We start from the raw sequence: 144,179 nt of genomic DNA, 5'->3' as shown, positions 1-144,179 counted from the left end.
TTTTTTTTTTTTTTAATTCATCCATCTTTTGAATTGTGGTCCTTGTGACCCCCTACATGTTCAACATCTGGTAAAATACAACACAAACCTTAAGAGTGCACAGGAAATTGTCCTCATAGAAAAGACGTTCATTGAGATGGCTTTCACATTTGCTCAATATTTTCCTTAAGTAAGATATTTGAATAAATCACTTTTATTTCTTTATGAAAGAGTGAGAATTACATCCATCACTAAGGTCTCCACTTGGCTTTTTATTGCATGTACCACAATCATAATGCCTTTTGTATTCTTTACAAGCCCGTTTCCCCTGTGATCGTCTCTTGCCACATCTGCCACGACCCTTCAGATAAATATAGACCATATAATCACCTGCCACACTTAATTAAACCCCTCATCATTGCTTTTATCAGAGGCATCAAAGGACAGCATGCCCAAAGTGGGCCACGAAGATCAGACTTCAGCAGCGCCTCTTCAAAAGCTCTTTGCACAATGGAGGTCACTAAAATCTTTAAGTTAGTTTAGTGGAAATAGGTCAGAGTGGACAGCTGTAGGTAATGTGTCCCAGGCCCGGCCTGTGGTCCAGCATGCTTCTCGCCATATTTAACACCCTTTGTGCCATCCTCTCGGCACTAATCTGTCCTTTCACTGAGTGTTAGCTTTAATTTGCAGTGATGTCTAAGAGGGCCCAGGCATCGTTAGGGAACCTCGATGGGGCTACAACTGGACAAGCTGCTTTTGTCCTCTGTCTGCCTCTTTTTAAATGGCCATGACAGCAGATTTGAAATGCCTGTCTGATGAGGCTCAGATGCCCTGGCTTTAGATGTCGCAGTGACTCCACTTTTAGGCCTGAGAATGTGAAAAACATCTAATCACGAGGACAACATCAGCACATTAAACAATACTACAGATGAGAGTGTGCAACAGTTTCATAGAGCATAGCCCTTTTCCCTCTGTGACACATTGTGGTTATCCTTGATGGCTCTAAAATTACAGATAAATCTTAACTTGATTTAGCTCCGCTGTCTCGACACTGCAGTTTCAAGGAGAACATGAGTGAGAAGCGATAACTGTATCACTTCAGAGTTTGGCATCAGCACAACATGGTGTTCCCATGGGAAAATCACAGACACAACAGTTTTTGTTGAGCTCTCCAGTGGTGCTCATAATGCCATTAATTGTGTGAAGAGCGCTAGCCACAGAGTGCTCTGAAACCACAGTTGGTAAGGAAGATTTGTAGGAACTTGCACAGATCTGCTGCGCCTAAAACTGCAGGATTTTACATTACTTGCAAAAGTATTCATAATACTTTACGTTATATATTGTGGGCAGTTCAAACAGTAGAATACACTTTAAACCACCCCACTACTTTAGCTCTGACTGTTTATTTGGGGTTGTTGAAAATAAGTCTTTCGCATCAAGCTGCAATCATCGGCCTTCATCTTCTCTTCAACTATGCCTCAATTCCCGGTGCCTGTCGAAGAAAAGCGTCCCAATAGCACGACGCGGGTACCACCACGTTTAAGCATGAATGCTGCGTGTGAAGTGTTAGTTTTCAGCCCATTTTGGATTTAGGCCAAAATGTTCAACAATGGTCTCATCTGACCACATCGCCAAACAATTTTCAAGGTATTCACATTATGAATACCTGTACAAAGAGATGAATTTAACATTTATTTCACATGATTTCCCCAAGAGAGACGCAAAAGAAAAGGAGTTATAAGAATAACTCCATTTGATACGTTATTCTGTCTCAACAGACAACCTTGAAACTTTGAGAAATATTGTTGCTAATTAAAGCACAATAGAGAGACAAATAAAACAAAGTTTATCCAAGGCAGCTGCTGGTGGGCATAGTGGGAAATTGCCTTCCTTCATATTAAACTTCCATCTCTATCAGAGACGCACTCAGATTCCAGCAAGCCAATCAGCCAATCTAAGACAAATGATTTTGTTGCGCTTTCCTGCCACACTGGGCGTGGGAACGGCACAGATTCTCATAAAAAACAAAAGAGAAGAAGAAAAAAAACGGAGAGCCAGTAAATTATTTCCCTCCTGCTTCAAAGACTTGAACAAGAAGAAGAGGAAAAAAAGTTTGTGTTTATGTTCGTTATTGTCTTTGAGCCCTCTAGGTCTCAAATGGTTTCTACTGAGCTTGTGTATGTGTAAACAATATTTGGCAGAAACTGCTGTCTGGCCAGAGAAGAGGAACACAAAAGGATGCCATCTTTCATTCTCACAGATAAATAAACCTCTTCAAGGGTCATTTAAACTTGGGGGGCGGGAGGGGAGTATGCATTACGCTTTTTTTTAAGGCAGCATTTTGATCAAAGCCTATTTCCTTTCCTCTGTCCCCCCCCAACCATGCCATCCTCCCAGCCTACTTTATCCCCCACCCTAACCATGACTTCCTTGCTGCTGCTAATCATTGGTGGTCTCCTGACTGCCAACAGTAATTGATTAGAGAGAAAGGCGGGGGGGGGGGACTAGCTGTTGAGGGGGTGGAGGGAAGGTATGGAGGGGAAAGTTCAGCCCAGAAGTTCTAGAGGTCACTGGCCTTTTCTTCTCCCCTCTGAACTCCTTTTCTCAGGCTATTAGGTATCAGCCAAGTATTTGGCACACTTTCTAAGGCGTTTGGCAGTGGCGAACACAAACAGGAAGGTCCCTGTAAGCAGAAAAATGGATGCATCTGCTTGAGGGAAACGATAGAAACGAGGGTAAAGAGGTTTGATTCATGATGTGTTGATTTAAGAAGTCAACAGCGTTGGTTAAAGATGCTTATTTTTGTTGTCCCCCCCACCCTCACTGGTGGAGTGCCACCATGTTGTTTGATCCCTAGTGAGTGCTCGACATCCTTGACGATATAAAGCATTCGGTAAGTGTTTTTCTCAAACAGTCACTCCCTCCAACCAACCCCCTCCCTCTAATTTCACAGGAAGAGGTGACATTCCTTTCCCTTGGAAAGTGACTCATACTCCTGTCTTGTTTAGTAAATGCAATTATAGGCTGGTTAAAACATTCTCCTCCTCTATGAATTCAGAAGAAAAAAAAACCTGTCTTTTCAGTCTGACGGGGTGTGTGTTTGCCTGTGTGAGTTCTCTGTATGACCAAACAGGGTCATGTTCACCACAGAACCCGCGCTGCTGCTGAGTACGGACGTAAAGTCTTGATGCCTGTGGAAACATGACTGTCACAGGAAATGTTCAACATGCTTCGCTGTTCTGCAGCTGAGAGACAGAACAAGAGAGAGAGAGAAGTTGAGAGAGAGAGAGAGAGAGAGAAGGAGGTGAGGGTGTTGCAAAAATGGAGCCCTCCCAGAGCATAGAGGCTTATTGTTGATGTTGGCCGTTCCACCGTCTCTGGGCTGTCCGGAGCTTACTGCTCTCTCGGTGTGAGACCGTTATAAGCACAACTGGAGCATGCTCAGATACTCGCAGACCTATGTCTGGACATGAAGGCTAACTCACGGAGCGCAGAGAGATCTGGTGATGTAACTCCTGGAGTACAACTGAGCAAGATGAAAAAAACCCAACTAAACCCAAAGGACCACAGCACAAAACTTTTCATACTATTTGATCTTTCATAAACGTACAACCACAAAAATAAAGCATTTTATTAGAACTTTGTGTTATATACGACTGCATAATTTACAATTTAATGCAAACATGGGAGAAACTTATACATGGTTTTATTGTGTTTTTAAACAAATAATCTGAAAAGTATCCCTTTGTTTTCATCCCTCACTTAGTCAACACTTTGCAGAATCCCTGTGTTATGTAATTGCAGCAGCAGTTTTTTTGGGGGCATGCATCAAACCGCTTTGCACATTTAGAGACTAAAACCAACTTTTTAAATCTTGCCACAGATTCGTATTTGGAATAAGGTCTGAACTTTGTCTAGGCCATTTTAACACATCATTAGGTTTTGTTTACAGGAACCAAAATGAGGGGGTATGGAAAAAAAAATGTGTGACAAACTTCTCTCATTTTTCTCTGCAAAAACTTTAGAAAACCATAAATTACATTTTCTTACTTCACCACTATGTGCCACTTTACGTGAATTAATCATATTAAGTCTCAATAAAAGACGGGGGTGAATACTTTCGCAAGGCACCGTATGTTGAAGAGAAATAACTTGAATAGTTTCACATGTACATCATGAGATGAAGGACTGTTGGAGTGAAGAATGGTGAGGTTTCCATGTTGACCTCAGCCAACTTATCCTGCCTCAGGCTAAAGCAGCTGTGAAGCATTCATCTCTGTCTGTTTTGTCACTTACAGTGTCTCTGAACATGCATCATAAGGAACTGATTTTTCACATCTCTGCATGGAAGGTCGGAGGCTTTCTCGTTTTAAATACAACCTCAGTAAAGAAGATGGAACGTTATTCCTGCACATCAGTTTTTATTCCCCTACTGCTTATGTATATTCAAACAACATGTACGGAAGATTATGACAGAAACTGATATGCTTGCAAACACCAGATCAAGATATCATGAAAGCCAGGTTCCTGCAGGCTACAAATAAAAAGCTCTTGTGTGGTTTAACTTTATCCAGACGTGCAAATACCAGTGGAGGTCCCTCTAAGAAGTGGTGGGGTCTGTTTTATGTCCCGACAGTTTGGGAGAATCTGCTCTCTGCTGCCTCCCTTTGTTGGCCAGGCAACATTGATTTGGATCAAGTCATAGACCCCCATTGTGCATATTTATTCCATACACACCCAGAAATTTGATTTGAAAGTGGTGCTGTTTGCCTTTCTTTTATTGACTCTATTTTTGTACCTGCATAAATGCTTTCTAACTTTGCCATCGTGCTCAAATCTGAGACGCCCTAAACCCACATACCTTCAACCCCTCCTATTAGACCTGTGGTCAGGATGTTCTCCTGAGATTAGCAGTAGAAGTGGATACCACCATGTGGGTCTGCATAACACGGGTATAAAAGTTCTTTTCACCTGACTTTAGGAGTCTTTCTAGTCTTTCCCTCAGTCTGTCAACAGTTGCCTGGCTGCCAACTGAAATCACCACAAGGTGCTGTAACTTATGCCCAGCAACAAAGACTCTGGGACTTCCTTAACAAAATGATTTGTGTGTTAGGATGATGGTTTTTTTCCTTAAGTCTGCAGCCAAAACATACCAAAGCGCTGTTTTAATCTATTATTTAGGAATACAGTTCCTTGCAAAAGCATTCACACCCTAGAATGTCCACATTTTGCCGTGCAACAACCACAAACGTCATCGTATTTTGCTTGGACTGAAGGGGAAAAAACCAACACAAAGTAGTTCATCACTGTGAAGTAGAAGAAAAACAACATGCTTTTCTTTTTTAATAATAAAACAAAAAAAAGTGAGTTGCCTGCTTTATATCTTATCCCTCCAAATGAAATCCAGAGCAACCAATTGCATTCAAAATTCACTTTACAAGCAAATAAAGTCCAACTATGTGTACCGTATTTTCCGCACTATAAGGCGCACCTAAAAACCTTCAATTTCCTTCCTTATAATCCGGTGCGCCTTATATATGGACCAATATTGAGCCACAGCAGGTCTAGCAACTACGGTAAGCAGCCGCCAACTTCATTTTCGCCCGTAGAAGAAGAAGCGCGCAGTGCATGCTGGGATAGTTGTCAGAACGCTGGTTTGTAATCTATTAATAAAGTTTGACTGACCTATCTACCTACCGACCATCTAGAATCAGGTTGTCTGCAGGTCATTTAGCACCACGTTCTCCACGAACATGCTGTGCGCGAACGGAGATGTGTGACCATCATCCGGCCACGCCCCGGCCCAATCGCAGAAGGCTCTCCTTGCCGACCGGAGTCAGACTGTTTTGTCTCCAGCCTCTACTGTAGCGTTTATTCTATGCGCCTTATAATGCGGTGCGCCTTATACTGTATATGAAAAAGTTTTAAAATAGGCCATTCATTGAAGGTGTGCCTTATAATCTGGTGCGCCTTATAGTGCGGCAAATCCGGTAATTTAACTGGAGAACTGCAAACTACCAAGATGTAATCATCAACCTAAACAAGGGCCGTCGAAGTGCAGTCCTCAAGAACTATTATCCTTCAACTTTAGACGCCTGTCTTAACCAAGACAACTGAAACAAATGGCGCATCTTAATCTTTTAGCTCTTTTAGGCCTGATGATAGTCAGTTGTTTGATTCAGGTGTGTAGAAGCAGAGAAGCATCTAAAAGTTGAAGAGTTACAGCTTGAGGACTGGACTTGGACACCCCTGATCTAAATTCATAGGCCATGCAAAGACAACATTAATCAGAGAAGCAGCCATGAGGCCCATGGTAGCTTTGGAGGAGCTGCAAAGAGCCACAACTCAGGAGTGAGAATCTGTTGGCAGGATGATTTTTATTCACCCCCAAATTTGGCCTTTATGGAATATTAAAAAGTGACGGGATTTAGGTGCGATCATGTTTTCTGTGTGAGTATGATAGGATCTTGGCTAGAGATCAGAGCTTTCCCTCAGTCTCAACAGTGTTCTTAGGATTTAAGAATCTTCAAAACCTCCCTTTCTGCCAAATTATTAACTTGGCTGGTAATCTCTAACCAGCTCTGCGTTTCTTGTTCCTTTTCAAGTTTCTCTAGTTGAAATTTATGGTTTTTCTTCTTGTGGTCAAGTCGCCTAAAACCTTCTGTGCTCCAAGTTCAGGTTATGTCTCACTGTTAAACTCCATTCTCACCTCTGGACTCCTAACAAGCCACCTTTCCTCCACACCAGAGCCTAATTCACTCCTCCCACGCACTTCTCAGCCTCAAGTTACAGGAAACCACTCCCTTTTGATATTTAATTCAATCAAGATTCCTGATCACTGAATAATGTACCTCCTTCTTTAGACAAAATAACTCCTAGCTCCTGAGAAGAAACACTGCAAACATAACATCATAACATTTCCCATTCTCTATGCACATTACTGTAAATACAAAATGTTTCCTTTGAATTCATATCCTGAATGTGATTCGGCATGTCCATCACAAAACTAAACCCTAACCTGACAAAAAGAAGACAGCTGTTGTTGGAAAAATATATACCAAATGCGGTCAAAGGTGCTCTGCTAAGATGAGACCGAAATGTAACTTTTTTGTTGCATGCTAAATGCTATGTGTCACAAAAAACCAACACTGTCCCATGAAACACATCGTCCACCCTCTCCTGTACATTGGCCTCATGCACTGCCGTGGCCCCTGGGCCGGCACTTCTGAATTTTTGTAAGTCAGCACGGATCACGCACACAATCTTTCACTCAAACTGTTAATGACATGGCAACTGAAGCATCATATCATAATGTGACATGCATAACTAAAGCAGGTAAACTTTATTGCGTTAGTGAAACATGTATGAATGAAACATCAAATATAACATCAGCAAAATGATAATAGAAATAATAAAGATGTAGTTGGGGTGGGTGCAGTTGTCTCTCTGAGAAGGGGCTAGCTCCCCACACTTTGAAAACTTGGAGTTTAGATCAAAGCATATTCCTCTCTTAGAAAGGACCAGTCAAAGTACAGGTCTAAATCCAATTGTCAAGTCGTGCCAATGCTTTAATATTTATACTTTCTTCCATTCTTTGCTTTTTTCCATTCATTTTTGCAAAGAATGAGAGAATTTGATGTGCAAATCTGAGGTAGACCCACAAGACTTGCAGCAAAAGGTGGCTCTTTAAAATATTAACTATGGCTTTATCTGTAGCAGGCTAAATTTGTTTACCATAATTTTTAAACCCTGGTGGGCAGATTAAACATCTTTACCCTTGACATGGTGTTTGCTTTGCAATTTTAACATTATAGGCACAGAAATTGAGAAACTGAGGGAAGAAATACATCAGAAAGACTCCAGGGCAAGACATGCCTACTGGTGGAGGAGTACCCATTCCTATCACTCTGCTGTCACGTTATGGGCGTGAGAAGCAAAAAAAAAAAAAACAAAAAAAAACAAAAAAAAAACAGGGATATTATCTTTTCATGAAAAGCCGTCGGTGTGGGTGGTGCAGTAAGCCAGTTTTAAGCTGATGCCGGATGATTCATCAAGTATCAGAGAACAGGACGGCTCCTGTGGAATGAGGGAAATGTCATCTGATGCCATGCGGGTTGTGTGAGCCACACATCCGTTGCCCCTATTCACACAAGGCCCCATTGCAAACCACCCTCACAAAATGTAATATGGATTTATCAAATTCATATAAGTACCACTGCAGGCACATGCATGGCCATTTTAAATTTACAATCCATATGTCTACCACGGTTCAGCTGCCATATCAGTCGTTTTAAACCAATGTGGCTGCAATGATGCTGTTTATCATATCAAAGGATATTCGGTGAGGCTTGCATTCATTTCAAGTGTCCACCTGACCTCAAGAGCATGAATTGGAGCTTTTTTATCCTCCACGGTTTTCCTAAGCAACGCATGATGCAGCCGACTGTCTGTTTGGTCCAGATTTAGTATCACAGAGGAGTGGACGAAGGTTTTGTCCTCCTTTCGATATGGAGAAATCCATTCCATTTTGCTGAGAAGCAACAGATTTAAAAAAATACTCAGAGTCAACTCGATGGCGAGTGGAAAAGCTGAGAAGCAACGGAAAACCTGGGGAACAAGTGAACGTTTTTCATGCGGACTGTTCTTCTGCTCATGTCTGTGTGTCAGAAGGAAGCAGCAAATGAAGATTAATGAGGGTCGTCTGCATTCACACCTGGATAAACGGGGATCAGGTGAGAAGAATGTGGTCCATATTACAGTGGAGGATCTGGGGATAGATAACACAGGCTTTAGCCTGGGGGACGAGGGCCCTCTGACCCCCAGGAAAAGCACGGCCCCCTCGTTCAGCTCTGCGTCATCCTGCTCAAGGGCTCTGAAAAAGAAAAGACTAAATGCTCCGTCTTCACTTGTTATACCGCCCCAGGTTCAACCAACAGTCGCCATTAGCTACAAGCAGGCTGATGAAGAAGAGGAGGAATTCCAGCTGGTGTTTGAAAATGACGCTGATAGCACATCTGGTGCTGGAGGTCTCCTGACAACACCCATAATCAACCTAATCCCACCCACTCCCTCTAATGTCGTTGATGATGGTCGATTCTTTGACAGCAATTTAGATGAATGTGAGGTTTGTTCATCTGAGAGTGATAGAAGATCTGCTGCCGATGACCTGGACAAGAACTGTAGTGTGCAAACGGAGGAATCAAAGAAAGGATTCACACTGGCTAAAGAAAGTAATGAAATTGCTGAAAACAAACCCAACAGTGGTGGTGGTCTAAGTGATAAGTCTGGAGACCAAGAAGAATCTGTACCTCATAAAAAGCTGGATGAAGAGAAATTAAGAGCTGCATTCCTATCAAGTGCCTTTAAGGGGGCTCCTATACCTGAGATCTCAAATAAACGTGAGTCTATCGGTTTTCATGTATAGGTGAAACTCTGGAGCAACTAGGTTTTGATTAAAGATTAATTAATTAAATGATTACTTAAATAAATTTGTAAATGTGTTTATGTAGAAGTAAAAGAAAGGAAATATAATCACTGTTTAAACATACTACTGTATGTAGTATGTTTAAACATACTACATCCTGTCATGCCCTGTTAACCAGGACATGACACCCCTGGTATTCATTCATTCAGTTAAAAACCAAACTCAGTTGCATGTATTTGGGCAAATTACAGAGAGAATGAGAACAATACTGGATCCCTGAATATTTTTCTTGCAAAAAATTCAGTCTTTTTTATATACTTGAGTGGACAAACAAACCTGTAAATTATCAGCAGCAGTGAAATGTGATTGTATTTTCTCATAGTGGATTATAGTGGAAGCAAACACAATGAAAACAGGATAGGGCCTAAAATAGAGCCCTGAGGTACTCCACAGCTATGAGCGGATGAAGACACAGATGAGTCACTGACCCAACAATCCTTGTTGTTTGCAATGTTATCATTTGAAGAATGCCTTCTTGGAACTCCACTAGGAGGGGTGTTTAGGATGCACGAATGACTGAAACAGACTGGGAGCAGAGCTAAAGTTGTTTTTTTTTTTGTTTTTTTTTTTTTTAGCCGAGTAGCTTATGCTATGTTTTTGTGTTTCACATAGAAACTCTTTGTCTCCTCTTCCGGAGACAAAGAAATGTGCACATCCCTGTCCTCAAAGGAGTCTCCTTTGTCCTTGAGATGTAAATAAACTGCAGTGTCTTAACCTGATGTGCTATTCTCTGTGTTCTATTATCTTCATCAGAAGGCGAAAGAGATATGGTTTAATCTTAATGTTTAATCTAAAGCCTCTCTATGTTTCTTGTAGGGTTAAAAGTGCAAGGCAATACAAACAGAAAACTATAAATGAGAGGTAAAACGTCTTCATGAAACAGAAGATGAAGTCCAGCTGCTCTCTAAGACAGATTAGATAAGATAAACTTTACTATCCTGAAGAAATTTGTCATGGATACAAACACTGTCTGCTACACAATTGAAAAACTATAACCGTCATATTATCTTCTCACTTAAAACCACTTCTATGATTAATTCATTATAAGAGAAATAAATAATGATACACCAGAGAAACAAAGCAGTGCATTTAAAATCTTAGACAATATTACCTACAGTCACAGTTTATGCTTTGTTTCTGTTAATGGCTTTGATAGAAAGTGAAACAAATGAGTACCTGTAGCAGTTCAGCCTACATGCAGAAACTCTGAGACACCAAACTTCTGTTAAAGAAATGCCTACTGATACCAATTCAGACAATAGGTGACAATGACAAAGGGGTGATTATTTTTGGAAACTGGTTCTGCCCGTGTGTTTAGAGATACATTTATAAATAATTGTATATTCAGACACTCGTTATGTTCATTTTCTTAGTTCTTGAAGCAGTTGATGTCCCTCATAGTCAAAGATTCTGCAAATATCAGGGGTTGACTGGCGTGCATTTCTGTATAGAGTTTACAAAATGACTGGGTCACAATAAGCATGCAACTATGAGCTTGGACAAATACTTTAAAATGCATGAAACAAAAAAAAAAACAACAACAAAATATATATATAAATACCCTAAAAATTCCTAATACCTTATCAACCAAATTCTTTTTCATGCCTGTTTAATTTTGCGTCTATTTGAAAAGCTATGACATACTTTACAGCAAAAACATTGTTTTCTGTTTTCTTCTCTTTCTGTCACAGGGGGAAGCAATGCAGGAATACATTTTCTATCATTTACTGAAAATAACTTGGGTAAGTCTTTCCCTGGTTCTTGTATTCTGTCTTTTTGTATCCATTAAGGAATAGTCGAGGTGAGAGGTAAATGTCATCCAGATCCAGACCAAGTGTTTCTTCTTCCAGCTGTTCAGACTCAAGTGCTACCTTTCCGTTTTGATCTTGGTTCCCCATTCAGCTGAAATTGCTCTCATTATGTGACATGGCTACAGTACCTAGAACGCCTCACATGGGAGTTGCAGAAGTTCCCCTTTGTTGGAGTCTCTTTTTAGCCATTGTGCAGGTATTCCCCAAGTGTGGTTGTTCAGCCTGTTCCCAGGTTTTGGGTTGCTGTGACTCAGCATGTGCTCCTCCCTCCGTCTTCTCTCAAAAAGCAGACTTTCCTTTCAAACCAATGGTACAAATGATAAGCATCACTTTTCCCTATCCATTACACAAATGTGCTGAAATGTCATGACTCTAAAGCTTTGTTGTTAATCTTGTGTCTGTGTGTCACAATGTCCATCCATCCATTTTCTTGCACCCTTTTTCCCTCAGTGGGGTCGGGAGGGGTGCTGGTGCCCATCTCCAGCCAACGTTTCGGGCGAGAGGCGGGGTTCACAATGTGTCATAGGCAAAATGTAGGATGCTCAGGATCTGCCTATGCTAACCTGTCTTACTCATGGTTTTGCTGTCCCTGAGAGTCATGCATCTCAGACTGATGGATTATGTCTAGGCTGAATTTTAATGTGCCTGAATATTCCTGTCCTTCGTTTCTTTGAAGAACGTCATACAATGGCACAGAAAAGTATTCATTTCCATAATTTTTCCACGTTTTGTCATAAACTACTGGCCGACATCCACAGCACTGCATATTTTGCAAAACTGATGTTGGACGTTACCCTGAAAACACTACCGCCCACAGCAAAACAAGGTGGTGGGAGCATCATTCTGTGGTGCTGCTTTACTTCACCAGGGAAGCTGGTCGTAGCTGATAGGGAGACAAGAGTCTGAAAAGACTTGTCTTGTATTAAGACAGTAAACAACGGCACCAAAAGTCATGTATCAGAGTAGTAATCTAGAGGTGGCAATTCTAAAGGAGGTGTTGATATTCTCATGGCCTAGTCAAAGTCCAGATCAATTAAGAAGCTGGTGCAAGAGGGGCAAATGGAAATATATGGATGCTATTCTTCCACTTTGAAAGACTAGAGTAATTTTAAGGACTGTAGGAAGATAACAAAAGTCATTGAATGAGACAAAGTGATTTTCTCAGAATATCAAAGGCACACAGTGGTCAGCTATATGAAGGTACTCCTAGGAGTCTTCGGATGTAGCCAACACTCATCGGTTCTTTCAGCCCAGCCTCGATAAGACAGGGGCTTGGTACACAGAATTTTCTGCCTCTGCTTAGCTGCAGGTCATATACACATATACCAGGTGATGAAGAGACTGCTAGCTCAACGCCCCTCCTTTTTGTGCTCTTCTGCTCCTCCAGGACCCAGACAAGATTCCAGTGCTGACACACATAAACCAATTACACTGTCTTATCTACCTCTGCCTTCATTTCAACCCCTATCCATGTCAAACCAGCTTTTCAGAAACGGCAAGCTGAAATGTGGGGAAAGAAAAAGTACTCATATGATGATGCTCATGTTTTTCTTGGCTAGCTTATTCAAAAACACAACTGCTTTTTCATCCTAATCCTTTAACCTTGAAATTTATCGAAGTTTAGGCTGTCACAGTCACATCACTATTTTTGCCATGTGTGGCATGAAAAAGTCAGGGCTTAGCTTGATGTCATGTTTCCAGCCTCATTCGTCTTGCTTGTTATGATTGGACAAAATAAATGACCAAGTGATATTTGGGAAATGTAAGAAAAAGGGCTGCCTGTGGGAAAGAATTTGGGCTGTCAGAGAAGCATGTCATCCACCAGACAGGCTTGTGTTTGGCTGGTTGCTCAGTAACTCAATCTACAGCACATTGGAAAAGTATTCATACCCCTTGAACTTATTCACATTTTATTGTGCTATCACCACAAACTTCAAGTTATTTTACTGAGACTTTAGATCAGCCCAAAGTCCCACGTAGTCATAAACTCAAAGCACTGTGATTCATGGGTTTTCATGAATTGCAGCTTTTGCATGTTTGGTTTCCCCTACCAATTTTGAATATTTTATTTGCCTGGTCTTCTTTGCAGATTAGCTCAGACTCTTTCAGACTGGAAGTGAACAGCAGTTTTTGAGTGACAGCCACAAATGACTTTTTAGACTCTCCCCTTTGGATTTCGGTCAAAAATGCTAAAGAACTGAGCAATGTTTGAAAATGATTATCTGAGAAAAAGTTGTTTGTTTTGGTAATTTTCACCAATAGTGCAAAGAATATTTTTTTGTTGAAATATTTCTTTCTATTCAGGTTACAGACCACATGCGTTTTTTTTCAAAGAAATATTACACACACACTCCAATTTGACTCCAGCTATTAAATAATGCAACCAATTTCAGTTATTTTACCAACAAAAACAACCCTCAAAAACTGGACCATTTATTGCAGGCAGGGATATAACTTCCTAAAGTTAAAATTATATATTTAGCTTTTGGGGTGTTAAGTTTTTTTTAAAAAAGGACTGATCTAACCAGTGTATTAGATAACTGCTTTCCAAATTATTATTATTATTATTTTTTAAATTGTTTTCTATCCCTTCCGCTTCATAATAATTCACCACTGAAAAAAATCTTTCAAAAGATATTAATCCTTTTGCAAGGCACTGTTCAGCATTATAATCTACAAAAGCTTACAAGGACTAAATCTAAAGCTTTCTCTCTTTGTTTAACAATTTTAATTGTTTTCTTCTATTAAGATGACTTAAGCAACAGAGATCTTATCCGTCCTGACATGCTGAAGAAAGAACTTGACAAGCTTCCTCACACAGCCCGGATGGAGGCCTTCACCTTCCACAGGGTATGACTGTTCCTAGCTCCTCTCCTCACGTGTGTATATACAGTAGTACAGTGAAAATCTGCTAAATAATTATTACTGGCATATGACAATGTGTTGAAATAACTTATATTTGATGACTTTGAGTTGATTAGATAGGACTGTTATCTAATCAGGAACCTATATTACAGCGACCATTAACACGTTCCTGCAGTTTCGGAGAAACGGTTCAGACTTCTGCTTTCCATACATCAACACAGACCACAGATCTGTGCAAGGAAAGAAAAGGATTGCTTCAGCAACGGCGCATAACCATTGGTGAGTTTGTCTGCACATTATGGATAGATATTGTATATAATGCTGTTTCTCCAGCTAATGGGTGATTTAGATACTGTCCTTCTAGCATTATTTTTGTTGTGTGTCTGTCCAGCTTCATGTGAGCCTCATTCAGCGGATCAGAATGGAAACTTCGCTGACAAGGTAATCTAAAGAAGCAAAGTGGGGCCTAAATAGTATCATCACACAGTTTGCTGATGTTGCTTGCTGAATATTCTCTGTTTAGATTTCCCCATCTCTCCTGGTCTTATGGTAAAACAATGTGTGTGCAAAATGTCTCAGAAATTTACTCTTGGTATTTAAATTTTCCAAACAAGGATTCTTGTGTCTTTCACAATTTCGGTGTATGCTTAAACTGAAACAGTTAGTTCAAAAGAGAAACTCGCATCCAGCTAAATTGTTGTCATCAAGGCCAAGTTTCATGTGGTTACAACACCGATTTTGTGTGAGTTAATTACACAAATACACATTTTAAACCAATCATAATCAACATTACCATCATAATAATTTTGGGTGCACGACACATTTTCCATAGGTTTTGAAAACTAGAACTGAGTTCGCCAGAAAAAACATATTTCTTCTGGTTCTCAACAAGTTTTTGACAATTTTGTCTGGGTATTTGGCCACCTTTCTTATCAGATTTGGTAAAAAAGTTTTCAAATTGGATCCATGTTAGTCAGCATGGATCCAGCCTTTATAACCAATCCAATCAAGAGGAAGTTGGTTAAGATTAGTTAATCTATTTAAAAACCAGTTATGACATTAGTTGGGTATTATTGTTGTCCACTTTATTTTCTGTGGATTTACAGGAAGTAAGTTAATAGTTCAATCTTAAGTCATATTGTGTCAATAAAACCTCTTTGGGGAAGATGTGGTTTTGTTGATGTGGAAAACTGAACATTTCAGGCAAGCTTCAAAGAGTCACACTGCAGGGTTAGGGTCAGCATGTTCTCTTGTAATCCTGGTGTTTCTGTACTTTCCAGTACAGAATCGGCTGGGTGAGACGGGGTGGCTGTTGTGTTGTTCTTGGAAAGCTTAACCAATTCCCTTTCTCATGAGGTTGATAGTTTGTGTCAGGCTGCTGAAGCTTCGACAGAACTGGAAGCTCCAATACACCAAAACCAGTGTTGGGATAAATAAAGCAAGCTAACACTGAGCTTCTGAAATGGCTCCAACCTCAATCCAATGGAGAATTGATGGGATATGCTTAAAAAAGAGTTGAAAGCCAAAAACCCAACAAATTTAGGAAGAGTGGTCAAACATCCAGTCAGATTTATCCCAATATGCTGTTGATGGCTACAAACTGTTTGTGGCTTTATGTAATTTACCAAAGGATATTTATCCAAATATTAGTGGAAGTGTATGGAATATGTTTCAGCCAGGATGTATAATTTGACCCAGTGTGGATTTTGAGAAAAATCCCCACAAATTCACATTTGTGCACTTCTGTCTTGTGTTTAAAAAAATCAATCTTTCCACCCTGGAAAATGCACAGCTCAAATAAATGATTAAAAGCCCCAAATAATGTAAATTACGGTCTGGCTAGAACTGTAACTGTACTACCACAACTTTTTGCTACATGACAAAAGTTGGCTAAGATGTGGATATAATATTATTTACCATGATTCATGAAAACATCACTAGAACAAACCATCAGTTTTTTTAGCATCAGCCACCATCATAGTTGAAAACATTTCCAGGTAACAGCAGGGCTTTATTTAAGCCCATCTGTGAAATCAAAAAAAAAACTCTCAAAAATGTTGTTTTAGTTCTTCAGGCTGTTTAAGCTCTTCACAATGACTCAAATATGTTAACGAGCAGCAACATGTCTTAACGGGAATATCAAACTCAGTCACACTCATTTTCAATAAGACGGTGACGCAAACATTGACAATTCTGGAATTTTACCAAGTTTTGTTTTGAAGTGTTGCCAGAGTTTAAATAGCAACAGTGAAAGTCAGCGTCATCTCTTCCTTTGTAAAAAAAACAAAAAAAACAAAAAAAGCCAATTAACTAATCTGGTTAATGTCAACAAAATTAACTTTTAAGCAATCATGATGTTTTAGAAAACGCTCATTTTCATACAGTACGAATGTTTGCCTTAGAAATGAATCAGCTTCACAGAAGATGATTGCCCTGCACATCAGCAAATGACATGCAAACGAAAAGTAATACATAAATTATAAATGTTTTGTTTTAGAGGTGTCAGAAACTGCCAAAGTCAGTTTTATTATTTGCTTAGGTAGCCAATTATATGAAAGAAACGACGATATCAATGCTCAGTGTTTTGCAACATCGTGTTTATAAAATAGGGTTTCCATTGCATGATACGGTTGCTATGTGCTGCAGAATGTATGTGCATCGTCTCCCTCTCAAGATTTACACAAGCAAGAGGCCAAATCCCTCAGTGAGCTGAGCATAGAAGAAGTCTGCCAGTGGTTTACCAGCATTGGACTGCAAAAATGTCTCCCTTTAATCAGAGGTAAAACATCATATTTTGACTCATCACCTAGCTCTTCTTTGGTATGCATCAAAATATGTTCAGAATCATTAACATTTTAGTTAGAACTTGATCTTTTCATAATGTTAAGAGATGCAGAGATGCATAACTGCCTTCTAAAGAAATCTGTCTTTTGTTTTTCATATATTAAAAATAAGCATGTATGTTTGTTTATGGCGTCTTCTCTCTTCTCTCTTAGAAGCTAAACTGTGTGGATCAGACATAGCCTCAGTAGATGCCAACACACTGGACATCCTCCACATCAACTCACTGGAGGACAGGGAGCGATTACTGTCAGCTATCTATAATGCACTCCACCCTCCAAGCACCATCACTCAGACTCTTGACTCTTTGCTTGGTATATTTCACCTCAACAGGAATGTCCCAGTCAAGCGGTTGTTTCTATATATCAATCAGATTAGCTGTTTACTGACTGTAAATCTATTACAGTCAGTGCCATACATTTGCTTGAAGTAACACATTACCCTAAAACATTTTGTTCCTTCTGACAGTTTTCATATAGAGTAGTTTACTAAGTGGAAAGCCTCCCTGCTTTACTCTCTGTTTTGATATGACTTGTTGACGATCCACCGTGAAACATGTTAAAATGCTGTTTCCAGTTAATTCTGAACAAACTTAGAAAAAAAGTTATTTTCCTTTTCTTAGATGTGGCATGATGTATTTTCCAGGCACATAGTACCATTGTACAGCACAATCAAACTCAAAAGTTGATTTTACTTAATACACCCTCTTTAAAAAGCTTTGCTTTGAACATCTTAATTGTTGTTGAACTAATTAATGGCAGATGGTTCAACTGCTTTGCGTACTAAAAATAGCAGGTCACAGGGCACAGCGTCCAATACAGTCCATCACTGTGAACAGCATTTAAAATTATTAGAGAAAACTTGCAGCGATCTGCATGACCCATTATTAAGTTTTGCAATCCATGTTATTTGTTTGAGCAAAACACAGTCGTTACAATTCCTTGGCTAACACTATAGTTGGCTGACATAAAATTACAGGCATTACTCCAACAACCGGGAGTTGAGTTTAGTAAGGAAATACGATGCTAATTATTAAAAAAATGCCTCGACTGGGACATCCGGTCTTTAAAGTGTAAAGAAGGTTTTAGACTTAACAAGATAAAATAAATAAATGTTTGCTTGATGTTTCTTTTTCCACCCAGAGACTTTAGAGCCAAGTAAGATAGAAACGTCCACTACAGATTCGGCATCCATGAGCAGGTCCACATCCTCTCCCCATGTAAGCTGCCTGAGTATGAACCGGCGTTCTTTTAAGTTCAGGTAAAGGTCATATACTCTTTAAACCTTGCACATATAAAAAAAAAAAAGCCTGCAGCAGGTCTGTAGCTACTGGGTTATTTGAGGGAAAACATTACGTGTGATAACATCGGTATCAGAGGCCTTCAGGCTGATACCTCTGCTGCATTCTATTGCTACAAGCTACAGAGTACAAAAGAGAGAACCCTATTAGGGACCAGCTGCAGATATTTTAATTAGTTTCTGCTGGTGCTGTTCCCTGAAGTGCTGCCAATAACACGCACCACAGTGAAAACAAAATACTACTAAAGGAAAAAGCAAGTGTTTTTATTCTCATGATCTTGCTCGACAATAGGAACAGGAGCCAAAACCTCATGGCACCAAGGGGTTCTCAGATGATAGAGATCACAATTAACGGTGAGTCAACACAGTCACACAAACTTAAATGGTAAATTATCACTGATTCCCTGAAGCAGAGACAATAAAAGGGCTTGCAAAGTGTTATTACCCCGTGCCTTTTCCCCCCATCTTGACGCATGACAATCTTCAAAGTATTTTATTCACTTTTTAATTGATTTATTTTTGATTTGTGCATTATTTTTAAATAATATGATGGCAGCAATGCAGCATCCAATTACTGCATTGCTACTCCACCTGAAATTAATTAAATCTCAGTATTAATGCAGTTGTGTTTTGTAAAAACCTTGTTAATGAACATTAAAGAACAAATGGGAAAGTGAATAGAAATGAAGGACAAAAAAAGAAAAAAAAAAACTTTTCTGGGCCGTGGTGGAAGTCCATCTTTTAGCAACCTAAACATGCAGTCAGAGTTGCAATAGAATGGACCAGTCAAAGTCCAGGTTCAAATCCTAATGAGAATATGTAGGAAGACTTGTGCCATCTAATTTGACTAAACTTGAGCTATTTTGTAAAGAGGTCTCTACACGTGCAAATCTACACACAAGACACATAAGACTTGCCTGAGAAACTGGAAAAAGATGAGCACCACACTTTTCAGATAACTGACTGAGATAAAGACAGTAAACCATGTGTTCAATTTGATTGTTGATTTCTTTTACATTATAATTACTCTCACTACTTTGTGGTGATGTACCTCATAAAATTCCACAAAATCACAGTTTGTAATATCACCAAGTGTAAAAAGGTTATAACATACAAGACCCTGTATGTTAATGTCTGCTGTGTAGATTTGAGCTTGTTAAGTAGCTTTTTAAACTGATTTTAATGCGTTTTAAAAGACTTAATTTTGATGCAAATGTTGCAGCATCAGAACGGATAGTTCATCTGAGGACCCCAAAGGAAACAACAGTGGGAAAAATCATGGATTCGTGCCTGAAAATGCTGGGACTGATGGACAATAAGACTCTATTCACACTAAAAGAGAAGCAAGGTGCTCAGATAATCAGCGATATCCCCATATAGTTTGCGATAGCATACAGAGGTATTATATGAAGAGGGTATCAATATAATTTTGTGTCTTATTTCCTCAGATTCCCTTGAGGAGTTGTCCCTGGATCAGCAGATAGGAGCTTTATTAAAGACACCATTAGAGAACGGGCAGCTGGAGCTGCATCTGTGTAAAGCGGTACTGAACTTTGACGCAGTATTTACAGATTTTACAGTGTGCAAGCTAACAACAATCGTTCTGCTTGATTTTACGTAAAAGGACAAACAAACAAATTCTGCATCGGAACCTAGTCTGGATATGAACGGTGAAAAAGGCAACATCAACAAAAATGCCCCGGTGAACCAGCCAGGTAAAGAGGAGAGGATCCGGGAGCTAAACCAGCAGGTGGACTCGCTGCAGAATGTCATCCTTCAGGTCTGTTATAAAAATCAAACAGCCCTTTTCAATTCATAGTAAGAATTATAATCAATTTGACCCCTTTGACTCCCCAAGGTCCAGGAGCTTCACCACGGCCTGGTAGCGTTTTGCTCAGAGATAAAGAACATGGACCCAGATGCGAATGTGGACAAGCTGGGTTCTGCTGAGCTGAAACAGAGGCTGGAGATGGTAAACAGCCAACTGCAGGAGAAGAAGCAGAGGCTGCAGATCCTCAGAGACAACATTAACAACTCAGCTGCTCATAAAAACAAGTAGGTGAAGTATCTTTGTGGAGGTGGTCTAGCCTCACAATGGAGAGAGACTGGACTCTTCCCTCTTCAAGTGATGACACTTTGCACTCTAAAATGTTACAGTCAGGGAATAACACCTTTGATTTTAACGAACGAGGTGGAACATTAACACTCTTCACCTTTTGTTTACTTACATCACAAGAGATAGTCATGTCATCAACAAAAACCCAGTTAGTGAGGAGTTTTCTTCTTACAATGGTTGAGAGAGTACCAGAGAGGCTTTGCATCATATCATCATTCTTCTATAGAGGTGTCCAAAATCAGTGCTCAAGGGTGAGTGGTTTTTTTCCCATTGTCCAACACACCTTTATCAAAGAATGATTCATTAGGAGGTCGCTGTAGAACTTTATGACATGCTGAGGAAATAGTTGGAGCTTTAAAACCAGCACTGTTAAAACCAGTGCTGCAAGCAGAAACATATCTAAAGCTGAAAGGAAACCAGCTCTTAAGGACTAGAGTGGAACACCTGTGCTCTAAAGCAGGGGTCTGTTACTCTAGTCCTCGAGTGCCACCGCTCTGCAACCTTCGAATGCATCCCTGTTCCAACAGACTAAGAATAAAATGAATGGCTAATGACCAGGTTTTTGCAAAACTTGCTGACATGCCAAGGAGATAATTCAGGTGTGTTGGAGCAACAGCACATTAAAAAGTTGCAAAACAGGGGCACTGGAGGACTGGTGTTGCAGATTCCTTGCTATAAGAGACCTCAAAGTTACTGCATTGTGTTATATTTAAAAAAACAAATAAGGGAGAATTACAATTCTACTCTAAAATAAAGAGTTTAAATCACCCTTCTCTTTGAGAAAGCCTGTGAGTATATCTGTTGAGGCATTTATAGTTTTAATTATTCTTCTGTTTGTGCTTACCTTATTACTCTACTGACTCTGTGCACCATTTGTTTGGTCTTATCGAGATAGATGTTCTCCTAATGCACAACTCCTAATTGTGCATTAGGAGTTTTTTCCTGGGTGGGCCCAGAGATTCACTGATTTTTCATGGAGACTGAACTGTCTGCTATACTTCTTCAACTCTGGCAAAAAAAAAATCCCATAAAACTCTAATGGTAGTATAAAATGTTACTTGTAACTACTAATTTTGCTAATTGTATGTGACTACATGTATATATGTCTGTCACAGTCTCTGAAATGTGGTTTCTTTTCATTTAGACAGCTGGAGGTTCATCTGCTGGAAAAGATTAAGCTGAACTGCCAAGTGTTTAAGGAAGAAATTACCATTGTACATCTCAATCGACAAGCTACTCATCTCCTAAATGCCTGGCAAGGAAGCTCCATGAAGGTACAGCAGAAGAAATGAGTGTCTTTCATTGAATGCTTGCATTACTGCAGAGTTTAATTTGCAGATTTAAAGAGCGCTGGAGTTGAGTCAGTTGAGTTTAATCAGCAGCGTGTGAATGACAGTTGCGCCAATATGTGGGAAAGCTGTATCGTCTGAGACAGAGAATGTTTTCATTTCCAAAAATAAACACTGAGAAACTGATATGTGCACCAAAACAACTGCAGATACTGGGAGAGGCATGTTTGGTATGGAATAATAAAATGATTTCAGCTCAGAAATAGCAGAGTCAAATTTGGTGTTTTTTTGCAGGATATGGTGCTTTTGAGCTATTCTTAACCATTTCAAAGAAACTTGTGTGACTTGCCTTTTTTTCTTTCAGACATTCCAGATCTGATGCATAAATCAGTTTGCAGCGACATGTTAAGATTTATTTGTATACAAAGATATTTAACTCTTAAACAGATTAGCCCAGTAAGACAAGGTGGTCACAGCTATTTGAGAAGATACTCCTCCAATCAAAACTATTGCTGATTTGACATAACACAATAGTGCATTAAAGAGCATAAAACATTGTGTTTCAGTGTCACAAAACTTGAAAATCCTCAGAGTATGTAATATTAATAAATCACAAGCAACCTTTTGTTTGCAAAGTGGATAATTTTAAAATTCACATTTCTGAAACCAAATGAGCCTTTTGAGTCATGCCCACTGAATGCAAAAGGCTCTACCATAGATGGCATCTGTAATGGCTTTTACCTAATATGGCTGCAGAGAGGTATTAATACAAATGACCTTTATAATGAGAATATGTTAAATGGAAGTTTATTAGACTGACAGGCAGAATACGGTGAGTGCAATGATCGTTGATACAGGAAACTTGAATAATCTCTTGAGAAGTAAAAAAAATAAAATAAAATAAAAAGTAAAGAGAATGATTTCTTCTCACCTAACAAAACAGTGTCTCTACTGTAAGTACATTCTGAACTGGATTGTTAAACATTTATTTTGGATTTAAGGAGACAAGAGCAGCTACAGGAGATAGCTAAAACCAGGAAGTCGACAGCCAGACAGTTGAGTTAACCAAAGGTGTTGTTTGTGAGCACATTATTGACGTAGAACTACAAACATCATAAGTAAAATTAGGACTATGCTAATAAAAATTGGTCTTCCACAATCACTGCAGAAACTACAGCACTGACCCAGAATGTTTCAAGGAATTTGTTTTGAATTACAATTTTTTGCCCAAGCGGTCACTCATCACCGTGGTGACGAGCGACAGGCACACAGTATCTCTCCTCCTAGACACTTTTCTATCACTTTTTTGTGTTATGCACTGATGTTCACGTTTGGTGTTCTGTATGCATTATTATTGATTAGCAACTTTTGCTTGAAGTCTAAGCTACCTTTTTTTTTAACTCGTTCATTTTTACGGGTTTCATTTTCAGCTTTTGGTCACGGAAATGAATTCAGCTATTGTGAGCAACAAGAATGAACGCCCTTTAAAAAGGAAAAGTTGTTTCAAAGAGGATGAACAAGCAGACAGAGAAAGTAATTTAGACAAACTTGCAGTGTTTAGTGAGAAAAGGATGTTTAGTGCTGACATTCGAGAGCCTGTGACCATACCAACAAAGGAATGCATGTGACAAAAGCTACTGGGAGAGTGAAATGGAGAAATGGGCCAGTATGTGTAAAACTATCTGCATCTATCCCCCAGTGGAGCTCCCCTTCTTTTTTAACGTGGCTCTTTTATCTCGTCGGTGAAGCCCTAACGAGATGCCATGAAAGGACACACGCGGTTTCAGCTTTGAAAGGTGCCCCGTGTCACATTGCCGCCCCCAGGCCACACTTTTTTAGGTGCTGAGTTTGTGGGAAAAGCAGCAGCACTAATGTTTATCATATGACCTAATCAGAGTTAACACACAGGTCAGAGCCAAGGAGCAGTCTGGGAACTGATAGAGCTGCTGTTCAAATAAGGAACAGACCGCCTAGTGTTTGCTCCTCGCAGGCTGCCCCAAATTTCAAACAATAAGGAAATATTTCATCATCGGCCGTCTAATCACCAGGATCGCCTGCGACTGGAGAGCATCAATAAAGCAGCTGAGAGGGAAGGAGGAAAAGGGGGAAGCAGAGGAAAACAGAGACACAGATTGAGGGGTGAAGGGTGAGAACATCAAATGAGGAAAGTGACTTTAAATAATCCGTTTAGCTTTAATGGTTTTAAAACTTCAGATGGACAGTGGGAGAGAAGGAAGCTGGAAAATTATTGGTTCATCCCTCCCTAGCACCTAAGTCCTCTACGTGCAAAAAGGAAATCCCCCCCCCCAAAACACAGAAAGAGCATCTTCAATTTTAATCTCACTGCACTCCTGTTAGATTATTTCTCACCGTTTCATTATCTTCACTGAATAATTCCTGATGTTCTCCCTCACTCTGGATTAGTTTTGTGGAATAGTACCGCATGTCTGCCTCAGGCAGACGGGGATTTCATTCAAAGTTCCGGATAAACAAGAAGAATATGAAACGAAAAGTCCTCAGGTTCTTAAAATATGACCAGAAGTGAACAAACTGGAAGGGAAAAAATTAGAGTTTCATCGAGGGGCTTTGCCTGCGTTTCCGTTGATATATCCTGTCTGGCCCACTTGTCTAGAGAGAGAGAAGCTTTAGCTTTGACCCCTGACCCTTGCGAGGCGGCAGCTATTGCTGCAAGGCATTCACACGCCATGTGGGGGGAGAGAGAAGTATGCCAAGAGGCTGGATAAAGGGCCCGTTGGAATTCAGTGGTCAGACTCAAGTTATTTCTGATTCCTGCAAGCTTCTTGCGGCGTGATCTCTTTTAGAGCTAATCATTATATCTTGGTGGTCGACTGACTTTGACGCAGACTCAGTATTTATCTCTTGGGAACTTTCTTGTACTGTAGTGGTGTGTGTAACTTTAAAGGAGGCGATATCCGGGTTATTTTTATAACTCAGTGGCACATAACAAGTTTGACAGGCAGTTTAGAGAACAAAAGAAGTCAGAGTGCATCAATCACCAATGGTGACTTATGCTTTGAATTGAGACCTAAACTGACATTAAAAATTAATTAGTTATGTAACTGCATTATCTAAGCTCGGTGGAAATGTTTGTTTTGAATGTGTGCAAAGGTTTCCTGTGGGAACTTAAAAACATACAAAAAACATGATAAATCATGCTGCACTTTTGCAGCCATTGAATGCATCAAGAAATCTGTTTGTGGGGAGAATTGGACAATATTTAGCATGACCATCCCTGACCAATGACCAGCCAGTCAGAAAGTATAGAATCCACATATTTTCCAAATAGTAAATGCACCACACCTAGGAGCGACCAAAACTCATGCTAGAAAATACAGTTGACTATTCCCGGTTAAGAAATCGGAAAATTTTCTGTGGAACATAACGCTAAGCTATTCGCAGAAAGTGTGTCTATTAATGGATATTTTGTAGAGCTTATCTAAAATATTTGAAAGAATAGCCAGCTTAGAAAGCTGAAACCTGGGTGTGACACTACTTGAAATTCTACTGGCTGGTGTTTGCAAAGCAGCAAATAAGGAAAACTTGTCATTTTCCTTGACGATTATTGGTTGTACCCCCAAGAGGGGCGATCAGGAAGACTGTGGAAATTAGCTTAAAAGACTGTTTCCACTGTGTTTTAAAGTATATTTGGTTTTTCAACAACAAATTCAGGCAGCTATAACTTATTATGAGTTTCTCAAATACTAACAGATTTCAGCTTTGTGGTTCCTAATTCCCATGAATACCGAGGGTTCACTGTGTAGAGTTCATGGATGCAGACTAACAGCTGTATTTACAGGTGACTCTACAAAGCATTGAATCAAGTGGGACAAATCTAAATGCTACACTAGTCAGACTTTTATTTTCTTTAAAAAAATACTGCATTGTTTGAGTTTTTGTTTCATGGTATTACAGGAGAAAGCTCAAAAACAGACTTCAGCTTTAGGCAGCTTAAGCCAGTTGGTGACGCCTCAGTCTCCAGCCATGCTGATGGTCATGCAAGAGAAGCAGCTTCCTGATGGGCATTATGGCTTCACCTGCTGCCACAGAGACGACAGAGGACTGGTGGTGGTGAAGGTGGACAACTCCGAGCTGTTTGTGGGGGACAGGTAAGAAAGGCACACTAACAAAACTATCCTGGGCAGATCATTTAGGATTGTTGACTAAAGTGTGTTCACTGATCCCCCCCCTAGCAAGTGAAAGGAAAGCAGATCTTACTCATTTCTTTCATCGGTGCATTTTTTTTATACTCAGTAGCTATGGAGACTCATTAAATAATAGCCCCAAAACAAGCAACAGTCATGTAATACTTGGATGCAGAACAGAGAGAAAATAAGCAGATAAAAATATGTCATGCATTTAAGCAATTAAGGAATTATAGTCAGTATATTGTTAGAGAAACAAAGCTGTTAGAGGCACAACTTCACATACTCTCAGTGGTGTTATTTTTGCTTGTAGAAACAGTTTTGCCATGGAAAGATCCTAGACTACAGAGCAAATAAAGAACCAACGGAGTCAAAAACAGTCTTTTGTTGTATTTTTTTTACAAGCTAATAAAATGCTGCAGGCCATGTATCCTAATGTAAATCCTGTTTGTCTATGAATGCAAGAAATTATTATCAAGCTTACTGTAAAATATAGATTTGTTCATAATTTATTACCCACCACTTTGTCCTCACAGGCTTGTGGAAGTGAATGGGGTGCCGGTGGTCAGCGCCACCCTGGAAGAGCTGAACGATCTGCTGCGTCTCAGACCGTGTGTCCAGATTGTTGTTCTTCGCCAGCCTCCACCTACTCTGGTCTCTACTTGTCTCAAGCAACCGGCCATAAGTCCAGATCATGTCCAAACACTCTGGCCTCAAAGGGATGAAGTGACTACAGAAACCGCACCACAGAGAAAGATTATGGCCATCTAACAGTGGGCTTGCAGAGCATCGGAAAAGTTGTCATACCACATCTTGTCATGCTAGACGCACAAATCCTTGATGTATTTTATTGGGATTTTTATATGATTCGCCAAAAAGGTGTATATTATGAAGTAGAAGAAAAATGATGAAGGATTTCCAAAATATTTCGCAAGCAAAAATCTGCTTATTGTGGCTGGTATTTTTGATCTCCCCTCTTTTACAAGACTCTAAGCATGTAGCTAGACTGGGACGGCCGAAGCCTTTTTGGGGGCTTAAGCAGATTTTGTTTCAGGGTACCACCATAGCAACATGTCAAAATCAGATTCGTTATCATTCCTAGGCTACACTATTTGTGTAACATACTTACTAGTGTCATTTGTAAATAGCTTACATTATACTGGTCTTATTATGGCTATCGATTCTAACTTTTCAAGAGTAGCAAACAAGCAAAGCTGCTCTAATTGAAATCCAGAGAGGTATGCAAGCGTGGCATATTAATTTAACTATTAGAAAGTAACATCTGCAGACAAACACCAAATTTACAGTAAACAAATAAGCAAGTTTAATATCTTTTGATTTTAAAATTGGTGTCTAAAATGAGCCAAACATGCAATCTGTCACTACAAAACAAAATCAAATTACATGCTTGGGGGCCTAGTGGTGGTGGGGCCCTAAGGAGCTGCTTAATTCACATTTGCCTTTGACCAGCTCTGAATGAATAGGTCAAAGTACATTTGTGAGTTAGAATGGCCTAGTCAAAGCCAAGATTTAAATCCAACTGAAAATCTGTGACTAGAGTTGCAAACTGATGTTTTCATCCAGTCTGGTTGAGGTTGTACTATTTTCCAAAGAAGAATGGACAGAAATATTTGTCTTTGCTTGGATCATCATTAATGGCTAGAAATAAAAAAGTAAATATTGACACAAAACTATCTTGCATTCTGGACAATGATTTCCAAACAGACTGCAAGAAGGGTCTGACTTGATTAGCACACTTAGAAAGCTTTCTGCAAGCTTTCACCTTGCCAACTTGACACTTTAGATGCTCCCGAATACTGTTCACAGCAGACTGTTTCTTAAATGAAAGGAGGTTGGGTCTTTGCTGGCAAGCCGTAACGTAATCCACTGCATTGCATGAACAAACCCTTGGGCCCGGAAGTAGCCCATTTATCAGCCCCCTTTCTTCCTGCTCTTACTAAGTGGCAGTGGATCATGCATGTCTGACAGAAAGACAGCACAAACACTACCAAACCCTGACCCAGACCCCGAGGGGTCCAGAGAGCCTGAGAGGAAAAGTGAGGAACTGGTTTTGCTTGTCCCATGATGAGAAAGGTCACAGGTCAGTCACCAACACGTTTGTGTTTTAATGGTTTTCTAATCAAAGCCAAGTGAGCTCCGTATAATCCCGATGATGACAGAGGTGGCATTTGCTGCTTGCCAAACTGAGCCACAGGGAGGGAGGAGTACCATGCTGGCAAAACTGGAAATGTGAGACTTCTTTGCAGGCATGGGAAATTGAATTCCTCCACGTTGCAACATGTTTGTCTATCCACTCACACAGACAAACCATAATAACAAACCTCAGGATGTTCAACAATACAATCAAAAGTGTATTTAAAAACGGCAACAGTTCAATGCCAGGGCTTGGACGCGAGACGCTGTGGGAAGGAAGAGAAGGGGAAGAAATTATTGATGATCATGCTCAGAGTCAAAATAGCAGTGTGAAAGCAGCTGAGGTAGTCTGGTCTTCCATTCAGCGCAAAGAGACATGGAGAGAAATTCCCAACTCTATAAAATAAAGCCACACAAAGGCTGAGGAGAAGGAGAGAATGTGTCATGGCTGCCTTCATGGAAACAAATTAACGCTGGAGAAAATGAGACTAAAATCCTATAAACACTCATTCTGGCAAGACTAGAAAGAGACGGAGGGACTCCCAGTGACCGACACAACCCTCTGAACACATACTCACAAACTTTGATATTCCTGCTATAAAACTATTGCATGTTGTCAATCTAATAAGCACAAGAAATCCATCTGGTGAGGATTTAACTGGACACGTCGAAACCCAAACATCTCATTCAAGACATTAAAGATTAGTTTACCATTTTTGAAATGAGGTTCTGTTAAAATGTTAAAACCAGTTAATATCTGACCCTTAGTAGATAGGTCTCCTGGGATCTTCATTTATTGCATCTCTGAGTACCCGAGCTACCGGCTAGCTGTTGATTATTTACAGGAGAAATGAAAGTTGGAGGCGGTACGCCACCAATAATCGTCCTGATTGAAACTCGTACTAAAAACGGAACATGTCAAGAGTTTCATATAAAATGGTTTCATACATAATAAAACCAAGTCTACATTAAGCAATATATCACCGACACTGATCTCGTCATCTGAGTCACCAGTGGGTCTTGGTAAAACCATAAGGACGAAAACACGGATAGACTAGCAGAATTTAATTAAGGAAATGAAATTCACAACAAAACTTGAAGTCTCATAGAATTCGCAGATATCTGCAAGCAAGCACTCTTTAGTAGTTTTTGCAGACCAGAAACTACCTTGTGTGGAGAGCTCAGCTCACCTCTCCACACAGAAAAAAACAATCTGCCATAATGAAAGAAAGTCACTGGAACACAAACATCCTTCAGAAAATGAAAAACAAAAAAGACCTAAACACAAAAAACTTTCAGAACTTCCTATAATGCAAATGTCTGGGACAGATGGAAAACATAAAACTGAATAAAGTTCCAGATCATTGCAGACCATGGAGTGAACAAGGGTTTACTGTTTGCAGGTTTCTTTTTGAGATAAATATTATGGTGTCGAGTTCAAGTTTAAAGCAATTTTAAAAGGGAGATTTTCTTTGTAAAAATGTAAAAACTGTCATTTGTTGTTTTGCAAAACTGTTCAAGTTAGTTACAAAAATGATGACGTGTTATTTTTAAGTACCTCAGAAAAGCATACAATGTTCTGATGAACCACAGCACTTTGTCTCATTTATTAAACCTAAACAGTGAATATAAACCTCTTTGGCTTTTGATTTGTTAAATAGTTCTCATTCACTCTATAACTGCACACTTTTTGGGTTAATGAATATGGTGAGAGTGGAAAACGTCAGCCTTCACTGCTCCGCTTGTGATTGTCCCATTGAGCTTGATTTCTACACATGTATATCAATGAGGAATTGTGAACAATCTCGTTGATTTCTGCGCTGTTGTAGAAGTGTAGTTGATTGTAGTTGGGTGAACAAGTGAACAAAGTCATTGAGTCCATGTTGGCCATGCTTCCAAATATTGAGCAATTACAGTCGGAGCAAGAGAAAAGTTGAAGACCTTTATTTGCTTTTTTATTGCAATGTAGGTGATGGTGGTTTACAGCACACGCTGTAAGTTTTATAGCATGGCTTCCTCTATGATTGAGTTGGTGCATTACAAACACAACATTAGCAAGGGGATAAAATCAAATCCAATTGTTTAAAACTTCAACAGAGTCCGTTGCCTCAAGCAATCATGTCTTTATAGCTGTGGGACCAGATCCCCTGTACGACGCTAAGTGTAGAACCAGGAGCTGGTTTTTAATGGGCTAGGAAAAGGTGGAACTCAGAACAGCAACAACAACAAAAAAAATAATAATTTGGGGAGAAAACAGAATATGGAAAATAATACAACGGATTTTATAGAGGCCCTACCTATATAGCTGCTGGCTAGTCTGCTACTAATTTGAATTTATACTGACAGAAGATGCACAAACTGCAGGTAAGATAAACTACTCTTAACATTTAAACAGAAAATCACCTCAGAAAACTATCAGTAATTCCCAGAACTAATTTCAGTATTTTAACCAGGGTTGAAAACAACCATGTGTGAGGTCTTAACATCCGCTACATAAATTGAATTACATTAAAAAAAAAGATTCATGGAATAATGGCAGCCTATATTGGCATGCGTTTGTGTTACTGCACCCTTGTCTAGTATAAATACTTATATCCTCAACAGACAGTCAGCGTCATGAATCTCTTCCACAGTTATTTTGTGGGTCAGAAGCTGAAAGATTTGGGAGCCACTACTTTAAGTGACAGAGGATGAACCGCAGAGCACCAGTGCTCTTCTGTTTGCTCATCAGGAACATCTGCAGTAGGTTTGAGCGGCATGCAGCGGCATCTTCCCATACCAGCAAAGCGCCTCAGGTTGACCTATAGCTCTGTACCTGACACACAGTGGCACGAAGCAACCTGCATCTGGTTTGGCTTAGTGGGTTCAGTAAAGTTACATCCAGTGCACACTGATAAGCTCAAAACGGAGTCCGGTGTGGCTGGATTTCTCCCTTTTGTCCTGTGAGCCACAGCTTCTCACTCTTCAGCTCCCTACTCCTCCACCCCCTTACCCTCCCACCTTCTTCAACTCTCTAACCACCCCATGACATTTAAGGGTGCCTGGCATCCGTTTGAAGTGGGAGAGGGGGCATTAGCTCTGGTTTCCTGCCCAAATCCCACACAAGCCAATAAAATGCATACAGGTCTAAAGTGAACCAAAGGAATTCCTGTTCACTAAATGCTATAACAACAACACTGGCATTTAGCCTTTTATGATACTGTACAAAACAAAGGTGGATTGTGTTTCTCACTCTCTCTTGCAAGAACTCATGCAATTTATTTGAAGGTAATTAAGAATTTGCTTGTATGTTAATTAGAAAATAATTCACATTTCCTCATCAGATTTTCATTTCTGTGGTGCTGCACAGCCTAATATTGTTAATAGAGGTCTATGCCCTGTAGCCCCTTACATTTCAGTAATCACTCAGTGGGAGTGAGGGCTGAGAGGGTCACAGCCAAATCCCCGGGGCTTTTCATTTCATTTTACTCAGGTGGAAATGGAACTTCAGCCTTTTTCCTGTGGCTAATCTAGCTGCACCGAGCACTTCAGAGACTCCCCAAAGATATTTATCAGTTAAACGTCTCCAGGCCAGTGAGGGCCTATTATCCTATTATCACCAAGCATAGTGAGGCTGCTGCTACCACTGAGGCATGGCAGCATGAGCAGAGACTGCCATCTACTGGCCATCTCACAAAATCCTGTTTTGCATCCCCACAAATTACTTGAGTGGCAGCAAAGAAAATCATTTCTCTTGGGGTTGATTATGAAGTGATTTTGATTACATCCCATTATTCATGAAATGCAGATAATTTACAGTGATTATGTTTCATGGCTGAATGAATACCCAAGAAGTTTGACTGAAGTGACAAATGTGTAGATTTATCAAATTAATGTGGAAAAGTCTGCACATCTTTGCTTCCTAGATGGTTTGTAAGAAACATATTAAGGAGGCTGCCTCAACACTCAACACTCATTTTGGAGTCATATCAAGCATGTTAACAGCTCAAACTAAGGTATATTTTAATGTGAAATCTACTTCACTTTATTGACAAATACAGCACCTTCTGCAACTATTGGCACCTCTCGCTCGACTCTTTGAACTGAGGTAACCTTTAATTTGAAAACATTTAAGCAGCAGGGGAGAAAGGACACATGCTGATAAATTATTTTTACAACCAATAGTGACAAAAATATTGGTACCATTTCACATGGTTGCAGCATTCAGACAAGGTTTTTTTTGGCCTTCTTTCTTTGCACAGGATCTGATTTTTGTCAATTTATAAGCTACAATTAGAAGTAAAGCCAATGGTTAGATAGATTAAACAACAACACTTGAAAACATTAAATGTCGCTTAGAATTTTATAAATAATACTTTGGAGTTATTTAAAAATGTAGGCAACCTTGTGTCCCAGCTGTACCTGAATGCAAGCTGTTTGGAAAGTAACCTTTTGTCAATGGAGACTTCCGATTCTCCATCGCCCTTTGACCATGTAGAGCTTTGGTGAGACTGGATGGGATAAGTATTTGGACGCTGGCTGATTTTTCTCCAGTACCAGCGATGTTTACGTTCAGCTTAACGTTTCAGGTGAGTAATTCAGTTAATTGCAGTGAGAGCTACACCTTATTGCTGTTGAAAAATGTGTACTCTGACAAAGTTTTGGTTCGTTTCACCTTTTATTCTCCACTGCAACTGTATGAGAAATCTTAATGTTCCCAAGCAGCAGTGTTTAGTGAAAGCTTTCTCTTTTGTCTTGGTGTCATGTTTTAAAGTAGAACTACACAATGCTGCATTACACACCGAGTTCCACATGCATCAAACAACACTGTATTTATTTAGTGACTGCTGGGAACTTCTGTCTTTACTAATGACCCAAATGTGACAGGGCGATAAATATGAGCCATGCTCCTTTTACTGTTATTTACTTTTAAATACAATTACAGAAGCGTACACTCAGGAGAAACACAAATGATTGATGACCACACTTTGTGTTTTAATGTGGGTTTAACTATCCCAGATTAACATGTATGGACAGGGTTTGACATTAGGGCCACTCTTCAAAGGCAGCTGAGAGACAGTTTAACTCTCATTGCACCGTTTAATTAGAGGGATAATGAAAAAGCCATTAGGATCAAGTCTGAGGTGTGCTTTGGATGAGATAAATATGCTGCTAAATATGCTTTCCGTTGCCTTGCCAGCAGGCAGAGACGGGGGAAAGGTCAGCATAAGGTATTCGTCATTTTTCAATCTATTCTCTGAAATACAGAGACCATAATGGCTCGTGTCTTTGTCCGATGAAAGGTTTAATTAACACTAGATGAAAATGGCTATGGGAAAAAATCATCAGCGCACATAATCAGCAATGAGTGGCTGGGAAATCTTGAATCAAGTCTCAGAAGTGTAGTGCAGACTACAAAGGAAGGAAAATTTATAGCAAAAAAGGGAAGAAATCAAAAGAAAAGATTTCTTCTTTTCAGGAGCAGATTCAAACTGTTAAACAAGTACTGCTGGTGGAGCTTGGTGTACCTTTACTGGTATTATTATTTCAAAGGTAAATACTAACAAGTTGATTTTGTTATAGACCTACTGAGCACCAAAAGCAAAAAAAAAATAAAAAATGTTCAAGAACAGTGATTTTTGTACAATCATAAACTTTTCAAAAGTGTTGGTAAGAAAATTTAGAAGACACTTCAGTGTCCAGGAACAGTTGTGTTTCATTTACCTCTGAGATGAAATTGTCTGGGATGTGGGAACAGGATTGGTTTAGGAACCAAGGGAGCGTCTTAACCAATCCATGAGTTTTCAGTTGTTCCATTTGCATGTCCAGCTGCTGGGCTATTGAAGGGGTATTCTAGCCTAAGAATCTATTTGGGAAGGGAGCCAAGCCAGAAAACCTGTTAACTGTTGTATTCAGAGAACAAGCTACCAACATTGTCTGCATTGTCATATTGGATTTTGAGGTCAGAGCTGGTGCGAAAGCAGGCTGTAGTTTTAGTCTTGTTTTCCGATTTCAGACTTGGATAATGTAACTTCTGTGTAAAAATTAAATATATAAGGGCATCTATAGCATTCAAACGTGAGTATGACTTTAGCAAGAGCTTATGCTGGCTTAGTTTTTCAGTTAATGGAAAGTTTTACGTATGAATAAGAACATTCCTTGGACATATAGTTATGTTTATAAGGAACTATTTAAAAAATAAAAACATAGCAAAAATTGATATATCAAACCTCGTTTTTCAGGGGCGAGACCTAAAAACCTGGAAGGTAACATATATCTAACTATCAATCTACTGTAGTTGGCATGCACAGAAAGAAACTTGTGTAGGAGGCACTAAAATTGGCTCTTGACCAGGAACCAACTTCCTCCTAAATCCAGCCCTCCTTCAGCCAGTCATGCAGTGCCGATGAATATGAATGTTTGTTGCTGCTGCTTTTAAAGCATAACACAGCAAACTGAGAAAAGAAAAGCCCTTTTGCACCGGTTTTTTAAAATACCTGGTATTCACTGAGGATGAATACCAGGTATTTATCCTCAGGTTATTCCCATAAAAAAGGTTTTGGAACCACTAAAGTAGATTAAAAAGCAACAACAACAAAAAAGTTTTAATTCTTTAATGAGGTATGGCCTTGACAAAAGGACAGGCGTGGGTGCAGTTGAGGTTACTTGTACAATAATAAGAAATATCCTCCTACTTGCTGAACAACAAACAGGCAATTTCTGGCACTTCCTCGGCATTGTATGAGGGAGATTATCAAAAAAAAAGGAAAGAAAGCACAAAACACTACAGAAATGACCTCTTGAGGTGTCAAAAATATGTAAAACCAAACCATTAAGATTTGATTTATGACAATTTTTCCACAAAAACAAAGTAATGGCAGCTTTGCTCCAAGGCAGCCTGGTCCCTCATGAACAGCAGCTTTTGTGCTCTAGATGGCAGTAGAGGGCTCAGAATTTGCCCTGTTAGCTGAACAGAAAAAACAGCAGACACTCTCTCAGAAAGTCTCTCAGTGAAACCCATTACTTGCACAGAAAGATGCTTCACAAGAATCCATGTTTGAAAGACTGCCAAGCAAATCCTTAGCCGGGGCTGATTATTTGCTCCTTGATGGTTTTGGAAAGTAGGCCAAGGCACTGCTGAATCTCATTCGCAATAAATGTTTGACGAAAGCAACAGAAAAAAAAAAGATACATTTGTGTAAAATACGAGAATAATATATGGATGCAGAATCTTCCATTCGATACCATTCGCTAAGAAACTGAGTGGAAGTTTTAAGGGCATGATGAAAGTTATCCACCTTTACCCAAAGAAATTGGACTAACAAATAACGGCACTCGACTGAGCAGCTGAGACGGCACTAAATCATGTTTGCCCGATGCTCTCACTTTTTGACATTGTTTGACAGCAGATGATAAAGAACACCGCGATGATGAGAAAAAAAGAGAAAACAGGCACTCAATGGTTTTCCCAGTGAATACTCAAGACTATTGATGTGAGCAGATATTTGTAACAAACCAAAAATTCTGCACACATAAATTAACCAAAACAAATCAGCCAGAACATAAAGTGGAATTAAGTAAATATGTGCACAGCAGTAATGAGAAGCAAAAACGTGATACATGCTGATGGCATAGAGAAGTGATCGTTTGGCAATTGTGCGAGCAATTGTGTACCTAATAAAGTGTCTATTTAGGGTGTATTTCCTCAGGAAAACGCTGACAATGTCAATACTTGTTCAATACCCGTTTTCCCCGCTGTACTTGTTGCTTTCGATATGATTTGTGTGAGAACAAAGAAAAACACTTGTGATATAAAAAGATGACACTGTAGATTTCTTGCTTCAAATTGACACCACAATCCATCAAACAAAAACCCACACTCAGAACAATATTGTTCCTTCTCACTACATCACCGCCGAGGCACAAACACACACACACACTTTCCGCACAAATAAAAGGGTATATATCTAGAGTGTTTGATGGTGAGTGAGTGGGCCAGAGGAGATGGAAGAAGCACACCAGGGGGAATGATGAGAGGAAATGATGCGCATGATGAGTGCTGAATGGTTGGCCAGTGGGACAGAGCTTGTCAGACTGTCTGCTAAAGGGCTGGAAGACACATCGAGACAACTGCAGAGAGAAGAAGAAGGAGAGACAGAGACTGAGAGACCAGAGAATCACTCAGTGACAAAGTTTTTTTTTTGCCGCCCTGCACTTCTTGACCATAGCATAATCATCTTTACCCCACAGCTAAAGCCAACTAACGGGTGATTATTAAGCTGAAGGGTTAGTTGGAGAAGCAGGCCAGCAGCATGTTTTATTCAACTCCTATTACATAAACTCTGTTGCATTTCCAATTCTTCCTTTTTTTTTTCCTTCTGCAGCCCAGAAACGTCTCCCAGTTTTGTACCGAGCATCATTTTCTTCTCGTCGTCAAGCTTTTTATCTGCAGAGCAGGTCCTCACACACAGAAACAATGATGACCCAGTTCTGAGTTTGTCTCTGTCTTACAGCCAGTTCTCCTCAGTCCTAATCACAGTCCCAGAGCTCCGAGAGCGGCTGCTGCTGCCGCTGAAACAAGGCAGGGAGCAGGGACGGATAAAAAGAGAAGGCTTGACAGGAAGAAAAGGAGAAGGGGTTTGTCTTCAAGGAGGAAGGAGAGAAAAGACTACAAAATATCCGGGCGGATGGATAGATATGTTCACAGATAGCACAGAAATAGAACGACAGAGAAGGTTAAACCGCAGTTCCTTTTCTGATTCGCTCCCTGCGGAGAGCACTTCTGAAGGCGGGATTGATGCTATGACAGGCTGGAGAAGGGAAGTTGGGGCCCGATGCACCGTGCTCCTTCATCTGCACAGATGTCTCCAGAGATACAAGAAATCAGGTCATTCTGTTATTCATCAGGTGTGACTAGATACTTGCTTGCAGGGTTGCGGATCCATGTTGTGCTTATGTAACACTATAAAAAACACACAACCATATATTATAGCTGTACATATACTCAACTACAAGCACAAAGCTACCAGGTCATCTGAGCTCAGCCAGTCTGAGATCAGTAGATTTTCTTGAACATGAAGTAATTTCACAGAGTTGTATCTTAATAATCTGCTCAGACAGATAAAATATGCAGCATGTCTTAAAAAATTTCACGGACATGAGCATGTTTATTCCAGGCTTACTGAAGACGCCTCACTAAAACACGGTGCAGTTCTCTCTCTCCAGCAATAAGGAGGTTACATTATTGTTACGCTGGTTTCTTGCAGCACATACAGCGCTTCAGTTGCCTCAAATGCCCCTGTTTTTTTGGCTCAAGCTTTGCTTAAATTTACTTAAAGAGCTAGTTCACCATTTCCAAAGGGAAGCTTAGTTAAAGCTTTGTAGGTGATATCTTATCGTTTTCTTTATTTAGTATAAATCCAAGTTAGTTGGTCCAGGAGGCAGAAAATACTTTCTTTTTTTTTTTTACAATGACAGAGACCACGACCTTCTCATTTTGCTAAAATGAACAAGCGAACATCCACAATCTTACTCATGTCTGCTCTTGGGGATACAGCCAATCAGCGACCCTCCTGGATTCAAATATTTCAAGTATGCTCCATGAAGAAATCAATAAAGGTTAATTTTCTGTCAAAAATTTGGAGTTAAGTTCTAAGAAAACTCTTGTAATAGTTGAGTTGGTAAATGCTGAACCACAAAGAGGTGAAGGTTTACTGTACTTAGTAAACCCTGCAGATCGGTTTGACGTAGACTGAATGAGAAATATCTGGAAAAGCAGCTGTTACAAATGGTGGAGGATCTGTGATGTTTAGGTCTCGTTTATTTCTCCTTCTACAGCGCTGGGAGTCTCTTTAGGTTTATTGGCATACTACATTCTTTTGTTGTCCTTGGGTCTTTCAGAAGCAAAATGGCTCAAGATATGTGGAACTGGTCAGACACAAAGCCTTCTTCTTCTTCTTCCTCTTCTTCTTCTTCAAAGTCAGTTTCAGTACCAAGACTCATACAAAGCTTGTGAGGAGACCAGAGAGTAAAGAGCATATGAGAAAACTCTGGACTCTGTGATCTAGAGGCAGATGCAAAGAGGAAAAGTCAGAAATCCGTCTTTCTGAGTGCTTTAACCTTGAGAAATGTTATAAGAAAAGATTAAATGCTGCATATTAGAAAGAAGGTGATTTTACATGTCATTAACAGCAAGAGTGCCAATAATTGTCCCATCCATGATTTAGTCTAAAACTGATTTTTCTTAATGTTTTCAGACACTGAATAAATGCACTCAAAATAAAGACTGGATGTTTTTGTAGGTAAAAACAGCAGTGGGATGCTATTTTACATCAGTTCCAACACTCTGGAATCAGGAGGACTGAAGTCGGAAAAGCAAATATCTGTGAAAGGCCCTCTCGCGTTACCTAAATAACATATGCACTAGCTGACATGGTTACAGTGCCCATGTTTCCTGTAATCATTAGTGCATGATTTTCAGGACTTCAGGACTTGGAGCTAATCTCGGAGCTGTAAGAAAAACAAAACCGTAACATAATGTGACTGACCGTGGTTCAGCGGTGGTATCACTCAGATGTACTGTGATGCAAAAGGACTGAAGAGTAAACAGGACAAATTGTGCATCAAGCATGAAACCCTCCCGCTCTCCTAGCGACTTTTGTCACTGGAGTTGGAGCCAGATGGGACTGGACAGAGGAAGGGGGGATTTTGACCTTGTTTTCCTCCCCAAATTTGACACAAGAGATAAAAAAAAAAAAACATATAGTGAGAAAATACCATTTATATCAAACAGAGTGGTCTCGGAGTTTGCTATATGAGTGTATCCTGCACATTTAAAAGACATGGGAGATGAAAATCAAAGGATGAGCGGTCACGGGTGCCAAAGCTGGAGACACACGGAGTTGGCACTAAGCTGGCAACAAGGCGGGAGATTCCTTGCCTGGCAGAGTCTGTCTGTTTGAGCAGAGGGACCACATCTCAATGACTTCTAAGCCGACTATATTATGCTAAGACATGTATCCTTGAGGGAGCATGGATTGAAATTGAAAGTCACACAAGGACAGAGAATTAGCAGCGCCAATGAGAGGATACCAGCTCCACGCCCTGTATGACATACAGCACTGTGTCTGCATAAATTGGTTTAAAAAGAAATATTTACACTGGCTTATACCCCTGGTAAGAACTCTGCACAAGGTAGTGAAAACTACCCGCTGCAATGCAGTAAAAAGTTTAAAGCAGCAATTTATGGCTATGAACCCACGATCGACACCTTTTAGATGTATAGTTTAACAGAGTAATAAATATAGACATCTGGGTTAAGTCTGCCTCCGTTATTCCCTTCCTAAACTGCGTGTGTTTCAATTTCTTCAGCGTGATGTATATCTCTGACATGAAGAGATGAATTACACCCTCAGCTCATTTCCTCTTCCTTCCCAACCTTTACACAAGGTGACCTTGCGTGGAACATAATTTACCGCTGAGTGACATGTTTGCCGTTCAAACGTATGCCAGCCTGCATCAACACCGTAAGTCCTGTGAGACATTGCTAAGCCGCTCCTGTAAAACTGAACCCTACAATTCAGGGATTGCTAACGTGCGCCTATGTGCCTTCTGTCTGCTTGTTTGCACTGACGGCTGGTCGACACTGATCACAGTTACGGCATCTATAGGAACATGAGACAGAAGACATTTCAGTGATTTTAACCATGTCAAACATATCTGCGAGTAAAATTTTATCCTGACTGGAGCAAAACGTAGACATTTAATTTGGATTTTATGTTTAGAATCAAGGATGAGCTGCTTTGTGATGCGTAGTTTCACTACAACTTTACAGCATCTTTATTCTCCTTTAAAGTTTTTCTGCACATCACCTTACAAACACAAATAATGTGTGTTACGTGTTAAGTATTATGATATACAAGATAAATCAACACAAAGTGATGCAGAATTGTAAAATGGAAGGGAATATATTCAAAGGTATTTTATAAATAAATGCCTGATGCCCCTAAATGCCATGTGCAACCAATTGCCTGCAGAAATCTCTCTCCAAGCTCTGTAAAAATTAATCTCTGCATAAATCCAGATATTCTGTGAAGGCCTCAGAGGTCGTTTCAGAACTTGAAGGAACAAACAGCATCAGACCTGCAGATATCCACAGCTCAGGTGGGAGAATCAGGGACATAGTGTTGTTGCAATTGTGGTTTCCCCAAGTCCGACTTTAATAGCACCTTGGCAAATAGAAAGTAATAAAGTATTCCAACGTCTTTCACAAGCCAAGCCATTTAGGAAACACTTTTTGGCATAAATTTAAAAAAAACACCACGAGGTGTGGAATCATGCTGTAGTGAGCTTTTCCTTTAGAAGAGACAAGGACAAAGCTGAACAGAGATAAAACTTGAAGGAAAACCTATAAGAGACAAAAAAAAAGACTAAAGTCTTCCAACAGGTGAACAGCTACAGTGGGAGGGTTTAGAGAAAAGTGTTTTTTATGTTAGAATGGCCCAGTCAAAGTCCAGAGCTAAATTCCAATAGAGAATCTATGACTAAACTAAAAAAAATTAATAAAATTTTAAAAAGAAGAAAAGATAACACAGATGTTTTCTGTGTTATCTTTTCAGTAACACTGAAATTGACAGTTTCAGTCAATTTGACTGAAACTGTGTTTCAGTCAAATTGGACTGAAACACAGTCCAATTTGACTGTGTTTCATTAAAACCCCATGTCTCTAGAGGGCCGAAGCTGGTGGAGCCTAAAAGACTTGAAGCTGTTTGTTTTGGCAAAAGGTATAATTCAAGGAGATGAATACAAATACACACCAAACATTCATCACAACAACATTTTAAAGTTTGTGGCTGTAACTTAATAAAGAGCAAAACTTCAAGGGCATTCAAACTTTTGCAGAGCACAGTAAATGTAATGAAGCTGCAGCCACCAACAGGACATCTCTGCCTTCACTTTTGGTCTAATTCATGCACAGTATTGGTTGCGTCTCTTCACCCTGTCCCCATGCTCCACCAACCAGAGTCTGACGATTTGAAATATTGATTTGCATGTCCACCCATATAACCACGCCTTGGCTTTGCTGTCAAGTTCATTTAGACGAAATCTTCTTAATGGCCTTTTGATGCCAATAGTGTGGCTGTGGCCACGGAAGAGTTGCAGGGATGCGTGTGTGTGTGTGTGTGTGGAGGGGGGAGGGGGGTGTGTGCGTGTGTGTGTGTGTGCAGGGAGGGGCGGGGTGGTGGTGGTTGGTGTGCAACCAAGAAGGAAAGAAATATAAACAGTATAGAGATTCTCATAATTAGAAATCATCTTTGAATTCAGCATAGCTAGATGCAAGCACTGTTTTTAGGGCAGAAACCTGCAGTTATTCATGTGAAGAGAATAAGCTGCTTGGTGCATCAAATCAGGTTGTACACTGTATTTCCCAATTAGTCATTTCAGCATGGATACACTCTTCTGCTTCACATAAACAGCCAACAGCCTTGCCTGAACATCAAGCCACACACTCTCATAAGCAAAAACACAGTGAGGGTAAGAAATCCTGCATGCTATGAGTTATTTCTGAGACGGCCTTTGTAGAGAGCACGAGGTAAAAGGTTATTCTGTTGTCACAGAGTTTAGGTCAGTGGTGTGTGGACAGATTTTAGGCTGAAAACTAATGTCACCCGCAGTCCATTTGAGAGATAACAAGGTGACCTTTTCATGTACAGGATCTAAATGACAAATTGATGTTAATGCCTCGACTCGAAACCTCTTTAGTCTTCTGCGCCGCTGCTTCGTGGGTTTCTTCTTGTCAGACTACTGCAGTTCAGCAAAAAAAGAAAAAAAAAAAAGGTCTCACACAAATCAGATGCGGCTGATAGCTGAAGGGTTCCTCCATTTTTCTCTTGCAGTGATTTTTTATTTTTTTATTTTTTATTTTTTTGGACCCTGCGTCAGTCAGACAGCAACAGTTCATCACCGAGCCGGAGAAACCAATGGTCTTTATTCTCACTGCCACGGTCCCCGACACCGTGTGAGTGGCAGGACCGAGAAAGAAAAACTACTGATGCAACAGGGCAGAGGCAGACGAGATGGGGTTGAGGAGCAAAAAGATGAGAGGCAGAAAAGAAAGATAGATGGATATTTGCTGTGAGGAAAGATTGAAAGGAGGAAGGCTGCAACCCTCTCAATGTGAAGGTTAGGGTATGCTCTGTGCTGCCCTGAAGTGCAAAGAAAAAGGTGAGTCACAGCACACACTTGAACTGGGAGAGGCCAATTGACAAGCAGCTTGTGCTGGAGGCAGCATTGTGGGGTAGGCTTATTATGAGGGAAGCAGATGAGAGGAGGTTAGAGAATGAGCAAGACGGGATTGATCTCCCCATTGTGCTCAGTGTGAAGCCCAAACTCTTTGTTGTTATAATGTCATTAGCTCATCCTTTGGCCCTCCTCTGAAGATTTGCATCATCTCCTTTAAACCCCTGTTTATTTATTTATTTGCATGCAAAATATAGGTCATGCATTCATACAGACCATACATTTTTAATAGAATCGCAGCTTTAGCTCAAACGTCTGCAAAGAGCCCCTGTGAGCCACTCTGCCGCCGACTCGGGGTCTGAATGGAGCAGAAACGGCGCGCCCGGTGCAGAGCGGAGCAGGGTGTCGTTAATGCCAACGCTAATGCAGCCGCTGTGTGATGAAAAGGTTTTGTATATCTTCAGAGTGTGTGTGTGCTGTGATGCTCATAGGGTAAAAAAAAAATAACACAAAGCTTAAAACTTTGGCTTAATGCCTGAGCATAGATTTTAATGTATTATCACAGAAATTTATCTGGATGTAATCCTGGACTTCCTAACTAATGAATACGTTTTGTGCTTACTTCATATGAGCTACTTGTGGTTTATTTAGAGTTGTTGTTTCCTGGGAAAGTGCTCCTCTACCGCAATCTTAAGTATTTTACAGCCTATAGTTTTTCTTTATAATGCTGTCACTACCCTGGTTTATCATGGTGGAGGCATTGTGAATATGGATTTCAGTAACCACAATATGCAGAGTTTTGCATGTACGCCAGAAAGTTCTCTGTTTAAGTAGTAGTAGTCCAGATACAAATAAATCCATGCAGTTGTATAGTGGAAACAACAACAACAACAACAACAACAAAAAACCTGTGGATGTTTGCTTCTGTGACAATGCCAAGACACAGGAGGGCTCTTAACTAATTAGGTGACTTCAGAAGACAAATGTGCACTGGATTTTATTTTCGGCTATCAAAAGGGAATGAATACACATGCATTCCACGTTTTTCAAATATCACTTTCAAAAGAACATTTGTAAACCATGAATCATGGGCTAAATCTCAAAATACCTTAGAATTTGAGGTTACAATTGGACAAAATGTGTAACGGGTCAAGGGATTTGAATCCTTGTGCAAGGCACTTTATATGATTACTTCCGCAAAAGGATAAGCCAGATGAGAACATTATATAGCGAAGACAGCAGCAGACTCTTTTATCTGTGTTTGTGTAGATCCGTCTAGCTCCATTTCTAGGAATCACAAAGGAGCCCAGAGGCAATAAATGGCCTTTTCCCTCCCACAATATTTTTACTCCTCTCTTACCAAACAGAAATAAAAAAAGGCGCTCTCTGTAGATCTTTAGTACGAATCATCACTGCTGTGGGTAAGCAAGTCAAACATGTATGCGCTCCCGTATAAGAATTAGGAATCTGACAACGGCCCCTCCTCCCCCCCTCCTAAAAGTTCAAGGCACCATAAAGAACAAGCAATTTTCAAAAATTTAAATTAAAAATGACTTACCAGCTGCAATTATTTTGCTCATAATCTGTGTAATGGGTTCGGATGTTTTATTAGCATCCTAGCGGGATTATGAGAGAAGCACTTGGAGCCAGATTCATGTTGAGGTCTCATTTATTCTCTTTATGCACATTAAAATCTGATATGCGAAATGTGACACCTCTGTTTGGAAAGAAGGCAGCACAGTGATTGCTTTGATACAAGAATTCTTCTGAGGTGATAACAAAGCATTAACCGTCTCTTGATGATAACAGCAGATAAATGATGGAGATGTTTAAGAGCTGTTCTTTGCTTATTACTTGTCTCACATTAGTCATTTCCGAATGAAAGCGTATTTCTATTACATCCATTTCCCCACCGTGGCCGCAGCCTGATTGCTTTCAGCACCTCTCGGGTTGCACCAACCAGCTTTTGATTTTATTGATGCCACATCTATTTACACTTGTTTATTTCAGAGAGCCGATATTCTCCTGCTGCAAACGGGGACGTCAAAGCATCAGCACATGCAGCCTTTACAGTCTGAAACATGCATGTAACAGTGGTGGCACGGAGAAGCAATTTAAAAAGGCTGCCTGACGCTCTCGTTCACTGGAAGCGCAGGCAACTAACGCCAAACTGTGGCATCTACATTACAAATGAAACAGGAGCTTATGTTAGACAGACAGGTTGCTCAGCTGAGTGGAGTAGAAATATTATATATCGAATGCATTAAATGGGTAAAAAAAATCAATAAACGTCTGCCCTGTCGGTCTGGCAGAGCAGAAAACCACTTTTATTTCACGCTCTGTCTAAGAATGAAATTGCAGGCACCAGAATATAACTATGCATATGTTCGACATTAGAAATGCTCACTTTCTTTGTGTGGCTTAGTTTTCCATCTCACAATCTCTTCTTACCTGTAAGTCAGACTGCAAAACTCTAAATTAATTTTCTGCTTTTATATATTTTTTTCATGCTGCAAAGATGAAGCTTAATTTACTGCTGTTATCCGTTTGTCTAACACTGACACCAAGTTTCTCACGTTAACTAAAGTGAGGAGCTACAAAGTGAAGTGATAAAGACATAAACAGAAACAAAAAAAAAGAGAAAAGCTCTTTCCAAATGGCAATTTATTTGTTTAGGAAGTGAAGAAAAAAGGGCCTTTTAAACCAGGTCTTAATTGAAAAAAATTGGTTTTGCCATATTTGGCAGCAACAACTGCCATGGCCTTTTCCCTGTTTATGGTACCTGGAAAGGAGGCTTTTACATCACTGTGGACTAATACCAGCCTTCTCTTGTTTTCATATTTAATTTAATTCATTCACACTGAAGTTGAGACATTGATTATGCCGCTCCATAATCTTCATTCGGGGTTTATTTCAGTCATTGTCCTGCTGCGTAACCCAAGTATTCACTCAAACTTAAGGTCACAAACTGCTGGCTGAACAATGTCTCTCAGGATTTTAAAGGGCACAGTTTATGAATTTATCAACTCCTGTAACTCGTCGATGTTCTATTGTAGCAAAGCAGCTCCAGCCGCCACAGTCCGGTCAGAAGTGCTTTTGGCTTGGCGCTCTCCTTTGGATGCCATTTTTGCCAGTATTATTTTTTATTGTGGAACCATAAACGCTGACCTGAACTGAGGGCAGTGCATCCTGCAGTGCTGGGTCATAAATATTTTCCTAGACAGAGGTTGGTAGTTATATTTACTCATGAATATCAACCTTAGTAACCTTTTGAAAAATAATTACTAGATTTACTGCTCCATACTGTTTTTAAAAGGCTTTTATGGCAATAATGGCTTTCATTCAACAGTAGCTGGATAGGCAAAAGGGCAAAGAGAGAAGAGGGAGACATGCAACAAATAGTTTGGGGTCAGGAATCAAAACCTGCATAGACGACTGCAGTCTCTGGATAGGGTGTGCATGCAAACAATGCACTAACCTCTGATACAGATTAAAAGAGACTTACAGTCATCAACCAATTTTTTCTTGTATCGCTGTAGCTTTTTCCACAAATACATACATGATTAATTATATGTAAACAATAATACAATAAACTTTGGCACAAAAGCAGCTCAAGTTGTTTCAGAAAATCTACCTAGCTAAAATTACTTTCCTTTTTTATAAAAAAAAAAAAACCTTTTTGAAATATAAAAATTGTGACTTTTTTTTAAACTTCTGTACCTTTACTTTTTTCTAACCTAAACAAGTTTTATTAGGCTGATTTTTCTCGTTTATATGAGCTGCGAATATCGTCGCAGCTGTTCTGCGAGCCAAACTTAATTTTGGGATCCCACAGTGACAGTTCATCAGCTTAAAGCATAACCTCATTTTATCATAAGGCAGGAGTAGAAGCTGGAGTCGAGGCTTAAGAAAAACAGCAGGCAATGGTTTCCGACATAAAGTTAAACACTTAGTTTATTGCTTTGAAATGTCGTTGTACATCTACTTTATCATAGCTTCTTACTGTGAAAATAAACTTATTTAAGCCAGTTTAGCACAAATTGTTGTCAGATATCATATAAAAAAATCCTACTTATAGAAAAATAGCAGAAAAGTGTTTTCTCATCGAAAGTTAGTGGTAATATGCTTCTGAAAAAAATGCCACTATGAGTGACTGTCTTTGAGAGACATGTATGTGTGTGTGTGTGTGCGTGTGTGTGTGTGTGTGTATGTTTACATCTCAGTGAACACTGCAGTAAACCAGCAGCGTTGACACAGGCCACATCGGCCCTCTGTGGCACATCAGGGACAGCTGGATGTTGTCAGCCAGCCATCGCTTTGATGAGAAAGGGCTGATCGCAGCTCATGGGCCCCTCCCACTTATAAATCAGCTTCTCAGCACTCAGGGATGGATTACAGCAGCGGCAAGCAGAGCCATACCTGCTGTGCCACACTGGAAACCCTGCAGTAAGCAGCAATTTCAAAAGGCTGTGTTGCCTTCCTGGCAAACAGATGGAAGTTCTGTTGGTGTTATAATCTTAGAGTAAAAACAACAACAACAAAAAAAAAAAGCACTAAATTGAATTCAGCTTTTACATTTCATTCATTCGTTTTCATAGCCGAGTTAGGGGAGGAGAATAAAGTGGGTAGATCATCAGCTTTACTGAGAATAGTCAGTCAACTTTATAGAACCCCCGACAAGCTAATAATTCAAGTTTGAGATTTTGGAGGCACTACTTTTATCTTGGGTCAAAAAAGTTTCAAAAGTAACAGATTTTTTTTTTTTTCCGTCACACATTTTCACCTATTTTCTCAATTTCAAACATGGAAATTATCAGCTAACGTAGAATAACTGCTAAATTAGCAGCTTGATCAGAACTTAAGAGGAAATATTGTGAAAAGTAGCACATAGACTCTTTACAGTTAGTTGTGCTATGTGGGACATGCCTTATGCATTTCTTTTATCTTTTTTAACTATTGAATTGTTTTTGAAGTTTTCTTTTTTTATATATTTTCATACATTGTACACGCAAAAAGGACAATTATTACAAGAAAAAGAAGTGGTAAAGATGATCCTTGGGGAATGAGGATATAATTAGACATTTAAAACATGAAATAATCTTCTTTTTAAGAAGTGCTTTATAAGGAGTACAATTTCTCAATGTGCATCTCTAAATTGCAAGACTACATTATTGTCATAAAAATTGACGTCTTTCTAATTCGTTAGGTCAAAGATTTTAGAGGTTTCTGTAGATCACTTTGTTTCCATACTGAATCTGCATCTGACTGAATACTTGAGTTTTAAGAATGTGAAGCTGAATAATCAGAGCACCTTTGCACAGCATGGATTGTTAATAACTGACAAAGTCGCTATTTCAAGGAGTAAAAAGATTCAGAGTTAAACTCTGGTGACACGATGCATGCAGAGTGAGTAAAAAGACTTAAGTGTTTAACACTTTCTGCCAGGAAAATCTACTGTTAAAAATACAAAAACAAAAGCATTACATTCATTTTCACACATAATCTAATTCTTAACCGTGTCACAGAAAAATCGTTTTAATTAAAAAGCTATAATCCGTCATTCCCTCCTGACCTTTTCATAAAGTTTTAGTGAAATTGTGAAGTTAATTGTAATAAGGAATTACAAGCTCCCCTCAGGGTAAACACACACAGAAAAAAGAAAATTATAGTTCCACTGACCATTCAACAATTTGCACGCTTTTAGAGATTTCTTCTCAAACGATTTTTCCATTAGCTCAGAAGAAACCAACAAACAAATCTCCTTTGAAGACTTTATTCAAGCCAAGCCATCATGATATTAATTTCTATGGCAGTCAAGAGGAAAACTATGGTTGTCTTTGTTAGGAAGGTTGACAGCAGCCAAACCGTGACCGTCTCCCTGTCTTCGCCGTCTTCACTCATCCATGTCTTTCTTAGACACTTGAACAAATCAGTGTGTTTTTCAGCCTCTGCCTGAACTTTTGTGGTTTATATTCTTGCTAGTGTTACCATTACACTTTAAGACCAATGAACTGTGTGACACAAAGAGAAGTAAGTCTTTTAAAACTGTGTTTTATCAATGAGAAAGCAGAATCTCAGTTCTTATTAAAAAAAAAGACTTTCCTTTATTCACCGTCCTTCTGTTCCAGCAGATCTCTGCTGTTTGCAGCTATTCATTATATAGTTTAAAGAAATAAATAGTGTCTGACAAACGTACATTATGCTCTGTGGGTTTTCCCTTATCTGCTGTGATTTCTAAGAGCTGCATCTTTATTGTCTGTAAAGCCCAACACAGATTTATTTTTGCCAAATAGGAACAGCTCCTGAGCATCCAGAAATGCTTTATCTGTTGTGCTGGACTTTTTCTCCCCCTACCTGTGGAAATTATTTTGAATCATGGCATTTTATTTCCCTCCAGTGGGTGTTAGGTTTTATCGAACTTAAACAAGAAATGAGAATCTGCTTGCATGACAATGTTTTCAACATTTAAGTTAATAAATAAAACCGAGTCTCTCAAACAAATAGCTAAGGGAGTTGCTATGGCTGTTCATTCTTCAGGAGGTTAGGGACCACAGCCGGATGCGAAAAGCTGAAATCCACAATTTCCTCTAAGAACGCTTATATGTGCCAACTTTAAACGTTCCAACACCAAATATACTTTAATATGCAATAAATATGTACAATGGAAACTGTCTTGTTACTACCGCAGGAGTCTCCACTGAGAGGAGGACTGTGTGTAGCTAGTTAACCGAGTCAACGCCAATGGAAATAAAAGACACTGTTGAATTGGCTGCATGAGTTGCTTATACCATCTAATCGTCAAATAAAACTTAACCTGGGTATTTTAACTCCCTAAGCTACATTTTATTTAAAATTTTTTAGATATCCTCGAAAAAAAAGAAAAATCTGTGAATTTTACACAAATTATTTGGAGTCACATTCTGTGAATTTTAAACTGAATCTATGAATCTAGGAGGGGGTCCACTATATGATGTTTCCGTCCTCCCTTATGATTTTTAGTAAAATAAATTTAACCCATTTAGCAATCTTGGTGAAGAAAAAAATACCTGTACAGACAACTTTGTTTAGAAAATTCCAAGCCAAATTCTACGTTTGTTAAAAAGCATACAACTGAACATAAGGTGTCACTGGAAACTTTCTACAATATGGACGAGGTCCTCTTATTGTTTGACAATTTCTATATAAATGCAACTTATATGAGTGACTTAAATATGGTTCTTTCCTCTTTATGAAGGATCTTTTTGACTGCATGTGGTTCCGCTGCGCACTTCACAGGAGTATCGCAGCTGTTCTGGAGCTCCCCATATTACCACTGTTTGCTTCCCTTCTCCGTTTCACTGAGAACCACAGAGGTGCTACAAGATGCGTGTGCAGGAATCAAAAGATCAGATGATAAAGCCGGTAATAAAAAGGATGCGTAGTACAACGACAAAATACTGCAGTTCTCAACTTCCAAAATTAATATTTTTCCTTCCGTTTTTCTCTCACTTTGTCTTTGACTGATTTAGTGATTTGAGCAAATACTGATTCGGCATGAATCAGTATTTATATAACTGATTCATGCCGACAGCTTATATATGTATAAATATATATAAGCAAATACATATTTTGAGCAAATACAGTCTGCCTAGGTGAGCTATTTTGAAAATACATATCCTGTGCTTGTGGATTTTCCTGTTTGGGTGGTGTGATCTTTGAAGATTGACTCCGTACTTGTGCTGGCATCTGGCAAAAATAGGACCGGTTCTAATTTTAGCGACATCCTCGGCGGAAGTGCGGTGCGCCATGCTGCCTTTCGAACGTGCAAATGTTCTCATTTACTATAATGGGTGAACATTTACTGCGAAGGCCACACCATGGTGGGGTGGAGCGGGATGCAGTCTAAATTAGGGGTTATAATCTGGAGTAACATATAGTCCGGAAAATACTTTAGGCGTGTTTCCATCTATTGGTTTGGAGCAGATGCTGAAGCCATACTGCACTTGATACATCATGCGTCAGTAACAGATGGAAACTGAACTGCCACCGACATTAAAAATCCTGTTTCACTTCACAAAAACTTACTGAAGGCAGAAGTTAAGCTTTGTCCATCTAAATCTGTGTGTAGTCTTTGAACCAGACAAAAAAATAAATAAATTAGCTAAGCAACAAGCCAGCTACTTCAAACATACTTCACTAAATGTCATCTAAACAAAGTGTATTTATATATCACCTCTGTCTTACTTAAAGCTGCATCAACAATCAATTCTACAGAACCGCTAACAAGATACGGTGGATATCCCTTTTGGACTGAGAACGAGAAGGAAAATGTTGCTGGGGAGAGAGAAGCGTGGGTTTCCCTGTTGAACCCGTTATGGACAGATAGATGGATGGATGTTGATGATAAAACTAGAAAAGGTCATATATTTAATTCTTGCATCAGCCATGTTGAAGCTGCAGATAAGTGATGAGAAATTAGCTCTGTGAAGGTTAAACTTCCCTCTCAGGGGGTTGCTAATTAGTCTGAATGAACAAATATAGGTGGTCACAGTGCTCACCAGACTCAAACTGCCATGGAAAACGTTAATGTTGGTGCAGAGTTGGAGATTAAACTGAGAGGAGGATGGAAGCAGGCTGGGGCAAAAAAAGGATTAAGAATCAGCTTTGAGGGGCTTTTCCCATGTGCTGTGCAGAAGCATATCTTTTTTTTGCTTTTTCACAGGTTTCTACAGGGGCTGCTCTCTCTCCGTTCTGAGACCCCAATCTCCTCTCTGACCTTCTGCTGCTCGGCGATTTCTGCCTATTAATGCGCACTGAAGCGTGCACCCAAAGTCACAATTTCATAGTCCATCCAGAGATGTGGATCATATACACACATAGTTACAATATGCTATTAGCAGCAAGTTATCATTTATTTGAATACAATGTAAAGTGTTAGGCTTACCAAAACTGTATATTCTCTGAACGCCAGAATAATGAGGGAGAAAGCCGCTCTCTTCAGGGTCAGAAGTTTACATGCACTAAAAGTATTATGTTTTTAATAAAAGATTTCTAGTCAAAATATTTAACACCAAGAGTTCTTCCAAGATACAAAAAAAATTATAAACTTTTAAATTTGAAGAGAGCCTTAAAAATATCTTCTCGTTGTTTGACATTTAGCAAATATGAATATATGTAGTAATTATAACTGATGTAAATCAGAAAAGTTTAATTTTATCTAATGTCAGACATTGACAAAAACGTGTCTGTTTACACTGTTTGCAAATATTTTGTTTCAACTATATATCCATGGGAAATGGGAAGGTTATATGTTGTTACACTGAGCATATGACAAGTGCTGTCTCACTGCCTGGTTTATTAAGACAGTAGGAAGACGTCCCCTCTTTTCTAAACAATAGGGACGTTATTACAAACTATCTCCGTGCTCCTTATTCCATCTGTCTCTTTCTTTTCTCCACGCCTGCATGTGCCTGCTCAGCACTCTGCTCCTCTGGGGCTCCTCGGGTGCAGCTTGAACGCATATGGAGTCTGTTTAGATATTTATCTACATATTTATCACAATCCACGGCACAAGTCTCATGGAATTATGTTGTTCACATATGCATTAGCACTCGCACTAAGACGTGCATTATGATTGCTGCTTGTCTCGTGTAAATAAATCAATTTCTGCGTCTGCATGGATTGCAGACGCGTCAAATCACATCACAGGATGAACCATATGGTCAGCCTTTTCAGCACCAGCGGGACTCCCACCGACACTTTGTCAACACCCAGTGTTCCATATTTCAGACGTAGCAGGATCTGCTGTGCTATTGCAGACATAAGCATCTGTGCATCCCCCCATAAGTCTGACAAAACATGCAGGTTTCAGCACCTGATCTCTAAATAGCTGATTTTACATGACAAGCACCTCCTGCCTGACTGCCATTATGCAAATCAGTGAAATCATCTGCTGATGCGATGTTGGTTGGAACAGAAGCCAGCATGATTCAAACCGTTACTGATTCAAGTACTCTGAATTTAACATCTAAGTGTTGGTGTGGGTGAATTTATGAAAATGACATTGGGAACAAGATGTCTTCCAAACTCGGAGCTGAAACTAGGAGTCTTAGATGTTTCAATGACACGTGTGAGTAACAAAGACTACATCTTGACAATTATGCCGCTCTTTGCTCAAAAAGGGAATGCATTTAGTCCCGAATATAAACTAGATTAATAGAAAATGCTTCAAACTTTTACCTACAATGGGGAAAATAAATACTGCATGTTATTTTTCTGAATAAATCTATTTCTAATTAGGCCTTTGACAAGATGACAAAGGAATCAAAACAGATTACTCCATAAAATGTGTAGTAAAATAGAATGACAGAAGTATTAAGTTTAAGCCACGCTTACTGAAATGTATTATTTGCTATACAAAAAAAGCCTTATTTGGTAATGAAAACATAGGAATGTTAGGTTTAAATGTTAATGGAGAAACTAAACTAGACTAGTGGAGATGTGATTTGGACTCATTCTTCTAACCATCTCTTTAAATCTTAATTGCTCTGGGGTCTTCTAATCATCGCAATGCAGTCTAATCAGGAATTCTGTCCATCGATTTTTAATCATATTCATGTCTGGTGATTGACAGTGCCATCTCGACAGATTTATTATATTTTTCTTAATTAGTAGCGTTCCCTTGGCTGTGTTTCATTTTTAGATTCTGATCTAGAATATCTCTAACTTTCTTCATTCTGTTGGTAACAGAATGGAGAAAAATAATAAGCATCAGTAATATTTTATTCATTTATAGCACTTTTTAAACAAATGTTACATAGTACTTCACAATAAAGAAAACCAATTAAAACATCACAAATGGCAAGAAACACAAAAGGTATACCTAATCAAGTAAACCACATAATAATGTAGGACAAAATGAAATGACAAAAACGCAAAAGAAATGAAAATATTAAAACCCTTAAGTATATAAGGGTTAGTTTTAAATGATGTTTTCAAGGAAGACAATAAAGAGGCCTGTCTAATATTTAGAAAGAGAATATTCCAGACTAGGAGGTCTGATCTACTCCTAGTCTGTGGAAAAGACTAGGAGGACCAGAAAAGCTCTTCCTGTTCCTGTCACCAGCTGAGCTCTGGGAGCAGAAAGTAGCAGCTGATTTAAGATCCAAGATTGCGAGAAGGGATATAAAAGGTAAGTAGCTCAGATAGATATGATGGCGCAAGACCATTCAGGGATTTAAAAAACAAACAATAAAATTTTGAAGTCAATTCTAAAAGCCACAGGGAGTCGATGCAATGTGCTGATGTTTATGGGCTCTTGAGAGAAATCTAGCTGCCCCAAAGTTCTCTCAGTCAAGATGATTGAGAGAACCTCCAGAAAATAAAGGATTATAATAATCAATCGAGCATCCCCACTGCATGATATTCTCACCTCAGGAACTCACAGAGCTCAATTTGGTTTTACTGAGTCATTCTTCCCTGCAATTTCACTGGCTTCTCCAAATGCTTTTCACCAAGTTTTAAAGCAACTCTCAATTTGTTTTTTTTTTTTTCTTCAGCAGAGACGTTTTATTGAGTTTCCACTCACACAGATCATTGCAGTTGAGTTAACTACTTAATGTTTTCTTGGTAAAACTGTACATACTAACACCAGATCTTTCCAAAGCTTTCTGCAAGTGGTAACTGGATCTCAGATAGATCTTCAGATAATGTTTTTTGACTCCGCTATGAGACATCTTGCAGCCTTTATCTATATTGATGACTTGATTAAATACATGAGATGGAGATACATTAACAAAATAAGAATCTCGTTAATACTTATTCACCCCATTGTGTTATTAGATTACTAAACATTGTTTTTCAGTAATGCTGAGGTGTTTTTCAAGTGACTAGGATAAGAGTGAGTTTGTAAGACATGGGAATACTTAAAATCCTTGTCTCAGAAAACCTTTACTTGAAGCAGCTGATCCCCCTCAGCATGAGGGCCAAGACTCGCCTTGATATTCTTGCAGTTGTATTAAAATGATCCTGAAATGGGCTCTTCTTCCAACCTTGGTAGGACCTTGATTTCAGCCTCCAAAATAAATTACTAGTCTGAATTTGAAATAACAAGAGCCTGCAACTGGTTTTGTGGCAAGGTGGATATTTTAATAAAAGTCTTAACCTTGGGTTTACAGGAAGACTGTGCTCACTGTAGAGTTGCTACCTCAGCATCCTCTCTCTCTCTCTTACTCTCTTGTGTCAACAGAAGTGATGCATCGCCCCTATGCATTTTCAGAATAGCCTCAACACAGAATATGCAAGCTGTTTCCAGACTGGATTAGTGTGCAAGCTAATCGATGTTGATTACAATGTCTTCCATAAGCAAAAACCTAACTGTAGTTATTATTCATATATCGAAATATTTTGATCATTACTTGTGGAAGTCCAAGAAGAGTTTTCTCATGTAGCTGAATGACTGAAGCAGAATTTCTTCTAAGCGCAAATTCTTCTTTTAAAACTTGGAAAACTTTGAGGATTTATTAATTCCCACTGACTTAAATTCATCCATCAAAGATTCAGCAGAAGGTCACTAGGGTCCTGAAAACTAAACCTCATTTTTAAACCATTTCATGGGAGCTGTCACTTCTAGGATATTAGTGTCAGGAGTTGTAAAAGGTGAGAATGCAAATGCAAAGAGCAGGTGGCAGACAGGGAGATGGATGACACAAATTATTTTTCAAAGGAGAACACGAGGGGTTGCAAAGCAAGAAACTAGATGTGAACAAAAAAAACAAAACAAAAGCTGAAACAATGTGACAAGTAGAGATGTGCCGAAGAGGTGTTTTCCTGCCGATTCCGATCACCGATACCGATCATATAATTATTTATTTTTTTAATCATAAGCACTACCGGTTAAATTATATGGAAAAAGGAACCATACAGCCACCTTAATTTAGACAAAAACTTGTTTTCAATAACTTTTTCCAAGAAAAAAACAAAACAGGCATTGTGCAAATTGTACTGCTATAGTAAAACTATCTTAACAGACTGAAAACATATGGAGGCTCTGAAGCGGCTAAATAATGCAAAGCGTCAAAATAAAACCTCTCAACATTGCCAAAAAATGTAAGTATAAAACTTAACATTCAAAGGCAAATACAGGATCCATTTCAATAAACAATCCTGAGTTACTGAATGAAAACTTCCTGATAGCATGGCGGCTAGCTGATTACTGCTAGTTCTGAGTGGCTGCTTCTGACTGAGCGGAGTAATTATGCAGAACAGGGAGGAGATCAATTATTTTTTTTAGAGATTATCTGTCTCATGTTAGGACAGCGAAAGTTTTAATACGCATGTAAAATTAATTTTTTTAGGTTAGATGTTGCAGCTTTAAGCAGAAGTTCGGTGTGAGAGTCACTACCAGGAGGAGCAGAAGCGGCGCTCCGTCTGTGAAATATTACTACCTGTAGTGCGTAGCAGCGGTTCAACAGCGAGAGCAGAACCAGCATCTTACATCGCAGCTCGAAGACTTAAACATTTTGCGGGTTATTTGTTTAGCTTTCTTACCGTCATGCTAATTCGGGTGAGTATTTGTAGCTGTGCGCTGCTTTACCTGCTATCTGATTCTCCATATGTCTTTTTTACTGCAGTGAGCCTCGATGTAGCCAAACTCTGTCAAGTATGGCATTGTTCTTATGTCGTATTAGATTCGTCGTGTTGATGCATTTCGACGTGCTTCACCCCACGTGCTTTGATTTTCGCCGCAACACGCAAACTTCCCCATTCACTCAGTGCGTTATAGTTCCACATGGCTTAGGATTTGTTGCTGCGCGTTTGTGCAGAGTGAAGGAAAGAGGAGACCAGCTGCACAGGCAGGCTGCGAAATGAGATGCAGGTGATCRRTTTGTGTGATCGGCAACAAGAGGCCGTGATCGGCGATCACCGATCATACACTTTTTCACGGAAATAGGCCGATTATGATCGGTGGCCGATCGATCGGCACACCTCTAGTGACAAGCTAGGAAAGTTAAAAGAGTGGTCTGATGAAGATCAGAAAAAAAACAAGTCAACTCAGGAGTATAAATGCTATAAGACATCATTAAATCCATGTGATGACATACATTAACAAAATAAAGTAAATTAACTGAGATCTTCAAAGGAAATTCTTTTTTTTTTTTTTTACGAGTTCTCCTTGTGTTTAGGCTTGCAGGACACATAGGCATCAATGCATAACATGAGGGTCACCAATGAAAAAAAAAAGTATTGAAAGCAACGTCTCCAGCTGTGATACAGGACAACAGCAATGTACGCAATTGCTTGGAGACATAAACAAACGTACTCAAAAATGTAAAAGCTCACTACGGGAAGTGAATCTACCCCTCACTGGACAGTGACATGTCTTGTGGGAACAATTGCAATTTCAAAAACAAAAATTCTGGCAACATTCAGTTGAACGTCGTTACTTCTGCTCCGGTTTGATCTAAGGAGAACTAGGCTCATTCATTCATCTGCTGTGATTCATTTTAAAATCTTGCATTTTTTGGGGGCCCTCTGATCATCATGATGAACCCCGTTCTATCTACCTACTTTTCATTATATTCAAGTTCTGTAATTGACAGGGTCATCTTGGGAAGTTTATTTTGTTTTTCTTAACCGGTAACATTTTCTTGACTGTGTTTAGGATAAATGTTTTGCTGAAAAATACACCCTTGTTTCAATTTTATATTCTGATTTAGAAAATCTTTAAACTTCTCCATTCATCTTTGTCTAACTATATGAAGTCTGAAGTCAATGTATGCATATGTATTGTTTGAAAAACAAAAGGTTGATTGAAAATGATCTATATTTCACACTTTTTGCTCTCTTGTTCTTGATATAATGACGTTCTAACAGAGATAGCCTCCCCCCCCAAAAAAGTACAAGACGACAAAGCGCAATTTAACTCAAAAGACGCAGTTGGTTTTGTGTTTTGAGTGTTATTTAATAATAATGTAGCTCTGATAATGTATGCAAAGAAAGGAGTGAGAGGGGATCTGTTATACTGCATTCTGTTGCTACTTTAACCAAAGCATGTATATTTAATTAAAACCTAAGGGCATTGGCATGACTTGTAAAAAAGGCACAATACTTCTCCTTTAATTACACACTGGGAACTCATTTTAGAGCAAAATTCACACTGCTTAACCCAGAAACCTGTTGAGTATGCCACATTTTATTTACAAAGCTGTGGTTTAAAAAAAGCATTGGAAATTAGTTAATTATTACACAAGTAAAGAATTGAATTTGAAAGTATTAAACACTGACATTTGGACATATCATGCGTACACATTACAACCATTTTTTAAAATAAATTACTTTTATGTATGCGAACATACATGCAGGGTCTTGAAGGATCTATCTGTGTGTAGAAAAAACTAAATTAATGGGCAGACATGCAGAAAACTATGCCAAATCAGTTTTATATGACAGCACAGAGAAGATGAAGAGTGAGCAATGGAATAGGATGTGTGGGAGTCAGCATGTGAGCGTGTTGTGGGCCAGGGTTAAAGGGTCATCTCTACACTGCCATTACTGTATCCACACATTTAGCTGCAACACACACACACACACACACACACACACACATGCCGGAAAACACATGCACAGCCACAGGATAGGTGCATATAAATTGACTTGCACAGGCCAAAACAATGTACCTATTTGAAATGGTAGATGTGCATGCGATTCAGAGGAGCTTCTGGCTCTTGCAAACCTCCTACAATCTTTGGTATTTCTTTGCATTCCCAGCAAGTAAAATTACCCCCATAGATCTTCCGAGTGTGACATATTGATTGTTAGCCAAAGGGGAGGCTATCATCTCATCTGCTGTGCTGCTGCCTTTCTGGCCAGTTAAAGTGTGTTGGGATATTTGTTGGACAAGACATTGTTAAGGGTTCAAGTTGCTAATAGAGGATCATTGCATTTTGTAATGAAATGTTTATCCTGCCATTTGCTATAAGTGCCATTTGCAACTAACAATGTGGTTATGCAATACAGTGGCTAAATCTAGTATGAGTGCTGCAAAGGCCAGTGGGCCTGATTTGTCAAAAACCTACATAGATTTGGGGGAAAAAAACAACATTAGTCCCCGATCTCATAAATCTGTTGGCTTAAAGCAATCGCTATTTTGATACTTCTATTTATTCATAGTTTTGCCCACCCCACTGTTAAAATTTCTATCATAGACGGAGAAACAGGCAACAGAGGAGAAAATGCAAGGCAGACAGAAAAGATGAATCATAGTCTCTAACACAAAGAAAGTGTCCAAATATTGTGTCACATCTTGTTATTTTCAAAGTAGATTTGCCTAAACAAGTGTTGAGCAGTCACACATTAGAAGTGCTAGATAAAGTCCTGCCTCAGTCTGGCAGCAACCAAACCCAAATTAGTTCTTCACACACCACACTGTTGTGCAAAAATGTGCAGGCTAAAAATGATGGCCTTCATAAACTTTCTCAGACTTTTACAGCAGATTCTCCCCAGAGGCAAGCCCACACCCTCTGCAGTACCCCTAAAGAAACTGCCCACAGTAAAATTTGACTGAATGAAAGCGTCTTCAATCTCATTTTGAGAAGTTTCATCCAAAAGCCCCCAGCATGGACTGCATTAGCTTAGGAGTATTAGGTATCCCTCTTTTAAATCCAATTATGGTTTTGGGAATAACTTCGTAATGACATGCGTGGGAAGAATTAATAAACGTAATACTCACTGGCAGTGTTGTACATGACCGCATTCAAGAGCAGTTAAATTTCTGAAGTACTTGCAACTTAAAGCTGTTTTTCATATGACAAAGCTGAAATGTGCACAGGTGTCACTGGTGACTTTGAATGCTAATTGGCAGCGAACAAAAGACAAAAACTAAAACTTTAAAGGCCTACTAAGCATGACATAGCATGATAGTTTTCTGATGATGCTGTACAGGATCTTGGAGTTTTGACTCAATTGAGATTGTTTTGGTAGTCAACAATAAATAAACATGAAGTAATATATGCTCACATACGAATTGACACATCCTGAAATTAGATAAAAATTGTTTTTTCCTCCCTGAACATATTATGTTGATAACTGAACCCCAACAAAAGCAAATGGTAACAAAAAAACCAAGGAAAGTGATGAATAAGCTACAAATTTTAGCCTCACAAACACACTTTAACTGGGGCAGTGCACGTGCACACAAACCCTCACACTGTTCTTGCACCCGACTGCCAGCTCTCTCTAAGACCCCACTGAAAAAACCCCAGCTCTTTCAGGACTTCTAAGCCCCATATCTGGGCAGACGCCATCACTTCCGCCCCTTCCACCTGTCAGGTGCCCTTGCCTGCTTTAATGGTGGCAGCAGAGTGGGAGAGGGGGGCGGGCAAAAGGGAGGCGTACGGAGAGCAAACAGTGGACGACGAGCTGCTGGATCCCATCCCTGCCTTCGTGTGCCAGCCCTACATCACAGTTCATTTCACAGCCTCCCCTCTCCTCCGCTGCGCTCGGCCAAGCCTCTCAGCAGGTTTCCCTCTGCAGAAGAGTTCTGTCGCCACACAGGGTGGCATCTCTGTGCTCAAACCCAAAGTGGCAAGCAGCCACCTCCACAACATAACTAATGACTTAGCATTCAGAGTTTTGCAGAAATTCCATTTAAATTCCACTGAACCCAAAATAATTCACACCAATACAGTTTTTTTTTTTTTTTTTTTTTTTTTTTTTTTTTCACACTGAGCATATTTCAGCAGTCTGCTTTTCTGGTTTGTTTGTACAGCACACCATCTGTAGTTAGTTCTTATAGGACGGAGGTGTCCTGGTAAAACAACTTTGAAGATAAAGGTGTTTCATTGAGCGCTATCCTCAAGAAGCAATCAACAAAGGCACAGCTGGACTTCTGCTGCTTTTTAACTTCGTCTTTTGATGTTTCTACCCCACAGCAGGAGGAAAACTGTACAGAGGAAAGGAATTTAAGAGAACTGTAGTGCCATCAATACATAAAATCATTTAATATTTTCTAGCTTTAATTCTGAGATGACTAAACTATGAACCAGCAGTGTTCATGGTATATTTATATATTTATATACATGTGCAAAATTGTGTTAAATTTGATGATTATAGCAGCTGTTGGTCTTTGTTAAACTCAGTGTTAATTGCAGTGTTACTACAGTTATGCTAATTTTTCACTTCTCTGTGAAAATGTGCGCCGAGGCGATGACAACATGCGAGATCAAATCAATGTTGACGTTGTAACAACACCATCATTACTTCCTCCCTTCACTCCTGAGTCTGGATGTGTGAACAACAGGATTTCATTTTCTGCTGATGAATGGAGGAAAAATGCAATTAAACCATTTAAAACTGATATTTGGTGGCATTAATCAGATACTATAGGCAGCTCCTGGGTTATACGGTTAGATAAATTGTAAAAATGTCAGATTTATTACGCATATTAGCAGTTTCAGATAAGGAATCATCATTTTAACTTCTGCAGATAATAGACATATATGACAATGGATCTATCTGGAATAATAAAAACACAGCACAAGAAAACCTTTTCCCCATCATCATTGTTTTTGTCTGCATATGTTTTTTTTTCCTTCCTGGTGTTACTTGTGGATTTGGTTACCAGGGTAACATCTCTAGTGGCCTGCAATTTCAGAGTATGGTGCCCCGTAATGTTGGTTCCATGTTGCCATAGCAAATTTCTCTGTTCGACAGTGTACACTGTATCAGGGGGCTTAGCGGGCTAATGCTCCTCAGTGCAGCAAAACACTAAGACAGTTAATTAGGCTTTATGGAAAAATCAATATTGAAACTGGTTCAAGGAAGAGTCTCACCGGTAAATTCATTTAACTTATCCCACTCCGTTTGTCAGTTTTATTTTCACTGTTATGAATGTGCAATGCAATATGAACACACATTTTAATAGGAATAACACTAACACAACACCATGAAATTAAATAGCAAACGAAACACCGTTTTTCATGCTGGTTATCTAAAATGATACTTGGGAGACGTGAATTTAAGCATTTTGTAAAATATCAAGTCCTGTTTTGAAAAGGTTTGTGCTGATATACAATGTGAAGAGTGTTTAACAGTGTGTTACTTTTTTGCCATCACAACATAGTCTTGAATCTTCGTTTTCCATTTTGTATCGACAACCTGGTAATCTGACTGGTTAGTAAACTTCATTAAGTCTCTGGCCACCTACTGGAGGTCAATTTATTATTTAGTGATTTTAAGAAACAATAGGATCAGAAAAAGTTGAAGCAACAGCTAAGCTAAACCTTAAGAACAAATGGTTCTTCTAAATTACCGTAAGGATGACACTAGATCAGCTGCTAAGTTCTTTAAAGGTCTTTTCCCAGCTATGTTTTCACCACCAAACAAATATAGGCGAACTCTCTAAACATAATGACACCCCAGAAAGTGAATTGTTCTGCAAAACATCTACAAAATGATTATGCCAACTTAAATAATAGCCAAATACAGCAGAAATGTCTGTCAAAATCTAATTCTTTGGTCAAAATTATATACACACAACTCATAGAAAATGGGTTGAAGACTCATTGTGACAATATACAATTAAAAATACCAATCTTAAAATGGACTCGGTATATTAAAAAATATCAAGTGGGAAGTAATTCAAAAGAAGCTTCCTCCACCTAGAAACAGAATAATTTAACCTTAAAATTATTATTTTTTGTATCTATTTTTAAAGAATGTTTCTATTATTCTGGCACTTAAAGAAAATACTATATATGTAAGTCTAACTGACCCAACATTCAAAGTGTAGACTGATTTAATGTCAGACAAAATAGTTCTGTTTTTATACGGTGTATGCAAATATCTGGTAACAGCTCTGATGCTGATGGCACAGAATGTTTTGATAGTTTTGTAACAAAAAACAACAACAACAAAAAATCACAGCTTATTTTAGATGAAGATAAAACTGCATATGTGACAGTATCAAATCAAATGTGAAGAAAAGTGAGCCTGCTGCACACTTAATCAAGGTTTTGGTAAGAAGACTAAGGAAAAACATCATTGCTGAACATAAAGCTGAAAATAATTAAGAATTTGACCAAGTAGGCTAACACGCCTGAATTTCAACATCCTAGATTAGGCTAATCTGGGCAGTAAGATTCAAAACATGCTGCAGCAGAACAGGCATGCCCAACGTTAATGTCTCACTCCACTTCCCACATTTCTGAAGAAGTAATTTATATAAGTAAAATGAATGATCAGTTGTTACTGAAACACTGGAGAGTTGAATGGGTATAATGGCACTCTGCACCAATCTGAAGGTTGAATAACCAAAACAACAGATTAAAAACAATAAAAATCTTTGTGGGCTCACATGTCCATTTATTCAACAATTTAGTTTTTGAACTGAAAATGTTGCTTATTTTGTTGACATAGTTTTCAATTAAAATGCAATTAATTGCAAATAATTAATTACAGATCATAATTAACTCAATCGAAACTTTGAACCAATTGATTATTAAATATGTCTCCACATATTTAGTAAGAAAGGAAACAATTACCGGCCAAATTGAAATTAATACATTTTTTAAAAAGCTGCCTCTTTAGTGTTCAGAGAAGGAGTGTCATTTACATAAAAGTCTTGTATCTTTGTGCAGCTGAAATACAGGACAGATACTCAATAGCGTGGCAAGGGTGTAAGTAAACATTTAAAGCCTCAAAGGAAAAAAGTAAAGCTACTGTGCAAGTTAAACAAGAAGGACAAATAATCCATATGCATTTAGAGAACATTGTGCTGAGAGTACATTGTATTCTTAGCTCCATGTTCTCTCCAAATGGGATGATAAAAAATTTACAAAGACATCTCTGAAGGCCTTTCAAAGAAAAGTTGTTTGAAACATCGTGGAGGTAGAAATCTATGGTGAAACAATGTAATCCCACTATAGGTGGGGATTCAATACTTTTAACTGCATTTAATACAAATGTCATATGATGACTAATCAAATTCGACCTAAACAATTATTAAGTTTATTTATTGGAGTTAAAATTGAACCCTTTAAGTAAATAAAACACATGGAGGAAAATCTGTGGATTAATCTGTCTTTCTTATGAGACATGACTGCCACTTTAATTGAGACGTACCTAATTACATATTCAAGCATGTGCAGCCCTATAGGCTGAATTAGCCAATCATAAATGCTGTCTGCTGCCATTGGCTGAGCTCCTGAGAGAGCTCTAAACTGTGCTGAGAGGGGGGCGTGCATGCGGGGGCTCTCGATCTCTTCTGTGCTCTCCCATTCAACCCCTGTAGTCAGCAGAACGAGAGGCTGAGCGGAGCAGCACAGCATTCACAGCTCCTGCATCCTGCAGATGAGTCTGCTCCGAGGAAGAGAGGGGGAAAAAACGACCCTGCCTCACAGAGAAAAAGAGTCACAGATGAAGAGAGGCAGAAAGGGGATGTAAAGCACAGAGGGAGAAAGAGGGCAAAATGACAGGACCTGAGTAAAAGGTGCTGCCTGAGGACAACTGCAGCGATACTAAATCTGGAGCTGTCAGGACAACCCTCAGTGAGCCAGCGAGTGAGAACGGCAAGGAGAGGAGGAGAGAAGAAGTGGATTTGAAGAGCTGATTTTATCACTCTGGACAAGCAAAGATGGGAACCCCGAAAGGCTCTCCGTCACCAGATCAAACTTCACATCAGAGAAAAGCCTTCAGATCGCCGGTTTGAAGCGTCTTCTTCAGGGAAGTGACAAAACAGAGAAAAGACATAACCTAGTAGTTCCAAAAGCTGGTGGAACAGACCTCACACAGGACTCTTGCTGCCGAACTGCTCAGAGCAGCTCAAATCTCTCCTGTCCTCATCTCCCTCAGCCCTCCATCAACCTGGCTACTCCTGCCGGATGTCTTCTCTGCATGCTCTCCCACTGCTCAGCAGTTGAACACACTCATGGTCGATGCCAAGGGAAGGAACATGAAATGTCTGACTTTCTTCTTAATGCTTCCTGACTCGGTGAAAAGCAAGTCAAGCAAAAGCTCCAAAAAAGGGAATGCCAGTGGCAGCTCCAAGCTGCCCCCAGTCTGTTATGAGATAATCACCCTGAGGAGCAAGAAGAAGAAGAAGATGTCCGCGGAAATTTTCCCCACCAAGAAGCCGGCATCCACCACCACCACAACCAGCAGCACCACGGTGCAGGAGTACCAGCAGCAGAACCTCAACAACAACAACACGATACAGAACTGCAACTGGCAGGGACTCTACTCAACTATAAGAGAAAGGTACAGTTCGCCAAACAAGGAAGCTGCACACTGCAGCACAAATGATTCTCATGACTGCAACTATTTGGAGATTTTTAAGCGTACTGATAAATGAGAAATTTGTGTAAAGATTCTCATATATCAGTATCTCAGACAGGACTAATGCAAGCTAGTGACCTTCATATTTGTGGTTAGCTATAGGGAATGTGAGAGTGTCATGGTGTGATTGTCTTAAAAAAACAGTATAAGGATCATTGAATGAAAATTAAAACAAAAAATATAAAAATGTTGTTTTTATTAAAGAAGACCATAAATAATTTGTATTGGTGTTAAAATTCTTGCTTATTGCAGTTGGGAAATTGAACTTCAAATATTCATAATCTTCATAGTAGTGTAACAATCTGATATTAGCAGGTTAGGTGGTCTGGCTATCTGCTTAGGTAGCTATCTGGCACTCTGCAGCTTATCAAATTTAAAACAATATTACCTTAATAAGAGCAATGGGTTGCAGTATTTTACATTACATATTGTTCATGTGTTTCACAAATTGGAATGTTTCCAAACGACAAAATTTACCATTTTTGTGAGCAAGAGAAAAGTGTAGGAAGGAGCCTTCTCTCAGCCATCTGGACAAGCAGTGCTCAGCAATCACTGGGAGAGACAATTCCAGCCAATCCACTGGAATCTTATTGAAACAGCTTTAAACTGCACATGTTAACCGTACGTGTTTAAAACCTTGGTGTACCTCGACAGCTGCAACCGGCCCCTGCCGTTGTGCCGGTGTTCTGTCAGCACTGTCCTCATTCTGTTGGGGAGACCTCTGTTTGCAGCCTCTCCTACTCCTCCAAGCCTTCACTGCTCTGATGCAGTGGAGAACAGACAGGCAGCAAGTGTGTTTGATATGCACAACATGCAGAGGATGATCTGTGCTAAAAGCAAAATATTTACTTTGGCCTATCTGTAAAAGGCCCCAGCTGTTCGGAGCAAAACATGGGCTTTTTTTTTTTCTGACCTGGCTTTTGTTGTCTCTCCAGATCGTCGCGGGGCTGTTTACCCACCCCAGTGACATGTACTCAATAATATATGAGCACAGCTTTATTGTTGGTCCCGTTCTTTCACAGCGGGGACTTTCCATTAAGTTTGTTGTCTTGTTCGTCTGTCTTTGTGAAGAGAGAAGACATAAAACGAAATGGTATGAGGAGAACTCATACGGATGAGACTGTTTTAGTTTAAATGAAGCAGGATGAAAGATGCTACTGAGCAGTAATGTTACCAAACAGCTGAAATACTATACAGACGTACTGATTTTGTTGTTCTGCTTTTCTCTCCCTTCAGAAATTCAGTGATGTTCAACAATGAGCTGATGGCAGATGTTCATTTTGTCGTGGGTCAGCCTGGAAGGACCCAGCGGCTGCCGGGCCACAGAGTAAGAATCTATATCAGTAAAAATAACAGCAACAAGAAAAGGAAATCAGCAAACAAGGGATCAGGCAGGCTCAGTTTCATAGAAGGTCATTTCATAGAAGCATGAAAAATAATCTTCTTCCATCCTGTGCTTCTGTGGAAGTGAAATCTTTTGTGCTCTGTTCTCACTTCCGCACCATGTGTCTTTTTCAAGACAGTCTTCAATTATTTATATAAATGAGGCTGAAAGAGAGCGAGCAAGAGGAAGGGGTCGTCTCCTCCTCAGCAGTCATCTCACACAAAATAGATTCGCCCTCGTCTCAGCCCAAACTATGCTTTTCAGAACTGCTTTGGAGTTAACCAACTTTAAATCCAACAAAGGAAGATGAAAAAAGAATGGTAATTTACAAATATTGGGATCCATTTAAAGTGATCCTTGGTTTGGTTGCTCCATTAGTGCAATTTATTAAGGTAGATGTAAACCCAAGGACTCGCACTAGTGTGCGGACTAAACCGCAAAGTCCAAACTATGCTTTTCAGAACTGCTTTGGAGTTAACCAACTTTAAATCCAACAAAGGAAGATGAAAAAAGAATGGTAATTTACAAATATTGGGATCCATTTAAAGTGATCCTTGGTTTGGTTGCTCCATTAGTGCAATTTATTAAGGTAGATGTAAACCCAAGGACTCGCACTAGTGTGCGGACTAAACCGCAAAGTCCACCTCGGTTTCAAACAAACTCTAGAGTGATGGGTTTATGGTCTGAATGTGATCCGACCTCAATCCTACACCTCAACACCAGTCGGTGGCTGCAAACTTCAGCCAAATGACTTCAGACATTTAAAAATGTTTGACTTTTTTGTTTTTTTAAAAATCTGAATTTTTCTCACAAATAATAAGTAAAGGGAGCAAGCTTTCGAATTGATGCGTAACTATGCCAACTACTGTCCCTGACTTTCAGTTAGAGAAAAACAACTAAAGTTTAACCAGGTCACAAGGCATTTTTAAATGTCTTCTGCAAACATGACACCAAACTCTTACTAATAAACAATTTACTGATGAAAAACTAGGAAAAAATATGTTATCGCTTATTAATTAGTAAATAAGAGTGGAATTTCAAGCAGGAAAATCCCCCTCAGCTCTCAATAGACCATAAATGCAAAGATCAGAACTACTTTCAGTCGGTTTCAATTAAATTTCATCTGTTTTAATGCCTGTGCTAATTTCAACAATTTAAAACCTGTAAATAAGTCTGCTTTATTTTAAATAGATAGATTTTAAATGTTTTAAATAAAATGTTTCTAGATTAGTTATTAGATGCTCAGATAGGTAGTATTATATCCAACTTGTAACATAATATTACTTAGCCCAACGTCTTTGTTTCCTCTGCCCACTGAAGTGTCTGCTCTTTCAAGATGTTCAGATAAATAATTAAGATCAACTTTTCTTAGACCGTATGCCTTCTATGAAGGCACTCTCATATTTACTTACTTTAAACACAATTACACAAGATTAATACGGCAAGTCCCTTTAATGCCTTAAATTCACCCGTCCAACCACATTAGCTTTCAATAGCTCTATTTTCTCTCTTTTGGTCCATTATATGGGACCAAATGAATTATATATGATTTGGAGCTGCAGTGCTCTTGGTGCATTTAGAGAGAACAGTTATGGAAGAATGATTTGATGGCCCTTTATGCTGAGACATTATACCAATAGGATTTAAAGATATTCAGCTCAGGAATCTTTATTGTGTCCAGTTGGCAGGAAATTACACAACCATTATCTTTGCAGTTAGTTCCTTACCAAGCCAAGAAAATAGCTAAAAGCATTAAATTTGTTTATATCTATGAAGTATATTAGAGCATGACCTGAGACTAATTTAATTCATTTCTACTATATTGTTCCCTAATCCACATACAAGAGCATGTGTGTCTCCATAATGAAGGAAGCAAATATGTTTTAGAAAATTGTATTACAGCATGTACCGGCATCTACAACAATGGTGACATCTTTTCGAGCATTTCCCCCTGACTGGCTGCAATTTAGAGAAATTTATTTCAGGAAATTTATGCCACCCACATCTTCACCTACACATGCTCGCACAAACACTTCCACACAAAGATCTAAAACCTGAGTTTATAAACAGAACTTGAGGCCCTGCAGTGTCTAATCGAAGCGTGCCTATTAATGAAAACGGTGATTGTGTTGCATCTAATTTCATCATGATTCAGATAATTCATTAATTCCAGCAAACTGAACCTTTAGTGCACTCTGTTAAGTATCTAGAAATCTGCCTTCATCTCCGCAGGGAAAAGGAAAGCTAAGAACAGCAGAGAAAAATCTAAGGATTAAATATTTTCATGAATTAAGCTTTTCTCAAATACTTGCATTTTCATCCAAACAAAAAAATATATATATTGGACCTTGTCTTTTGTATATCCATCCGACTATGCCAAACTTTGCATAGTCGGATAACAAATGTGTTTACTTTAAACAAAAGGCTAGGTTTTCTAGGCATAATCTATTGACAAGTCATTGTTGGTTAGGGTTCTCACAGAAATGAAACACACATTTGCTTTTTTTAGTGACTTTATAAAATGACCTGAGCAAAATAATTACAACCCGACCTCGGTAATTACTGCGGAAGCTTTTATCTGCCATCACAGGCATCAGGCAGTTCTAATTGCAAACAAGCTCTAAGTGCCTGATTTTAGGCAATTCCTCTGATTAAATATTTCTATCTATCCATCTATCTATCTATCCATCTATCCATCTATCTATCCATCATCCTTATGGTATGCAGACTTTGACTCTATATTGTTAAGGTTTCACTTAATGTTTTCTTTTTTTTTTGATATTGTGGTCAGATACTAAGCTGCACCCAAAGTCTAGATGACTAACAAGAAATAGTGCCATTGACAAAAAGTCTGGGGCATGAATCATTTTCGAAATCTCACACCTCCATAACTGTACATGCAAAGATACAGAGATGTGCTAGTAAAATGTATATTCCCCATTGTCACAGTGTTTTCTCTTCTTCTTTCCACAGTATGTACTGGCTGTAGGCAGTTCAGTTTTTCACGCCATGTTTTATGGTGAACTTGCGGAGAACAAAGATGAAATTCACATACCGGATGTGGAACCAGCAGCATTTCTGGCAATGCTAAAGTAAGGAGGTTGAGACTGTTTGTCTATTTTTCCCTCATATCACTGATATTTTACTGATGCTCTTTGTCTAGATCAACGCTTTTCTGTTATATTTTGGATAAAACTGCTCAAAACTCATATGACTTATTACACCCGTCTATGCAACAGTCAAGGGTATTATCTGTAGTGAGAGTACATAAGTACAATCCTTGTGTCATTTATGCCAAAAAGAATCACACTCATGTTTTCTGAGGAAAGAACGGTGATTTAATTACAGTTAAACACCCAAAATTGCCTTTTTTGCTCATTAAGTGAAAAATAAATAAATACAGTACACTGTGATGTACAGTAGAACTAATAGTGGATTTTGTGATGAGCTGTTCAGGCCCTGCTGCAGCACAAGCTTCCCCAAACCATGACACATCCACCTATATGCTTTACAGTTGGTATCAGGTTTTTTTTCTTCCTAAAAACACCAAACATGTTCTCTGTTCTGGTGTCTCAATTATCTAGTTTTAAACTCATCTCTCAAAGAAACGTTATTCCAGAAGTCTTGGTCTATGTCCATGATTTTGCTCAGTGTGACTTTCATGTTAGTCTTGGAGAGAAATGGCTCCCTCATCATATCTCTCATGAAAGTTAAACTTGTGCAGTCTATTTCTGACTATACAGGGATGCACATTCACATCAACAGCACAAAAAAGATTTTTGGAAAATAGTTTTAGCATTTTGCAGTCTGCTCTCAGGTTGACCTTGCCTGGATGGCCAGGCTTGGCTTGTAGTTTATTAGTGTTCTCCATTAGGAGACTCTTTTCTGTAGAGTGTATTGGCTGATTTCAGATTATTTAGAAACCTTTTTAAACTCCTTACTAGAGCAAAAAGCTGCTGCAATCTTCTTTCTGAAAGTCTAATTCAGCTCCATTATCACCAATGGGTTCACTCTCACTTTACTCGACAGGAACATAAAAAGCTAAATGTCTGAGGTGTCAACAAGATAAACCTGAGTCAAAATGCTGAGTCATGATGTTGTCATGTTGGGCACTTGATGTGCAGTTTTAGCCCATTTAAATGGGACTCAATCTGCCCAAAAGACTCAGAAAATCTGAGTGTTTTCTGGTTTATTCCTCAACAGAAACTGCATTTCGATCAAATTTTAAATAAAATGTTCAAAAGCCTATTCAACATTTATCATTTATTATTTTTCTTTAGTATTGATCCAATTTGAACTAAATAGTGACTAAATAAATGACTTTACAACGAGATAAACTCTCAATTTCCTTTCACAAATTGTCCTAATTCCAATAATTTTGCTATTCTACCTCGCCTGATTTTACAATAATATGCTAGACATCGTAGTTTGGTGATGTGTCTAATGTCCAATTTCTACTCCAACAGGTATATATACTGTGATGAAATTGACTTGACTGCTGACACCGTGCTGGCCACTCTCTATGCTGCCAAAAAGTACATTGTCCCTCACCTGGCACGCGCCTGCGTCAACTTCCTAGAGACGAGTCTGAGCGCCAAGAACGCCTGCGTGCTGCTCTCCCAGAGCTGCCTGTTCGAGGAGCCGGAGTTGACACAGCGCTGCTGGGAGGTGATTGATGCCCAGGCAGAGCTGGCTTTACGTTCAGAGGGTTTCTGTGACATTGACTCCCAGACCCTGGAGAGCATCCTACAGCGAGAGACACTCAATGCTAAAGAGATAGTGGTCTTCGAGGCTGCACTTAGCTGGGCTGAGGCCGAATGTCAGAGACAGGAGCTCACATCTTCTACTGACAACAAGCGTAAGGTCCTGGGAAAGGCCATGTACCTCATACGTATCCCTACAATGGCTCTGGATGACTTTGCCAATGGAGCGGCCCAGTCTGGCGTGTTGACGCTTAATGAGACCAATGACATCTTCTTGTGGTACACGGCAGCCAAGAAGCCCGAGCTTAAGTTTGCAAGTCAATCGAGGAAGGGCCTGACGCCGCAGCGCTGCCACAGATTCCAGTCCTGTGCCTATCGAAGCAATCAGTGGCGCTACCGCGGCCGCTGTGACAGCATACAGTTCGCTGTGGATAAAAGAGTTTTTATCGCCGGGTTTGGCTTGTATGGATCTAGCTGTGGCTCAGCAGAGTACAGTGCCAAGATAGAGCTGAAGCGTCAAGGTGTGCTGCTGGGGCAAAACCTCAATAAATACTTCTCCGACGGGTCCAGCAACACCTTTCCCGTATGGTTTGAGTATCCAGTCCAAATTGAGCCAGATACCTTCTACACTGCCAGTGTTGTTCTGGATGGAAATGAGTTGAGCTACTTCGGACAGGAAGGGATGACAGAGGTACAGTGTGGTAAAGTGACATTCCAGTTCCAGTGCTCCTCAGACAGCACCAACGGCACCGGGGTGCAGGGAGGGCAGATTCCTGAACTTATCTTCTATGCTTGACAACACGTGTAACCATTTTTCTCATTTTTAGTGCACTTACTGAAGCAGAAATGTATCACTTTGTGCATAACGGAAGGTGTTATTTTGTTAGACCCGCGATATGTTTTCTTTACTTATTTTGACATGAGCAAATGGTCCAGCTCCTGGTCAATTTGCCCCGTCACCATTTCATAACCGGTGTAATTCCTCCCCAAGTATACTTGCATTTTATTGGCTGAATTACATCAGTGATTAATTACATCAATTACATTATTTTTTTTAAATCATTTTTGCAGTACTTTCATAAATTCCAAAGATAAACTTATAACATTTTAAAAAATATTTTCTGAAATATTGGGAGAGTATATTTTGCTTCTTGACAACCAATTTTTAAAGTATTTATTGTATATTCTACAGATTGAAAAAAACAGCTATTTAAATACACTTTTTGCATTTTTTTTTACTTACCAACACTGAATTACACTGAACTTCTTGTTTAAGTCAGTCAAGGGGAACAACGTTTATTTTTAGTTAAGTCTCAAAGAAACTTTAAGCAATTTGTGAAAACCCAACTGATGAGGTCATTGCTTTGTACACTTCTGATACAATTCACAAGATTTGACTTAATTGGAGGTGAAAGTTGATGTGTTTTAAGGGAACATCCCAAACACACAGCTTCCTTTTGTGACATCACGGTAAGATCCAGGAAGGAAGGAGACGGGTTCTGTGTCCCAGAGATGAATGCGCTTTGGTGCAAAATAATTGACCTCAGATTTAAAGCAAAAGACATTGTGAAGATGTTGGCTCTCATTAGCCACAGTAAAACCAGAAAAAACAGTTGTGTTGTTTATGTAGTGTACATTTTTGCTTTAAAGAATTACTTTAAATCCTTGGTTGCCAAAGCTGGTTTAAAATATTCCCCTGGTGGGTAGAAATTGATGCATAGGTAGTATGAAAGACCCTGCAATGGATATTTCTATTTCATGCGAGAAAAAGTTACGTACGAAAAGGTGAAGGAGCAAAATAACCTAAACTGGACCATTTAAAATAAGTTGCTGAGTTCTCCAAATAAATTAACTGCCCTTATGTCTCGCTCTAGAATAAACAAACAAAAAAATTCCTTGCACTACAGGTGCATGTACAGATGAACATATGTAAATTTTGAAAAATGTATACAATACCACAGTTGTGGCCTGTGCTGGCTGTATAGATATCTTATATAATAAAAAAAATGTTACAGTATGTTATTTCTATATTTGCACAGAGTGCACATATATATGAGCAATACTTGATTCCATGGTGATCATTTTATTCCAGGAGTCTCTGGACCCTTATCATGGAGATAAAAAATACTGTACAGCTTTCAAAACCAGCCCATGTTTAAGATCAAAAACATGGTTTGTCTAATGAATATGAGTAATGAGTATTAGTTATTTGCTTTTAGGTAATTTAAAATGGACTGCTGCCTTTTCAATATTGTTCTGGAAGCATTAAATAACACCTTTAAATAACATTTATCTGCATTCACACCCTCTGCAAACCATCTTAGGAGGGCCTCTTGCAAAACTAGGGCTGCACAATGTTAGAGAAAAAAAAACATACGGTAAAACTGGCGAGTGTTGATATTCAGCTCAAATTTAGTTTCTTTTACCTTGGAAGTGAAACAGCTAAGTTATAATTGCTGAATGATTTGACCTTAATGCCGTCATCTTAATTTGTGTGCTGCATTAAACAAGAGTCTCTAAGTATTACAAGCATAAAGAGCTTGAGTGCATGCTACTTGAAACAGTAGCCAACACTTATTGCAGGTCTGGCAAGTCTTTGCGATATTGCGTAGAGTGGTATTGCGATAAATTTGCAATATATTGTGCAGCCCTATGCAAAACAATACCCTCATTGTCAATGCTGCTTTGCCTCACGTTTACAGAATATGAACAGGAAAGGGGAATGGAAATGATAAAATCCCAACTAACCTCTTATCAATGCATGAGCAAGGTAACAGAACTCATTCAAGTAATTTTCATCAATACTTGCTATAAGAGGGGATGCAACAACATGCCTGGTTAAAAACATGTTTTTAAAGTTTATTTTTCTTCTTTAGAAAATCTTTGAATGGTATAACGTATGTTGCTATCCTTCATTGTCACTATGTAGCCTCATGTATTCGCCTTAATCCAGGAAAGCAAGGTGTCTAAATAATGTTTATTTTTTGCTTGGTATTAGTTTTGCTTGTAAAATATAAAGCTGACTAATGTGGATATGTCTAGAGGCAAATGTAGAACTTAAATCCTCACCATTCACTACTTCCTATTGAAATGTTGTCCAGTCATTTATCCATAGTGATCCCCACTGCAGCACTCACAACATGGACAGACTGGATCTGTTGCCATCTTATATGTATGTACTACTAATTACTGTGGCACCTTGCTTTTTGTTTACAGTAAAATAACCAGTTGAACTGCTGTTTATCTGCTGAACTGTGTTAAAAAACTATGTGCACTGGAATTGATGAAGCACTCCCTCCTAATGTGAACAAACAGTTTCAGTATTCATGGAGCATATTACTGCACAGTTGCACTGATGCTGGCTTGTGAATAAGTTTGTTTTGCTTTTTTTTGCTCATTTTTAATGCAGGTAATTTCGGGGGGATTTACTATGCTACTGAATATTCTTTCTGATGAGGGATAAAAGTCTTCAGGCTTGTGTGCTGGTGGTAATGGATGGGTAAACTGGTGTACATGTCCTGTGTTGTATGTGCTACAGTACTGCAAGACCAGCGAATGTGTATGGTTGTGTATGATGCAAATAAACAAAAGTTGTACATACGCATTGTGTATCTCGTCTCCTGAAGGTTGTATGTGACTGCATGTTCAAAAATTAGGACACGGGGTGACATCTCTGTTCAGTGCTGCAGGGATTTTGAATGTCAGGTTGAGCAGGCAGTTGATTGTCTCTGTGTCACTCTGACACCCCACCGTTTTCTGTCAAATGCAAATTGTGTTCTCCATCCTTCTTGAACCTCTTTGTACGTAGAAATTATTCTAAAAAATATGCAGTTCTGTAAAGGTGAGTGAGGATTTTTTTAACCTCAATCCAGAGGAAGGGTTTAAAAAGAACACCTTATGTTTCAAAGTTAGAACAGATAAAAGTAAAAACTGATATTACAAAATTAACCACAGGTTAGAGGTGGTCACTGTTAACCTTAATCGACAATCAGTAGCACTGAAAAAAAAAAAAGGATTTCCAATTCACTACACGCATCATAATTAGGTACCACAACCATTTTTGGAGAATAAAAATATCTACAAACAGGAAGTTTGTGTTCAATAAAAATCAGATGATAGATGAGGGATTCATAAATTGGATAAGTAAGTTTAAAAACTGCTACCTAACAAAGAACCTGCAGCACATTTTCTCTTTTTTAAGGTATATATATACTGTATGTAAAAATCTAAATTAGCAGGCCAGACCAGAAATGCCATTGAAAGTTGATCAGAAAAATCCTGATTGCTGAATTTCTAATCTAATTTCTAATCCGTGTTTAATTCCCAGTGATACTGACGACGACCATTTGAGGATGCCTAGATGATACAAGTTACAATGAGATTTAATTTTCCTTCGGGAAAAATAAAGTGTTTCTGAACTGGACTGAAATTTTTCATCTCATATTATATCTAGGCCTACTGATTTAAAAAGAATATTTAAAGGCACCACTATCTTAAGAGTTTCTAATTGCAAAGGAGAGATAACTTTTTCTAAAAACAATGAGTCAAAAATACGCTTTGGGAATTAATTAGATTGTGTATCAGGTTATAAATATGTAGTAATACATCTCTCACTCTTGAGACCAATGTTTCTCTTTGATGTGTGCGAGTTCGCCAATCACATCAACTCTTGTAAACTTTTATATTAATACAAAACCAGAAGCCAGAATTTCCACAACCTTTCCAGAACTGGCCAGTAACATGAAAAATGTTACATGGTTTAATGACTCTTGATCCATAATACACATCTCCTGTTCTATCATTCAGACGGTCAGGTCAGAATTAGATTTAAACAACATGAAAACTTGGATCTTTGCCGTCTTGCATCAAAGGTTCAGGTTGCAGTTGGTGGTGTGAGAGATGTGCATTATGAATCCGCAAGGATGCAGGAAATGCTTGAGGCTTTTATCTCGATGTGAATTTAAATAAGAGGAACATTATAGTTAAACTATAATGTTCAGGAACATTAATGTTCCTGACACCCGTACTAGGTCTTTGCCACAAAGACCTTAGGCGCTTCTGAAAGAAAAGAAGGTCTAACCTGGAATTAACAACAGTACCCTGTAAAGTAGATCAGTCTATCTAAATACACAAGCAAATTTTTATTGTTCAGCAGGAAAGAAAAAATATATATACATTTCCCAATCCAAGTAAAGTTTATGTTTTGTTTTAATGCTGAGAAGAACAACCCCATGCAGAGAACAAACCTTTGTGTCACTTTTGATGCATAAACAAAGCACCAGGGCTTTGGTGAGAGATTTCCTCCTTTTGTTCACACTGAACACTTTTTTTATTCAACACTATAATTTCATAATTCTTTGGTATTTGTCACAGTCAGTTCAGTAGACAGGGTGGCTAGAGGAGGTGTGGCAAAAGGAACTCAGCTAGGGATGATCAACAAGAACTGAATCAAGGCTCAGTACAATGGTGACGTTAAAAGGCTGCACATAAAGAGCAAACATAAAAGTCGCCAGATTTTATTCTGCCAGGGCTCCACTCTTCGTCTTGTTTGCTGCAGGCAATTCACTGCGCAACATTCTAATAATTTCCTTTGCAGCAAAATGTAAATGAATTAGTAATAGCTAGAGAAGGAAGGAAAACCCAGCTGTGGGTGTAAAGAATTCATCAAAGAAAATTATTTCTGTATAGGATTTTTAATTGAACCTCGTTTCGCACCTCAAGGAAATTCTCCAGTCTCGCCTTAGGCCAAACGTACAGATTGTATCTATAAGATAATATTCAAAGTACAGAATCTGCTTTAGTGCAAAAATATGCTTAGCAAGTGTTATGAAAGTCCAGAAGGTTTGCTGGAATGTCATGATGAATGCAGAACATTTAAAGGGGTGTTTCAAGATTTTTTAAGTAATTCTCTGGTAATTTGTTAGCATAACCGACTTGACTGCAGAAAACTCTGGCGTCTTCAGAAAGCATAAATTTGACTAATCTTAAGACAGCCCCTCAAATACCTGGCTTTCTCAATGGTGACTCAATGGGAAAAATCAAAAGCAAGATATGAATTGTGGACCTCCAGATGTATTGTTCATCTTTAGGTATAATTTACACGTTAGGAAAAGCGTCAAATTCATCTGTGCAAACAGTGATGAACAAGTATAAACAGTATGACAATCTTCAGCCATCTTACCATTCAGAAAGGTGACAGTTTTGTGTCAAGGCTAATTAGCTAGAACTTCAGCAAACCCAAAACCTTTGACTTAAATCTGACAGTTTCAAATAGCATTCTACCAAATACCAAGTGGATGTATATAAACTTACTTTATCTCTTAATTTTGGCATTTAGCAAATAAAAGTAGATTGCTACATAGACTATGTAAATATGTGTTTGTAGCCGTTTATGAGAAAAAGATTTCAAAAAGCAAAAATATAAAGTTGCTGTCCTTCTTGTGGATCCGTTTGGTTTAGATTTGTGGGAAGCAAGTGTTGTGCATGCCAGGTATATTTTAATTACTTAAAAGAAAACAACAATATGCTTGGTTAATAAAAAGAGCTGTAAATTATTTAAACCAGGGGAAAATGTGCATGACACAGCGGATGTAAACAATATTACACCCCAGTTGTGCCACGATAAATACCCTGTTTACATAATCATGGTTTTGTCAAATGAAACAGAATCCAAAATGCTGCAGCCAGGCAGAAAAGTAAAAAAAAAAAAAAAAAAAAGTAGTTTCATAAGCAGTGGAAGCTAAATATGTTGCCGAAGCATTATGCTAATCAAGCTATTTAGTCCTACAACTATAGAATGGTATACCTGTCACCCACAGCCATTACTGTAAGGCCTGATCAAAACCTTGAACGCTGGCAGCTTCCCACAGCATGGGCTGATGAGGGCTGAGCATGCTACTTTTTCTATGTACTCCAGAGCCTCCATTCAGACTGAAGCATGTCCTCTAAAGCTGCTCTGTGGCTTTGATAGTATGGAGAAAGAGGGGCCCTTCTTTCCCCAGGGTCTGATATAATGAGAGCAAGCTTTCTAAACATGATCCACGGCTCTCTCAAATAAGCTGCTTGAAACGGCTCGAGACTGAAACACTACAACAAACAGCACTGATTCATTTGTACACATGCTCTCACTTCCATCTCTCTGTGTGCAGCTTTGGGGTAGGTGGGTGGGGGGAGGGGGTAATGTGTTTTAACATGCAGTAGGGTGTAATATGGGGATGGAGAAGGCGCAAACCCTCAGGATTCCCACTTTATGTGCATCTATTCAGAATATCTGTCGTTTCGGTTTAATTATTTCCTGCTGGCACAAAGAAAATGCAGATTGACAGATTTTTAATGATTAGATTCAGTTTGCATTTGTATACATATGAATACAAATGCGTTGAGTAGTTATTGTGAAAAATAATAGGTTTCAAATTTGGTCATTATCTGGCAAATCTTATCACTTTGCAGCTGCGAGGCTGGTAATCAATAGATGCTTTATTCTGCCAAAAAGGTATTTCTTTTGTCAACCAAATAAAAATTTATCAGCGTCTCTGGGAGCCAACACAGCATTTCCTCCTCATAAATACACAAGTAATAGAGATTTTTTTTTCCCCCCCATTTTCCCTCAGTTTCATGTGACTTAACACTTTCCAACGCTGCCAATTTCTGTATAAATTATAGCAGGAAGAACAAAAACAGATGTAGTTAAATGATAATACCCGGAGTTCTTTAAAATGCGACTGAGCTCAAACAGCCTGCTTTTGTGGCCCAATTTAAGAAGTGGAGCGTTATCTCCTGTTCTTCTGCCCTTTTTAATGTCCTGCTTACCACAGGGAAAAACCACTTTCTGTGTCTCTCTGTGCAATTAACACTGTTCAAAACAGCATTACCTAGGCAACTGTGGCCTAAAGCTAACCACTGGAGCTATTGCCATGCAATTCATTGCGACTTTGAAGCAAAAATTTCAGCTCTCAAACAAAGAGGGTCTGGGTGTAAAGTACCTCCATTTAAACCATCACCACATTCATGCAATTGGCCCATATAAACAGCCCCGGCAGTTAATTGCAAGTTTAATTGTCAGCGTACTAATGCGTCTGATGTCAGCAAAGACTTTTTTTTTTACTATTTAAGTCAAATAGCTAGTTGCAGATGCCTCAACTGTGAAGAAAAAACTTTCAGAGCTGATGAGGTACTGCTGTCATCAACTTGTGGACCCCATTTTCTTCCCCATTACCCTTCAATGGAAGGTACTACTGGCTCAGTGCTCTTGTATTTGGCTCTGTATCTTTCCTGCATTGTCAGAACAATTGCTGCCATTGATTATGTGTCTATTTGTTGTTGTTTTTTTCTCTCCCAGAAAGTGACACGCAATGTGTGTGTATAGCTGTATCTCCTTTCTGAACAAATTTCTAACAGAGCTATTGTTGCCATCAACTTTGTTCAATCTTTTTTCTTTCCCACAGAAAGTGCACCTGGTTTAGTTCACCTGTGTTGACATCTGCATCTTTGGTGCATAAAGCCAATGTCAGAGCTAATTGTTACCATTACAGAGACTATATCACTACTCGTTACTCAGCACTTCTGTTTTTATGTTGATCTCTTTTCTGGACAGAGCAAATAATAGAGATATTGCTACTATGAACTTTGTGTAACATTTGTTTTCTTGGCTTGTTTTCTTAGTCAGTGAGAAGAAAGTACTGCTGGCTCAGTGCTTCTATGTCACATTGAAAGTACTCTTTATGTTTAGATGAAACCAGGTATTGACAGAGATAATGATGTCAATTACCTGTTGAATTTTCATATAAAGTTCTACTGACCCAATGGGTCCATTAAGAGCTATGACGCTATATTGGAAACTACTGACAGAATTTATGATGCCATTAACTTTATAAACTCCTTTTGTTTTTCTCTTTCTCGCTAAAGGTATTGCTGGCCCATAACCTGAATCTTTGTGTTTTATGTTTCTGTACAAAGTCACTGAAAGAACTACTGCTGCTATTAACTATGTGTACATTCTTCGACTCCCTTTCATATACGTTTCACCTGGTTGAGTGGTGTTGACGTTAGTTGTGTTTTCTTCCTACAGAGAATCACTGCAGCCATCAACATTGTATTTTCTTTTCCTATCTATAGAAGGTGCGGTTGCTCGGTTTTCTGCCTCTCCGTCTTTTCCTCTCAACTCCAAGTGGTACTAGAATGAATGGATTTTATCTGGATGGACATAAATACATGATGGATGCTTCTTCGACTAAAAATGAACTGGACTTCTTTGTCTGAAGTGCTTTAAGTAGAAATGAATTTTTATTGATGCTTGAGAATACTAAATTCTTAAATAATGAATCATAAAATCTAAGGCAAAAAAATTTATGACGAAATGCCATTGGTAAAGTATTGTTTTATATTTTTACCTGATAGATCAGATGATTCAACACCCTTGCATAATTTAAGTTGCCAACGGTGCTCATCTGACCCAACTAACAATCTTCTCTCCTTATGCTTTCTTTAGTCAATCCCCAAACTATTCCCTGCCTGCCCTCAATAATGGCCTCAATTTAAGCTTTGCCATGCATTACCTTCTCCTTATTTTCTCTTGCCTTTGAGATACCAAATCTTTTTTCTTCATTCTGAGCTGCTGGAAATAATCCCAGGACATGAGATGAATAAATGAGTCTTGTTTGGAAAAGTTTCCCTGTTGATTATGAGTGTTTTTATTCTTCAGCACAGAGTACACCGTATGTAGCAGAGCAGGAGAGAGCGACTAGACAGCTTTGACAAATGCAACCCCTAACAATGTCAGACCTATAAAATGTGTAACTATGGTTCAAAGGAAGATAAAGAGAGCATCAGACTTTCACATAAAGCAGTCAGTCCAAACAGATCCATTGTCCATATAGCTCAGTTTATGTGTTTATTCTGGCAAGCAGTAACTGTACTACACAGGTGTGGGACTAGCTTTATGTATTTAATCAAGGAAAGTGGAGCATATGGTTTATGTGTTTATACCAAGCTTTATAAAAAAGACAATATTCTCTGTAAACTTGCCAGTCTGTACTGATATAAGTCAGGAAAATATATCTGTATGTCTGATGGTGTCAAATTTATCTTGGGGGGGAAGGGGATGGTCACTCCACAAAGGAGACATTTAAGATGAATAGAAATTTAGTTAAGATGTGGAACAAACCTTGATATTCTAATTGTAGCAAAATCTAATGCTAAAACATTAAGAAAAATCTAAACTTTAGTGCAAGTCAATTTATTAATTGACTGTAAAAATCCACAAAATCCCTGATGTCCCTGCAGTCAGTATTTTATGTAATCTTATGTATCTTTTGCTGACAGAGCAGCTCTTTGTCCTTTCCATGCACAAAAATTGTAACGGTCTAAATTATAGAGTCCCAAGTCCTTCAACTTATCCTTTTTTCTAGAGCTTATGTATTAGAGTGGACCCCCGATATTCACCGGGGATAAAGACCACAGCTGCCCGCGAACAGCTGAAAGCTGCAAATACTTACTTCACAAGCTGCATTTTCCTTAGAGTATTTCAAATGTGCTCTACGATAAAAAAGGTCCATGGATTGGTCAGTTTTATGCAAATAATTTTGGGTTTTGTTTCATAGTAAAATCTAAAAATCAGTTAATCCACATGCTGAACTCGGACTGGGTGGGATCCACTGTATTAGTAAGGCTATATTTATTTAATCAGGCTATAAGCTGTAAGTTTCCAAAAAAAAACTGTATAAATAGCTGTAGCTGGATTTATTTCAAAACGGGATTTTTAAGGGTACTCATAATTCTACTGAAAGTGATTTTGTGAAAACTAACTATTTCTTATCTGATATTCCATCTTCACTGAATAAATTTAACCAAATTAAAGAGTGTAGCCAAATGCCATACATTTTTTCTGCATCAACATAACCCCATATTAGTGAAAAGTAAAGTTTTTGGTCAATTTCTTAAGCCAGTATTTTCACATTTACCGTTTTGCCCATTTTATGTAATAAGTGAATTTATTTTTGGTAAGTTAGTTATAATTAGTTTACTTGAGAGCAGCAAAAGACGATGAATGATGTGGATATTGTCTTTTATGTAACAGAAGATCTCATCCTCCCTTGAGGCAACAAAAAGTCACAAGAGAGACATCATTTTAACACAATGAGTAATGCATCTCATTCTAACATAACATCTTGGACTATCAATTATTATGTTGTCACCTAAGGCAGTACTAAAGCAAGCAGAGCAAGAACACAGCATTTTCCAGGCTTCTTCTGCTCAAAGAGTTGCTTGCAATTTTGCAGAATTGGCATTTGTGAATAAAGACGGAACAATGGAGAAGTTTAATGCGAGAGAAAAGTGCAAGTTCAGGAAAGTAACGTATATGAATAATTAATAGATTGTTGCATATCTAACAACGCATTTCATTGACGAGGACATATTTTGTAGTTTCTATATCAATTTTCACATAAACCTAACTGCTTTAAGCCCTCTGCTCCCAACACTTTTGCTTCCGTCTCATGTTCATAGGCACAGAATATCACAAAGCGAAATATGTCAGAACTCAAGAGGTCGGAGAGGAGGGGATTTTCCTACAGTGTGCTGATCTTCACCTCGAGCAACAAACAGGAAGGGGAGCAGCTGGAATCCCATTACTCAGAGAAGAAACACTTTTCATCATGCTTCTTTTGCATAACAAAGCCACACAAAATGTATTATGCAAGTCTAAGTTTAACTATAAAAACCCTAACAAAAGATTAGTCTAAAAGCAGCTCTCTGTTTGCAGGAATAGAAGCAAATATTAGGCATTTTGCGTTATAAAGGTCAGAAATATCACCACTTATCACGCTGCTGCGTGCGCGAGTCACTAGCCACATTAAATGTCATTAAAGAGCTTATGTAATTTATCCAGTCACTGCAATATGTGAGGACTTCGGTCTTCTTCCTGATGTTATTCATTACTGCATGAATACATCCTTTTAATTTGCTATATCAATAAAGTCTCACGCACCGATGACTTGTTACTTTCAGCGCCACATGGAGTTCACCGGTGCACAGAGAAAGAGCTTTGGTTTAGTAATATTTCATCAGTGCTCTATTAGGCTGATAAAAGGGATTGGATAAAAAAGAAGAAGGCCCATTACAGTTGAGTCCATGCCAGGTGTCACTCTAATTTAATGGAGCCACTAAAGACAAAGAGTTGGCCCGAGGGATGGCTTTCAATAACAGGCCTGACTGCAGATGACAAGTGGCACAGTAGCCTGTGATTGAAAGGACAGACAGGAGGCTTCAGGGCAGCTTCACTGTCTACTAATAATGAGCGAAGTTGGAAGCTCACAGATTCAAATGGTGTTTTTGAAGGGATAAGTGGATGCGCAGATGATGTAATTTAGAGAAATGGATTTACAGATTTTAACTAAACTGGCACGTTACAAGAGAGAAAAAGAAAAGAAACTGTTTCTTTGTTTTGAGATAAAAAGTGAAATGGCGAGTGTATGTAAAGGCTTAACTAAGGTTTTTTTATTTTATTTTATTTTTATTTAAGTGGATACTGTGCCTTACCAAAGAAAATGTGTCCGTAAAACGTATATTTTTTCAGTATACAGTCACAGTTTCTCAAGATTTTTGGGATGTAAAGTAACGCATATGAACAGGGAGGGGAGATGATGCATGCGTTACAATTTTTGAAAATCAAAATCTGAAAAGTGTTATAATGCTGGAGATTTGTATTCTTTACTCTGCTACCGCTAAACCAACAAAAGTCTCCTAGTAAGTAAAAAGCTTCCACCCTCAGTTAGGGAACATTCGTGAACAAACGGAATAAAACTGCTTTACTGACAGGAAAGTCAGAGAAGCAGCCAAGTACTCCATGGTAACTACAGGGGAGCTGCAGAGGTTCACAGCTTGGGTGGGAGAATCTGACAGTATCAAAACCAATGATCATGTCTTAATGAAAAGTGCAAAGAAAGAATATACATTTAAGATATAAGTTGAATTTTAAGTTGCCACAAGCTGTTTAAGGATACGACTTTTGGAAAACAGAACTCTGGCCAGATGAGAGAAACGCTGAACTTACCTCAAAAGAACTGCAGTATTGATTTATGGAGGCTCAAAGCAAATGTATGCCCCACTTTCCAGGTTTTAATTAGTAGAAAATGTCTAAAACCAAACATCGTTTCCCTCCCACTTGATAACTTGGCACTCCTTTGTGTTGTTCAATGACATGTCCAATAAAACAAAAAGCAGTTTGTGGCTGTCAGGTTTCCAAAATTTTAAAATGGTTGTGAGCACCTCTGCACGGCAAGTTCACCTTCTGTGGGTCGCATTGAATTTTATGTTGCTGATTCAGCTGTTATCAATATCTTTAGAAGTTGATCTATAGCTGTGTGTAATTACTGTTCACATCCAAATAATCATTAGAAAAGTCTCTATGCATCAAAAGTAGCAGGACAAGACACCCAGTCAGCATATAAACGCATGTGGGTGCACCACACCCTGGCAACCCAGACTGAGAAAAGTTTGATTGATCCTGAAAAATTAAAAAGGCAGGAGTGGAAATGAGTGTGGACATGTGAAGATGCATTACATGAATTATGCCTAAGCAACACTTTGTAAGTCATTTGGTTGCTCAGACATTCAATGCAGCAGCACAGGTTCTCAAGCAGATTTGCAGGATTAGACGTTGTAAGCCAGGCCAGCTCAATATATTGATCTCCCCTCACTGAGAGCTGCATTAAATTTCTCAACAATTAGATGGACCTGAAGGTTAATGTGGTGCTTCGTTAATCTGCTCACTTGCCCTAATAATAACTTTCTCTTCAGGTATGTTTGGATTAAAGGCACTAAACTCAGACATCCACTCTTAACAAATATTAGTAATTAATGCAATGTTATTAAACACTTTGGAGAGTGTCATTTCCCCCAAGCTATTGCTCCTTTAGGCATATATTATTATTCTAACGGTGTAGATGATTTCAAGGCAACGTTCAAATCAGAGTGAATTAGTTTGGCCCCTACCATGACCCTGCAACCACTAACTCCTCCCATGACCACAATATGCTTTTAATGGCCTTGTATACTCACACATAGGCAATTTTGTTTCCATATCCACTGGCTGATTTTATATTCTGAAGACGTCTCATGACTTATGGCTGGTGAGAATGAAATTTCTCACATGGGATTTAGGAGATTTGTCTGCAGTGTACGTGCATCGAGGCTGGAGACGTAGAAAAGACAGCAGCACCGCGTGCTTGAAATGAAACCGTCATAATGTTATCAATTCTTATTTATAAAAACCAATGATATGAGTCTCAGTGGTTTCTGTGCATGGATACCCGGTGGGTTTGGGGATTTGAAACCAATTTTCAGTGATAAATGATGGACAAGCAAGAATTATGTGGTCAACAGAAAAATAAAGTGATAGTGCATCTGCCGAGGTACAGCAAACACAGCTTGACACAAGGCTCGAACGTATCCGATTTCAAACTACTGCAGCTATAGAATGAATTCATACATCCAAATCTTCAGTGAAAGTAAGCAGCAGAGTGAGGCGGAGTAGGTGGGGGTGATACTGGCCAGCAAGGGGGGGAGGGATTAGCTACAGGGGCCTTTGCTGCTGTTTGCAACTTTAGGCCCAAAGTAAGAGTAACTGGTTTTAAATAGGAAGAAATTCCTGATCTAGAGACTGACGTAAACGAAAGGCAAAAATGTAAGGTCATACAATACAGTCACAAATGTAGCACTAGTCTCCACAGTCAAATCAGCAGACACATACAGTAATTACCATTAGGTTAAATTGTAATGTTATTTTGCAGGGATGATCACTTTTTGGACATTAATAACTCAAGGGGAAAAAAAGAGTTTACAATTATAGTAAAACAATGTCAAGAAAATATGATATTGGTAAACTTTTTTTCATTAGCAGTTAGCACCATGGGTATGGTGTCAGTATGGGTATGAGATATTGCACCTCTTAGTACAATATCTAAATGATAAATATTCCTAACTTGCGTCAGACTCTTACCAACATTTACTAATATTGCATATTTTGGGGCAGAAAGAACTAAAAGCTGAAATTTCACTTATTGCACACCTATTATCCTTCATGTGGAAGGTCTTTGTTGTTCTTCTATTTCTATTACTACTGTAACAATCTGACCACTGTAAATATTTAAATAAAAAGCAAAGCCTATGAGCTTTATTCCATCTTTTTTTTTTCTTTCTCTGTATCAATGATGGTTCTTCCATGAGAAGTGCCCTGGGCAAGCCCCTTTTTCTGCTAAGTCCAACCAATCAAAGTGCAGGAAATCATTGGAGATTTGGGGTTGGGATAAAATGTAGTGCAATCTTGCACAAAGCATTGGATCTCCCTAATCTTCAGCAGCAAGCAAGCAGTCCCTACACAACACAAGAGGCAACCAACTACCTATCGACTGCAAATTGTAAAAGCAGAAGAATGTTAGGTTAAGGTGAATCTCACACCCTGGCAAACTGTCCCTATGGCTCATGTCAAGAAGCATTATAGACTATGCTGAGCAGTAAACTTTGTCCACTGACAGAATGCTTCCAAAAATTGTATAAGTATGCCACCCACACATACGCAATTTAAATAGTCTAGCAAATCCGAAGTAGATTTACTGAAATATGATAATATATTGTATTTTTTAAAAATGTGCACTTGAAATACTTTGAAAAGAACAATGACAACAACTGCAGAGGACCCCTGGTATTTGTGAGGTTAGGGACTGCATCCTTCCACTTTTAGAGGGGCCCTCTGGTCCCTCTTAAAGAGCCCATAACTACCCATTTTAATAGTTAAAACTCCAATTGTAACTTAATATGGATTAACGTACACAATGGAAGCAGTCTCAGTATTACCACAGAAGCTAACAGCTACAGTTTTTCTTATCTCGACTCTTGACCACTCAGCGCCAAGAAAAATGAATGAAATGTAAAGTAGCACCTCGGTATTTCAGCTTCTCAAGCTATACTTCTTTTGAATACTTTAAATGTGCTTTATTAATAAAATCTGGAAACAGTCAAACTACATTTTCCTGACTCTTTTCCTTTCTTTAAAGATTATACAATGGACTGGTGACTCTCACCAGTAAGGGACAGTTTTATTATATTGGGTCAGTCTTATCACCCTGTTTTTTAAGTGGATGAAAATAATGAAAGACTCAATCATTCCTAGAGGCTGGGCTCATCTTTATATGCTGCCTTGATAAGTATTAAAAACACACAGTCTATACAAAATTCATTTTAACAGCTAAAACAGCTCTTGTAAAATAGAGATACTGTGATGTGAAGAACTAACCTTAAAAAGATACCATGACACATACCTTAGAAGAACAGTACTCTCTTTAGTTCGCCCCCCCCACCAATACATTTTCTTATGCGACATGAAGAAATAAAAATGGTCTCAGGATAATTACGTGTGTGTTTGAGGCAGTCATGTAAAATATGAATATTTCAGCAGATATAACAAGACATTTTCACAGAGAATACACTCCAAACTCACTAAACTTCTGCTTTACCATCCAATTATTGCTGCAGTTGTGATAACTAAATCTCTGCGGTAGTCCCTGAGTCATCCAGAGATAGACGGAGTTGGACACAAAGCGCTGATAGAAAACAGCTGGACGCATCCCAAAGGAGGCTGGATTCAAACTACATCCTGCTTTTAACATAGTTCCACATCAGATGCACTTTTGCAACCAATATTGCATGTTTACGTGCACAAGGCCGGTAGTAAGAACAAAGCAAATTTTTAAAAAAAAGGATACTTCTTCAATTTCACTCCATCCTGTGGAACTGTTAATTTAAGCAATTAATTTAAACTCACACTGTTCTGAGAATCCCCTTCATTTACTCCTCTCCTCACACACCGTAACACTTTACCCCCCGGTGGTGGATTGAGAAGTGGCTACGGATACTGGCTCGGTAATTGGACAGACCTTCTAAAACATGCAGATGAAGCAGTGTGAGAAAGAGGAGTGAAAGTGAAAAGAAAATCGGACCATATTCCTAATTATCCATTTCTCCCATTCCCTTTTCTCAAGCTTTGTTCGAGCTGCAGTCATACAGCGGGGGGCTCTTTCTACTGCTCATGCTGGCCAGAGCATAATTAGGCACCGTGTACATGGTTGAAGAGGGACTGAATCTCACGCTAGGGTCTCGGTGGAGGGGGTTCAGAGGAAAGCTGAAGCTTTGATGAGAGGGTTAAGAGCATTGTCAGCACTCTCACAGAGAATCACCCTGTCAGCTGACACCCAAGCTGTCTTACAAGAATCTTGGATGCAAGGTCAAAGGTAAAGCTGTCACATGTGAACGTACATCCACAAATTTAATATAGTCTGAAGCGTTGAATACATCTTTTTTTTTTTACAGCTGAATCGAGATATTTACATACATCACAGTAAAAGACACATAATCTCACCTCTGGTTGCATAACATTACATTGTACTGTTTCAGGACAGTTAAGGTTAACATTTTTATTTTTATTTTTATGTTGGGGAAAAACATTTCTGGATCTTGCTTCAAATTGAGAGTTTTACATGCATTTCCTTTACTATTTGCTGGTAGGAACTGACTTTGGGATTTTCCTCACCAAACTTTTTCACCATAGTTTGCTTTAATTAATCTCCTGACAGAATTGTTTTAACAGTCAGCTTTGTTAACTACCCTGCTAACACACACTTTTTTGACATTGACCATAATTTTTTATTTGACAAAGTGGTTCTTGAGTCACTTTTTAGCTAATTGGGTGGTAAATTTAGGATCATTTCCTATTTGAAGGCCCGTTAGTACCAAGCTTTAACCCACTGGCTAGTTTCTTTAGATGTTTCTTCAATATTTACACAAAGTTCTATGATGTTGTACATTTTGTCAAGTTCACTAGTTCAGAAAAATGTGATAGTGTTCTCAAGCTTCCACGCTTTCCCCTCGTTTCTCCAAATGTGAAAATGGCCATTAAGGTCAAATAATCAGAGTTTCATCAGATTACAGCTTTTGTCTCTAAAAAGTAAAGTGTTTTTTCCTCATAAGAAACATGTCACCTTGATTTTTTTTGTTGTTGTTGTTTTGGAATAACTGCTTTTTTCTTACCGAGCAGCTTCTCAGTCCCTGTTGGCACAGGAATGGGTTCACCACAAATATTGAGACTCAGTTATTAGCTTCGGCCAGCCTCTTCACAAAGTATTTGGCTTTTGATCTGGGGTTTTCAACAAATACATATTTAATGGTTGGCCACAGCATCTACAACATCTTCTTGAAAAATTTTGCAAGGTGAGCATTGAAAAAGAGACCATAATTTTTAAAAATGGCTAAACATTTGTTAATTTTAAAGACACGGTGTACAGTATGTAAAGTAATGCAGGAAAATGAATACACAAACACCCACTTCAACAAGTGGTAAAAGTATACTGACCATAAGTAACATGCTTCTTAAAGTTCTGCAAGAACCATGTGATGATCATAAAGGACCAAGTATTGACAGTCCCGAACTCCTCTGCATCAGACTCAATCTCCCTATATTACATTTTCAGAAAAGCAAAGCATTCTAGCATCAGCAAGAGGTAAAGGGTTTAAATAAACTTTCTGAGCTCCAGAAGCATTACATTTCAAAATAAGCTCATATTTTCCACAAACTGAATGTACTGATGTAATTTTGCACCAAAAAAGGTGAACCTTAATGTTTATTTGATTGATTTCAATAAAGCTCTGTATGTTTGACACACATATTAAGGTTTGTTTTTTGTCTGTGCAATTTCATCTTCAACAAACATCCTGAACAAACATTTGTAGAAAGATTAAGACCCACTAAAGTGATGCCAGTGAAAGCTCTGCAGAAACTTCCTCCCATGGTAAGCTACCTACCGCAGCTAAAGGAGGCTCAGGACTACCGCTATTGCATATATTCTACCACACCGCTCTTATCACCAAACTATAGGGCTATGGAGGGGTAATAGGATTGTGCATCACAGAGAAAGTGCCATGCTTGCCAAGCAGGGAAGAGCTCAGGCAAAAAAAAGAGAAAAAAAAATCTGAAGTGGCTGGCCAGCACCATGAGCAGAGAAAAGCAGGAGGGGAGAATATGTTCTTGTTGCTCCATAAATAACTGTGCTAAATTGAAGGCTTTGGAGGGTCAGTGGGATGCTGGTCTGTTAGTGTATATCTGAAGGCCGGGATAACCTGTAATCCCACATCCCAGAAAATGAACAGCACAGCAGTAACAGCAAAAATGTATTTTCTATAAAACTGAAGCCTGGGCATTAACGAGTTTGGGGACACAGGGAGAGACAGAAACTAAAGGAGAAAGGAGAAAGGCTCAAAGTCGATGCCTGAGTGCTAGACGCCTTCCTCTACTAGCTGGGTCCCAGCAGGAGGAGATAAAAGCAGCTCTGGGTCAAACAGGGATGGAAAGATGAGGAAGGGGTGGGGTTTATTTGACTGGCAGACTGCTGTACACTCCACATGACTGAAATGGATGATGGCTACAACTCAGCTCTGGAGGCTAATAACGCAACTTGCCATCAAGATTTTGGGAGACCAAAGTTAAATGTTGCTGAAGGGGGAAATTTATTAAGAATTAAATGAGTGGGTGTGTGTTTGAGCAACATCAGCACACTAGAGCTCAGGGAAAGGGCATTAAAAGCCACTGCAGGTGGGTTAAGATGGATACAGGCACTCTGATTCTTCTGTGTTGTGTTAGAGAACATAAGGTGCCTGAGGCAGCAAGCATTGAATGTGGTGTTATTGTGGAGACTTAAGGTTGTTATTGAAAAGCGGGCATTGGGATACACTTCAGCTGCCTGGAGAAATAGAGTTTCTTGCAAAGGTATTCCTAACTGATCAACTTTTTCACATCCAAGACACCAAATGTAATGTACTTATTGGTATTTAATTTGATGAACCAACACATAGTTGTGAAGTAGAAACCGACCCACTGGCAGCAGTTTTGTTTCTTTTACATGCACAAAATAAGCTGCTAAGAAAACAACTACGGAAATCAATAACTGGATGCTTCTATCCTTCTATCCAGCTGAAACAATGGGTGCTTTTAAATCTCAACTTAAAACCCACCTGTTTAGAGTTGCTTATGGCTAAATTAGGGTTAGAGTGCGGGTTTTGATGTCTTCCATGTTTTTATGTCTTTAATGTTTTTAATTTCTTTTTCTTTCTTTTCGACGTTTTAATGATGTAAAGCCCCCCGGAAAACGTCCCAGTTAAACAACGTTTAACTAAAGTTCTACGGGGTTTAGACTCCCAGTTGACGGAGTTTCAACTAAAAACCTAGAGGTTGGAGTCCTTGTCAAACRGTGTTTTTGACTAAAGTCCCTGAGGGTTAGAATCCCAGTTAAACAGCGTTTAACTGAAGTCCTAAAGGGGTGCGGGTTTTAATGTTTTTTTTTTTTATCTCTTTCTCTTTCTCACTGTTTATTTCTGTTTTTATTTTAATTATGTAAAGCACTTTGAAATGCCTTGCTGCTGAAATGTGCTATACAAATAAAATTTGATTGATTGATTGATCCTTGTCCAGGGGGGATCCAGTAGAGCAGGTTTACACTCCAGTGCCCCTCCAAAGTAAAGGTTTAGAAAAACAGTTAAAATCTGTCGTTCACCCTCTTAGTTTATTCACGATATTGTCAAGTGTAAGAGGGATACCTAGAAACTGATAAATCTAGGTGATTATTTTAGTTATACATCATTAAAAATGAAAAGATGCCTTACAAAATAAATTTTTTATTAAAACAAGTAGTCTTGGCACGTTAAACTTTCATTGGGAATTATATATGTGCGTCACGTCAACATGACTAAATTTTATTTATGACAAGTTTGAAGCCTCCAGCATTTTATTATTAAACCCAAGATGTGCATCAAACTGTAATTTATCTTAAAATGCATGTGAATAAAATTACAGGCTTATTTGTGGTAAACGAGACTGTCAGCCTAATGTCATGTGTCCCGCTAAGGACGCACGCATCTTCAGCTTTTCCCCCTCCGAGTTGACTGTGTTTCTAATTTATTTCTTGTCAGGCTTGATGAGATAAAGTGACGAATGCCAAGAGATGGTTGTCAGGAGAAGACAGGGTCTTTCTTCTTGCTGCCTTTTGATGGCTATCAGGGCCTGAGATCTGGCTGAAAGCGTGCCTGCTGCTCAGAGGGTCAATAACCCTCACGCTGCTACAAAACTGTCTTTGTTCTGTGACTGACACCCGCTCAGCATACAGCTTCTGTCAAGTGTATACATGTCAGGATAAAATAAAGGATAAGGTATTTTTCATTTTGAAAGTGTTGTGTTTATAAATAAACAAAGCGGAATGACATGACAGATACAGAGATAGCTGCCCAGCTTTCACGCATAGAAAAAGTCTGCTTTGCTGCTGATGAAATTTATATTTATATGCAAATTGTTCAGATCCTGTCATGCACGCTTTACAACTGTTGTTGGTCACTTGACAGCCAAAGGTTTGTTTTTGATCCTCAGATCTGTATGCTTTCTTGCCTCTTATACATATATATGTCTTTCCCTGCTGATTTAACCCTCCCTGATTGTCACATTAAACACAGTTTTCTGCTGTCTGAATGATCTCCTGGTCTGATCTGAGGGATAACGGTACGTCTTTGAAATCCTTTGTACAATTCAACATTTCAGCTTTACAGGGTTGTGTTCCTCCATACAAGGCAGCATATTAATTTGCCTACTCCTCCCTATGCTTTTCCTTTTTTTAGCGTTTCCATTTTAAGAAGACAAAGTCTACCCCATCAGTGGGTGAGCTTCTTATGCTTCAAAACACACAATCCCCACAGCTACATACAACTGACAGCAGTAAAAATACTGTTTATTTTATTTCACATTTTATTTTATAAATGTACTGTTTCTTGGCTGCTCATTTAGAAAAAGGGGAAAGAGACAAACCGAACAAGGTAAAAAGGTAATTTTACTGTGATTTTATTTGCAGTAGTAAGACTGCTTCATTACTTTTTTCATTAATAATTTTGATTAAAATGAATACCCAATAGTTTGTTTTAAACTGGACTAATAATAAAAATAACAAGATAAAATGAACATCTATTATTGCAGAATTTCACAAAATACTGTTTTTAAAACGTTGTTAAACAGGGAACATCAAAGTTGTTGATGTCAGAGAGATTAAGGGTCAAATTTGGCATTCAAATCAAAATAAAACAAGATGGCTTGTCATAAAATGATCTTAAAAGAGCTTAAAGTCTCACCATGCTGTTTGAAGCACCCAAATATGTTACTTTGTTCGACAACCCTGCGTATTTTTGAACTCCTGCTGTAAGACAGGAATGGTATCATGAAAACGTGATGGGCTGTGCTAATATGAGCCAACTGTCTGATCAGGATTCAGCAGGTGCTCTGTGTAGAGAGGGCTGACGTTTGCTTGGGATCATCCATCAGAGCTAAATGGCAGATGGTCCTCTCTGTGGCCAGGCAGGAAGCACACTAATACAATTGCTGCAAAAACACAGGGAGCACTCTACCTGCTGATAATCCACTTATGCACGGACAAAGCTGCTTTAATCTGCCCGCTCCTTTCCTGCACCGCCCCTCGCCACACGACAAGGCCAGGCTTCCTGCTGGAGGATCACCGCTGATCCACTGCACGTATGTGCACAGACCGAACACTGACAGGGAGCGTTATAATGAATCCTTAATCACTCTCGTGTGAAACAGGAGGATCACAGACATTAAACACCAAGACTTAAAAATAATCATATGGCCATCACTTTGGCTGCCATTTACATACAAAAAATAACAAATTTCAATTAAAATTACTGTAAAATGTGTTGCAATACAAAGGAATATTTAGTGCTTGTGAAGCTAAATAAAAAAAATCAGTCATTTAAAAAGAATAAAGCCAATGAAGATATGAAAATGAATTTGCAATATTTACCAGTACTTTGTCTACATTAGTGTAATTTTATTCTATACCAACAATGATGTTCGAATGCAGCTCAGACATTCTCTCCTGCCTGTCTATTATCACAATGACTGGGATTTTGCCCTGTAATATTTAGTTATCAGGGTTTCATAAAGCTCCTATAATAGTCAGAAAGCATCAACTTAAAACACTGGCAGCTGTGTTATGCATTTCTAAAGCACCTGTTATGCACATATGACAACAAACCCTTTTGCAATCTTGAATGTGACTTATGCTAATGATCTGTGCATAAAAAAATTGTTGTTGTAGTTTCTGGTTAACGTACTTCCTCTCTCTTTTGATATGACTCTTTGATAATTCTGTTAGTGACCTTTTTTTCCTGCATGTTCTTAAGACAATTGCCAATAAAACTTACAAAATGAAAACTCTGCAAGTTAAGCAATTTGCATAAAATGTCTAAGCTGTGAAGGACTACGGTTCAGATGCTCTCCAAGAGTTTCAGCTGACCAAGTCACATGACATGGACAGGCAGAAGGCTGCCACAACCAGCACAGTCCCAGATTTGTCAAATAATATTAACACACACAAATAGTTTCTTATCTGCATTTAAACTGAGGGCAAATGATTTAAGAGAGTTCTCATTTTATGAATTTGGGGGTTAATCCATAACAGCAATATTAATATCAAATACCCAGACAGTGGGACATTTTTTTCCTGAATGTTTCCTGTGGATCAGAATGCGTAACACGAATGTTTTCTATGTTTCCAGCCTCTCGTTTGACATGTTGAGTACCAGGTCATTCCATTTTTACAAATTCAATGTCCCCTTACATTTTTTGCTAAACTCATCTTTTCTCTCTGTTCCTTTCTTGCTCATCTTCACAGACCCCCAAACTGTTCAGCCCTCTTCTTCTCACCATCAGAAGGCCAAAAATGTTTTGATGCGTCTGATTTATTAAACAGCCTCCCACGGTGTGTTCTGTTAGGATCCGCTCTGGGCTTTGACATAGCACTCATTAAACCTGTAACAGTACTTTTGAATAAATAATCAATTTATCTTATATTCTTTCAAAAAATCTTCCAATAAAATGTCTTACTCCAAAAAAGATCACTTAAAATTATTATACATCGGCAGCGATAGACTATTTCTAACAAATAAATAATGAGATTTTAACTATTATAATAAGTACATATATTCAAGCCGGATATATGATACAAAAAAAATTCTGCCCATAGACTACATTTCTAATATTAAAAATAGCAGTGCCTTGCAAAAGTACTTAAACATTTTCACATTTAAATTACTATTAGAAATTTCTGCTTAGTTGTAAATTGCAAAAAAATAATGTATGATTTTTAAAAAATGTTTACAAATTAAAATCAGTGCTTCTGATTAGTGCATGGATTGGTGCATGTAGTACTTAAATATTTAAGCCTTTTTTCTCTCTGTGTAATAGAATCCACAGGTCTTGGACAACAAGAACAAACCTTGCACAGTTATTGCAGCCAAACCAGTTCCTGCTGACATCATCACAGTCAACTTATGATGGCGCTCATTTCACAGACATCAAACCAAACCCTATTTCTCTGTGCCTTCTTACATTTTCCACAATTATCAGCATCCAATCAAAGAGAATTCATGCATCCCCTTTTTGCAAAAGTTTTATGAATTGCTTTTATTTTAAAACGTAAAAATAAGATGTTTCTTTAAAACAATTATAGTTCGTATTTGAAAAGCTATACAAGTTGTCTTTTTTAAGTGTAATATTTGCGGCTCTCAGCAGGTTTAACTTTGCTGAACTTAGATTGAAAATGGCTCTTTAGATTGTAAAGGTTGCAGACCAATGTCCTAGAAGACATTAAAAACTTTGGATATTGTTTTCTAACCTAGTTCTATTTTAAAGTTCTGCAGAACTTTAACCTTGACCTGTGTGCTGTGTTCCTTAGTCTTCCTGATGTCTGTTAAAGCTGTTTAAATATATGCAGCTAAATAAAGCTGCCTGCCACAGTTATCATATTTTTATTTGCAAAAACTATTGAAAGCCATCTTATAATTTTGTGTTCCACTTCATGTTATGTGCTCCTTACCAATGGTTTACCACAAAAAAAAAAATCATGAATACTTTTATAATCCCCTGCATCTGGACACCACATAACTGATCTAGGTTAGATTTTATTGGCCAGACTTGTAATGAGTCAAAAGGGTAAACAAACTATTCAAACACTTGCATTTTCTAATAATTTGAAAGACAATCAGTTGTCGTTACAACAGTTTGTATTTCCACTGTACATTTCACATCACTTAAACATATTACTCTTAAGTGTTGATCATAAAACCCAAAGTACTTTATTTTGTGCAAATTAATGTGAGTTTTCATCTGATCTTGTCCTGTTTAATTAACAACTTTGTATGCTGCCAATTAACATTTGGTTTCTGCATGCTTATTAGAATAGCTGGACTTAGAAGTGGACCGACAGACGGAGCCGCCAGAACCTGGAAGTCCCTTTGGGAGTCATTAAATATGGAGATAAAGTTTATTGAGGTATTTTGCCAGGTTGTTTCAGCTGAATGGTCTTCATTAAAATAACCCAGACTTATTGAGGCTGAGCAAAAAGAGGCCGCGTTCTCTAGTTTGATATCAGAAACCTCTGATAACCCAAAACTCCAGTCAGATCAGAATAGATTTATAGCATATTTAATTTTCTGTATCCTGGGGTGTGGAGCCGATCGTGCTGGTGAACTCATCCATTTAACAGTTTGAATAACGAGTTGTCCTCTTTTCTCAAAGCATGTTCACTGGAGCTGTACGGGGAGGAGGTGTCAGAGCGGAATAAGAGCAGGGAGAGAATGAACAATTAGTGCAGAGTGGTGGAACGGCTCCATGACAAGACAGAGGCGGAGGGGGAAGGAGGCATGAAAGGGGCCAGGTGCAATATCGCATCCTTCCTGTCAGGGAGCTTAAAAAGGGAGAGCAGAGGAAGAGCATTTAGCTTCGAGAGACGCACGTGGAATGCTGACCACAGGTTGGAAGAATCGACTATTCACAGTGCGTCTCTTCTCTCTGCCCTGGTGGGAGGGAAGCGGTATCTACCAAGTGAAAACTGTTGCCAGCATTTACTGAGATGCTTGGAATACCGACAAGCAAAATAAGGTCTGCAGGATGAGAGCTGACCTTGATCGCAGCAGCTGCGGTGACTGGGAGAATGCTTGCTAGTCAAAACAATAGCACACTGCAAATGCAGCAAGTATGCTCTTCTTTAAACGTATAGGACGCATCTTCATTCCTAAATCAGCTCGGATTTGCTTTTCCTTTAGTTACGCCTCAACTTAAAATGAGAATAAATCACTTCGACATTATCTGAATATATATTTGTCCTCATTCCATTCAGAGGATTTAATACAAAAGTTTTCTTGTATGTCTCTATCAAACTCATTGCATCAATCATTTGAAGCAATAAATGATTGATGCAATTTGCAGATTACATTAAATGGTAAATTAGTACTTGTTATGAGACACAATGGGTCATTAAGATGTTGCATATTTTCCCCATGTTCTTAAATGTTGAGCGGTTACACCTGGAAAGCATTTAAACTAGTTTTCTTATCAATCATTAAAAAGGACTGATACTGCCAGCTCAAATTTCAAATTCTTTTTGGTTACTGTTGCATGGAGTTACAGGGGGCGCTGTTGTTTCTATTTATTTTTTGCATTTTATTTACTTCCCTTACACCTCTTTAAGGGTCAATTCAATGACATCTCCCATCATTACCATGTTAAATACATTCAGCTTTTTCTTTCTTATAAACCCATAGATATTGCAAACCGTATTCATTGATACTCAGAGGGAACTCTAGTCGTATATATTAGACAGTGGTTACTGTACTTAAGTACAATTTTTGTGTATCTGTACTTTACTAAAGTAGATTTAATAATGGGTACTTTCTACTTTTACTCCACTACATTTTACAGTAAGTATCTGTACTTTCTACTTCACTACATTTCTACAAAACTGTCGCGTTACTCGTTACATCCAAGTCGCATTTCTCTTTTTTTCCGTTAAAATGTGAAGTTCAGGGACTTAAGGTGGCACCGTAAAATCCAAGCAATAAAGTGACTTACGTGTCTGTTGTCACCCATCGCCTCCCCCTTTACTCGCACGCAAACCACCAAGACGTGCGCAGTGGTTTCCTCTGAACGGAAAAAAATGTCTGTCTAATCGTCAGACCTCCCCACCCCCCCGACACACAACATACTTTGCAGTATTCTGATTTAGTAATGTAATTATATTAGCTGTGTTGTTACCACCCCCACGCCACTAGAGGCAGTAGCAGCCCCGAAAAGATGCATCTAAGGAGCAGATTTAGACTATAGTTTGGTAAAAAAAAAGTGGAACTCCTTCAATCAGGGCTCCTCCGCAGCTCTGATTGGCTAAGCAATGTAAAGTGATCTTCTGCAGAAAGTGATGGCAAAGCGGGGCGTCATCACGACTTTACACAAGTGTGTCTTTACCTCCGCGGCAGAGGCTCCGCCGAACCCCTGAGATCAACTCACCGAACCCCTGGGGTTCGATCGAACCCAGGTTATGAACCACTGGTCTAATATTAACATGAATTTGATGTTCTGCAATATTTTTTATATAGTCCGAATTTAAAATAAAATACTGAAGAAATATGTAAGTGGGAAATGCATTTTCACATATACAACAGCATACATGGTAGAATAAAGTAAAAATACTTATTGTCAAATTAATCATAGTGTTTCTCAAAAAACTCATAACATGACCATCTATGGATGAACGTGTTATGGTGCAACATGTCTCTCAACAGAGACATAATTTTTTATAAAAAGGAAGGTTGAATGCCCCTGGAATTACTGATTGCTTTTTTCTTTGATTAGTCATCATTGCAATTTAGTTTATTTTTCATTGGTGTTCAGTATTTAGTCAAAAATTGTCAGACTAATAATTTGCTCTTTTTGTTTTCCTAAAATATGTCGTTTCTTTCAGTCATCAGTTGCGGAAAGAACAACTGGAGGTCACTTAAAATTAAATTCATTAAGGCAGTTCGATTAAAGACGTCTAACTCAATTATATGCCATTTAAGACCAAAAAAAAAGTTTGAGACAGGTTAAAAACAAGTGCAAACTTACTGTCACAGCAAGCTTGCACCATTACCCTCACGCTGAGCCTTTGTCCCTTCTCTAGGATGTCTAAGGAGTTGTTTGGCATTTTAAGCATTTTTTATAAGGCAGAGTTAAGTTTCTGCTGAGAACTCCCCGTGTCTGTCCATCATTGATTAGACGCTCTGTTAGGAGCTTGCCTTAACATCTTGATTTACTGGTGAGGCAAGCGACATGCTCAATAGCCTCCATCTCCTTTCACAGCTAGTGTCTTCTTTCTTGTCTAAACCATACAAAGCCTTGTCTTTTAGTTTCTATTGACATCTTACTTCCAACATCAATATAAGGCCGCTGTTCATCCACTAACAAGTAGAGAACAGTTTTGTGGACAATGAAAGCAAAGGCAGTTGTTATTCTTAAAAGCTTTTCTCCTTCATAAGGATTATGAAATTCATATCTGGAGTAACACAATCTAGCATAGAAAATATAGAAAAACTTAAACTTTAATTTGAACAAGAAAAACCCCATGTTAAAGGAAAAACTAATTATAATTACTGACACCACATCTATTCATATGGTTATAAAAAGGTACAACCATTGTTAGAAAAGAGAAAATTATGTCTTCTATCACATTTGACAAGGTTGTGGCTACAGACAAAGGGTTGCTCTTTCTTGATGGTTCCTAAATCCTCTTCAGATCCTCCTCTCGCCTTTTGACCTCACCAGGTTTTCTATGGGGTCTAGGTTTGGTTCATTGTTGTCATGCAAGGCTGATTTTGTGCCTCCTGGACCATTTCTGTGTTGATCTGACTGTATGCTTCGTGATCCTACTGAGAAGCACATTGATGACCTATTTTCGGTTTTCAGGTTTTATTCAAAATGAAAATGTCCTGGTGTTTTAAACAGTTGATTATTCTATTGACTCCAACATGGCTCCATGGGGATTCAGGCCCACATTATCCCACACACTCCCCCATACTTAGCAGTGGGCGTTAGGTGCTTTTCTATATCTATCCTTCATTTTACACTAAACCCACAGAGGGTGTTTTTGAAGGAAAAACAGAAAAGGCTGCTTTTATGGCTTCATTTGCTAACAAACTGTTGGCAAATGATTGTTATGGTAAGCTTTAGAGATTTGTTTTACTTTTCTTCCTGTTCCTTTCTGGCAAGTCCTCTCTAGGGTCCAACAACTAACAGAAAGTGGCCTCTTGGCTTGCTAATTAGAAGTTTCTACAAACTTAAAGTAAAGCATAGTTAAAACCAATTATTTCTAAACATATCTTTTCTCCACTGGACATGTTTGCTGCAGTAATAAGTAAAACGGTTGCCTTTCAGATAGAAGGTTCTGGGTTTGAATCCCACCCAAGGGTCTTAGATGGAGTTGCATGTTCTCCTTCGTGGGTTCTCTCCAGGCACTCCAGCTTATGATTCCAAAATCATGATTGTTGGTTTAAATGTTTTTTATAAATTTCTTTTTGGTGTTTAAGTGTGAATGGTTGTTTGTCTGTGTCTTCCAAAGGACTGGTAACCTGTCCAGGGTGGCAGGTTGTCCCCCTTGTCTGATGAACATTGCATGGGTGTTAAACCCTCTCTACCCTGCGACCCTACAAAAACAAGCAGGTACAGACAGCATGTGATTTGATACATTTCCTCATTTAAAGGTTGGATTTTTGAAACTATATGACGGTGCGCTACAGAAATGAAAGATTTAAAAAATAAAATAACCGCTTTTTACACACCTTAGACAGGGAAGTCAGTAAATGTGGTCTTGACTTTATCTCTTTCACGGAACTGGACATGCATCTTGAACTCTATACCAGATTAGATAAGGAATATCGCAACATGCTTGCTGGATCACTGGCAACAGTACTGTGGATTTTGTCAGATTTAGGATGTAATCTCTAATGATGGAACTCTCAACCATTCATCCTGCAACTATTTCCTATTTCTCCAGCAGCCCAAAGACAAAATGCAGGTCAGACCTTTATCCATCACTGGATGGGACTTGTTAAACCAGTTAGGAATGTTCAGTTAAAAAAAAAAAAGATCCAAGAATTTGGACACAGATTATTAAATTGTACATCTTAAAAAGACAATCAATTAATTGATTTAAAATATTGATTGTATCCTTCTACTGCTGATGGGTAGAAGGTTAATGTATTCAGATCATTTCATGTATTTACTGAGCAGTAATAGGAAAACCTTTGAGACTTAAAAGTTATTTCATGAAAGTGTCCCGACCAAGAAAGGCAGCTGCTCACATCATCGATGCAACCTGAGTCCAACAAATACCGTTCACATGTAGAGATAATTTTAAGGGACTAAAAACCTAAGATAAACCACATAAGCTTAAAAGCCAAGATGGTCCAATATTAAATCACTCGAGTTGTTGCAGGTCACACAGGTGCAGAATGATAATTTACAAGCAGACTTATCTGCCATACAAATGCAGCTGCACTGCCTGGAAAACTGTTTATTTTTCCTGTAGGTGCAGAGAGTTGCCTGTTGGCACATATGCAATAAATATTCTGCATTAAAAAGCAATCTGTAAACATAATAAAAATATTTGATATTTGCCAAATTCCAAAATTATTTAAAGCTTACCTTAAGTAAACAACAGATTCTGCCCACTCATCATTTTAAACAAAGGCAAATCAAAAATAAAAGAGTACACCTTGCTTCCTCTAAAGGATTTAAGAGTTAAAATAGCAGGCAGGTGCTGCTGCCGACTCTTATCTCTTAAGGATTTAAAATCTATGAAATCATTTTCCAAATTCCGTTTTATTTTTTTCCCCACGTTTTCAGTTAAAACCATATTTATTAACCCAATAGGAGTGTAATTGTGGAGTGAATAGAAAACATTAACCAATAGCCAGAGGTCCACATTTATTGTTATTCAGGTTTTTACAAATATAACAGTGCTGTTGTTAAACAGAACACTGAATGCTTTTACCAGGTTTAAAACAGAACTCCCCTTATATTTTTTGAAAAGAAAACTAAGAACTAATTTTTCACGTTTTACAAAAATAAACATTTTGGTTAATGATAATAATATAACATATTTTTACAAATGTTCTAGAGCTGAACTAAACACATGCAAACAGTAAACCTTTGTTCACACTTCCACAATGATAAGGTCCTTTGTTCTCCTTTGAAGTTCTCATGTTTCTGCAGCCCTGCACTTGCATTGCTTTACCTAAAAATTGGCTACTGTAAGTTTTTTTCTCCTTTTAGTGTTCTTCTTATACACATTTCTGATGTGAATCTTTACTAAAAGTGGTATCCTCGCACCTCCAGTGCTTAAAGGTTTTCTCCCATAAAACTTGATAGCCCTGAGCCTTTTGCCAAGTTTTGAGTTTTTAGTACTTTTTAGAGAATATATGTGTTTTGTTGAGTTTTTTCGCCATATCTGGTCTTTTCCTTTTGGCTGATAGACAAATTCTGTGAAGTTATTTTAGACTCCATTTTGTGTCTTAAATTTTGTGATCCCCCGCGCTTTCCACATCACAGAAATCATAGGGCCCTACTTATCAGATGTCGTCACCTCTGCAAAAGCAAGAGTTAGAGCAATTGCAGGTTTTCAGATATGTTTACCACTTTGCTAATGTAGAAAGAGATCATTGATGACCTTGGAGAAGCAACTGTAGCTACCCATCAATCTGGGAGGATTGGCTAGACCATTTCCACTCAATTTGACATTCACCATTCTGCAGTGAGAAAAGTTGCAAGTGGAAAATGTCTAAGACAGCTGCCAATCTTAGCAGGAGAGCAGTTTCCATCAACTTCCCTTCAAGAACAAAACAGCTCCACCTCAGAATCAACAGATCTCAGCATGTTAAATTTTACAGGTCAAGCGAAGACAGAAACAGAGTTAACATATAAGGGTTGTTTTAGAAGGGTTGTATCTTTGAAAATTGTAGAGGACATAACATAGGTTTGCTCTCTGCAAACTATATCTCTAACAGACTCTAAACAACCCTCTATCAGCAATTAACTCAAGATGCAGGGTTTTTTTAAGCCTAAAGGATAAATTTGGAGAATTATGTAAAATATAAATAAAAATAGATTTTCACAGCTGAGAAATGCAAACCAGAAAAGTTAATCTTGTGAGCTGAAAGTGCCAAACAGCTTATCACCATCCTACCCTTGTAGGAAAACACCAGACAATTTTCAGTTCCAACTCAGGTGTCTGTGGATGTTCTCAGGTTCTCTGTAATGAATAAATGACCAAGGAAACACCATCTGACTTAAAAACATGGCCTGACCCAGCTTGTGAGATAAAAGCCTAAAGTGAGATTAATCACTGCTGCCGCGTGCGATGACAATCTTTGTTTCTGCTAATTTATGGCCTGTTTATAACAAAAACTCTGAACCTACATATTTGAGTCTAACATGCTGTATGCAATCTTTATCCACTTATCACCTATCTTGAGCAGCTCAGGTAAAAAACAAACAGCACAACATTAGACTACACAATGTTATTCGTGACAGTAAAGGTTTTAAGGTGTGTTTTGCCTCCCTCCATCTAAATAAAATATTTTCTGTCGCTATATCTAAAATCTATGCAACATACAAGTACAGTCCTGCATTAGCGCAGATGAGTCCAGGGTGGTTTCGCAGTAAGACTAAACGTTCTTAAGTAAACGTTTCGATACGGGTAAATTCAGTCATAGTTCCCTGAACTCCAAACATGTCTCTTGGTATAGTGAATATTTCATGCCAAGTGTCACAGAGCTGACAGCAGTGTTGACCACAGTACAGCTCTAGCAGATGTCTAGAGAGCCTGCACAGTGCCTTCTAAAGGCACTAATATCTCTTCTGCTGTTTCATTTTGGCACGTTATCATTACCAGCCTCAAGCATTTTATTGGGATTTTAAGTGATAGAACAATACGTACATAATAGTAGATAATGTTACACTTTTTTTTTTTTTTTTACATTTAATTTAAATATAATTACCATCTAAACACCCGCTTTGGACATGTAGAGATTCAAATTTTTGCTTATTATTTAAAGTATATAGTGAAACCTCTCCTATTACCTGATTCACCTATTCACAGGTTTTTCTGTGGACACCTAATTAGTCCCAGAAAATTCAGATTTTTGGCTATAGCGCATGTAAAACATTCAAAAGAAAATCCAGCTTAGAAAGCTGAAATATCTAGGGACGATGCTACTTGACACCGTTGGATTGTTTTTGTAATTTGCGTTTATTTTCCTTGGTATTGATTGTACCCCCAAGAGTGGAAATAATGAAGACTGTAGATGTTATCTTTCACTGTGCAAAATAATACATATTAAATTATTTATTAATATATAAATTATTATATGTAGTGTTTGAACTATTAAGATAGGCAGTTATAAGCTTTCTTAGAAGGGGTCTCAGATATTTGCAGATTTTAGCTATTCGTAGGCAGCTGTGGTCCGTAATACCTGTGACAGTGGGAGGGTTCCGTGTAACTCAACATTTGTGAACGGCAATTTTCAGGACTTTCCATTGATTCTGTATTAAGCTCTAGTGTGTGACAAACTTTATGCAAGAATTCTTATTATTTTAGTTCTACAATGGCTTTGTTCTTGCTGCTCTTCTGGATTAATTCACAATCCTCATTAACCGAGTATCCCACCTGGTCTGTGGATCTTGGCAACTCCTCCCACCTTATCTTGGTTTGTGTTAATGCTCTTTTGTCAGTTGTCACTTTCAGTGGCCAGCCATGTATCAGTAAATTTGCAGAACAATCTATCCAATTTCAAATGAATGGTTAGCCAAAGCATAAGATATTGTTTTATATCCTAACTGTGCTTTAAACTTCTCCATGTCTTTATCTCTGATCTGGTTTATAACGTTTCTTGGACTTCATGATTTGAGTCTATACATGTCCAAAGCTGGTGTTTAGATGGTAATTATATTTAAATTAAATGTAAAAAAAAAAAAAATTAAGTGCAACATTATCGACTAATTTTCTCTAACAAACTTCTAAGGCCTTCAAAGAACAGCTAAAGATTACATTAGACAGAGGTTTACTCTGTTCCCTAATTAGATGAATTTTGAAGTCAACTGGCTGAATTGGGTCAGATTAAAGAAATGAATACCACACTTTCAGGTTTTAATTTGCCCAAAGCCTTTACAAATCGTGCATTAATTTAATGCTACTTCAAAATATCCAAATTAAGTTTTTGAAACACACTATTTTTACAGACTGAATTATTATGAATCATACAAAAACATACATGTACAAAAAAAGCACTGATGAATATTTCACCTTTCAGGAGTTTATTTTATACCTCTACATGTAATGCAGCTGTTTGAAGAATGCTCTCCTTTTACAGAGCTTTTCTTGAAACCATAAAGCATACTGTTTAAACTGAATGTTACATAAAAACTAGACATATTTATCTGGTAATAAGATGCTTGGTTATGTACAATGTCTTTCTCAACCACACACTGTCATTTACTTACATAATTGTCTGGCATTAGGCCAAGCCATTAAATGCATTGTTGGTCTTCAAATAGTTTTAAGGGGGGGACTGCTGAGCTTTGACTGCTGTGCTCTGATGGTCTCTCTAGAGAGGCCAAATCATGCAGTCTTTTTATAGCAGAAACACATCAAGTGTAGCAAAAACCCTCCCTTTCAGGCCTACTTTCTCAAGGTTATTTTCAAAGATGGTTCATGTCTTGTTAGAGTTTGTGGGTTGGGCCTTAAGTAAGCCCTGCCACTAGAGACGCAGTGTAACCCTAACATGGTGGAGCTGAAAGGGCTTCAGAGGCCGCAGAGAGATCGGGGGATAGCTAATTTGAACCTGTGGGCAGCTTGGATGGGCGCTGTCGTTCTTCCAAGAGACTTCACACACAGAAAACACACAGTCAGTTTATGCCTGCTGTAAAGCACTTAAGGGTAATGAGATTTAGGCTTTCAGCGCATAAAATTTGACTGCCTAGAGAAACCCTCGAGACAGTGGTGACCATGTACTGCCAAGAAGCACAAAATAGACATATTATATCAGAATCGCCACATTTGACTATGAAAGAAAGGATTTTACACTCCAGTGAGGGATGTTCCTTCTGTCAGAGAATTTGTTGCCATCAGACTGTTAATCTCTTAATATATTGTATGTCCACTTCTGGAAGAAGGATTAAGGACTTTTCGGATCACTGAATTCAAACAAATGAATTTCTTAAACGCATCTTCTTTGATTATAAATAAATTTGCTCTATTCTGGAGGATTAATCACCACTGTTACTTAAGCCCAGATCCCAGCAGTCTGCACCCCTGCAAATGTTTTGGCCAAATACAATCTTAGACTTGTTTAACAGGCACTGATTTTGTAAAACATTTTCAATAAGTATACAAAACTGATATGAAAGTAGTTGCTGACACCCTCTACAGAGAGGGCAAGGCACACAAGGTTATTGCTAAAAAAAAGCTGTCAGTTCACAAAGTGAACACAAAGTGAACTGACTCAAGCATGTCAAGGAAAAGTTAAGCGAAAGGAAAATATAGATAGAAAAAGATCCAAAAGCAACAGGGGTAACTGCAGCTTTAGGAGGATTATGAAGTCAAATAAATTAAAAAAGTTAAGGGGAAATGTACAAGTGGAGGACTGCGGCTGGATTTATTGTTCAACTAATATCAGTTAAAGGGAGAATGTATCAGACTACGAACGGTGTAAAGAGCAAAAAAGGACATCGCTAGTTGATATACATTCCTTTATGAAATATGTAGCCATTTCTTTTGAAACCTTAAAGAAAAATCAACCAAAAAGTGAAAACATTTCCAAGCACCTGTTGTATAAAATCTTACATAATATTACAAAGTGACAGGAAGGAAATAAGAAAGTGTAGTGGACCAGGTAATCATTGTTTTCTTTATAGTCAGGTAAATTCATTGTCCTGTTGGGTCCTCAATCACTGCCAGCAGCAAGAGAAGCTGTTATTTTGCTATCTATTTTGCAACTGGCAAGCAAATTTGTAGGCATAGCAAAAATATGGCACGCTGTTAAAAATTATGATGATTACTTTTGTAAATGCATAACATTTGATCAGTGCCAATAAAACCTTAAAAATTAATTAAAACAGGTGTCATAGTTCCTACTGGCAATGAGATTAGCTTTCTCCTGTGTGTGCGTGTGTGTGTGCGCGTGTTTATGTAAGTGTCTGCCTTTCTCTTCTTCTCCTTCTGTGTTGCTACAGACTTGGCATCTAGACCGCTGGCAGGCTTCATAGCACACCTGCTTCTCATCCGACTCACCTCCAAGCTTCATCATCACTGGGCTGTCCTCCTTTTTTCTCCCTCAAGGTCACTCTAATTGCCTGTCAGGTAACACTGAGCCCAAAATCAACCACCAAAGCTTCAAATTGGTTCATCTTTTAAAATTTAGTGGTACCATTGTTTTTATGATTTGGCACTTCTTGAGCTAACTGCCAGCATGCTATGGTTTGAGTTTAATTTGAAAGAAAGCAAAAAACACAGTACATTGTCTAATAAACATTTCCAGATGCAGTGCATAGTATTATTAATTACAAGTGAATTGTAATCGAGTCAATAATACAAAGTGGGTAATGTTTGTAAAACAGAAGAAGGAAATTAAGATCAAGTGTCGGCTCTCATTGCTCAACAACTATAAAATTAATCCATAGATGACGGCATCCATTATTACTTCAGCACACTGATGTGAAACATCTACATTATTCTTTTGCACATGCGGGTCACTATGGGGTCTAAACTGTTCATGCAGAAGTGTGACTGTAGCCACATTGAATGAGTAGAGTGAATGACTATGCAAAATATAATTTTTCAGCAAAAAAGGGAGAGAAAAAAATCGGAATTGAGCATCAAGACCTGTTGTATGAATGCAGCCTATGTGTGATGAAAACCTAATGGCAGCGACCACATTATGAAACATGGTGGGGACTGCATCGTGATGTCAGTAATCCCTTAGGGACAGGAAAGCTGGACGAACATCATTTTTTTCTGGAAAGCTGTGACATCAGAAACTTTGAAAAAGCTCCAATTTTAATACCCTGCAAGGGCTTAGGGTTAACAAGACACTGTACTATGAGTATATATATTAATCTCAGTTATTAACTTTTCATAGTCCATGATTAGAAAAGAACTTAAATGCATATTTTTATCCTTTTGCAAGTAAAATGCTGCTACATTTACAGGCTCAGGACAATAACTACCAGTCAGAGGATGCTGTGTTATAACTGTGCCTAATTTGGTAAAGGATTTTGTATTTTTTTTAAAGGATGGATTTCAAATATAATTCTTGCATCTGCAATGAAAATGATGAAGACACTAAATCTACTCTTCCTCAAAGACCATGTCTGTATCAGGACTTTGATTGCATAATTAATAAGTTCTGAATAGGGTAATTAATAGGAAGGTTGCCATGCACATAGTTCTGCGATTTAATCTATTATTATGTCTTGGATTTTTATTAGGTACACCACCTTGAAACCACTGTGAATTTTAATGCTTTTTTTTTTTTTTTTTTTTTTTTTTTTTTTTTACAAGATGTCCTCAGAGTTTTCATTTTTCCAAACCTTTTAATGAAAATCATAAGACTGGCAAGATGATTTTATTTACTTTCTTTTCCATCTGGCATAGTAGCGCCTGCAGTCAGCCTTTCCAAACTTATGTCCTCCATTCTTGCACGGCTTTCCACAAACACATACACACACACAAGCTATCCAATAGCCATCAATTCCTACTTCTGAAATTGATCAATAAATCATACATCATAATACAGCACTGCACAGTTTGAATAAAAATGTTGGAATCTGAGAACCGAGCATTGGATTGACTTTGCAGAAAGTGAACCACCTGCAAGGCTAAATTTGCAAAGACGATGCAGCGCAGAGTTGCTCAGCTCTACTGAACAGCACAGATGTGTCAGGATGGAGGGGAGGAGGATGCCAAGGGCAATGTAAACAGCATCCAATTACCTGCCTGGATGACGATTCCTGCTAAGCACATACACGTGAAGAGGCCAGCGCATCTGCCAGGAGATGCACACACACCACAAACAACCTCTGATTTACTGTATCATCAGGCGCACTGTATTGAAGCACACATTGTTTCATTTTTCAGTTTGTAAGGTTGTCTGAACACGGATTAGTGATCAACCAGGATCGGTTAATTAGACAAAATGTGATGAGAACTACACCTAGACTTTTTGATGTAATCAATTAAATCATTGATTACATCTTTGGTGGATGAAATGTTTGTATATTTCACTGTAGCAGTTACGGTGTCTTACAAAAATGTTTTGTCCATTTTTGATGTTACAAACAACTGTTTCAATACATTTAATGCATATCGATCAATAGCCAACAAAAAGGAGTGAATAACTATGGAGTGAAAGAAAATTGGGTTTTTTTACCCCAAGCTTTATTTTGTCAAATGTAGAGTGCCTTTGTATGCAACCCCCTTTACTCAAATATCTTTAAATAAAATTCTGTGTAACCAATTTCATTCACACTTCTCCACGTAGCTTAATCTCAGTGCAAATCCAGCTGATCTGTAAAGACCTTGGAAGTGTATTAGAGAACATAAGCAAACAAATAGCATCACAAAGACTAAGAAACACATCGAACAGGTCAGAGGAAAGTTGTGGAGATGTTTGAAGCTCAGTAAGTTTATAAATATATTCCAAGCACCAATCACCTCACAAAGTATGAGTATGGCACTATTGCCAACCTTCCAAAATATAACTGTCCAGATAAGCTGAGAGGCCAGGCAAAGAAAGAATTACTCAAGAAGAAAAGAAACAAGAAGTCCAGGGTAACTCTGTAGGAGCTGCAGAGATCCTTTGCTCGGTTGGTAGGATTCAATGACAGACTTAAATTCAAAACTTTGTGAGGAATGAGACCAACACTGTACCCAGCCTGGAATATAGAATCCACACTGTGAAACTTGGTGGTGTGTCACCATGCTGTGGGGATGCTCTTACTCAGCAAAGGTGGACAAAATTGTTTGAGATAAACACAAGGTAAACCTAAAAGATGCAAGGAACTTTAGAGTTTGATGTTTGCAGTTATGACAAAATGTAAGAAAGCTTAAATGTAATAATTTTGGCAAAGCTCTGCAACATGATTTCTCAGCTTTATAACCTTTTTATGAGACATTTATGGCTCAGATTTTGGCTGTTCCTGTTTCTGGGAAAAGAGGAAGGGTGAATTATAGATAATTAATTAGGAGAAACAAGATACATTTGTGTAATGAATTAATGACCCAAATGATCATTTAATCAAGCATCTTAAAAATTTTGCTCTTTATTTCCTAATGTCACAGCAAGGAAATGGAGAATGTTCAGCGAAAGATATTTCACCACGACTGAAGTTAGCTCAGTCCTGCAGCTAAAACTCTTGCATAATGTTCCTGGAAATATCCAAAACTTCCCATCTGCGTACATCTTACCCCCAGGTGGTTTTCTTCATATCGTTTTGTACTAAAAATGGGACCCTATCCACGAATAGAAAGGATAAATTACCCAACGAACACTGGAGTTTTATCCAGAGTGAAATCAGCAGAGGCCATTTGCATAATTTGCCTTTGTCCTCCCATGTTCATGTATTTATCTAACATTTAGACAAACCAAAAAGCAACAGAACCGATTTTGTTATGGTGGGGCAGTAGGGCAGTCCTCATTGATAAAAGATAGTAGCTACAGGTAAATTAATTCAATAAAAAAAAAATTATATATATATATATTCAGTTTCCACAAAGAAAAACATGCCAAATACATATCTAGGTATATATGCAGATATTTACATATCCAACATTTTTGAAGAGTCTAGAAAGACATTTTTTATCAAGTGACTCAGATTTAAAAATCATTCAATAATCCTACCAAAGCAAAATCGAGTAATAATCTAAAAGAACATAAAAGTTCTGACTTCAATTTGTCAGAAAACATCTTGATAATTTCCAAGACTTTTGGGAAAATGTACAATAGACTGACAAGACGAAAGAACTTTATCAATATTATATAAAACTATACCATAACTAGATCCAAACATTGTAAAATGTCATGAGGATGCTGTCGTTCTTAAATCTGCAGATATTTTGGGATCAATAAAGTGAAATTGTTCCACTTTGTGTACCATGTGAGGACACAGGGTACACTGTGTCCTCACACAGTGTACCCTGTGTGAGGACAGGGTACACTAATTATGTTGTCTTGCTCACATATAAGGATCAAATGTCCATCTGGGAATGACTCAAATGGTCAAACAATTAGCAGAAGTATTCAGGAAGTAGAGCTATCAGTTTTAACCAGTATGCCGATGTTAGAGAATCCTCATCAGTGCAGACACATAGCGTAGGAGTAGAATAAGTAATGTCATTATTGATCACTGCTGTGATATTTTAGTCACTGTTGCTTTGAATGTGTGGCTGTAGCACAGCCACACATGATGATATTTGAAATATTAAAAGGGCACTTGGCATTACCAAAGACATCCTCAACTAATTTGGTAAACAAATTATGTATGTCATTTTGTCAAATGCATAGTAAGGCAATGCGAGAGTGTTGTTTTCTGATGGCATCGTGTCTTGCTACAGCTTTGAGATGAAAGAGAGATACGCAACAGTGTGACACAGGTATTGGGAGCTACATATGATGCAATATTGTGGATCTAAAGCAGGAATTTCTGAAAGCCAGTTTTATTCTGGTTCCATCACTACTTCAGTATACCTGGGCTGACACAGCCATAAGCAAAGACTTGTCCCCCTTTTTATTGCTTTTCTGATTGCCACAGGAGAGTGACTGACCTCTGGACCACAGGTCCAGAGGTAATATTCACCTTGATTATGTCCTCCCTGGCACCCAGTCCTCACCACCCCACAACTATGCTTTAGGGTCAGAGCTTGTTGGAACATCAACAACTGATGGAAGCTTGAAACACTGAAAACAGGTTGACAGGATATGCATGAAAAAGAAAAGGCTATGCTATGAGGCTGAATCAGAACAAAGAGAAAAAACAAAGATAGGACAAGATTTTTTCAGGCAGCCCAAGAGCAAAATGTAGAAAAAGACTAAAGAAAAACAGAACAACACACTGAAAAGTGCTTCTGTTGATTTTTACTGTAAAACACAGCATGCTCAAACTGTTGTGCGTTTCATCAGTTGCTAAAAGCATAAATTATTAATTGTATTTTAAGGATTTAGGCAATGAAATGTTCTATTCTTAGCAAGCAGGCTTAGAATTTGAATAACATCAACAAGCTTCCAGTCTTCTGAGTCTAATTGATTATGCATGCGCTGCATTTTGCCTCTTGAGAACGTTTTATATAGTCCTTCTCTGGCATTTTAGCATACGTCTTACCTTCAGTCGATGTCAAAAGTTTAAAAAACACACTTAGGAAGGGAAGGACAGAAAAATAAAAAGTCAGAGACAGATTACAAGGGAGAAGGCAAGTCAAAAGATGTTTAAAACATGAGGCGGTTTGTTGGCTTTCTCTTTTTTCTCAGCCATAATTAAATTCTTAATTAGCGAGCCCCGTGGAAGGAAATACATCAAGAAGGAATTCAATTTAACTCCCCAACGCATTTGGCCAATAGTGAAAGAGAGGAGGATGTGGGGGTGGTGGAGTTTAAACGTATGGAGGCAAAGCCAGGAGCAATAAATGAGCAAATTTATTGCAGATGCTACTTTTTTGAAGGCCCAGAAATAGAGGCATCTGCTGCGTCCATACAAAGTTATCAGCAAATCGCCATCAGCTGTGGAGGGAGGAGAAATGAAAAACCTTAAATTAATTTCTGATGGGTTTTCTTTCACTATAGCCATTTATTTTAAGAGATAGAAATTTCTCATTTTCAAAATTACTTTTAAGATTAGAGAAGGAATTCATTTTGACCAGCCTGTCCTAGAGTATTTCGATACAAAAGCTCATAGCAAAGTAAATATATAGGGCCAAGCAAAAGTACTTATAACCACTCAACTTCAATTTGGTTGTTTCATGCGATAGAAAATATTGTACATAATTGTGAACTGCAAGGAAACGGGGTTTTCAATGTGGCTCAGCGGGAAAACGTGTCATCTGGTAAATGAAAGGTTGTGTTTTGGATCCCAGCAAATGACTTACCCACTCCCCAAATCACCTACCAATGACTTTTACCTATGTTTAATGTTCACTATGACCACATTGTAGCTTTAACTGTATTTTTAGAACCACTGTCCACATGAAAGTTGAAGGTCCATCATATTCTAAAATCATTTATTATCATGAAACAGGTTCTTCTCCAGGATTGTTCTATGTTTGAATCAGAAATCACTTTGACAGGATTACAAGCACAAACAAGGAATTTAACCTTACAATTTGATCTGTACTCGTAGTGTACAAATACTAGGCACAAGTATATACGTTTTAGAGGAAACAAAATACATAAAACAAAATTTACATGCGTTTAGACATACAGCAATTTTTCCATGAAGAACAGAAAAAAACGCAGGTTGCGATAGTGTAAATATGTTTATTTTGTTTCATAGAGTATCGCTCTGGCTATAAAGTATGTGTTGTGTTCATCAGAGAATATGGGGGGAAAACTGTCTCTGTGGTGGTGCAATCTTTCATTTACCAGACAACTCCTTTGCAAATGGCGCTAAACCTGAAGGTAGACATTTGTGTCCAGAAAGTGTGGGGTTTGTAGACATGTTAACTGCTCTTTTTCTGACCTCTGACCTGTACAAGTGCCATGGATGAAGGGAAGGTTCATCCACATTGATTCTCTCTGCAAATCTAATTGTTTTGTTGGCATTTGGTCAACAAATGCCAACAATGCCAACAACTGTGTGGACGAGTCAAACCACACAGTGATGGGCAAACACAGGACGAACTGAATAATGTTAATATCTATGTAGAACATGACAAGTTGCACTTCTTGAGTAGGGACGGATTGATTGATGAACTCAGAATAGCTTCCCTGATTCTGCTAAAGAAAAAGATCCAGTAACATGTTGCTGCCACCAATATGCAGAAGAAAAAAAAGTCTTCCACAGATTTTTTCTTGTCTGATTTTTTATTACCAAATCCCAGTTAAAATTGTTTATCATTTCCTTCCCCTTCACAATGATGCACTACATTCCATTGCTAAATCTCATCAAACCTTCAAAATACAATGAAGTTTGTGGTCATATCACAAAAAATAAGGGTAAAGATATTTTTGCATGGCACCATGGAAAACATCGTTTTTCCAGGAAAATACCTTCAACTCGACAAACAGGGGTGAAAAAAATCCAGCTTGTTGTGCACGTCTTGCAACTGAAATCTGCTTTCCACCTAACCCCCAGAGTTAACCATGCTGCACTAGACTTGGAAAGTTCTACCCACAGGCTGCCCTGATAACTTTAAGTCATCCAAGTGGGAAATGGAGAGTCCATTTTTTAATTTGTCTGCTAAGGTCTTTAGTCATGGCCTGCCTGGCTGCGGCACCTCTCTGGCCAACTCCAGAACTGTGAGGTACCGAAGGGGAGAGTGGATTTGCTGCAGTCCTTTGATGTGTCAGCAGAGCGTTGGCGGCACACCTCTGTGAAACATTGAAATGTGATGCAACGATGATAGGTAGAGGTGAAGAACTGCCAGGGGCTAAATGAATATGCTCTTTCCTGCATGGTAGGCCATGGCTCTGGGTCCCCTAATATCCTGCTTGAAATTGACAGATACGTGGCATGTTTGTATATACAGGGTTTGGCGTGGGTGTCAAAAGAGAGGTTTGCAGGTTTTGGTGCAGATGCCTCTTTGTTTACAGAGTTCAAGAGCAATGAAGAGAAACAATAACTATTTTTATTTTTTTTTAGACTTCTTTTGTCCAAAAATAAAAGGTACACATAAAAATAGCAGGACTCCATGAACTGAGCTGCAGTGTCAGCTCCCTAGTGATCTAGTTTACACAGAGGCAGGCTTACAAATTTACTCTCAGCCCGACCTTTGCGGTCGTTGCAGAGTCCTGTTGAAATGGAAGTAAGTACTCGGCGTCCTGGGAGAATCGAGGACTCATGGTCGGCGTTGAAGCTCAGAGAGAGGGCAATGATTGTGCATTCAGGGAAGCTTTGCAGAGGCAAGGGTTTGGAGGGTTTAACAAGTACACAGTTCATGTAATACCCAAGCCCAAGGGCCCGACTGACTGCCGATAGGATTCCCATCATTCCTAAACTGAAAGAAGATATCCTGTCATTGCAACACAAATAAGTGCATAAGGTTCTTCCTCGAAATACAACATCCAGTGATTTTCTCCAGCAGACCACACTCTCATGTTTATGATTTATCAACAAGTTGTAATGGCCCAGGAGGCGCACTATATCTGCTTACATCTCAAACCTGAGCCCTTGGGCTTTGATTAGTCAAGCTAAATCAGCAGGTTTAATGAGCATGTGTGAAGACCCTGCTATAAGATGAAAGCGCAGTTCTGCATAGTAAACCTGACATCAAAATATCTTCTTAGATATACAGTTCTGGGAACTGGGGTGTAGTGAATTTCCTATATAAAATGCTGGAAACAAGACGACACTAGAATTGTGCATATTAAAGTTTACTCCTCTGTGTTCCCCGCTTCCTTTTCTCTCATCTTTACTCGTCTCTTCCCCTGGAAACCACAGTCCCAGAGGGAGGGTGAAGGAACAATACATCAGCACTGCAGCATTTCTCAGAAAAGAAACACAAATACGTAAGAAGCACTGTGAAAGAGTCAAATTTTGAGCAAGAATTTTCTGTTAATTCACTATGGTAGGATTAGTATCAAAATACTAAATTTCTCTTGAATTGTCATGATTTCTTATCTTTTTACACCATCATATCTTTCACTATTTGGTCACACAACAGTCACCCAACTTTAATTTTTTGGGGATTTTACTAAATTGTTTTTATTGACGCATTTAACAATAAACGCAGATAATCAACATGATTATTATACATTCATAATTAGTTTATGCATCTTGCCATGACTGTAGAGCCTTAGGCAGGAGCAAATGCTTATTTGAATATTCCTAACCCACTAACTCCTGAGAGCTGACCATCAGAATGTCTGAGTCTGTAAGTGACATTGATTTTGTTCTGAAAATTATTTGCATTATTTCATGATGCATATGTATTTTAATTTTACATCAGTATTTGTACGATTTTACCCGAGACAGAACACGGAATACCATTTAATTGTGAAAGGAAACAAAAATGTTTCTAATGTTTACAAGCATTTGTATTCGGTTGTAGTATAAGTTATGCCCCTAAGTTTTTAGCCAGTTGACAATCCTGGTAGAAAAAAAAAAATTATAGAAAAGTAAGTAATTTCTCACTATGATTGATAAACACTTCTTTAAAGTATTCATGTTGCCCTCCAGAAACAAAACTGGATAGTGTATGCACAATAATTGTAGTTGAAATCAGTCACACTGTACTTTGCGCAGAACTCCATGGGAAATAGTTTAACCCAGGCCTGGATTTGAGAAGGGGATTAGACACCTCTCTGCGAAAAAGATGACCCAATTTTTGTCACGCAACTATGTGAATCGGAAACGATTGACACTCCGGATGAAGCATAGGAGAGCCTCGACACTTGTCCAGTTCACAAATTTTCTCACCTGAACACGGTGAAGATTGTGGCTATAAATATGAGAGCAAGATTCTGTGTGTCAAGTTTCCATGTTTTTACATTTGATTGTACTGTGGACAACTTTTTTGATGTAGTAATAGCTGTCGTCATGCTGCTTTTTAGGTTAAACTAGTACTAAGAGTGCTGGAGAAATAAAACTGACAAAGGAAAAAAATTCCAGTAATTTTAAATGGTTAAAGTGTCACTATTTGAGACTTTACCAAAACTTAAATCTCTCCGTCATAAATAATACTGAAGAGGATGACTTGGAAACAAAAAGCAGACACCAAAAGCCCAAACATGTTTCTTTCAACAACAGACAGAGTCAAAGGAGCAGCAAAAATAGGAAGATAACAACTGAACTCTCAACAAGAACTGGGCACAAAACTGGGCTAACAGGCAGGCGGTACAGAAAGAAAACAAATGCAATGAGGATCTGACAGAGAATAACTGAAACAGCCTATATGTACTGTATAGGACAAACAGCATGGCGGCAGATCTCTGACAAATTGGTTGTGGAGTAAGAAGGAAGAGCTGAAAGTTAAAGTAACAGAAAAACAAAACCACACAATCAAAGCGATGAAAAGCACAACAAGCCTGACAGAAATGGATGATTTCAGAGCCCGACAGTCTCAGAACATATGAGTTTCTGAAATTCTCTCCCTGTATCTTCCCCAAGCATTCAGGGTGTGTGGCCTACTGCTTATTAACGTACCACCTGCTCGGAGAACACATCTTAACAAACTGAATCACATCGTTGCACCATGTAGGACTACTCAAACCTTATGATGACACAGTACAAACGGTACTACTGAAGCATCTGAAAGAGAAACTGTAACGTTAAGCAATTCAGTGCTTAAAGCTTCAGTTTTTCCACAGACTAACATGTTTCAAGTAACTAACAGAAACAGTGAAATACATGAGATGGTCCTAAATGTTTAGATATAATGCAAACCAAGCCCCCACAGTTACTGAGGAGAAGGTTTCAGAGACACAGGAGAGTTTAGACTTGGGTTAGGCAATAATGACAACTATATTTGATGTGTTGTCTAACAATATAACATTTTGACTCATCTAGTATAAATTCCCAGAGCAACCACTGCCCATCCGCATCTAGTTCACTAAAAGCCGATTCTCTTATCGTTGTGAACTCATCACTTCCAGACATGTAAAAAATTACAAATTGCAACTGCAGGAGTCGTGTTTGAAATGTAATCAGGTCAGCAAGAGTTCTGAGATTTCAGTGCCCATGTACTAGTCCAATGACAAGTTAGTGATGTTTACTTAGCCTGGTCAAGAGATTTTAACTAGTCTCTGTCAAAACTGTGTTGTTGATGGTACAGTTAGGCTGCTAATCTGACAGGATGATGAACTTTATCATTGTTGCCACTAAAGTAAGAGTAAGTAAATAATGTGCATACCTGTGAGAACACCAGATTTTACTTTCGTTTCTGTTTTAAGTTCATTTAAAATTGTTGTTGTACGACTTATAAGTCAAATGCATCGTTTTTAGGAATTAGTCACATTGAACAAACCTAAAAAGTTTGGCACCACAGTGTTTGGAAGACATGCAATATGCAAAAATGTTGCAGAATGTCGGGATAAAAATATGACTTTTAACTTAAGTCTTTTCTGCAGGCAGTTCCTGACAAAAAATATATATTGTAGATATATAATTTATTGAAATAAATGACCACTATGTCGGGATATTAATTTTAGGCGATATTTCCCAGCCCTGGCTAGCATAGTCCTTTTGTGTATTAGAACCAAAATTGGCTGGGAGTCTAAAAGTTATGAAAGGCAAACAATATGTGTGGTCTAAACTCAATAGAGTTGGAATCTTTGGAGACCAGCAATGAGGATGAAATTCAAATTTAACTTCTTTGGTTTCAATCTAAATCTCAATCTTGCTGTTGGAAAACAAAGAAGGAACTATGTTTGATGGAACAACGCCTCGGCATGTGTCGGGCATAACCATGGTTTTACTCTGGGTTGGTGTTGCAGTGAGTGAGATAAAAGATCTAAACATATTTGAAAAAAAAACAGTAATCAATTAAATGCAACACATTTCAGTCTGAAGCAGAAGAGATTTTGGCTTTCAACTATTTAGAGCACTTAAAAATGACCTTAATCAAGTACAAAACAAAAACTGGAACTTGAAAACTAGATGCATTATTGGCTGGTAATAATAACCTTGCTCATTATTTTTGCCATATTTTGCCTTGAACATCCGTCTGACTTTAAGATCAAATTTGTAATATAACTTTAACTTTGAACAGAATGTGTAGAAAGATGTTTTGAAGTCTGTATTGCATGTCTAAAAAACATACAGACTGTTTTTTTTAACAGTCTGTAAAAAGCATCAAAATCTGTGAGATCTGTTTAAATTAGAGATGTGCCGATCAGGTTTTTTCCTGCCGATACCGATTCCGATCACCCATGAGGGCCGATCACCGATACCGATCACATAATTTTATTTTATTTTTTTTTTATTATAAACACTACCGGTTACATTATGTGGAAAAATGAACCATGAATTCACCTTAATTTAGACAAAAACTTGTTTTTAATAACTTTTTCCAAGAAGAAAACTAAACAAAACAGGCATTGTGCAAATTGTACTGCKATYRATAATACTATCTTTAACAGACTGATAACATATGAAGSCTCTGAAGAGGCTAAATARTGCAAAGAGCCAAAATAAAACCTCTCAACATTGCCAAAAAAATTCAAGTATAAAACTTAACATTCAAAGGCAAATACAGGATCCATTWCAATAAACAATCCAGAGTTACTGAATGAAAACTTCCTGWTAGCATGGCGGCTAGCTGATTACTGCTAGTTCTGATTGGCTGTTTCTGACTGAGCGGAGTAATTATGCAGAGCAGGGAGGAGATCAATTATTTTTTTAGAGATTATCTGTTTCATGTTAGGACAGCGAAAGTTTTAATACATGTGTAGAATGTATTTTTTTAAGTTAGATGCTGCAGCTTTAAACAGAGGTTCGGTGTGAGAGTCACTACCAGGTGGAGCAGAAGCGGCGCTCCGTCTGTGAAATATTACTACCTGTAGCGCGTAGCAGCGGTTCAATAGCGAGACCAGAACCAGTGTCTTCCATCGCAGCTCGAAGACTTAAATAATTTTGCGGGTTATTTGTTTAGCTTTCTGACCGTCATGCTAATCCGGGTGAGTATTTGTAGCTGTGCGCTGCTTTACCTGCTATCTGATCCTCCATATGTCTTTTTTACTGCAGTGAGCCTCGATGTAGCCAAACTCCGTCAAGTATGGCATTGTTTTAATGCCATATTAGATTCGTTATGTTGACGTGCTTCAATTTTCCGCCGCAACACGCAAACTTCCCCATTCACTCAGTGCATTATAGTTCCACATCGCTTAGGATTTGTTGCTGCACGTTTGCGCAGAGTGAAGGAAAGAGGAGACCAGCTGCACAGGCAGGCTGCGAAATGAGAAGCAGGTGATCGGTTTGTGTGATCGGCAACAAGAGACCGTGATCGGCGATCACCGATCATACACTTTTTCACAGAAATCGGCCGATTCTGATCGGTGGCCGATTGATTGGCACACCTCTAGTATAAATATTCCTTTTTGATAAGAAACATTTAAAGCAACCAAGGGCCGGACCTAGATTTTGTGCAGTTCCCCATTCATCAAAACACAAATCATCTGTAATCTGAAAATATTCAAAGTATTCTGACCTGATCACTTAGTCGACACAGCCAGTCAGCGACATGTATCAGTGCACTCTTTAATTCTGATGCATGGACGAGCTCCTGTGACGTAGAGGCAACAGGAAAAGTGCTTTGTGGGGATGCAGAAGGCCCAGAGGTAGCACTTAATTATCTCAGCAATGCATCTGAAAAGAAAGAAGAGTATGATTCCAGAAGTAAAAACATCCTCTACATGTAAAATACACTATGAATTTTCTGAGATGCAACTGAAATCAAATTGAAATGATCTCATTTAAATGCAGGATTCAATGGACCAATAAACTTCAACAATATATGGAAATGAAATGATGTTAATTTGACAACTTAACATTACTGTTAAGTAATGACCTCGCATCGTTGATTTGTTTTTGCTAGTTTAGTTTTTCTTGATTGTTTTGACCTACTTAAAGAAACTGGGATCCACTGACTTGTCATCATCACTGTCAGCAGAGCAGAAGACATTTCTTGCAACTGTATTACCCATTTCTTGTTGGTTTGACACATCTTCCTCAACTTTTTACAACAGTTAACACAGATGTCACTCAAGCCGTCCAAAAGCCATCGTTTTAACCATCATTTTATCTTTATTTACTTTATTTCTTATTCTCTGGTAGTTTTAGCTCACATTTACAGTATTTTTTTTTGGTAATATTTACAGTTTTCAGTCACAGTTTAATAGAAATGTCATGCAATCAAAAAAAATTTGCATCAAAACATTTTTGATTCTGGAACAAACTTTTAGTGAGAAGGAAAATTTGACACAGCCTAGAAAAATTAATGCCAAAGTGATGCAATAGGACAAGTTGTCCCTTAATTGCAAATTGAATTGTTAGAAGGCAATATTTGCTTTTGTTTTACATTTTAAATGTTTTTGGCACAGTTGCAGCCTAATGCAAACAAAATGTGTCAGTTTGATCATGAGTGCCTGTGACTGTATTGAAAATGTGCAGTTTGAGTTGACAGCTGAATGAAAGTAAACAAGAAACATTGGCTATGCTGCCGATTAGCTCCGTGTTTGGCTAGCTAGCCTAGCTGCTACGCTACACTCTGCTAAAGCAACAGGTAATTTCATCCCATTAGATTTCCTTTACCTCCATTTCTTTCACGTTTTCCCCTAGTCTTCTTTTGTCTTATTTTCTTCCTTGGGCATCCGACATGACGCTTTGACATGGTGTTTCTGAAGTTACATGCTTTACGAAACTCACCCCACTTAACCCCCTTACCTCCCCCCCACAGCGCGATTATCAGTAGATACCAAGCAGTAAGGGAGCAGTGAGGGTGCGCGGTGCGCGAAGGGTGCAGGAACAAACCAACTAGAAGAGAATGGGGGGGAAATATGAATATTAATTGCAGTTAAATTAGAGACAAGTTTTTGTATTAGGAAATTAAAAAATAACCTATTAGTTTTAAAAGAATGGTTTTTTTTTCGTTACCATTTTTTATGGCGTCCCCATAAATGGCGTCTTCTGCATTTATTTATGCTGCTTAAAGCCATAGGCCTGTAGCTGAGCTTAATCAACCAGAGCCACCTCTAATGAGAGCTAAATATTTTTAAATTTTAGTGATCATTGTCTTTGGCATCCTTAGCATAAGAAAGACGAGACTAGACGCTACAATGATAATGTTATGTTCAATGTTCTGCAAACAGTGCATTCGTGACTATGAGTCATGAAGAAATTAATAGCCGAGTTAACAGGAAAACAAGAACAGGTCCCTTGACATCAACGTCACTCCAACTATTTTGATGCCAACAGCTTCATCGGTGCTGACAAAGCTTCAGCTTGACACTGCTTGAAATTAAGTAATGTTAGATCCACTGTTTTATTACTTTCCTAAAGTAATCAAACTTTTTTTTTTTTGACAAGTCCAAAAACTGTTAGTCTGGTTTAACTGATGTATATGTTACTGTTACATTCCTGTAATGAATGATAATGCTTGAACATATCTTGAAGTGCAGGAATTAGGCAACAGTGTGATGTAGAGTAAGTTTAATTAGTTAGAACTGAGTGATTTCCTTCTCCACAAAATATAAGGCCTCCGCCTCCTCTAATATTTGTTCTTTACCATACCTTAGAGCAGGGTGTCAAACTCCAGTACTCAAGGGCCACAGGTACAAAACATTGGAATGAAATGGCTTAATTACCTCCTCCTTGTGTAGATAAGTTCTCCAGAGCCTTGCTAAAGACCTAATTATTCTATTCAGGTGTGGTGCAGCAGAGGCACATCAAAAAGTTGCAGGGCAGTGGCCCTTGAGGACTGGAGTTTGACACCTGTGCCTTAGAATTAATTTCTCAATTTTCTTGATAGGAAGACTCTGAAAACCAAAAGGATTTTTAGATCTGATAAGAAACTGAAAGCTGAACATCAATGTGGTTTAAAGGCATTTTAAATCAACATTAAAGAGAAACTAACTTGTATTCTGAAGGGGGGAAAAAACATATTCAGTTTCCCCATGATGCAAATACACAGACTATCATGATCTTGAAAGGTAGGGAAGAATTTTAAAAGTTACAAACATTTTTCATGTCTTTCTGTCATGAAATGGAGTTCAGGGTATTTTCTTTTTGTATTTGCTGCTTTTCAAAATGAAACGCTCATCTTTGCTTTAACAGAAACCTTGTTTCTCTGGAACTTGTGTGCTTTCGTGTGAGAAGTCTGTCATCCAAAAGAACCGGCATTACACAAGTCTTTCTATTCCATCACCTGTCTTCTACGTGTCTCTGCATTCTTGCAGTTTATACTGTTATGCAGGGGCAATGACATTCGCCTCTATTAGGAGCCTACATTTAACATGAGAAGCAGCTGTGTGACGACACGCAGAGCAGATTGATGAGTGCCAGGTTCCGTTAAATACATGTTTTATTTTTCTACAGATTTAATGGGGTTTATTATATCTAGGTCAATGTTTCCATGAGATCTGATGCTGAATAAAACACAAATACGAGTGAAAAGAGCTTCATGTACAAGTTTGTGTGAAAAAACTTCTACACAAAGGTAGAATTTGCGTGCACATATACTATGCACACAGTAAACACAGTTATTCACAAAGGCACATTCTGGTTGGTGAATCAACAATTCTACATTTAGAAGCCTCCAGAGTCTCTAAGCTGCAGGATGCACGCCTGGAAACTGGGTCAACCAAAGCCTTAAATGCAGTTTTCTTCTTTTTTTTTTTTAATTCAGAGTAATTCTTTTAATCTTCTACATCTTGCATTTGAATGTGACACCAAAGAATATGCTGAGGATTATAATAAGCCCTCGCTTGAGTACTATCTGAACAGATATGGTGGCCAGGACATACAAAAGTGTGGTAAACTTCAGCAGTTTGGTGTTTTTTTCACAATATAAAGAGCAGCTTGATGAATTAATATTTAATATATATTCATTGTAGGTGTATTACCGTTCTGTAAGGATCATCAAATATGCAAAAGCATTTTAAAAATCTTTGCTAAGGTTTTTTAGTAGACCTCCAACAGCTTTGTCGACATGTGGACTGTCTCATCAAGAAAGGTAAACTTGAGGTGACAGCAGTGGTGTGATCTCTCATGTTGTGGTGCATACCCCAAACATTTCACCCCCCCCCTCCCATGTCAGTTAATTAGGTCATCCTAATTAACTGACTCTCAGAGACGGTTCTTCTTCTTTGTGAGGTCTGTGATCAACCTTAAAACACAAGTAAGCCACATCCACTTGACAATAATCCTTATACTGGAGTTTAGCTAAAACAAGTTTGTTAGCTAGTCAAGTTTTGTAATACCTTAGCCATTAAACCAGGTATTTGTACTTTTGACAGTTTTGTCAGGTGTCAAGTCATATGACAGGGCAATGACATGATATTTCTGCATTAATAATTAAATTTTAAAAAGTATTTGTTAATATTCTAAAACAAAATGCAGAAATAAAGTTGTTACAACAGCTGTGAAAAGGTCTGAAGTGATGTTATATGATAGAAAGTGCTGAGTGAAAAGATAAATCAGAAACACATATAGTGGGGCAAAAAAGTATTTAGTCAGCCACCAATTGTGCAAGTTCTCCCACTTAAAAAGATGAGAGAGGCCTGTAATTTTCATCATAGATGTACCTCAACTATGAGAGACAAAGGCAGAAAAAAAATCCAGAAAATCACATTTTCTTATTTTTAAAGAATTTATTTGCAAAATATGGTGGAAAATAAGTATTTGGTCAATAACAAAAGTTCATCTCAATACTTTGCTATATACCCTTTGTTGGCAATGACAGAGATCAAACGTTTTCTGTAAGTCTTCACAAGGTTCTCACACACTGTTGCTGGTATTTTGGCCCATTCCTCCATGCAGATCTTCTCTAGAGCTGTGATGTTCTGGGGCTGTCGCTGGACAACATGGACTTTCAACTCCCACCACAGATTTTCTATGGGGTTGACATCTGGAGACTGGCTAGGCCACTCCAGGACCTTGAAATGCTTCTTACGAAGCCACTCCTTCGTTACCCGGGTGGTGTGTTTGGGATCATCGTCCTGCTGAAAGACCCAGCCACGTTTCACCTTCAATGCCCTTGTTGATGGAAAGAGGTTTTCACTCAAAATGTGACGATACATGGCCCCATTCATTCTTTCCTTTACACGGATCAGTCGTCCTGGTCCCTTAGCAGAAAAACAGCCCCAAAGCATGATGTTTCCACCCCCATGCTTCACAGTAGGCATGGTGTTCTTTGGATGCAACTCAGCATTCATTCTCCTCCAAACACGACGAGTAGAGTTTTGACCAAAAAGTTCTACTGACCATATGATATTCTCCCAGTCATCTTCTGGATCATCCAAATGCTCTCTAGCAAACTTGAGACGGGCCTTGACATGTACTGGCTTAAGCAGGGGGACACGTCTGGCACTGCAGGTTTGAGTCCCTGGCGGCGTAGTGTGTTACTGATGGTAGCCTTTGTTACTTTGGTCCCAGCTCTCTGCAGGTCATTCACTAGGTTCCCCCATGTGGTTCTGGATTTTTGCTCACCGTTCTTGTGATCATTTTGACCCCACAGGGTGTGATCTTGCGTGGAGCCCCAGATCGAGGGAAATTATCAGTGGTCTTGTAAGTGTTCCATTTTCTAATAATTGATCCCACAGTTGATTTCTTTACACCAAGCTGTTTACCTATTGCAGATTCAGTATTCCCAGCTAGGTGCAGGTTTATAATTTTGTTTCGGGTGTCTTTTGACAGCTCTCTAGTTTTGGCCATGGTGGAGTTTAGAGTGTGACTGTTTGAGGTTGTGGCCAGGTGTGTTTTATACTGATAACGAGTTCAAATAGGTGCCATTAATACAGGTAACAAGTGGAGGACAGAGGAGCCTCTTACAGAAGAAGTTACACGGCTGTGAGAGCCTGAAATCGTGCTTGTTTGTAGCTGACCAAATACTTATTTTCCACCATATATTGCCAATAAATTCTTTAAAAATCAGAAAATGTGATTTTCTGGATTTTTTTCTCTCCTTTTGTCTCATAATTGAGGTACATCTATGATGAAAATTACAGCCCTCTCTCATATTTTTAAGTGGGAGAACTTGCACAATTGGTGGCTGACTAAATACTTTTTTGCCCCACTGTATGTAGTACTGTGAACTACATTGTGGCTTTGGTTTCTGTTTCAGTTTATTGTATTTCCTTTTATTTTCCCATTCGGTTTTGATCAAGTTCTTGGTTCACATTTACTTTCTTGATTTATTTTCTGCTGTTTGCATTTTTTGAGGTTTTACCTTTTCTGATCTTGTTCCTTCTATTTGTTCCTTCTTTTCCTGTCTGTGGGTTCCTTGATAAAACAAAAACCATGAGCTGTGTTCTTTGGCAGATCTTCCTTAAAGTTGGAGTCTATCTTTAAGAATTCTGTTTGATTCTTTTTTTTTTCTTTATGGATACCATCTATTGTAAGCAGCTGCAGGACATTCGGCTTGTTCATCATTTTGTGCTTCTAGTTTTTGGGATTTTTTTGTTAGGTTTTCTAACATATTTTGAAAATAAAAAGACCTGCCTACCATGAGACTCTGCGTACCAACCCCGAATCCATTAGCAACTGCCTAGGGGAGGTCTTACTTTTACTTTACCAGCAAATAAAATGCAGTTATTTGAAACACAAACAAAATCTGTGATGGGAAAAATGTAAAAAACAGAAAAAGCAGCAATAGCCTGGTTCCATATGTCTGAACTGTACACCCTTAAATTAGTCTTTAGATTCAATTCCAGCATTTCTTTTCTTTTTAGCACACACCTGCCATCAAAATTAGGGAATGTGTTCAGCTGTAGGTTTAGCTTACTTACATGATATTCTTATTAACTGCTAATTTGCATCCTTAAATCAAATCCAGAGTTTACCGGGAGATTACAATGGGCCAAAAAAAAAAATCTACATTTTATACATAATAATCTGGCACAGAAAAGACAGCTGTCAGTAAATAGAATATGGCAAAACGTGACGTTACAGATAAAAAGACAAGACAGAAGCTGGTCTCAGGAACTGCAAAGAGACTGAGACTGAATTAACTGTAGTGTGACTTTTGGTAAGATGTGTTCTGCGTATGGCTACAGTCTTCCATGTTACTCTCTACTTGTCTAAATAAAGGAATGGGTTTGAAAGATGGCAGAAGCCTCTGAAAAAAAGAAATAAAAAAAAGCCCAGTCTTATATAAGCATATGCTAAGTTTGGATGAAAGCGAACTAGCACAATGCCAGTTTTCTGTTTAAAGTGTTGCCTTTTTATTTTATATATGTGTTGCTTGCATGTGTTTTTTGTGGGAAACATTATATAAAGCAATTTTTATCTTATCTCCTGAGCAAGCCTAAAGTAAAAAATCTGCTGAATCTGAAAGCTGTCAGATCTCTACTTTGTCAGCATAGTGATGAATAAAAGGCCTTTGTTAAAAGACTCAGACACTGAAAGCCATTAGGAAATTAGATCTGGATGAGTCTGTAGCTTTTTCTGTCAATAAAAAGCTGCTCTAAATGTTTGGAAAACAAAATACAAGGAGCAAATATGATCCAACTTTAAGTGCATCTGCAGAATTTAGACAACCTTTGCCAAAGAACGCATTAAATACCATTGAAAATGTTTAAATAAAACTGTAGACAAATTATTTAACTGCTTTCAAACAAAACTTTAAGGCAGTGGTCCCCAAACTACGGCCCGCGGGCCGGATCCGGCCCGCCTCCACATTTGGTCTGGCCCCCTGAACAATGCCAGAGAACATTTAGATTTTTTTTCATATACTGTATTTTCCGGAAAATAAGCCGCTTATATGTGGATTTTTCTTCAACCACCAGGGGGCTCTTTAGCAGGAAGTGAATCATTGGAAGTCAAAATTGGAAATAAAAGAAGAAAGAGCCCATTAAAACGGAATTAGGTTTTAATAGGGAACTGAAATTTGAGAATGTTGTTGATCAGTTAAATAGCATTGAGGGGGAAAAGAAGATTTATTTTATTTTTTTAAAATAATACTGGGATCATTATGATAATTTGAGGTATAGATTTTAGGATCCAGTAGATGGCAGTAGTGCAACAATAATGCATGCACTCTGCCGTTGAAAGCTAAAGAAGAAAGCGCCTATTTTCATTAAGCACATGCTAGCAGACACGAAGGATCAGCACTTTTACTGTTACAGTTACCGTTCGGAAACTACCGTAATCAGTTCAGTTAAATCTAATCTTGGCAACTTTTTCTTCTTCATCCGTAATAAATGTGATATTCAATTGACCTGTTATGACTCAAATTTTGGGTGTCTGCCCCCCTCTGCTGCTGCTGCATTGCTGTGGAAAACCTGGAGCGGCAGAGATATCTGAGGCTTATTTGTGTATGTTTACTGGTTTAAAAAAAAACCTTTGGGGTTGTGGCTTATAGTCCGGTGCGGCTTATAGTCTGGAAAATACAGTATTTATTTAATAAATAGTGTTATTTCCTGGATTTTTTCTGTGAAGAACCCAGAGAGGGTTATTTGATTGTGCTTTCTGGAAAACAATAAATTCTTACATTTAGGCACTCCTGCAATCGTCACATTTTTTCAGTTACAAACTGACTCCGGCCCCCCACCAGAGAAGGAAAAAGTTATGTGACCCTCACAGGAAAAAGTTTGGGGACCCCTGCTTTAAGGGGTAAAACTGCACATTCATTACTGTTTTGGAGAAAAATCTTTGCATCAGAATCACTACAGACTTTAACCAGTTTCCAAATACTAAAACTCACCTTCATGCGCTGAAATTTCAATAAGGAGATATGACTTTCAGTTCCTGTTCTGCAATTTTCAGGCACTCTCGGGAGTACAGCAGAATCAGGTTGCGACTCTCATTTATTCTCCCAGATGCTGTAGATTAATCAAAATGCTTTCATTTCCATGGTTGTTTGCATTGCTGCATGTTAGCACTCTTTAATTGAGATGTCCAGCTCTTCCCTTGTGTCCCTTCCTGACATTTACTGGTGCGAGGATGAAAAAGAAAATTTGCATATCAAACACGAGTTAAATAGTTCTCCAAAGAAAATCTCTTTATTTTTTTTTTGTCTCTCTATGGTTGTTTTCTCTGTTGTTTATTGTACTTTTGGGTAATGATGGCTTGATTATGTTAAAATGAATGTGTCAGAATTGTTTACTGCAGGAGAAGTAAAAAGCTACAAAGATCTGAAGGAGGCTCTTTTGGCACCAAACGGAGATCCTCATTTGATTTCATAGCTACAGGCAGAATGTGTTGTTCTCTTAAAGTCAGAGTGCCCCATCACACGTGGCAGGATCCTCCTCCCATCTCTCATCACTGCAACTCGCTTTCATACGCTTTCATAAATAATTAAAGATTTAATATGTGATATTTTCAAAGGTCAGAAGCACAACAAAGAGAGATAAATGCCTTTTTTTTCTTTTGCAGGAGAAGCACATTTGGTCATGTATCCACACTGGGTTTTGTTTTTTTTGTTTGTTTTTTTTTACCTTGAATCAGCTGAATCATAATGTGTGCAGAACAAGGACAAGTGAAGATGACCAGAACCAAGCATGTTAAATGTAATATTATTGAAAAGAAAGCTTGTGAATGCTTAATAACTTTTATTTATTTATTTTTTAACCCTGTAGCAATGATGCAGAGAAAAAGTGTCCATGGGAGCCAGAGCTGCCAAGTAGAACAACATCAACCTGGCTGCAGGTTCAGGAAGAGGGAGGCCGTGCCCACGTTCATGCATGAATATCTCCATCTCGCTTTAAATGGCTGCGCTCCTGATGGATTTCCTCTTCTGATGCATTATCTATGAAGACTGCTCCCTGCATTAAAATCTAGCCTTGATAGAAAGAATTTAACATTTCTTTCTCTCCTCTTCCTAGTCAATGCTTTTCTAACCAATAGAAAAATGAAAGACACTTTAATCTTTAAACAGGGAGTCACTGATATGTTTTAAAACTTGGTATGTTATGTCAAAGTCTGAAACAAAACCTATGTTGTGTACTTTTTCTTTCAACTGCACCCTGTAGAGGTCAGTGGATCATCAGCATCCATCACCTCAACCCATACCTTCAAAGGGCAGGAAAAAAAGGAAGGAGAAAAAAAAGGAAACTTCTCATAATATTTAATCTCTCTGAATCAAATAAAAACTTTTCTAGCTCTCTTGCTGTTTCTTTTCTTACTGAGTCCTGGTTTGCTGATGTTGAGCAGAGTTCATCAGGAGTTGCTTACCCTGACCCCCGACCAATTTAAAGGTAAAATACCCCAGCTTCAGTTTGTCTAATCTAGGATTAGTTTTTCCTTTTCATAAAAAATAGAATAAATAAAAAAAATACCTGTTAAAAAATACTTCTAAAAGAAAAAGAAAAAACAGATAAAACACTCCGTTGAGTAAGTAAATGTTTCTTTAAATTTCACCAGGGTGATGAGGATATGATCTCCTGATCTATCATTCTATTAAGCTGTGTTTTTATTTTCTGTGATTATTATTGACAGTCATGATTATTATAGTACAGTCAGTTTTGACTGTACTATTGACCGTCAATACTGTCAATAGTACAGTATTGACTGTCAATAATACCAACGTTATTAATGTTGGTGATAAACTAAATAATTCCCCAAAACTATAAATTGATACAAAATTCTGACAAGAATCTCTCTCATCAACCCATTAGAATCCATCTTCCTCTATTTTTGGCCCAGTCTTGATATTTCAGCTCATGTGTCCAGTTCAGCGGTGGTTGAGTACATTCCCTCCTTACCCTGGTGGTATCTCTGAGCATGAGCATCTTGTATTTCTGGAAACTTATGGGAAGGTTGCATTTCTGAAAGTTAACAGCTTGAGAAGAGACTGGGTTCCTGATAGCCCCATGACTGGTTCTTCTCAAATCTTTGTCATTTGGGCCTCATTGACTATTTGAAACAAAATGTTTGATGGTTCTGTGATAATCCCCCAATGACTTGGCGATTTCTAGTTTATAAATTCAACTCTCGTTGATTCTCTCATGCTACCCAGCTGACAAAACGTAAAACTTTTTTTTTTCATTTGGAGGATGTTTCTTTCTTAGTGTCTGGCATTGTCTTTGTAAAAACACCTGCTCTTCCTTTCCTTGTAATCTCCTCTAAAAAAAGAAAAAAATATCGGGTGCTGTCAGAAACAAGAACTCCATATTTTTATCTTGTAAACAAAGAAAGTGAAGAACTTTGATTTGATGTTGTTTGTTGTGCAGCACTCAGGCGTAGCATGAAAAGGAAAGAAGGTTTTGTTTTAGGAATATTTTTTACCAATATATTCTGTAGTTGCTGTATGTGTGACATTGTCCCTGACAAACACCGCTTTTCCGCCACAGTTTTGCTCTAAAATCCAATTAAGTTTCAAACTTCTTCTTTCATTTTGGCATTTACCAGAAGCCGTTTGTCCAGCTTCTCTGTGTTCTATTTTGTTGGCACAGACTTTAGAGATTTTATTTTGTCTGAGAATAAGTGGTTATTTGTGTGAAATGCTTTGAGGTGGAAACAGTGGATGTAGACACTGTGCGCTGTGGCTTGTAAAAACCTTGAACTTTTCCACATTTTGTCACGCTGCAACCTCAGCTTAGAAACCACGTCAATGTATTTTAGTGGAATTTCAAGTGATACACCAACTCAAAGCAGATCATAATTGTGATGCATGCGTATTTAGACTCATGCACTCTGATACAGCTAAATGAATCCTTCAGAGGTCAAGAACTGTCTGGTGCATGCTAATTAGTTACTAAGACATGAATGTTCACCTGAAACTATAGGTTAGGCATATGTAAAAACCAAAATCCTATATGTGGAGGAAAACCAGCAGCATTAGCTAAATCCGGAGCAATCCGTGAGGGGAACCTGTCAGAGGCTGCAGAAGATTTAAAACTATGCAGAGATTTCCGCTGGACAATGGGGTTAAACATACACTAAGAGGTGTATGTAACATACACTTGATCCAGAATGGTTTGGATCAATCAAGCAGGTGTTTGGATAAAGTCCAAGTTGAGAGATCAAAGTTAAACAACTCAAATCTGTGTCAAGACTTGAAAACTGATGTTCATAGAGACTCCATCCAGTTTAGCTGAGTCGCAGTCAGCTGATAGAGACACATCCCCATTAACTAAGGGGCTGAATAATAAAGTGGTATCACACCATCTGATTTTAATTTTTTAAAGAAATGTTGACATTTTTTCTTCGAGTTCACAATTGAACACTGGTGTGTTGATCTATCACTTAAAGATACTAAGTTTGTGGTTACAACATGGCAAAATATGAAAAAGTTCCAAGAGGTATGAGTAGCTTACTCAAGCAGCAGTTCATCATATTGAACTGAAAGTTGACATAAAGTTATAAGATAAAATTATGAAATAAAGAGTTTTGCATTGTGTTTTGTGTGTTTGCTTTTCACACGACGCTAAACTGGTTTCTATGGTTCTAATGGGTGTTTACCTGTCAGGCGTCGTGCCTGGCTTCCCATGTCTGGAGCTGCCGCTGCTGTTAACCTCCGCTCTGCCTTCAAGTTAATATGTTTCTGTCAAGCAGTAAACCGTGGTTGGCAGGCCCAACACAGCCAGGCTTTCTATTAAACATTCATGAACTGCATTGCAGTGGCACCAATGCAGAAAGGTCACTCAACAATGATCGGTTTGGCTGGCTAAAGCTCTGAGCAAAAATGTATATACGTACGCGTGGCCATAAAATAAAATGCTCCCCAAAGATCCAGTGGCCTTGATCCTTTCATAGCGGGAAGAGAAATCCCTTCTCACACAGAACCAACACAAGACAAGATAGTCATTATACAATTAGAGTCAAAGTTCACACAAAAGAAAATAAAAGGAAATGCATTCATATAGGTAGTGTTAGGAATTTGTTGAAGCCACAGATTTAAAAGAAGAAGATTAAATCTGCTTTGTGAAGAGTATTATTTAACCTTAAAAATTACAAATATTTTCAGAAGAAAAAGAAGAATCTGAATAGTCTCTTCTAAATCACACAGCTAGGATTCTCATGCTCAACAATGCATGTCTACTTGAATTGAATGTAAGAAAAAGAACAAAAGACTGTAACCTGCACAAACAATATTCTCTCTATTAAAATAATCCTTTTGCATCTCTGTGTCTCTTTATGTTTCCAGTTGTCTTCAGGTTAAAAGTGCACATATAAAAATGTTAATGTGCTGTTAAAAGATTCTCTAAAAAGTTACACATTAACACCAACCTTTTATCTTTAGTGGTTTTTAGTTGTTAAAGCTCAAGGACGATGCTGAAGTCATCCCAGTAAATTGAATCTGATGGTCTGGGAAGACAAAAAAAAAAAAAGCCACACCACAGTCCCAATTAATGCCACACAGTGATCCACTGCCATTCTCAGCAACAAAACTCTCACCAACAGACTTTATGCGTGCTAACAGTATACATACTGTACATATGCTGAAATGAATGCAGGAGAAGACCGACACATTTACTCTAAATGCCTAATTGCAGGCTCAGCAGAGCGTGTTACATTATAGAAGTATGGTATCTCTCTCTAACCCTTGCCGGTCTCATTTGGTTAATTATAAAATGGTGCATCTGCCTCAGAGGGCGGCTAGCTGATAAGACTGCCCTGTGAAGCGGTCGCTGCCCCCATCAAGAGACAAGGACAGTGACCGCTGCACCGCTCAGGCCAATTACCCACCTGCTGCATGACTGCGGTTCAGGGATGTCATTCCATGCTCAAACCAGCCCCATAATTGCTTTTGTTTTCCCAGTTAGCGGGTTTAAGACATGACATCTTAAAACTACTCAAATTAGCAATCTACATTGTCTTGCAAAATTACTTATATCCCCTAAACTTTCCAAATGTACTTACTTCCACAAACTTCAATGCATTTTATTAGGATTATGTGATGAACTGATGTTAAGAAAACGTGCAAAATTGCAAAGGAATCTAAAAGTTATACATGGATTTAGAGTTTGGTGAGCATTTGTATTCCTCCATCCTTTGCTCTAATGCCACAAAAGAAAATCCACTGCCAATAATTACCTTCAGAGTTCAACTGTTTAGTAAATAAAACTCTCCGTACGTGTGATTAGGCCTGTAGCATTAAGAAATTTTGTTGGACAATAAATTGTGCTAGCAATTATTGCGATGTGTTGTTCTCACACCATTTTCAAGTAATATGCAAGTTCACCCCCCTCAAAGACCAATAAACTTTTATGTTGTAAAGAACACTTAACACTGGAACTAGAAGGTGTTTTATATATCCAAAATAAATCACAACAACCAAACAGAAATAAAAAATGACCTATAACTGAAACCATAAATTAAATTGACTTTGATGTCACAGTAAACAAAACTGACCTTCAAACAAATACTAATCATCAAAATAGAAATTTTTGAGCTCATTTAAATTTTTGATCCAATTAATTGATTGATTGCTTGTTGTAATATTTGTGAATATCCCTGGCTGTCATGTGAGAAAAAACAAAAAGTTCAAGTGGGGTGAATACTCTTCTGCTGCAGGGTAAAATAACATTTTATCTGGACTCTAACGTCCTGCAGCAGAATATTGACTTGAGAGGTTTGGCAGCTGGTGGAAACACTGATAATCAAAATAATAATAATAATAATAAATGTTTTTGTGCATTTCTAATACACTTACATGACAGATTTAGAAAATGTTTGTCAATTTAAATCAGATTTGATTTTTCTAATGAATAGTTAAAGATGTATTTTTTAAAAATAATCTGCTGTTCTAGAGAATAAATAATGTGGGATGCACCACAGCAGCAGGAGGACTTATCGTGCCATCACCAGCTTTGTTATCGCTGTCACTATCTGTTTTTCACACTGGTTAAGCAACATGTCCCCTGTTAATTTTACAGTCAATTCCAGAGGCTGCACTCTACTCGCCTTCTCACTGCTATTATTTCCCCCGAGGGCTCTGCATGAGGGGCTCTGAAAGATGGGAACAAATGAAGGTCAGAAAAAAATAAATTACACGTACTGGAAGGCCAAGACCTGCACTCCATGAACATGCATTGTTACTTTTGAGCAAGTGATTCACAGTCAAATGCATCTTTGAGAAGTAATAGAAAGAAAATCAGAAATAATACTGATGTGCTTTTTGCATATTTTGCCCGAGCAAAATATGCAAGCAAGCCCAAGCGAGATTGGGTTATATGCCAATATAATCTAATGTGTTATGAACTGAGATAAAAATCCACCCAGATTCCCCAAACTTTCATGACTAATCTCCCACTTCTACGGTTCAGCTGACTTTTGCCTCCAAACAAATTAGCAAAGATGATGATGAGTGACAGGAACTTTTACATTCTGTCCCAATTAACAAGCCACCCTTGTCCCCACCAGCATTTATCATGGAAGCAGAGCCGACACATGCCTGTCAGACAGTCACCTCTCCTTTTATCCTGTTTAATTCTGCACACAACTGGCCTGTCTCGTTTTCATACCTCAAGATCCGTCGCCACATTGTCACTGCCGGCTAACTTCACTTTCTTCACTATTTTCAAACTGAAGGACAATCACACAAATACGTACACACAAATATATATATTTATATTTATATATACACCCTTCCTTAATGTAACGATTTCTCACCATTAAGCTCATGTGTGAAAAAATGTCTCAATAAAACTGTGAAATTTCAACACTTCAGCTTTTAGCACCAAACTGAGGCAGAGAATAACTTTCGTAGTAAAAAACAGCAAGTGACGGGTGCAACAAAGATGTTCCGGAGCTATTTTTAACTACTGAAAGTGGTTAAGATACTTTCTGTGTTGGTCCTGCTGTGTTTACTTAAATGACAAACCAGTTCCTGAAAATCTGTTGTTAAGTGTGTCCATTTGTTTTATTGATCTCTTTTTCACTGGCTAAAAGTGAACCATTAACTTCTTTCTTTCTGCTTCCTGTGTTGATCTGTTCGGTCTAAAATGAGACCGCACAGTGGGAACTGGACATTCGCCAACATTTAGCAGTTCCTGCATGCAATGAATTTATTTGAACTTATTTACTTTCATAGTGCCACTTTCTAACTACTGCCACAGGCCCAGTTCATTTTCAATTAGTATATGGAATCCAATTTCCTCCAGATTTACTTCAATTTGATCAAATTCAACCCAATAAAATACAATTACATAATCAAAATCCCATCCAATTGGATATAAGCCGTTTTATTCCAAATTATAAGACAGGATAGTTACACTAATTTGGTCATATGTTGCAAAATTCACAAAATTATATTAAGATATCTAGCTGGCTGAATCATTCTTCTCATAAAGCATGTGTCAGAAGAGGAGAAAGGCAGACTTTTAAACCTCTTGTACAAACAGGCTCAGGTTCCAGCTAAGCAATTTTGTAATTTTTATTTCTTGCAACAATTTTGTAGTTGAAGTTCAAGGATAATGAGGTCACAAGTGGACAAGTCATCATATTTGGTTGTTTGGGGGTTTTAACCCACACAATTCATTAAACCATTTACCAGCAGCAAAACCTCTTTGAAGTACCTGTTACATTTTGTTTTTCTTCACGCAAATGTACCTACATCTGTGTGGAGAGTCCCTGGACTAGTAGCAACATCCGCTAATATCAAACTGGATTTGTCCATAGACTTTGTCTGATTGAGTGGTCGGTCTACGGAAACGACAAACACAGCAAAGCAGAACCTTGTTGCACACTTGTCTGTCCAATACATAAGTTGTGGCATTTGCATGCAGATTTAGAAAAATAAGATACGACAGTCACAGGCTGCCACTAGGATTGTTTCAGATAAGCTAACAAAAAAACCCTGCAGTGCAGAGAAATGAAGTCAAAGCTTAGCATTGCCTAACATTCATCTGGAGCTGAAGTTGGAGGAGTAATGAATACTGATTGTGACTGTAAAATACAGGAACTGTAATATTCACATCGAGGACAGGCAAATTGTTGTAAATGAGTGGAAAAGCACTGTGTCGTAATGTAGATTGATGCTCTCATAATGACTGTTCTCGACTAAGCAGGCTTTAAAAAAAAAACCCTTCAGCTATCTGTCTCTTGTGCTCATTTTATTCCTCTCTTGCTTTGATTGCACAGCAGACCAGCTCCAAGCACAACTGATCCTGCTTATCTTGCAGTCTGATAGTGATATACACACTGGTGGTGAGTAACTCTGCATAATGAACTCAAAGGTTCTTACTTTATCATTATCTTCCAACCAAGTTTTTTTTTGTCCTGTTTTGAATTCATGTAATGAATTCAACTATTTATACTTTGCCATTGTCCCATGCTGCATTACTGCTTAGTTTGCACTGCATCACACTTGTGATGTGTCCTTAACTAGAGCTTATTTGATCTAACTGAGCCTTACTGAACAATGACCGCGGTGTCTTAAAATATTCTCCACAGAACATTCATACCTACGTATTGTCAAAAGTCGTGCCCAAACTTTAAAAGCGTACCTTTTTTTTCTAGAAAAGTAATTTTAAAAAAAACAACAAAAAAAAACAGTGTTGCATTTCTACACCTCATTTCCTGTGGTGCGTGCAAAAATGAGCGAGTAATTTCAACCATTATCCTCTTTTGGTAAACCTTTTTCCAAAAGAAAATGAAGCAAATTTTGATACAAAATTCAAATTTTGTATCAAAATTTGAATTTCGATACAAAATTCAAATTAAACGCATTAAATTAAAGTTTTTGGTTTGAAAAATAAGAAAATCCAGAAAAAAGTCAAGGGGTTCAAATATTTTTGCACTGCAAACAAACCAATAGGGCTTGGTTACAATATCTGAAACTTGTACTGCTTCTCAATAAAACCTAACAATCCTTTCCTGCCTAAAAAAACAAACCAAAAGTACAATCAATCACTAACCTGAAAACTATACGCAGGACTTTACTTATTGTTAGATCTGTCATCTTCCAGACAGCCTCGCTCTTATAAGCCTTTCACCGTATGACAATGTCTATCTGCTCTGCACCACTGTGTGTCTGATCTGAGAGGACAACATTATTTCCAGTCTATCCTGAACATGGCAAGCTCTCATCTATCCTCCTAGACACATTTGCTCAGTCTGACAATGATTTCAGAATGGCCCAGTGTGGGAAGAGAAGCCATCCTTCAAAATCCACCGATCATCCGCACATCAATTACCCAGGAGGGAAGCTCGCTCACTTCCGGGAGGCCCTCCGCTTTTTCTTATTATTATTCTTTTTGCCTGTCCAGCTACCAGAATAGCTGACAACATCAAGGGGATTTAGTGCAGTGTCTGTGGGGCGGGTTGGCACATTCTCGGTAGATGGGAAACAGTAATTACTGCTGAGGGGGGAGGCTCCCAGGGAGTCTGGAGCCTTGCAGAGATTCAGTGTCATAAGGCCAATAGATTCCTGGGTGCCTGTAACAAATAGTTGCCTTTCTTGTCAGAGCAGAAAAATGCAATAGAACTGGGCAGATTTGACTTAGAGGAGGCAATTTATTAGTTCAATTGTCTGTTTAGTGGCATATCTCTTAAGACTAAACTTCACATCCTGACCTTTATAAATACGTCCCGAGTTATTCAAGATGAAATCCCACTTCATTTCATCTGACCATGAGAATAAAGTCTGGGCCTCAGACGGTTAGTGACGTACTGTATATAAATATTTAAAAATGTGCAATGTTTTTTTTTTATAATCTGAGGTTGGGTTATTTACAATGAAATAATGTTTATACAATTGTAACTGTATAAGGAAGATAAAGAGCAATTTTTCAAGATGTATTTAACACATCCTGAAAGGAAACTTCTTCCAGCCGTTTAGTGAGTCACAATGCCTGCTGGATAAATTGGGATCAGCAGACATAAAAGTGCTAAGTTGACCGACAAAAACACAGAAAATTACAGCTTAGTCCATATAGCCTCCAGTCATGTCTGCAACATCACCACTATCACCTCTCTCTTGCACTCAGTATAAATATCTTTGCCCAATTCTGTTTCGATCCTCAATTCCCCAATGCATCTGAACATATTCCAAAGGCTGAGCGCTGGAGGTGACGGACCAAAATAGCGTTTTTATTGTTATACAAAACACATTTTTCAGTTTTGTTTACAGTCTACACCGCTAACTGGGTAAAAAAAAAAAAGAAGAAAAAAAAGCTTACAACAAAAAAACATTGTGAAATGTTCCAATGTGTACAAGAATGTAATAGTGGGTGGAACTGTCTAACATTCGCCTAGATTGTTTCAGATCTTATTTACCAGAACAGAATGTTCTTTTAGACACTTATAAACTTTAGTAAACAAAGATTACATCTGTGTTGGGATGTTGGTGAATGGCTGTGCTTTGATGTGCATGTAAGAAGGTTCCCTGAACAAAGGATCTCAGCTGAAAGGTGTGGCAGACCTGCTGCAGATCCCACACCTGCCTGCAAGTGATCAGCCTTTACTGGTGGTCAAGCCAAATGTATCTCTTTGAGATACTTTATTGCAGTTTATTGAATTTGTGATTATGTTTATGTGCTCTCTGTGCTTCCCAGGTTAAACGAGCAGTTAGCTTCCACATCATCCCCGATCAAACCAACAAACCGGTCCTTCACCAAGGATATCTTTGGATTTCAATTCTTTCGATGCTTGCCCACTACAGCTCTGTAAGCCTCAGCTTTCATCTGCCCGCCCGCTCTCCTACACACTCTGTTCAAGTAACCATCTGAATTTCTCAGGTCGTCCGTTACTCACAGAGAAGCTCCCTGGAATTTTTACCAAAACTCTTTGTCACCAGGATCGCTCTTCCTCAACATCAGCTGTCCACCTCAGAACCGCAAGCTTGAAACTTTGATTTGCTTTAGTGAAATTCATCTCCATTTATCTACTGCTTGTCTCTAAACCAGACAACCAAACCTCCCGCTGTGTTCTTTCATTTTAGTCATTGTAAATAAACTTCAATACCTTTTTCATTCTGCGTCCAGTATCTGACTCTGTATGTGGGTAAGGAAATTATCAGAAAACATGACAAGCTGAGGTTCCTCAAGACTTCATTCTTATGTCACTTTTTTATTTTTTATCAAAACACTTCCATTAAAAAAAAAATCAAAACCTCTTTTTTTCTGTCTGACAATAAATACAACCAAACTTTTCTGTTTTAGTTCAGTTAGAATTACCAAAATATTTCTATCTGATCAATCCCATCTATATCCACTTGTCTTTGCACCAGGGCTGGTGACTTCTAGCTAATTGGGCAAAAGGCATGCCAAAATAATACAAATATTTCTCTAAGTATTATTTTAAATCTTCTGACTTTAGAACAGAAGATTATGAAACTAAAGTGGAACTGTTTGGTCTTATTTGGAGCAAAGACGGGGACACTTATAATTCTTAGGATTTAATATTAATTCTAATGTATGGTGGTGGCCGAATTATGTTGGGAAAGTGTTTTACTGCAGGATGTACTGGTGCAATTTACAAAAAAGATTATGTGAAAATATTGAAGCAAATTCTTAAGACCAGAGGAATCACCAGACAAGTTAAAGTTTGGACACAACAGAGACAAGACACAAAGCATATCATCAAATTTGTTACAAAGTGGCTTACAAATAATAATGATTTGACTTTGTGGCCATCACAAAGTGATGATCTCTGTGGGAAATTCAGCCATCTAGATGGCCTACAAGCCTCACTCAGTTACAGTAGTTCTTTCAAAAGGAATCTGTCAAAATTCCACCAAACTAGATTTGTTTTCTTTGTTGGTTTTTACTAAGATCCATCTGCATATTTAAGGTTGTTCCATTTTAAAGTCACATAAAATAAGTATTCCTTAAATCCTATATAGAACAGTAGCAACCAGGATATTAAAATGAGGTCATTTGGGCCTGACGAAGAAATTACATGATTTAATGGCACCCCGGGGGAAGTTTAAATATAGCTCAGCAGCACAACTTGCTTTCATGGCATAGCAAGAGTTCATTCATGCACAACTGCCCACATCTCTGATGAACCAGCAACTTAGATGCAGTAAGAAATGGTCATTCACATAATATAAATATGCAATATTTGCTCTTTTATTTATTTGTTTAATGGGCAGTAGAGCTTACGTGTGTGAGAGAAGAGTTAAGTGGATTGTCTGTGTCTGACTTTGATGTCCTCTGCGCTGCCACAAGATGGCAGGACAACCTCCTGTCTGTCAAAAGCTACTTATCAAATTGGTGATGCATTCTGTTGTTGGCAAAGAATGTTTACTTTTTCTATACAACCTCCAGATAGATTTTCTTTATAAATAATATGCAAATGCTGCAGCACAGGGAGTTTGGGCATATTAAAACTTTTAAAGTCATCAAATATGGAATGTTAATTGTTTGACATGATACTCTGAGAAATGGAAACTCCACACTGGAATAATCTGTACTTGTTGTACTTCACCAACTCTATTACTGAGCTTTCAATATGGATTATCACACTATAAATCACATAATAATCTTAAATATAGAGAACATAAAAAAGCAACAGCAAACTGATTTAGTCTGTTTAATATGCATTTTCCCTGCCAAGATCAATCAACTGAAAATGACAGCACATGTAGCTGTCAGACAAAATACTTAAACTTATGTATCAGTCATGCAACATTGAAATTGTAAGTAAAAGTTACTTCTGTTGCTTTAAATGAACCATAGGATTAAAGAAAACATCCATAATGAAGAGTGCTGTCCAGATTGTTGCAGTTAATGAAGGCTGACAGATGTAGGCTGCATCTGGTCCCATGAGAGGGAAGCAATTGTGTAACGAAGGAAAGCAAGAACCAGCTGCTCCTGCTGCTGTGGGGTCTGCTCAAGACTCCAAACGAAGCTAACAGCTAAAAGCTGCAGATATGACTAATATCTCATTGACACGGTTTGTAACACTTAATCCAGACCAACTGATCTACTGATATAGATGAGCTGCCTCAGTAAAGTTGCTCTACCTGACATGTCTGTTAGCTTTACTAGTTTTTGCTAAATTAGACATGAGTCTTAAATGACCACAGCAACTTCTTCCACATGTCAGTGTCTCCTAAAGAACTTACACCAAACTTTAACTGTAATTTCTTAAGGCTTTCTGTCAACAATGACTTTATTCTTCCCATTGTTTTATAAAGACCAGGTTTCTAAAATGCAAACTATTAATTATATATCAACAGTGTCTCCCATCTCTAAAGTAACCATGGGCCTCTTGGCTGCTTCTCTGACTGATGCTGTCCTTATCACTTCAGGTGAACAGGTGTAGGAGACTCAGCAAACATGTAGTCCTCTGGTGGACAGGCATATTGTTTGCAATATTATTGGTCTTCTAAAGTGCACTTTATTTTATTTAGGGGCATATAGGAGTAACAGGAGTCAAATTTAAATGTATGCCACACAAGTAAGATTTTCTTTCATGAATTAATCATTTTTTCTTTAATGATTTGTAACATAACAAAATGTGCAAACATACTTTTCCAATGCAATGCATACGATCCCAGAGCAGTAATATTTTCAGTCAGAACATAATACAGTGACTTTAAATGACATTCTGATTCTATTAGCTTTGAAATTTAGAGTTGAGATGGTTAGGGACAGCAGAGGTCGGATAAAGAAGGAAGTTACGTTGATCAAATATTAATAAATGAGCTTTTTACCAACATAACAGTGGTAAAAAAATGTGTGTTGAAATTACATGGAGATGGGAGATATTAGACGGCGACCCAAACAGAGCGACCCAAAGGAAAGTTAGCAGAACCTGTGTGGCAGAAACTGCCATTAGAGCATTCCTATTCTTGCAGCATAAAGTTCAGACATGCAGCTGCATTCCAAACAAGTTCCTCTGAGCGCTACCTTCACGTCTGTCACTTCTGGGAATCTGACTTGCTCTTCAGAAGCAATAAGTCAGCTGAAAAGCTTGGGGAAAAAAATTCACTAGCATATTTTTCGTCACACCAGCCTGTTTAGTCATGCACATGTTTCAGTTTACTTTGGAAAGCCACAACGTACACCACAGGAGCGGTTAGCACCATTTTACTAATGAACATCGCTCTCTTTATCCTAAAGGGAAACTAGTCAAAGTGCGGGCGGTCTATCACCAAGCAAACAGATAAGACTTTAGAAGGCAATTTTTTTTTATGTGCTTTATAAGAGTAAACAGTAGGTTTGATTTATGACACAGAAGTATATGATTCACCACAAAGCCTTCCTGCCGTGGAAACCAATAGCAACACTTGTTACAGCAGTAAAACTAGAAAGTTTTGCTCAGCAAAAACATTAACAGCCACTTTAAAGGTGTAAAAGTGTTGCCATTAGGCTGAGCTGGACTTTGACACAGAAACAGTTGGTGTTCGGCACAGTAAATATGACTACCAGCACTATAGCGGCATCTGCCCCTCTAACCGCTGAACTTCCCATTATATCCAGATAACATCATTGTGCTGTTTTATATCAGATCAAATGTGAACAGTCTGATTATTTTTTATTTATTTTTGTCCAAAGTGTCGACATCAGTCACTGCTTTGTTATAAGTAAGCAAAGCACATGGTAATGAGGTTGTTACACTCAATGACCAAACCCAAGCACCCAACAGGAAACAACATATACCAGGTCTTACAAATGCCTCAAACAGAACCTGGTTTGTGGCGGCTCTTCCTGTCGAACATCATCAACAACAACAGCTTTAGGTGGAGAGGGGGCAACATTTTACTAGCTGGGCTTAAAAGAGAATCTTGTATATAGTTTTTAATTGTTTGCTGAAATTAATTTACAAACAAACCTAATTTAAAAACAAAAAAAAGATTAAGTTTGAAGCATGACATTATAGCTTTGTTAACACAATAATCAACCAATGAAGATTAGTCTTTGCACTTTTACCAAGTAAAATCGATAATTTTCTCCTTAAAATTAAAATTTTAACAACTTTACATGTTTTAATTGATCTAAAATCTTAAATCAAACTGAACAGCGTTCTTATTTTCAATAACCACCTTTTTTTTTAGATCTATTGTTGGTGTTAAATTCAAGCATTAATAGGAGGCCACTGATAATTCAAGGGTCATAGGAAACAGCTTAGTTTGCTTGTGCCTTGGGCCCGCCATGACAGTGTCCGTCACATTTCTTTTACCACCATCTTCATGTCATTTAGTTGTCTTTTATTACAGCAACAGCAGCATTTGACGTGCAGAGTACAATTTCACAAGTAAGACTACTTTGAACGCCTGAAGTGAAACCATGAAAAGTGAAAATATTTAGCACCAAAGTCAGTTATACTCATGAATCGAGTCTGAAAGCATCTTACTGTTTCACATTCCTATACAGACATAGATTCATTCAGAAAAGGTTTGGGATGCATTTTACAAGTTAGAGTTCTGTTTCCTTTGAAACCATTTTTTTTTAATTGTAGGTACATTAAAAGCAAAAGTATTCATACTTCACATTTTGTCACACTACAACAACAAACCTCAACCTTATGGAATAGATAAACGCAAACTAATACATAATTGTGAAGAGGAAGAAAAAGGAAGCATAGTTTGTTTTTTCTTTATAGATATTTTTAAATGAGTGACATTCAAGGCACTTATTCCTATCTAAAATTCAGTGCAAGCAGATGCCTTTAAAAGTCACCTAATTAGTAAGCAGAGTCCGACTGTGTTTAATTTATCCGTTCTGGGAAAGCCTCAGAGGTTTGTTAAGTGGACATTAATGAATAATCATGAGGATCAAGTAGCACAACAGACAAGTCACGGATGATGTTGTGAAGAAGCTTAAAGCAGGATTAGGTTAAAACAAGCTTTGATCATATCACAGAGCTCTGTTCAATTCATCATTTGTAAATGGAATTAGGATCAATGCTAC

The 144,179-nt window shown here is 38.4% G+C and overlaps 2 protein-coding genes and 1 long non-coding RNA gene across 6 annotated transcripts; 2 read left to right on the top strand and 1 right to left on the bottom strand.

Annotated features, from left to right (window-relative positions):
* The first annotated feature begins 9,331 nt into the window (after window positions 1-9,331).
* On the top strand, window positions 9,332-27,625 carry LOC103477234 (uncharacterized). The gene is made up of 16 exons (XM_017309075.1): window positions 9,332-9,377; window positions 11,155-11,205; window positions 14,024-14,124; window positions 14,292-14,418; window positions 14,531-14,580; window positions 16,786-16,918; window positions 17,136-17,294; window positions 18,123-18,240; window positions 18,572-18,633; window positions 19,502-19,627; window positions 19,728-19,822; window positions 19,904-20,059; window positions 20,138-20,334; window positions 21,540-21,669; window positions 25,618-25,811; window positions 26,384-27,625. Exons 3-16 carry the CDS (start codon window positions 14,059-14,061, stop codon window positions 26,616-26,618), a joined length of 1,848 nt encoding a protein of 615 aa, XP_017164564.1. The 5' UTR covers window positions 9,332-9,377; window positions 11,155-11,205; window positions 14,024-14,058; the 3' UTR covers window positions 26,619-27,625.
* A 35,820-nt stretch (window positions 27,626-63,445) lies between these two features.
* btbd3b (BTB (POZ) domain containing 3b) lies at window positions 63,446-74,217 on the top strand. Its single transcript, XM_008430209.2, has 4 exons — window positions 63,446-64,451; window positions 65,766-65,856; window positions 68,887-69,005; window positions 70,380-74,217. The coding sequence occupies exons 1-4, from the start codon at window positions 64,123-64,125 to the stop codon at window positions 71,410-71,412; spliced, it is 1,572 nt and encodes a 523-aa protein (XP_008428431.1). The 5' UTR covers window positions 63,446-64,122; the 3' UTR covers window positions 71,413-74,217.
* LOC103477236 (uncharacterized) lies at window positions 64,466-122,046 on the bottom strand. Of its 4 annotated transcripts, XR_001777371.1 has the most exons (6): window positions 121,030-121,099; window positions 119,927-120,084; window positions 65,733-65,864; window positions 65,443-65,590; window positions 65,176-65,290; window positions 64,466-65,081 (listed from the first exon to the last, which is right to left on the bottom strand). It is a non-coding gene; the product is annotated as an uncharacterized LOC103477236 (long non-coding RNA). The 4 variants fall into 4 exon arrangements; XR_535603.2 differs by lacking the exon at window positions 121,030-121,099 and adding an exon at window positions 122,008-122,046 and having other exon boundaries at window positions 64,466-65,290; XR_001777372.1 differs by having other exon boundaries at window positions 64,466-65,359.
* Between the last annotated feature and the right edge of the window lie 22,133 nt (window positions 122,047-144,179).

This window comes from Poecilia reticulata, linkage group LG15 (genome assembly GCF_000633615.1).
Source record: "Poecilia reticulata strain Guanapo linkage group LG15, Guppy_female_1.0+MT, whole genome shotgun sequence".
Classification (NCBI taxonomy): Eukaryota; Metazoa; Chordata; class Actinopteri; order Cyprinodontiformes; family Poeciliidae; genus Poecilia; species Poecilia reticulata.
This window is presented reverse-complemented; position numbering and strand designations above follow the sequence as displayed.

Coding starts and splice junctions, on each gene's coding strand:
- LOC103477234 (XM_017309075.1), top strand. CDS start 14,059: ATGCTGAAGAAAGAACTTGACAAGCTTCCTCACACAGCCCGGATGGAG. Junction 14,419..14,530: donor GCAACGGCGCATAACCATTG/GTGAGTTTGTCT, acceptor GTGTCTGTCCAG/CTTCATGTGAGCCTCATTCA. Junction 25,812..26,383: donor GAGCTGTTTGTGGGGGACAG/GTAAGAAAGGCA, acceptor TTGTCCTCACAG/GCTTGTGGAAGTGAATGGGG.
- btbd3b (XM_008430209.2), top strand. CDS start 64,123: ATGGTCGATGCCAAGGGAAGGAACATGAAATGTCTGACTTTCTTCTTA. Junction 64,452..65,765: donor TACTCAACTATAAGAGAAAG/GTACAGTTCGCC, acceptor CTCTCCCTTCAG/AAATTCAGTGATGTTCAACA. Junction 69,006..70,379: donor GCATTTCTGGCAATGCTAAA/GTAAGGAGGTTG, acceptor CTACTCCAACAG/GTATATATACTGTGATGAAA.